Genomic DNA, 144,179 nt, shown 5'->3' with positions numbered 1-144,179 from the left:
AACTGGGTTCTATAGACTTCCATTGTGTCTGTGCAGCTGCCTGAACGTTTGACGTCCATTATAGTACCGATGACTGTCCTGACCAGGAGCATTACTGTACCAATGACTGACTGTCCTGACCAGGAGGATTACAGTACCGATGACTGACTGTCCTGACCAGGAGGATTATAGTACAGATGGTTAACTGTCCTGACCAGGAGGATTACAGTACCGATGACTGACTGTCCTGACCAGGAGGATTATAGTGCAGATGGTTAACTGTCCTGACCAGGAGGATTATAGTACAGATGGTTATCGGTCCTGACCAGGTGAATTATAGTACAGATGGTTGACTGTCCTGACCAGGAGGATTACAGTACAGATAACTGACTGTCCTGACCAGGAGGATTACAGTACAGATGGTTGACTGTCCTGACCAGGAGGATTATAGTACAGAAGGTTGACTGTCCTGACCAGGAGGATTACAGTACCGATGACTGACTGTCCTGACCAGGAGGATTATAGTGCAGATGGTTAACTGTCCTGACCAGGAGGATTATAGTACAGATGGTTGACTGTCCTGACCAGGAGGACTATAGTACCGATGACTGACTCTCCTGACCAGGAGGATTATAGTACAGATGGTTGACTGTCCTGACCAGGAGGATTATAGTGCAGATGGTTAACTGTCCTAACCAGGAGGAATATAGTACAGAAGGTTGACTGTCCTGACCAGGAGGATTATAGTGCAGATGGTTAACTGTCCTGACCAGGAGGATTATAGTACAGAAGGTTGACTGTCCTGACCAGGAGGATTATAGTACAGATGGTTAACTGTCCTGACCAGGAGGATTATAGTACAGAAGGTTGACTGTCCTGACCAGGAGGATTATAGTACAGATGGTTGACTGTCCTGACCAGAAGGATTACAGTACAGATGGTTGACTGTCCTGACCAGTAGGATTATAGTACAGATGGTTGACTATCCTGACCAGGAGGATTATAGTACAGATGATTGACTGTCATGACCAGATGAATTATAGTACAGATGGTTGACTGTCATGACCAGGATGATTATAGTACAGATGGTTGACTGTCCTGACCAGGAGGATTATAGTACAGATGGTTGACTGTCCTGACCAGGAGGATTATAGTACAGAAGGTTGACTGTCCTGACCAGGAGGATTATAGTACAGATGGTTGACTGTCCTGACCAGGAGGATTATAGTACAGATGGTTGACTGTCCTGACCAGGAGGATTATAGTACAGAAGGTTGACTGTCCTGACCAGGAGGATTATAGTACAGATGGTTGACTGTCCTGACCAGGAGGATTATAGTACAGATGGTTGACTGTCCTGACCAGGAGGATTATAGTACAGAAGGTTGACTGTCCTGACCAGGAGGATTATAGTACAGATGGTTGACTGTCCTGACCAGGAGGATTATAGTACAGATGGTTGACTATCCTGACCAGGAGGATTATAGTACAGATGATTGACTGTCATGACCTGGGGAATTATAGTACAGATGGTTGACTGTCCTGACCAGGAGAATTATAGTACAGATGATTGACTGTCATGACCAGATTAATTATAGTACAGATGGTTGACTGTCCTGACCAGGAGGATTATAGTACAGAAGGTTGACTGTCCTGACCAGGAGGATTATAGTACAGATGGTTGACTGTCCTGACCAGGAGGATTATACTACAGATGGTTGACTATCCTGACCAGGAGGATTATAGTACAGATGATTGACTGTCATGACCTGGGGAATTATAGTACAGATGGTTGACTGTCCTGACCAGGAGGATCATAGTACAGATGGTTGACTGTCCTGACCAGGAGGATTATAGTACAGAAGGTTGACTGTCCTGACCAGGAGGATTATAGTACAGATGGTTGACTGTCATGACCAGGTGAATTATAGTACAGATGGTTGAGTGTCATTCACAAGCTGTCTAGTGTTTACTCTCACAGATACTTATTGTTTGTCAATACTGACCTGCTGAACTCCTTGCCTAGTTTGCTCAGTGAGAGATCAGAGATCAAGGTTAATTTACCTTCTGGCCTGTTAGCTTACCTGTTAGTTTACCTGTTAGCTTACATGTTAGCCTACCTGTTAGTTTACCTGTTAGTTTACCTGTTAGTTTACCTGTTAGCTTACCTGTTAGCTAACCTGTTAGTTCACCTGCTAGTTCACCTGTTCGTTTACCTGTTAGCTTACCTGTTAATTTATCTGTTAGCTTACCTGTTAGCCTACCTGTTAGCTTACCTGTTAGTTTACCTGTTAGTTTACCTGTTAGTTTACCTGTTAGCTTAACTGTTAGTTTACCTGTTAGTTTACCTGTTAGCCTACCTGTTAGCCTACCTGTTAGTTTACCTGTTACCTTACAAGGTAATCTCATGTCAGACTGCTGTCAAAAAGCATGAACTTGCCAACAGGCTTCCTTTTTTTCCACAAATAATTTTTATTATTGTGCTCTATAGTCAACCATTCACTTTCCAAAACAAAGCAGTTGAGCCGTTCTCATAAGTCATCATATAATGATCATCATATCATGATAACATCCTAGAATATGAAAAGAGGAAGGAAGTGCATTTCTTGAGACAAATGTTCAAGCATCTACAGGAGTACTCACACATACATGTACATAAATACACAGACCAAGCTCCAGCCCCCCGGACACAGACCAGGCCCAGCCCCCCGGACACATACCAGGCCCAGACCCCCTGGACCCAGACCAGACCCCATTGAGGTTTCCAGTGAGAGTGCTTCCCAGACCAGACCCAGAAACCATTGAGGTTTCCAGTGAGAGTGCATCCCAGACCAGACCCAGACCCCATTGAGGTTTCCAGTGAGAGTGCTTCCCAGACCAGACCCAGACCCCATTGAGGTTTCCAGTGAGAGTGCATCCCAGACCAGACCCAGACCCCATTGAGGTTTCCAGTGAGAGTGCTTCCCAGACCAGACCCAGAAACCATTCAGGTTTCCAGTGAGAGTGCTTCCCAGACCAAACCCAGACCCCATTGAGGTTTCCAGTGAGAGTGCTTCCCAGACCAGACCCAGACCCCATTGATGTTTCCAGTGAGAGTGCTTCCTGGCCCAGGACCAGGACCCATCCATGTCCGGGGAAAAATGTCCCTCAGGCATCAACACTTCAACCCTGTCAGTTATTGGAAGAGGTGGGCATCGGTAATTGCATCCCACATCTCATTACCATGTGAATAAACCCACATCTCATTACCACGTGAATAAACCCACATCTCATTACCATGTGAATAAACCCACATCTCATTACCAAGTGAATGAACCCACATCTCATTACCAAGTGAATAAACCCACATCACATTACCATGTGAATAAACCCACATCTCATTACCAAGTGAATAAACCCATATCTCATTACCATGTGAATAAACCCACATCTCATTACCAAGTGAATAAACCCACATCTCATTACCATGTGAATAAACCCACATCTCATTACGATGTGAATAAACCCACATCTCATTACCATGTGAATAAACCCACATCTCATTACCAAGTGAATACACCCACATCTCATTACCAAGTGAATAAACCCATATCTCATTACCATGTGAATAAACCCACATCTCATTACCAAGTGAATAAACCCATATCTCATTACCATGTGAATAAACCCACATCTCATTACCAAGTGAATGAACCCACATCTCATTACCATGTGAATAAACCCACATCTCATTACCAAGTGAATAAACCCACATCTCATTACATTTACATTACATTTACATTTAAGTCATTTAGCAGACGCTCTTATCCAGAGCGACTTACAAATTGGTGCATTCACCTTATGATATCCAGTGGAACAACCACTTTACAATAGTGCATCTAAATCTTTTAAGGGGGGGGTTAGAAGGATTACTTTATCCTATCCTAGGTATTCCTTAAAGAGGTGGGGTTTCAGGTGTCTCCGGAAGGTGGTGATTGACTCCGCTGTCCTGGCGTCGTGAGGGAGCTTGTTCCACCATTGGGGTGCCAGAGCAGCGAACAGTTTTGACTGGGCTGAGCGGGAACTGTGCTTCCTCAGAGGTAGGGGGCCAGCAGGCCAGAGGTGGATGAACGCAGTGCCCTTGTTTGGGTGTAGGGCCTGATCAGAGCCTGAAGGTATGGAGGTGCCGTTCCCTTCACAGCTCCGTAGGCAATCACCATGGTCTTGTAGCGGATGCGAGCTTCAACTGGAAGCCAGTGGAGAGAGCGGAGGAGCGGGGTGACGTGAGAGAACTTGGGAAGGTTGAACACCAGACGGGCTGCGGCGTTCTGGATGAGTTGTAGGGGTTTAATGGCACAGGCAGGGAGCCCAGCCAACAGCGAGTTGCAGTAATCCAGACGGGAGATGACAAGTGCCTGGATTAGGACCTGCGCCGCTTCCTATGTGAGGCAGGGTCGTACTCTGCGAATGTTGTAGAGCATGAACCTACAGGATCGGGTCACCGCCTTGATGTTAGTGGAGAACGACAGGGTGTTGTCCAGGATCACGCCAAGGTTCTTAGCACTCTGGGAGGAGGACACAAGGGAGTTGTCAACCGTGATGGCAAGATCATGGAACGGGCAGTCCTTCCCCGGGAGGAAGAGCAGCTCCGTCTTGCCGAGGTTCAGCTTGAGGTGGTGATCCGTCATCCACACTGATATGTCTGACAGACATGCAGAGATGGAATTCGCCGCCTGGTTATCAGAAGGGGGAAAGGAGAAGATTAATTGTGTGTCGTCTGCATAGCAATGATAGGAGAGACCATGTGAGGATATGACAGAACCAAGTGACTTGGTGTATAGCGAGAATAGGAGAGGGCCTAGAACAGAGCCCTGGGGGACACCAGTGGTGAGAGCGCATGGTGTGGAGACAGATTTTCGCTACGCCACCTGGTAGGAGCGACTTGTCAGGTAGGACGCAATCCAAGCGTGGGCCGCGCCGGAGATGCCCAACTCGGAGAGGGTGGAGAGGAGGATCTGATGGTTCACAGTATCAAAGGCAGCAGATAGGTCTAGAAGGATGAGAGCAGAGGAGAGAGAGTTAGCTTTAGCAGTGCGGAGAGCCTCCGTGACACAGAGAAGAGCAGTCTCAGTTGAATGCCCAGTCTTGAAACCTGACTGATTAGGATCAAGAAGGTCATTCTGAGAAAGATAGCAGGAGAGCTGGCCAAGGACGGCACGTTCAAGAGTTTTGGAGAGAAAAGAAAGAAGGGATACTGGTCTGTAGTTGTTGACATCGGAGGGATCGAGTGTAGGTTTTTTCAGAAGGGGTGCAACTCTCGCTCTCTTGAAGACGGAAGGGACGTAGCCAGCGGTCAAGGATGAGTTGATGAGCGAGGTGAGGTAGGGGAGAAGGTCTCCGGAAATGGTCTGGAGAAGAGAGGAGGGGATAGGGTCAAGTGGGCAGGTTGTTGGGCGGCCGGCCGTCACAAGACGCGAGATTTCATCTGGAGAGAGAGGGGAGAAAGAGGTCAAAGCACAGGGTAGGGCAGTGTGAGCAGGACCAGCGGTGTCGTTTGACTTAGCAAACGAGGATCGGATATGGTTGACGAAGTCATCCGCAGAGAGGGAGGAGGGGGGGGAGGGGGAGGAGGATTCAGGAGGGAGGAGAAGGTAGCAAAGAGCTTCCTAGGGTTAGAGGCAGATGCTTGGAATTTAGAGTGGTAGAAAGTGGCTTTAGCAGCAGAGACAGAAGAGGAGAATGTAGAGAGGAGGGAGTGAAAGGATGCCAGGTCCGCAGGGAGGCGAGTTTTCCTCCATTTCCGCTCGGCTGCCCGGAGCCCTGTTCTGTGAGCTCGTAGTGAGTCGTCGAGCCACGGAGCAGGAGGGGAGGACCGAGCCGGCCTGGAGGATAGGGTACAGAGAAAATCAAAGGATGCAGAAAGGGAGGAGAGGAGGGTTGAGGAGGCAGAATCAGGAGATAGGTTGGAGAAGGTTTGAGCAGAGGGAAGAGATGATAGGATGGAAGAGGAGAGAGTAGCGGGAGAGAGAGAGCGAAGGTTGGGACGGCGCAATACCATCCGAGTAGGGGCAGAGTGAGAAGTGTTGGATGAGAGCAAGAGGGAAAAGGATACAAGTTAGTGGTCGGAGATTTGGAGGGCAGTTGCAATGAGATTAGTGGAAGAACAGCATCTAGTAAAGATGAGGTCAAGCGTATTGCCTGCCTTGTGAGTAGGGGGGGAAGGTGAGAGGGTGAGGTCAAAAGAGGAGAGGAGTGGAAAGAAGGAGGCAGAGAGGAATGAGTCAAAGGTAGACGTGGGGAGGTTAAAGTCACCCAGAACTGTGAGAGGTGAGCCATCTTCAGGAAAGGAACTTATCAAGGCGTCAAGGTCATTGATGAACTCTCCAAGGGAACCTGGAGGGCGATAAATGATAAGGATGTTAAGCTTGAAAGGGCTGGTAACTGTGACAGCATGGAATTCAAATGAGGAGATAGACAGATGGGTCAGGGGAGAAAGAGAGAATGTCCACTTGGGAGAGATGAGGATTCCAGTGCCACCACCCCGCTGGCTCGATGCTCTAGGGGTATGCGAGAACACGTGGGCAGACGAAGAGAGAGCAGTAGGAGTAGCAGTGTTATCTGTGGTAATCCATGTTTCCGTCAGCGCCAGGAAGTCTAGGGACTGGAGGGTAGCATAGGCTGAGATGAACTCAGCCTTGTTGGCTGCAGACCGGCAGTTCCAGAGGCTGCCGGAGACCTGGAACTCCACGTGGGTCGTACGCGCTGGGACCACCAGGTTAGAGTGGCAGTGGCCACGCGGTGTGAAGCGTTTGTATGGCCTGTGCAGAGGGGAGAGAACAGGGATAGACAGACACATAGTTGACAAGCTACAGAAGTGTTGTTTCTTGTATTATTGTCTCGTGTCTTTAGAGAACTGTTTCACTTTGATATCCTTTTTCTTCTGTCCTGATTTTCTCTTTCTTTTCTTCTGTTAACTAGATATTCTTTGTTGTTCTTCGTTAGCTAGCTAGCTTCTTCCAAAATAGTCCCTAGCAACTGCTTAGCAACTGGTAAACAATTCAGCTAGCTAAGATAACTACAATTTTATAAAAAATAGTTATTTTTAGTGAACAAACCCACATCTCATTACCATGTGAATAAACCCACATCTCATTACCATGTGAATAAACCCACATCTCATTACCAAGTGAATAAACCCATATCTCATTACCATGTGAATAAACCCACATCTCATTACCAAGTGAATGAACCCACATCTCATTACCATGTGAATAAACCCACATCTCATTACCATGTGAATAAACCCATATCTAATTACCACGTGAATAAACCCACATCTCATTACAACATGAATAAACCCATATCTCATTACCATGTGAATAAACCCACATCTCATTACCAAGTGAATGAACCCACATTTCATTACCACGTGAATTAATGTCATAGGAATGACAGGACAGTTTTTCCAACATCAGTGTGTCATGGTACATTCTGATCTACATTTCCACTGACACAACACCAATGTTCTTCAAATTCTTTGCAAGAAGGCGATTTAAGCACAGACACATGTAAGGGAGATCAACTTCTTTCGTTGTTTAATCTCCTTGGAAGTTTCCAAGATGATTCTATACAGATATCACTGAGTCCAAATGGACTGATATTCTGGTAATGGCTGCAACTGATTTCAATACCGTGGACCAGTATCAGATTAATTTAGGGCATTTCCAGATCCTATGTACAGTTGAAGTCGGAGGTTTGCATACACCTTAGCCAAATACATTTAAACTCAGTTTTTCACAATTCCTGACATTTAATCCTAGTAAAACTTCCCTGTCTTAGGTCAGTTAGGATCACCAGTTTATTTTAAGAATATGAAATGTCAGAATAATAGCAGATAGAATGATTTATTTCAGCTTTTATTTCTTTCATCACATTCCCAGTGGGTCAGAAGTTTACATACACTCAATTAGTATTTGGTAGCATTGCCTTTAAGTTGTTTAACTTGGGTCAAACGTTTTGGGTAGCCTTCTACAAGCTTCCCACAATAAGCTGGGGGAATTTTGACCGATTCCTCCTGACAGAGCTGGTGTAACTGAGTCAGGTTTGTAGGCCTCCTTGCTCGCACACGTTTTTTCAGTTCTGCCCACACATTTTCTATAGGATTGAGGTCAGGGCTTTGTGATGGCCACTCCAATACCTTGACTTTGTTGTTCTTAAGCCATTTTGCCGCAACTTTGGAAGTATGCTTGGGGTCATTGTAGATTTGGAAGACCCATTTGCGACCAAGCTTTAACTTCCTGACTGATGTCTTCAGATGTTGCTTCAATATATCCACATCATTTTCCTTCCTCATGTTGACATCTATTTTGTGAAGTGCACCAGTCCCTCCTGCAGCAAAGCACCCCCACAACATGATGCTGCCACTCCAGTGCTTCACGGTTGGGATGGTGTTCTTCGGCTTGCTAGCGTCCCCCTTTTTCCTCCAAACATAACGATGGTCATTATGGCCAAACAGTTCTATTTTTGTTTCATCAGACCAGAGGACATTTCTCCAAAAAGTACGATCTTTGTACCCATGTGCAGTTGCCAACCGTGGTCTAGCTTTTTTATGGCGGTTTTGGAGCAGTGGCTTCTTCCTTGCTAAGCGGCCTTTCAGGTTATGTCGATATAGGACTCGTTTTACTGTGGATATAGATACTTTTGTACCTGTTTCCTCCTGCATCTTCACAAGGTCCTTTGCTGTTGTTCTGGGATTGATTTGCACTTTTCGCACAAAAGTACATTCATCTCTAGGAGACAGAACGCCTCTCCTTCCTGAGCAGTATGACGGCTGCGTGGTCCCATGGTGTTTATACTTGCGTATTATTGTTTGTACAGATTAACATGGTACCTTCAGCCGTTTGGAAATTGCTCCCAAGGATGAACCAGACTTGTGGAGGTCTACAATTTTTTTCTGAGGTCTTGGTTGATTTCTTTTCATTTTCCCATGATGTCAAGCAAAGAGGCACTGAGTTTGAAGGTAGACCTTGAAATACATCCACAGGTACACCTCCAATTGACTCAAATTATGTCAATTAACCTATCAGAAGCTTCTCAAGCTATGATACCATTTTCTGGAATTTTCAAAGCTATTTAAAGGCACAGTCAACTTAGTGTATGTAAACTTCTGACCCACTGGAATTGTGATACAGTCAATAAATCAAATAATCTCTCTGTAAACAATTGTTTACAGACAGAAAAATTACTTGTGTCATGCACAAAGTAGATGTCCTAACCGCCAAAACTATAGTTTGTTCACAAGAAATTTGTGGAGTGGTTGAAAAACGAGTTTTAATGACTCCAACCTAAGTGTATGTAAACTTCTGACTTCAACTGTATAAATTGTCTATTGCCCCCACTACAGTGTGAGTTTAAATTTCCTCGGGGTCAGACGTTTAAATTGTATACATTTACTCCTAACAGAGTTGTTCAATTGTTCTGGGAGAATTACTTTGATATCCACCTCTGGAAAAGTATGTACAATGTGTACACCTTTTCCAGAGGTGGATATCAAAGTAATTCTCCCAGAACAATTGTGCACCGTGGTATACAGAATATCTGGAGTTATTCACAGTTTTATAAAGTTGACTAGCTCATACAGAATATCAATAGTTATTTAGAGTTTTATAAAGTTGACTAGCTATGTGTCTTTGGAACCTAAACATTTTAAAGAGTTTGTTTTCCATTTCAGTTTCGAGGGGAGATCTTCTCTCCCACATGTTTACAAAATGTCACCTTATTTGTAAGTAGAGTTGGAAGTCTTTTTTGGGTAAATTGAATTCATTTCTCAGTTGTTATCATCAAACATAACTGAGTCCACAGTTTTAGCTTTCCATTCTCTATTTACTAAACGTTTTTCATCATTCAACAAACCCCGATTTGGCCAAAGAGGGTCTTGGGCTGATTGTATTGGAACAAAGCTAAACGTTTTATGTAAGCTAAAGGTAATGTCACATCCTCTTATGATGGGATTATTTATCCCTTCCCAGTATTTCGGATTGTACCACAGGGCCTGAAGACACAAGGAACATTTGTTCACGTCTAAGACCTCTTGTTCTATGAGGAGTGGGATTAGGATCCTTGTTATAAGCCAATTTGAAATGGTACCTTGCATTAAATGCCAAATAGTATATCTGAATATCAGGAAGGCCCAGGCCTCCTCTATTTCTGTCCAATGATAATTTTGAGCAGCTGACTCTAGGGGGGTTCTCTCTCCAGGGGAACTTCCTGAACAAAGTTTTGAACTTCAACATATTCTCCTGACGGGGAGAAGGATTGCACCGAGGAGGTATGTTATACATGGATGAATGGTCATTTTCATTGTGTCTATTTTACCCCACAGCAAGAGAGGGAGGTCTTTCCATCTTTCATAGGTCATCTGTTATATTTTTAATTAGAATGGCCATGTTAGAGTGAGTGATTTCATCTATTTAGGTTTTTACATTACTCCAAGGTATTTAACTGCTTCTGGAGAAAATTTGAATGGTAGGGAGACAATACCAGGGGCACACTGCCTGCCTTCCAGGACACCTACAGCACCTGATGTCACACAGGAAGGCCAAAAAGATAATCAAGGATATCAACCACCCAAACCACGGACTGTTCACCCCGCTATCATCCAGAAAGCGAGGTCAGTACAGGTGCATCAAAGCTGGGCACGAGAGACTGAAGGACAGCTTCTATCTCAAGGCAATCAGACTGTTAAATAGTCATCACTAGAAGGATTCAAAACAGTTACGTAACCCTGCACCTTAGAGGCTGCTGCCCCATATACATAGACTTGAAATCACTAGCCACTTTAATAATGGAACACTTTAATAATGTTTACATACTGTTTTACTCATGTTTTACTCATGTCATATGTACAGTGCATTCGGAAAGTATTCAGACCCCTTGACTTTTTCCACATTTATTATTCTAGAATGGATTAAATAATCGTTTTTCCTCATAAATCTACAATTTTTGCAAATTTATTAAAAACAAGTATTCAGACCTTTCGCTATGAGACTCGAAATTGAGCTCAGGTCCATCCTGTTTCATTGATCATCCTTGAGATGTTTTTACAACTTGATTGGAGTCCACCTGTGGTAAATTCAATTGATTGGACATGATTTGGAAAGGCACACACCTGTCTATATAAGGTCCCACAGTTGACAGTGCATGTCAGAGTAAAAACCAAGCCATGAGGTCAAAGGAATTGTCTGGGGAAGGATACCAAAAAATGTCTGCAGCATTGAAGGTCCCCAAGAACACAGTGGCCTCCATCATTCTTAAATGGAAGAAGTTTGGAACCACCAAGACTCTTCCTAGAGCTGGCCGCCCGGCCAAACTGAGCAATCGGGGGAGAAGGGCCTTGGTCAGGGAGGTGACCAAGAACCCGATGGTCACTCCGAACAGAGCTCCAGAGTTTCTCTGTGGAGATGGGAGAAACTTCCAGAAGGACAACCATCTGTCACACCCTGATTTGTTTGACCTGTCTTTGTGTTTGTCTCCACCCCCCTCCAGGTGTCACCCATCTTCCCCATTATCCCCAGTGTATTTATACTTGTGTTCTCTGTTTGTCTGTTGCCAGTTCGTCTTGTCTTGTCAGGTCTTACCAGCGTGTTTTCCCGTCTCCCTGCTTTCTCAAGTTCTGTTTCCTAGTTTCCCAGGTTCTGACCATTCTGCCTGCCCTGACCCTGACCCTGCCTGCCGTTCTGTACCTGCCTGACTCAGACCCTTTTAAGAACCTCTGCCTATCCTGACCCCGAGCCTGCCTGTTGTTCTGTACCTTATTGACTCTGCCCTGGATTATGAACCTCTTCCTGTCCTGACCCCGACCCTGCCTGCCGTTCTGTACCGTATTGACTCTACCCTGGATTACGGACCTCTGCCTGCCTTTGACCTGTCTTTTACCTTGTTTGGGTCAATAAACATCTGTGACTCTAGCTGTCTGCACCTGGGTCTTATCCTGAGTTCTGATCAGGACCTCAGGATCACAAGTAAATGTGATATTTCAATCACCACCTTCTGGAGACACCTGAAACCCCACCTCTTTAAGGAATACCTAGGATAGGATAAAGTAATCCTTCTAACCCCCCCTTAAAAGATTTAGATGCACTATTGTAAAGTGGTTGTTCCACTGGATATCATAAGGTGAATGCACCATTTTGTAAGTCGCTCTGGATAAGAGCGTCTGCTAAATGACTTAAATGTAAAATGTAATATTTCAGTTTTTTATTTTTAATAAATTAGTGAACATTTCTAAAAACCTGTTTTTGCTTTGTCATTATGGGGTATTGAGTGTAGATTGATGAGTGAAAAAAACTATTTAATCCATTTTAGAATAAGGCTGTAAGGTAGTAAAATGTGGAAAAACTCAAGGGGTTTCAATACTTTCCGAGTGCACTGTATATACTACATTCTATTGTATTCTAGTCTATGCCACTGCGACATTGCACATTGTAATATTTATACATTTTTTAATTCCATTCTTTTACTTTTAGATTTGCATGTATTGTTGTGAATTGTTAGATACTACTGCACTGTTGGAGTTAGGAACACAAGCATGTCGTTACACCCAAAATAACATTTGCTTAATATGTGTATGTGACCAATACGATTTGATTTGATTTACTGTCTTTGTGACAGTGTATGTTTGTAGGCATTCCCTCCGATTTTCCCCAATTCATCTTATAGCCAGATAATTTGCAAAAATGTGAGAGAGTTTCTAGTATATGCTTAATTCATGTCCAAGAGGATGCAAAACATAACTACCAAAAATTATAATGAAGGAAAAACACTTTATGACCAAAAGTATGTGGACATCTGCTCGTTGAACATCTCATTCCAAAAATCATGGGCATTAATATGGAGTTGGTCCCCAGCTTTTGCTGCTATAACAGCCTCCACTCTTCTGGGAAGGCTTTCCACTAGATGTTGGAACATTATTTTGGAACATTACTGCGGGGACTTGCTTCCATTCAGCCACAAGAGTATTAGTGAGGTCAGGCACTGATGTTGGGCGATTAGGCCTGGCTCACAGTCGGAGTTTCAATTCACTCCCAAAGGTGTTAGATGGGGTTGAGGTCAGGGCTCTGTGCAGGCTAGTCGAGTTTTTCCACACATCTCGACAAACCATTTCTGTATGGACCTCGCTTTGTGCACGAGCGGCATAGCCATTCTGAAACAGGAAAGGGCCTTCGCCAAATTGTTGCCACAAGGTTGGAGCACAGAATCGTCTAGAATGTCATTGTAAGATATAAATATACCCATATCGTCCAAAAAGCACCTGGAAGCACCTGTATGATCATCGAGACTCTTGGAGGAATGTTATATGGATAGATTAGTCAAAAGTATAACTTTTTGGACGAGATGGGTCCCATTATGTCTGGCGAAAACCAAACACAAGCATGGTGGTGCTAGTGTGATGGTTTAGGGATGTTTTGCTGCCTCAGGACCTGGACGACTTGCTTTAATAGAAGGAACAATGAATTCTGCTCTGTATCAGAGGATTATGTGTTTTGGATCATTGTCTTGCTGCATGACCCAGCTGCGGTTCAGCTTCAGCTCACAGACGGATGGCCTGACATTATCCTGTAGAATTAAGTCTACATGAAAATGTAAAAAAAGCAACAAATTTTAAGTTTTAGAATGGCCTAGTCAAAGTCCAAACCTAATCCCAATTGAGATGTTGTGGCAGGACTTGAAACAATCAGTTCATGCTTGAAAACCCACAAATGTCACTGAGTTACAGCAGTTCTGTATGGAAGAGTGGACCAAAATTCCTCCACAGCGATGTGAGAGACTGATCAACAACTACAGGAAGTCTGTTGGAGTCATTGCAGTTAAATGTGGCACAACCAGTTACTGAGAGTAAGGGAGCAATTACTTTTTCACACAAGGGTAATGGGTGTTGGATAACTTGGTTAATTAAATAAATAAAATAAGTATCCATTTTCTTTGTTATGTGTAAACTCAGATTCTGTTTATCTAACATTATGTGTTGGTTGAAGATTTGATAACATTCAGTATAAAAAATATGCAAAAACAGAGAAAATCAGAAAGGGGGCAAATACTTTTTCATGTCATTGTATGTAGTCTCAGAAAAATTCATGAGATTAGTAATTTGCTAATCTTAGATAATATTAAAACCAGTTAATTGTAAAAATGTGTAGTAACTTTCGAGGACACAAGCTCCAGTAAACAGTACAAATATGATGAAAAAATGAACATATAAAGATTTTATATGATGTATTTTCTATTCAACAAAACTGTATGAATAATGCTTGAAATTACTTATATGCATTCAAAATATAAACTCAGCATAAAAAGAAACGTCCCTTTTTCAGGACCCTGTCTTTCAAAGATAATTTGTAAAAATCCAAATAACTTCACAGATCTTCATTGTAAAGAGTTTAAACACTGTTTCCCATGCTTGTTCAATGAACCATAAATAATTAATGAACATGCACCTGTGGAACGGTTGTTAAGAAACTAACAGCTTACAGACGGTAGGCAATTAAGGTCACAGTTATGAAAACTTAGGACACTAAAGAGGCCTTTCTACTGACTCTGAAAAACACCAAAAGAAAGATGCCCAGGGTCCCTGCTCATCTGCGTGAACGTGCCTTAGGCATGCTGCAAGGAGGCATGAGGACTGCAGATGTGGCCAGGGCAATAAATGTCCGTACTGTGAGACGCCTAAAACAGTGCTACAGGGAGACAGGACAAACAGCTGATCGTCCTCGCAGTGGCAGACCACATGTAACAACACTTGCACTGGATCGGTAAATCCGAACATCACATCTGTGGGACAGGTACAGGATGGCAACAACAACTGCCCGAGTTACACCAGGAACACACAATCCCTCCATCAGTGCTCAGACTGTCCACAATAGGCTGAGAGAGGCTGGACTGAGGGCTTGTAGGCCTGTTGTAAGGCAGGTCCTCACCAGACATCACTGGCAACAACGTTGCCAATGGGCACAAACCCACCAACGCTGGACCAGACAAGACTGGCAAAAAGTGCTCTTCACTGACAAGTCGCGGTTTTGTCTTACAAGGGTGATGGTCGAATTTGCATTTATCGTCAAAGGAATGAGCGTTAAACCGAGGCCTGTTCTCTGGAGTGGAATAGATTTAGCTTCTGAAGCTAAGCAGGGTTGGTCCTGGTCAGTCCCTGGATGGGAGAACAGATGCTGCTGGAAGTGGTGTTGGAGGGCCAGTAGGAGGCACTCTTTCCTCTGGTCTACAAAAAAAATATCCCAATGCCCCTGGGCAGTGATATGGGACACTGCCCTGTGTAGGGTGCTGTCTTTTGGATGGGACGTTAAGCGGGTGTCCTGACTCTCTGAGGTCATTAAAAATCCCATGGCACTTATCGTAAGAGTAGGGGTGTTAACCCTGGTGTCCTGGCTAAATTCCCAAGCGGTCCAGCATACCATCATGTTCACCTAATCATCCCCAGCTTTACAATTGGCTCATTCATCCCCCTCCTCTCCCCTGTAACTATTCCCCAGGTCGTTTCTGTAAATGAGAATGTGTTCTCAGTCAACTTACCTGGTTAAATAACGGTTAAATAAAATATCTGTGTCACAGCATCATTGGAATGAGCTCAAATCAAATTTTATTTGTCACATACACAGGGTTAGCAGATGTTAATGTGAGTGTAGCGAAATGCTTGTGCTTCTAGTTCCGACCGTGCAGTAATATCTAACAAGTAATCTAGCCTAACAATTTCACAACAACTACCTTATACACACAAGTGTAAAGGAATGAATGAATAAGAATATGTACATATAAATATATGAATGAGTGACGGTATAGAACGGCATAGGCAAGATGCAGTAGATGGTATAGAGTACAGTATATACATATGAGATGAGTAATGTAGGGTATGTAAACATTATATGAAGTGGCATTGTTTAAAGTGGCTAGTGATACATTTATTACATACTTTTTTCCATTATTAAAGTGTCTGGAGTTGAGTCTGTATGTTGGCAGCAGCCACTCAATGTTAGTGATGGCTGTTTAACAGTCTGATGGCCTTGAGATAGAAGCTGATTTTCAGTCTCTCGGTCCCTGCTTTGATGCATCTGTACTGACCTCGCCTTCTGGATGATAACGGGGTGAACAGGCAGTGGCTCGGGTAGTTGTTGTCCTTGTTGTCATTGCAGGCAATCTCAACGCTGTGCGTTACAGGGAAGACATCCTCCTCCCTCATGTGGTACCCTTCCTGCAGGCTCATCCTGACATGACCCTCCAGCATGACAATGCCAACAGCCATACTGCTCGTTCTGTGCATGATTTTCTGCAAGACAGGGATGTCAGTGTTCTGCCATGACCAGCGAAGAGCCCGGATCTCAATTCACTGAGCACGTCTGGGACCTGTTGGATCGGAGGGTGAGGGCTAGGGCCCTTCCCCCCAGAAATGTCCCGGAACTTGCAGGTGCCTTAGTGGAAGAGTGGGTTAACATCTCACAGCAAGAACTGGCAAATCTGGTGTAGTCCATGAGGAGGAGATGCACTGCAGTACTTAATGCAGCTGGTGGCCACACCAGATACTGACTGTTACTTTTGATTTCGACCCCTGCCTCCCCTTTGTTCAGGGACACATTATTCTATTTCTGTTAGTCACATGTCTATGGAACTGGTTCAGTTTATGTCTCAGTTGTTGAATCTTGTTATTTTCATTCAAATATTTAAACATGTTAAGTTTGCTGAAAATAAACACAGTTGACAGTTAGAGGACGTTTCATTTTTTGCTGAGTTTAGTATGATCAAATTATAGATTTCACCTTAACTGTAAGATACATAGATTTGTATGTTTCGTGTTAAAGAAAATGTGCATATATTCTAAAGGTCTGTCTTGATCCAAACGTCTGCCCCCATCGCTGTGAATGTCTCACAGAGCTCAAGCTTGGCTTCCTGAACCCATAGATGTTGTCCATCTATGACAAACAGAAAGTCATTTTTTGTGTTTAAAATCTATGAATTATTTTAGATTAATGGCTATAAATCATTCTCTGAATGTGCTAACTTGATGAAACCACTCTCCCCTGCTGTGCTACGATGTAATGTTTGCAGGCATGTGCTTTGTCAGTGGCTGTGATGTAGGGTTCAGCCAGGAGTCGATGGACAGTCGGAAGAGCGAATTAAATGGGAGGAGGGCCATTCCAGCTTCAAGTGGTTTCAGATTTTCACATCCTACATCAAACAGGCTCAGTGTCTGTGGGAACCAGGGCTATCGCTCAATGCAAGACATTTCCATCTACAGTGTCCACAGATCAATTTATACTCAGAAATGTTGGCTGGAACCGGAACCAGAACCATGCAGGTCCTCTAAACAGCGGACTTTACATCTCAGACGTTTTAATATATTAGCCATTTCAGAGACTTAGACAGCACCTTTGATGATACAGCAGTAGGAATACAAGGATATAACGTCTATAGAAAAGACAGGAATGTCTACGGGGGAGGTGTTGCTGTATATATTCAGGATTTAACCTCTCTAGGGTCGGCGGGACGAAATCGTCCCACCTACGTAACAGCCAGTGGAATCCTGTGGCGCGTTATTCAAATACCTTAGAAATGCTATTACTTCAATTTCTCAAACATATGACTATTTTACACCATTTTAAAGACAAGACTCTCGTTAATCTAACCACACTGTCCGATTTCAAAAAGGCTTTACAATGAAAGCAAAACATTACATTATGTCAGCAGAGTACCCAGCCAGAAATAATCAGACACCCATTTTTCAAGGTAGCATATAATGTCACATAAACCCAAACCACAGCTAAATGCAGCACTAACCTTTGATGATCTTCATCAGATGACACACCTAGGACATTATGTTATACAATACATGCATGTTTTGTTCAATCAAGTTCATATTTATATCAAAAAACAGCTTTTTACATTAGCATGTGACGTTCAGAACTAGCATACCCCCCGCAAACTTCCGGTGAATTTACAGAAAATTTACTAAATTACTCACGATAAACGTTCACAAAAAGCATAACAATTATTTTAAGAATTATAGATACAGAACTCCTCTATGCACTCGATATGTCCGATTTTAAAATAGCTTTTCGGTGAAAGCACATTTTGCAATATTCTCAGTAGATAGCCCGGCATCACAGGGCTAGCTATTTAGACACCCAGCAAGTTTAGCACTCACCAAAGTCAGATTTACTATAAGAAAAATGTTATTACCTTTGGTGTTCTTCGTCAGAATGCCCTCCCAGGACTTCTACTTCAATAACAAATGTTGGTTTGGTCCCAAATAATCCATAGTTATATCCAAACAGCGGCGTTTTGTTCGTGCGTTCAAGACACTATCCGAAAGGGTAAAGAAGGGTGACGAGCACGGCGCATTTCGTGACAAAAAAATTATAAATATTCCATTACCGTACTTCGAAGCATGTCAACCGCTGTTTAAAATCAATTTTTATGCCATTTTTCTCGTAAAAAAGTGGTAATATTCCGACCGGGAATCTGCGTTTAGGTAAAAAGAGGAAAGAAAATAAAGCACAGGGTCGACTCGTGCACGCGCCTAAGCCCATTGTCCTCTGATCGGCCACTTGCCAAAAGCGTAAATGTGTTTCAGCCTGGGGCTGCCTCGATATCATTCAGCTTTTTCCCGGGCTCTGAGAGCCTATGGGAGCTGTAGGAAGTGTCACGTTACAGCAAAGATCCTCAGTCTTCAATAAACAGAGACAAGAAGAACAAGATCTTGTCAGATAGGGCACTTCCTGTAAGGAATCTTCTCAGGTTTTTGCCTGCCATATGAGTTCTGTTATACTCACAGACACCATTCAAACAGTTTTAGAAACTTTAGGGTGTTTTCTATCCAAAGATTAAATCGGGTACGTTTTTTATCCGGCCGTGTCAATACTGCCCCCTACCCCCAACAGGTTAATGATATTATTGGCAGAAAACCCAATTAATCACCATCATTCATTAAATTTTATGGGCTATTTATAACAAATGATATAGCCAATCATTTCATTGACTATTCCACTGGTAAAGTGGACAAACTGAGAAGTGAAAATGACAGCACTGAACAGTGAACCATCTTATTTGTCTATTGAAGATAAATAAGGAATAAGGAAGGTTGACATTTTGAATTTGGTCAAGTTTGTGTGGAGGAGTTGAAAAAAACTACAGTATTGGTATCCGTTATTAATGATAAGCCACCAGATATAGACAGCATTGATGGGAAACTATTGAGAATGGTAGCAGACTGTATTGCCACCCTTATTTTCCATGTCTCTAACCAAAGCTTTAAGGTGTGTGTCCACAGGAGTGGAAGAAATCTACAGTCATTTCACTGCCTAAAAATAGTAAAGCACTATTTTCTGGCTTTGACAGCCACCCAATCAATTTGCTGGCCCTTTCTTAGTAAACTGATGGAGAAAAATTGTGTTTGAACAAATATGATGGTAGTTTTTCAAAGAACAAGTTAACTACTGACTTTCAGCATGCATATAGAGAAGGGCACTCAACTTGTACTGCACTGACTCAGGTGACTGATGATTGGCTGAAAATAAATTGATAATAAGATGATAGTTGGAGCTGTGTTGTCAGATTTCAGTGCAGCCTTTGATGTTATTGATCATAAATTATTATTAAAAAAAACTCACTTGCCATCACATGATTGGAAAGTTATTTATCCAATATAACTCAGAGAGTATTCTTCAATGGAAGTTTCTCTAACATCAGTGCGGTATCCCACAGGGCAGTTGCCTTGGGACTTTACTCTTCTCCATTCTTACAAAAGGATTTGTCACTTGTCTTAGAAGAAGCTAAAATGACTATGTTTGCTGATGATTGTACACTCTACACATCAGCACCTACAGCCAGTGAGCTCACAGACTCTTGGCAAGGAGTTACAGTCAGTGTCAGAATGGATACCAATAAATTGGTCTTAAATACATCTAAAACCAAAAGCATTGTATTTGGTTCAAAGCATTCCTCTCAGACCTACACCTCAACTGGAGGTGTGCATGAAGGGTGTGACCGTTGACCAAGTTGAAATAGCCGAACTCCTAGGAGGAACATTGGATGGTCAGTTATCATGGTCAAATCATATTGACAAAGTTGTTATGAAGATGGGGGAGAGGTATGTCTGTTATAAAATGTGTTATGAGTTTTTGACACAAAGATCAACTGTACTAGTAGTAAATGGTCTGATCTTGTCCCCCATCTTGATTACTGTCTGCAAATATGGTCAGGTGCAGAAAAAACACCTAGAAAATCTGCAGCTGGCTCACAACAAACAGAGCAGCACACCTTGCACTTAACTGCACACACAGTGTGACGATTTTCATAAGGTGAAGGAGATCAAGGTTCAGCGTGGTAAGTGCTCATGTTCAGTATTTATTATAACTCAGAACACTAAATCAAAATAACAAACAACAGAAAACAACCGTCACGTTCTGCAGGCTATACTGCGCTGTAAAAAAAAAAAAAAAAAACAAGATCCCACACTGAAGGAGGGAAAAAGGGCTGCCTAAGTATGATTCCCAATCAAAGACAACGATAGACAGCTGCCTCTGATTGGAAACCATACTCAGCCAAAACAAAGAAATACTACACATAGAATGCCCACCCCACACCCTGACCTAAGAAAATAGAGAAATAAAACGTCTCTTTCAGATCAGGGAGTGACACACAGAACTAACATCAACAGCATGCGTGGTAGTCCTTCATGTTTGAGCAGAAATTGACTACTTCCCTTCTAGTCTTTTTAAGAAACATTTGTGTGTTGAAAATACTTAACCACTAATATAATCTATCAGCATACCCTACCAAACATGTCACTACGAGATTCTTCATGGTACCCAAAACCAAAAACAGATTTAATGTGTCGCTCAGTTATGCACAGAGCCATGTCATCGTGGAATGCTCCGACAGTGTGGTGCCAGGACAACAACCTCTCCCTCAATGTGACCAAGACAAAGGAGCTGATCGTGGACTACAGGAAAAGGCGGGCCGAACAAGCCCCCATTCACATCGACGGGGCTGTACTGGAGCGGGTCGAGAGTTTCAAGTTCCTTGGTGTCCACATCACCAACAAACTATCATGGTCCAAACACACCAAGACAGTCGTGAAGAGGGCACGACAACACCTTTTCCTCCAGTCGTAGTTAAGAAAGTACTGCACGTGGTGGGCTCCATGGAAGAGATGGGAGAGGTGACATGCCTAGAAAAGTTTACAACTGCCAGGACGTTAGTAGTTACGGGCGCTGCCTAGCAACCATCAAGCACTTAAGAGCATAGTGAGTGCCAATGCCACCTCGGCATTGCGGCTACATTTCAAACTAAAGCGTAGGCTGAATTTTGAAGCAATCATGACTAGGTCGGTTGGCGAAAATAAAAGTAATTTATAAAGAAAAGTGAGCAAAAAGTTGGCCTGATGCGAAAGTGCCTCTTGGTTTGAAAGGTGTATGAGTGTCATTCCAATATATAACTCTTATTTTTATGTATTTTATTTTATTAAATGTAATATATTTTGTTGTAATTTGACATGTATTTGTAAGTTTTATATTAACATCTAGACTGGTTAGCATCTAGACTGGTTAGCATCTAGACTGGTTAACATCTAGACTGGTAACATCCAGACTGGTTAACATCCAGACTGGTTAGCATCTAGACTGGGTAACATCTAGACTGGTTAACATCTAGACTGGGTAACATCCAGACTGGTTAACATCCAGACTGGTTAACATCTAGACTGGTTAACATCCAGACTGGTTAGCATCCAGACTGGTTAACATCCAGACTGGTTAACATCCAGACTGGTTAGCATCCATACTGGTTAACATCCAGACTGGTTAGCATCCAGACTGGGTAACATCCAGACTGGTTAACATCCAGACTGGTTAGCATCCAGACTGGTTAACATCCAGACTGGTTAGCATCAAGACTGGTTAACATCCAGACTGGTTAGCACCCAGACTGGTTAGCATCTAGACTGGTTAGGATCTAGACTGGTTAACATCCAGACAGGCTGCTGTGCTGTGTATTGTTTCTCCCACAACCATTATCACATTATCCAGTTCTACCACACCACAACACAACACAACACACACACACAAATACACAGGGACCCCTGCTGCAGTCCTGGAAGGTTGCAGCAGGACTCTGGGGCTGAGGGCAGTGGGGTGAAGGCAGGGCCCAGGGATGACTGCGAGCAGTGTTAGCTACTTCTGGATGGGTGACAGTTAGGGTCAGAGGGTCACTTCTCTCTGCTACAGCTCTCTCTCCAGGCAGAGTGTGTGTAAGAGAGAGGCAGTCTCTCTACAGGGTTGAAGGGTTTAGAGGAAGGGTTTGATGTGGAGTCTGGAAGAGCCAAGGCAGGCAGCTGGCAGAAAGAGACCTTCCTTTCCCTCCACATCCTGAGACCAGGGCCAGGGGAGCTAGTCACTCTGTAACTAACACACACACACACACACACACACACACACACACACACACACACACACACACACACACACACACACACACACACACACACACACACACACACACACACACACACACACACACACACACACGCACACACACGCACACACACACACACGGCTGGAGCAGGGAACAGGGAAACAAGGTGTATACTGTGATCTCAGGGCAGAGCAGGGGTTGGGGGGGACCAGGCCGGGGGGCTCGGCTTACCCCAACAGGAGGTGTGTTACCACACAGCCTCTCACTGTCGATGGAAGAAGGATAGGAGAGGGGGAGTGAGGGAGGAGATGGAGAAGAGGTGTGGGACTGTAAGTGGGTGTGCTGGGTGTTTGTAGAAGACTTTATCCTGGCAAACATGACGCTTTCCTGAAGCCACTGGAACAAAGACAGGAATTCAATGTCGAATTCAAAAGAAAAGGTATCAAATGAAATTGAAGCCAACAGATTTGTGTGTATTTTACTTGACAGGCACATTGTCCATTGAGAGAAGGAGAGAAGAAGGAAACAAGAAGGAGACAAGAAGGAGATAAGAAGGAGAAAATAATGTGTGAAGAAGAGAAGAAGGAGACAAGAAGGAGACAAGAAAGAGTGAAGGAGAGAAGAAGGAGAGAAGAAGGAGAAAAGAAGGAGACAAGAAGGAGAGAAGAAGGAGACAAGAACGAGACAAGATTGAAGGAGACAAGAAGGAGAGAAGGCAGAGACAAGAAAGAGTGAAGGATAGAAAAGGAGCGAATGAGGAGAGAAGAAAGAGAGAAGAAGGAGACAATAAGGAGAGAAGGAGACAAGAAGGAGAGCAGAAAGAATGAAGGAGAGAAAGGGAGAGAAGGAGGAGAGAAGGAGACAAAAAGGAGACAAGAAGGAGAGAAGGAGACAAGAAGGAGACAAGAAAGAATGAAGGAGAGAAGGAGAGAAGAAGGAGAGAAAGAGAGAAGAAGGAGACAAGAAGGAGAGAAGGAGACAAGAAGGAGACCAGAAAGAATGAAGGAGAGAAAAGGAGAGAAGGAGGAGAGAAGAAGGAGACAAGAAGGAGACAAGAAGGAGAGAAGGAGACAAGGAGACAAGAAAGAATGATGGAGAGAAGGAGAGAAAGAGAGAAGAAGGAGACAAGAAGGAGACAAGAAGGAGGCAAGAAAGAGTGAAGATGAGAAGAAGGAGACAAGAAGGAGACAAGAAGGAGACAAGTAAGGAGAGAAGGAGGAGACAAGGAGACAATAATGAGTGAAGTAGAGAAGAAGGAGACAAGAAGATGAGAAGGAGACAAGAAGGGTGTCATGCACTGCGTCTGTTTGTAGAAGACTTTATCCTGGCAAACATGACACTTTCCTGAAGCCTCTGGAACAAAGACAGGAATTCAATGTTGAATTCCAAAGAAAAGGTATCAAATGAAACAGATTTGCTTGAAACAGATTTGTGTGTATTTTATTTGACTGGCACCTTGTGCATTGATCAACTTTTCGTGGCAGATTTGGCCAGCCGGCTACATTTTATCTGTTGTACCCATGAATTTACTGCACGGTCGGGAACTAGAAGCACAAGCATTTCGCTACACTCGCATTAACATCTGCTAACCATGTGTATGTGACCAATCAAATTTGATTTGATTTAAAGGTATTGAACAGAACATTCCTGAAGCCAATGAATTTGTCTGCAAATATAACCAATTGCCAAATTAAATACCAACATGGTCTAGGCATGAATGCTCACCATACAACCACATCCTGTTGAAGCTAACCCTACCTCATCCTGTTAAAGCTAACACCACAGCACCACCTCATCCTGTTGAAGCAAACACCACCTCATCCTGTTGAAGCTAACACCACAGCACCATCCTGTTAAAGCTAACACCACAGCACCACCTCATCCTGTTGAAGCTAACACCACCTCATCCTGTTGAAGCTAACACCACAGCACCATCCTCTTAAAGCTAACACCACAGCACCACCTCATCCTGTTGAAGCTAACACCACAGCACCATCCTGTTAAAGCTAACACCACAGCACCAGCTCATCCTGTTGAAGCTAACACCACCTCATCCTGTTGAAGCTAACACCACACCACCACCTCATCCTGTTGAAGCTAACACCACAGCACCACCTCATCCTGTTGAAGCAAACACCACAGTACCTCATCCTGTTGAAGCTAACACCACAGCGTTCATTCATTATCAGTATATCTTTGCTAACACACATATATGTGACAGTTCCAACTCCAACACATGGCTGTGGCCCATATGTCAATGTTGAGGTTAAGTGTCATCAAGTTGACAACGTTAGAATCAACACCTGAAGGGTCCCAAACTCAATGGAAAAAAATGACCCAAAGAAACACCCTTCTCAGGCCAGGTTGGGGAGAAACTACCTGCCTCAGTCTCAACATCTGTGTTCCAAATGGTGCCCTATTCCCTTTATAGTGCACTACTTTAGACCAGGGCCCATAGGGGATAGGGTCCACTACTTTAGACCAGGGCCCATAGGGAATAGGGTCCACTACTTCAGACCAGGGCCCATAGGGAATAGGGTCCACTACTTTAGACCAGGGCCCATAGGGGATAGGGTCCACTACTTTAGACCAGCGCCCATAGGGGATAGGGGCCACTACTTTAGACCAGGGCCCATATGTAAGGAGTCTAGGTGTAGCAGGTAAGGCGGAGTCAGGCGCAGGACACAGAGATGAGTAATTCACGTAACTTTACTCAAAACAACAAATATTCCAAGAAGAAAAATAATCAAGCTCACAAATACAGACCAACTTACAACAAAAAAATAGCACAAGACCATGGGGGAACCAGAGGGTTAAATAAGGAACATATAATTATGGGAATGGAAACCAGGTGTGTACAATGAAGACAAAACAAATGGAAAATGAAAAGTGGATCGGTGGCGGCTAAAAAAATGGTGACGTCGACCGCCGAATGCCACCCGAACAAGGAGAGGGACCAACTTCGGCGGAAGTCGTGACAGTAACCCCCCCCCCCCTTTGACGCGCGGCTCCAGCCGCATGCTGACACCGGCCTGGGGGCGACCCGGAGAACGAGGCGCAGGGCGATCCGGGCGGAGACGGTGAAACTCCCGCAGCAATGAAGGGCCCAGGATGTCCTCCACCGGCACCCAGCATCTCTCCTCCGGACTGTACCCCTCCTACTCCACGAGGTACTGAAGGCCTCTCGCCCGACGCCTTGAGTCTATGATGGCTCGAACAGCATACGCCGGGGCCCCCTCGATGTCCAGAGGGGGCGGAGGAATCTCCCGCACCTCAGATTCCTGGAGTGGACCAGCCACCACCGGCCTGAGGAGAGACACATGGAACGAGGGGTTAATACGGTAATCAGGGGGGAGCTGTAATCTGTAACAAACCTCATTCAGTCTCCTCAGGACTTTAAATGGCCCCATAAACCGCGGGCCCAGCTTCCTGCAGGGCAGGTGGAGGGGCAGGTTTCGGATCGAAAGCCAGACCCGGCCTCACTGCAATGGCGGTCGGCGCTCGCCTTCTGCCGCCTTATGGACCGTTGCAGGTGCACATGGGTGGCGTCCAAGGTCTCCTCCGAGTGCCTAAACCATTCATCCATCGCAGGTGCCTCAATCTGGCTCTGATGCCACGGTGCCAGAACCGGCTGATAACATAGTACGCACTGGAAGGGAGATAGGTTAGTGGCGGAGTGAGTTTTGGGCCAACTCTGCCCAGGGGATGAAAGCCACCCACTCCCCTGGCCGGTCCTGGCAATAGGACCGCAGAAACCTACCCACATCCTGGTTAACTCTTTCCACCTGCCCGTTACTCTCGGGGTGAAAACCTGAGGTGAGGCTGACCGAGACCCCCAGATGTTCCATGAATGCCCTCCAGACCCTGGACGTGAACTGGGACCCCGATCAGAAACTATGTCCTCAGGCACCCCGTAGTGCCGGAAGACGTGGGTGAACAGGGCCTCCGCAGTCTGTAGGGCTTTAGGGAGACCGGACAAAGGAAGGAGATGGCAGGACTTAGAAAACCGATCCACAACGACCAGGATCGTGGTGTTTCCCTGTGACGGAGGAAGATCCGTCAAGAAATCCACCGACAGGTGTGACCACGGCCGTTGTGGAACGGGTAGGGGTTGTAATTTCCCTCTGGGCAGGTGTCTAGGTGCCTTGCACTGTGCGCACCCCGAGGAGGAGGAAACATAAACCCTCACGTCCTTAGCCAAGGTGGACCACCAGTACTTCCCACTAAGACAGCGCACTGTCCGACCGATGCCAGGATGACCAGAGGAGGGTGACGTGTGGGCCCAATAGATCAGTCAGTCGCGGACAGCAGACGGAACGTACAGATGCCCAGCTGGACACTGGGTGGGAGTGGGCTCTGTACGTAACGCCCACTTGATGTCCGTGTCCAGCTCCCACACCACCGGTGCCACCAGGCAAGAAGCCGGAAGTATGGGAGTGGGATCCATGGGCCGCTCCTCTGTGTCATACATCCGGGACAGTGCGTCTGCCTTAGCGTTTTGGGAACCTGATCTTTTGGATAGGGTGAAAACAAACGGGTGAAAAACATGGCCCACCTTGCCTGGCGAGGGTTCAGTCTCCTCGCCGCCCAAATGTATTCCAGATTGCAGTGGTTAGTCCAGATGAGAAAGGGGTGTTTAGCCCCCTCAAGCCAATGCCTCAACGCCTTCAGAGCCTTTACGACAGCCAACAGCTCCCGGTCCCCCAAATCATAGTTTCGCTCCGCCGAGCTGAGCTTCATCGAAAAGAAGGCACAAGGGTGGAGCTTTGGTGGCGTACTCGAGCGCTGAGAGAGCACAGCTCCTATCCCAGCCTCGGACGCATCCACCTCCACTATGAATGCCAAGGAGGGATCCGGATGAGCCAGCACGGGAGCCGAGGTAAACAGAGCCTTCAGGTGGCCAAAAGCCCTGTCCGCCTCAGCTGACCAAAAGCCCTGTCCGCCTCAGCTGACCACTGCAGTCGCACCAGTCCCCCCTTCAGCGGTGAGGTAATGGGAGCCGCTACCTGACCAAAGCCCCGGATAAAGCTCCGGTAGTAGTTGGCAAACCCTAAGAACCGCTGCACCTCCTTTACCATGGTTGGAGTCGGCCAATTACGCACGGCTGCAATGCGGTCACCTTCCATCTCCACCCCTGACGTGGAAATGCGGTACCCTAGGAAGGAGACGGACTGTTGGAAGAACAGGCATTTCTCATGCTCCAACAGTCAACCAAGCACCAGGGACACATGCTCAGCGCGTGTAGCGGAGTATATCAGAATGTCGTCGATATACACCACTACACCCTGCCCGTGCAGGTCCCTGAAAATCTAATCTACAAAGGCTTGGAAGACTGATTGCGCATTCATCAACCCGTACGGCATGACGAGGTACTCACAGTGCCCAGAGGTGGTACTGAAAGCCATCGTTCACTCGTCTCCCACTCGGATACGCACCAGGTTGTAAGCGCTCCTGAGATCTAGTTTAGTGAAGAAGCGCGCCCCGTGCATTGACTCTATCGCTGTGGCTATGAGCGGTAGAGGGTAGCTATACCTCACAGTGATCTGATTCAGACCCCGATTGTCAATTCACGGGCGTAGACCTCCCTCCTTCTTCTTCACAAAAAATAAACTCGACGAGGCGGGTGAACTGGATGACCAAATGTACCCCTGATGCAGGGATTCGGAGACATATGTTTCCATAGCCTCCGTCTCCGCCTGTGAGAGGGGATACACGTGACTCCTGGGAAATGCAACGTCTACCAGGAGATCTAGCGCACAATCGCCCCGTCGATGAGGTGGTAATTGAGTCACCTTCTTTTTGGAGAAGGCGAGACCCAAATCGGCATATTCAGGGGGAATGCGCACGGTGGAGACCTGGTCTGGACTTTCCACCGTGGTAGCACCAACGGAAACCCCTAAATACCTAACTGAGCACTCACGTGACCACCCCGTGAGAGCCCTCTGTGGCCAAGAAACAGTGGGGTTATGACAAGCTAACCCGGGTAGGCCCAGCACCACGGGAATCGCAGGAGAGTCAATAAGGAAGAGATTCATTCTCTCCGTATGACCCCGTTGCGTCACCATGCCCAATGGCGCGGTGACCTCCCTAATTAACCCTGACCCTAATGGTCGACTATCTAAGGCGTGAACGGGGAAGGGCACATCCACGGGAACAATAGGGACCCCTAAACTACAGGCTAAAGCTCTATCAATGAAATTCCCAGCCGCGCCTAAATCGGCGAGCGCCTTACGCTGGGAATGCGGGGGAAATTCAGGGAATGTAACAGACACAAACATATGTACAACAGAGGGCTCTGGGTGAGAATGGTGTCGGCTCAGCTGGGGTGATGCCAGAGCGCCCTGCCTACTGCCTCGATCCCCAGAGGAACCAACCCGGCACCGACTGGCAGTGTGACCTCTGCGGCCACAGATAGTGCACGAGCGGGGACCCCCTCCGGTCTCCCTGCGCACCGCCCGTCCCTGCTCCATGGGTATTGGAGAGGAGGTGCGGGAGGATGGAACCACCAGACCCCGATCTGAACATCCGCGAGTAGCCAGCAGGTTTTCCAGCCGGATGGATAGGTCCACCAGCTGGTCAAATGTGAGGGTGGTGTCTCTGCAGGTTAGCTCCCGACAGACATCCTCACGCAGACTGCAACGATAATGGTCGATCAGGGCCCTGTTGTTCCATCCAGCGCCGGGGTCCTAAACTCCAGGGCGAACTCCTGGGCACTCCTTGTCTCCTGCCTCAGATGGTAGAGCCACTCTACCCTCCGGCTGGTGGTCGAAGACTCCCTGGAAATGGCGGGTGAACTCCTCAAACTGGTCCAACATCGCATCTCCCTCTCTCCACACGGCGTTGGCCCACTCCAGGGCTCTCCCGGTGAGGCATGAGACGAGGGCGGACACCCTCTCACGGTCCGATGGAGCCGGGTGGACGGTGGCCAGATAGAGGTTTAGTTGGAGGAGGAAAGCCTGGCAGTTGGCAGCACTCCCGTCGTACTCATGTGGCACGGAGAGACGGATCCCACTAGGTTCAGGCGGAAAAAGGGCGCTCAAGAGAGACCCCGGTTGTGCTGGTGGAGGCACTGGAAGAACTCCCTGTCTCTCCCAGCGGTCCATTGTCTGGACAACGCGATCCATGGCGACGCAAAGATGGTGAAGCATAACTGCATGCTCCTGGACGCGCTCCTCCACCTCAATGGCTGCGGTACCTTCTGCTGACTCCATAGTTGGGGTCGGAGATTCTGTAATGGGTTGCGTGTTGGTGGCAGGGAAGTCAGGCGCAGGAGAACGAACTTGGTATGAATGGAGTCGTTTAATAAGTGCTGACCAACTCCAAAAACCAAAATATATTAAAATAACAAAGTGGGTACAAAACCCGTCACACACCAACACATACTAGCACAGTCACATACAATAAAACAATCTCCGACAAGGATATGAGGGGAAACAGAGGGTTAAATACACAACATGTAATTGATGGGATTGGAACCAGGTGTGAAGGAAGACAAGACAAAAACCAATGGAAAATGAAAAATGGATCAGTGATGGCTAGAAGGTCGGTGACGTCGACCGCCAAACACCGCCCGAACAAGGAGAGGGACCAACTTTGGCAGAAGTCGTGACACCCGTAGATGTGGATAGGGGGGTGCTCCCTCCCTCTGCTGTTTCCTGAAGTCCACGATCATCTCCTTTGTTTTGTTGACGTTGAGTGTAATACCCATGATTCATTACTGTACGGTATCTGTCTTGTAACTGTAATACCCATGATTCATTACTGTACGGTATCTGTTGTGTAACTGTAATACCCATGATTCATTACTGTATGGTATCTGTCTTGTCTTGTTTGATATTCGAACATGTACTGGTATTTGATTAGAACTGTGAAGGGGGTTGATACTTTGAATGTTTGTGTCTTAGAAATAAGATCAGCTGATTTGTTTTCTAAAATAAACACTCAGTGGCCAGTTTATTAGATACACCCATCTGGTACCGGGTCGGACCCTCCTGTAGCCATGAAGGGATGCACCTGGTCAGCAGCAGCAAAAATTACACCCATTGAGCTGCAATAACCACGTTGTGAAGAGAAAACAATCCTGCTAAGCGTTCAATGTGACGATTCAGAGAGAGCACAGGGCCAGAAATGATGGGTCTTTTATTAGTGTCTTGCAGAGAGTCAATCAGCTCTTTGAAAATCAAGTTTCAACTGTTCAGAGCTGCCCTTCATAACGTCATTAAAACCCACATGGACTACGATAGAATCGATGTCTATGTCATTGTGTAGTACATTCGGGAGCAGCTTAGTAATGTAATTTACTCGAGCTCCGGGAAAGGACATTGTTTTTGCACTAGGAATGGTCACATTTCTTACCATGCAGCTGCCCAAAATCACGGCTGTCAAGAAGGAAGTGGAAATCCGCCCACTCCCATGCTTCACAGGATTCGGAGAACCCTTTACGGATGGGCGAGAGGCAGGATAACTTGAGCCTGTTGCTCCTGGCGGCTGGTGCAGGCCTCCGACTGATGGAGAACCCCTGCTCGATCCATAGCAGGGACAAAAGTTTGCCACGTCGAAGTAGGCACTGCGGCCACGGACACAGGCACCCCCAGCGACAAAGGTGCAGGAAGATCAGGCTCCTGGACGGCTAAACTATTTGTTGTTTGTATCCACTCCGGGCCTCTCGTTGGGAATGTAGACTGCTTTGTGGGAGGCCGCAGTCTTTGGCTTCCACGGCTCGTGACATGCGACCATCGTTGATTGCCTTACCTTTCTTGCTGTGCTCCTTTGACTCCACTATTAGATGGGTGAGCTCCGGGCAACACCGGTCAGTCGGATATATCAACAAACAACAAGCCGGAGATGCATCCAACAAGCGCAAAAGCCGTCTAGCCAAAGGCATAGAAAATGTAAACATTCAACTCTGCATTTTCCCCAGTTTCTTACATAGGCTGGCGACCTGCGTGATCAAGGAAGCCACCTCAAACCTATAATCCTCGGCATGTAAACAATTGCCGCATTGGAACTCCGAGTGATCCTGTTTGTCCCGAAACAAAGCGTAGTAGATACAGCTCCTACAGCGCTGGAACCGTTCATTTCTTTCTCCAGACAAAGAGGGCTCCATTGCAAAACTCTGGTACCAACTTTGTTAGCTTGATGGCTAGCAGCTTAGCATCTCTGTCAAGCAGGCTTCAAACTGTCTGTTAATAGGGATTGCGGGACAAGAAAGTTCGGTATTTGTATTTAATGAATAGTGGTTCTGTTTTAATCAAAAATGACAAACCAAGTGTTTTCCAGCGTACAATGTTCAGATGTGCACTCTGATGATGTATGAATCTGGAGCTGCTTCTTCTTGTTTTTAGCTGATAGGAGTGAAACCGGCATGGTGATTGGCTGCAATAGCCCATTCCTGACAAGGACTGGCGAGTTGTGCTTTCCGAGCTTCCGTTCTGTACACCACTGTTGTACCGCGCCGTTATTTGCCTATTCGTGGCCCGCCTGTTAAATTGCACAATTCTTGATATTCTCCTTCATCAACGAGCTGTTTTTGCCCACAGGACTGCCGCTGACTGGATGTTTTTTGTTTGTCACACCATTCTTGGTAAACCCTAAACACCGTTGTGCGTGAAAAGCCCAGGAGGCCACCCATTTCTGAGGTACTGAAACCACCGTCCCTTGCACCGACAATCATACCACGATCAAAGTCGCTTAGGTCACTAGTTTTAACGTTCTAACGTTCAATCAAACAGTAACTAAATGCCGCGATGCATGTCTGCCTGCTTTATATAGCAAGTCACAGCCATGTGACTCACTGTCTGTAGGAGCGAACCATTTTCGTGAATGGGGGTGGTGTACCTAATAAACTGTCCTGTGAGTGTATATCTACTGTATCCAAAATTGTATTCACAGTGAAAAAAAAGGCCATGGCTTTTTGTAAATCATTCAGCTATAGAGAAACACAAGGTTATGTTCTTGTATTCAATGCAATAGCAGGGTATAACACAGAGAAACAGTTACATTGAAAAAGTAAGATTAAAGCCAGGATTCAATCTGATCACCCCTTTTCGGCTAGGCACCTTTTAAAAGCACTGTTCCTGTGTATGCACTTGATATGTCGGCTCAATTGGAAATTAGCTTTAGAGCGCGGTATTATGTGAATCTACCGCTGTCCGGATTGAATACCGGCCAAAATTGTCTCAGCAGTGTGTTTCAGCACCTTGGACAGCCCAGGCTGATGTGGAAGACCAGACAGGCCAGGCTGATGTGAAAGACCAGACAGGCCAGGCTGATGTGAAAGACCAGACAGCCCAGGCTGATGTGAAAGACCAGACAGCCCAGGCTGATGTGAAAGACCAGACAGGCCAGGCTGATGTGCACCTGTTGATTGAGGAGTGTCAATGATCACTTGTCATAGTGTTAGGTTAAACCTACACCTAATATTATGCTTACCTAGAATACCTAATTAATTACGGTTGATAATTGCTTAAAGAAAACCAACCTGTTTTATATCTCTACAGTGGGACACGTAGACCTTGGTCTACATAGTAGGCTAATGAATTGGTTATTGGCTTGTTGGAATGATAAATTGTTCTTTTTGGCTGCGGAAGATTTTGTAGGCTGCTTAAAGAAATAAGTTTAAGCTAAAATAAATTAAACAAATTACATTCCTTCTAGTGAAGTGGCTTACTTGAGTTTTTCCCGTATTGGTTGGGATTCCACTCCAAAACCTCCATCTGTTTTGTCCTTAAGACAAAAATTGGATTACCAGGCATGGCTACTCGTTATCAATTGGTCTGTAATGAGTTGTACTGTAGGCTAACTTTAGGGCATTGGTGTTTATTTCTAAGCTGGCTTTACTAGGAAGCAGGGGTCAGGAGTTTCCGTTTGGCACGAGGCAGTATCTCAGTGAATGAAGACTTGCGAGAAGGGAAGAGAAGCTCCTCGGGAACTGACAGGGATTCATGCCTTGGAATTTGGAACGTTTAGAACTTTGAGAAGATGGAACAGCTAGCACCACTGAGACATCCTATGAAGATAGCTAACATTCCATGGAGGAATAACAACCTGAGTCAGCTATACAAAGAGCCTCCTCTGTCGGAACAGGGAGAGACTGCCATCGGAGTTTACCTGTTGCTGATAGGTAGGTGGGTGCTGTATGTAATTAGCAGACTATGCTTTAGCTTTGAGTTAACTCTGTAATGAAAAGGGCTATGCAAATTAAATGTATTATTATTATTATTATTGTGTGGTTGAATGCTATTGAGATAGAAGTATGAATGTACTGTACATTTCAGATAATACACATTGTCAATATCCTAATGTGAACAATGTTGTTTACATATAGAAATCAGCACTCTGAATTCTTTACGTATTTGGATATTGCAGTTCAGTTTGTATGCAGCCTACTTTGCAAATGACATAAAAATATATATATTCAAGATGTTTTTTCAGATCTTATTTTGGATACAAACGCAGGAACTATTTTTAAGTATTGTGAAGTTCATTTAAATGTAGTCCTATGCCAAGAAGATACAGGAAATAGTGAATGAAGTGCTCCATTTTGATAGCTCAAGGACAAGAACAGTTATCTTGAATTCACCAGCCACTCATCTGGCTAATGGCTTATATAACCAAGTAGCTGTTATCTTGAATCCACTGGCCACTCATCTGGCTAATGGCTGATATATATTTTTTTTATTTCACCTTTATTTAACCAGATTGGCTAGTTGAGAACAAGTTCTCATTTACAACTGCGACCTGGCCAAGATAAAGCAAAGCAGTTCGACACATACAACAACACAGAGTAACACATGGAGTAAAACAAACATACAGTCAATTATACAGAAGAAAAAGTCAATATACAATGTGTGCAAATGAGGTAAGATAAGGGAGGTAAGGCAATAAATAGGCCATGGTGGCGAAGTAATTACAATATAGCAATTAAACACTGGAGTGATAGATGTGCAAAAGATGACTGTGCAAGTAGAGATACTTGGGTGCAAAGGATCAGAATAAATAAATTAATACAGTATGGGGATGATGTAGTTGGATGGGCTATTTACAGATGGGCTCTGTACAGGTGCAGTGATCTGTGAGCTGATCTGACAGCTGGTGCTTAAAGTTAGTGAGGGAGATATGAGTCTCCAGCTTCAGTGATTTTTGCAGTTCGTTCCAGTCATTGGCAGCAGAGAACTGGGAGGAAAGGCGGCCAAAGGAGGAATTGGCTTTGGGGGTGACCAGTGAGATATACCTGCTGGAGCGCGTGCTACGGGTGGGTGCTGCTATGGTGACCAGTGAGCTGAGATAAGGAGGGGCTTTACCTAGCAGAGACTTGTAGATGACCTGGAGCCAGTGGGTTTGAATGGTGCTAGGCAAGGAACAATTGAGGTCTGGAAAAATATTATTGTCTCTGTAAAGGATTATCTCAGTTAAAGCCCAACACATACAGATAAACATTCTATGAAAACCAAACACATGCAAAAAAACAATCTATGAAAACCAAACGCATACAAATAAACAATCCATAAAGCACAACACATACAAATAAACAATCCATAAAGCACAACACATACAAATAAACAATCTATGAAAACCAGACATGTTGGATGGGTGGGGTTAAGGGAGGGTGGGGTGGGGTGGAGGGAGACATGTTGGATGGGTGGGGTTAGGGGAGGTTGGGGTGGGGTGGGGTGGAGAGAGACATGTTGGATGGGTAGAGTTAGGGGAGGGTAGGGTGGAGGGAGACATGTTGGATGGGTGGGGTTAGGGGAGGGTGGGGTGGAGGGAGACATGTTGGATGGGTGGGGTTAGGGGAGGGTGGGGTGGAGGGAGACATGTTGGATGGGTGGAGTTAGGCGAGTGTGGGGTGGAGGGAGACATGTTGGATGGGTGGGGTTAGGGGAGGGTGGGGTGGGGTGGAGGGAGACATGTTGGATGGGTGGAGTTAGGGGAGGGTGGGGTGGAGGGAGAGATGTTGGATGGGTGGAGTTAGGGGAGGGTGGGAAGGAGGGAGACATGTTGGATGGGTGGGGTTAGGGGAGGGTGGGGTGGGGTGGAGAGAGACATGTTGGATGGGTGGAGTTAGGGGAGGGTGGGGTGGGGTGGAGGGAGACATGTTGGATGGGTGGAGTTAGGGGAGGGTGGGGTGGAGGGAGACATGTTGGATGGGTGGGGTTAGGGGAGGGTGGGGTGGGGTGGAGGGAGACATGTTGGATGGGTGGAGTTAGGGGAGGGTGGGGTGGAGGGAGACATGTTGGATGGGTGGAGTAGAGGGAGGGTGGGGTGGAGGGAGACATGTTGGATGAGGTTGGGGTGGAGGGAGACATGTTGGATGGGTGGGGTTAGGGGAGGGTGGGGTGGGGTGGAGGGAGACATGTTGGATGGGTGGAGTAGAGGGAGGGTGGGGTGGAGGGAGACATGTTGGATGAGGTTGGGGTGGAGGGAGACATGTTGGATGGGTGGGGTTATGGGAGGGTGGGGTGGGGTGGAGGGAGACATGTTGGATGGGTGGGGTTAGGGGAGGGTGGGGTGGGGTGGGGTGGAGGGAGACATGTTGGATGGGTGGGGTTATGGGAGGGTTGAGTGGAGGGAGACATGTTGGATGGGTGGGGTTAGGGGAGGGTGGGGTGGAGGGAGACATGTTGGATGGGTGGGGTTAGGGGAGGGTGGGGTGGAGGGAGACATGTTGGATGGGTGGGGTTAGGGGAGGGTGGGGTGGAGGGAGACATGTTGGATGGGTGGAGTAGAGGGAGGGTGGAGGGAGACATGTTGGATGAGGTTGGGGGTGGAGGGAGACATGTTGGATGGGTGGGGTTAGGGGAGGGTGGGGTGGGGTGGGGTGGGGTGGGGTGGAGGGAGACATGTTGGATGGGTGGGGTTAGGGGAGGGTTGGGTGGAGGGAGACATGTTGGATGGGTGGAGTAGAGGGAGGGTGGGGTGGAGGGAGACATGTTGGATGAGGTTGGGGTGGAGGGAGACATGTTGGATGGGTGGAGTTAGGCGAGTGTGGGGTGGAGGGAGACATGTTGGATGGGTGGGGTTAGGGGAGGGTGGGGTGGGGTGGAGGGAGACATGTTGGATGGGTGGAGTTAGGGGAGGGTGGGGTGGAGGGAGAGATGTTGGATGGGTGGAGTTAGGGGAGGGTGGGAAGGAGGGAGACATGTTGGATGGGTGGGGTTAGGGGAGGGTGGGGTGGGGTGGAGAGAGACATGTTGGATGGGTGGAGTTAGGGGAGGGTGGGGTGGGGTGGAGGGAGACATGTTGGATGGGTGGAGTTAGGGGAGGGTGGGGTGGAGGGAGACATGTTGGATGGGTGGGGTTAGGGGAGGGTGGGGTGGGGTGGAGGGAGACATGTTGGATGGGTGGAGTTAGGGGAGGGTGGGGTGGAGGGAGACATGTTGGATGGGTGGAGTAGAGGGAGGGTGGGGTGGAGGGAGACATGTTGGATGAGGTTGGGGTGGAGGGAGACATGTTGGATGGGTGGGGTTAGGGGAGGGTGGGGTGGGGTGGAGGGAGACATGTTGGATGGGTGGAGTAGAGGGAGGGTGGGGTGGAGGGAGACATGTTGGATGAGGTTGGGGTGGAGGGAGACATGTTGGATGGGTGGGGTTATGGGAGGGTGGGGTGGGGTGGAGGGAGACATGTTGGATGGGTGGGGTTAGGGGAGGGTGGGGTGGGGTGGGGTGGAGGGAGACATGTTGGATGGGTGGGGTTATGGGAGGGTTGAGTGGAGGGAGACATGTTGGATGGGTGGGGTTAGGGGAGGGTGGGGTGGAGGGAGACATGTTGGATGGGTGGGGTTAGGGGAGGGTGGGGTGGAGGGAGACATGTTGGATGGGTGGGGTTAGGGAGGGTGGGGTGGAGGGAGACATGTTGGATGGGTGGAGTAGAGGGAGGGTGGAGGGAGACATGTTGGATGAGGTTGGGGGTGGAGGGAGACATGTTGGATGGGTGGGGTTAGGGGAGGGTGGGGTGGGGTGGGGTGGGGTGGGGTGGGGTGGAGGGAGACATGTTGGATGGGTGGGGTTAGGGGAGGGTTGGGTGGAGGGAGACATGTTGGATGGGTGGAGTAGAGGGAGGGTGGGGTGGAGGGAGACATGTTGGATGAGGTTGGGGTGGAGGGAGACATGTTGGATGGCTGGGGTTAGGGGAGGGTGGGGTGGAGGGAGACATGTTGGATGGGTGGAGTTAGGCGAGTGTGGGGTGGAGGGAGACATGTTGGATGGGTGGGGTTAGGGGAGGGTGGGGTGGGGTGGAGGGAGACATGTTGGATGGGTGGAGTTAGGGGAGGGTGGGGTGGAGGGAGAGATGTTGGATGGGTGGAGTTAGGGGAGGGTGGGAAGGAGGGAGACATGTTGGATGGGTGGGGTTAGGGGAGGGGGGGTGGGGTGGAGAGAGACATGTTGGATGGGTGGAGTTAGGGGAGGGTGGGGTGGGGTGGAGGGAGACATGTTGGATGGGTGGAGTTAGGGGAGGGTGGGGTGGAGGGAGACATGTTGGATGGGTGGGGTTAGGGGAGGGTGGGGGTGGGGTGGAGGGAGACATGTTGGATGGGTGGAGTTAGGGGAGGGTGGGGTGGAGGGAGACATGTTGGATGGGTGGAGTAGAGGGGAGGGTGGGGTGGAGGGAGACATGTTGGATGAGGTTGGGGTGGAGGGAGACATGTTGGATGTGTGGGGTTAGGGGAGGGTGGGGTGGGGTGGAGGGAGACATGTTGGATGGGTGGAGTAGAGGGAGGGTGGGGTGGAGGGAGACATGTTGGATGGGTGGGGTTAGGGGAGGGTGGGGTGGGGTGGAGGGAGACATGTTGGATGGGTGGGGTTAGGGGAGGATGGGGTGGGGTGGAGGGAGACATGTTGGATGGGTGGGGTTAGGGGAGGGTGGGGTGGGGTGGGGTGGAGGGAGACATGTTGGATGGGTGGAGTTAGGGGAGGGTAGGGTGGAGGGAGACATGTTGGATGGGTGGAGTTAGGGGAGGGTGGGGTGGAGGGAGACATGTTGGATGGGTGGAGTTAAGGGAGGGTGGGGTGGAGGGAGACATGTTGGATGGGTGGGGTTAGGGGAGGATGGGGTGGAGGGAGACATGTTGGATGAGGTTGGGGTGGAGGGAGACATGTTGGATGGGTGGGGTTAGGGGAGGGTGGGGTGGAGGGAGACATGTTGGATGGGTGGAGTTAGGGGAGGGTGGGGTGGAGGGAGACATGTTGGATGGGTGGGGTTATGGGAGGGTTGAGTGGAGGGAGACATGTTGGATGGGTGGGGTTAGGGGAGGGTGGGGTGGGGTGGAGGGAGACATGTTGGATGGGTGGAGTTAGGGGAGGGTGGGGTGGGGTGGAGGGAGACATGTTGGATGGGTGGAGTTAGGGGAGGGTGGGGTGGGGTGGAGGGAGACATGTTGGATGGGTGGAGTTAGGGGAGGGTAGGGTGGAGGGAGACATGTTGGATGGGTGGAGTAGAGGGAGGGTGGGGTGGGGTGGAGGGAGACATGTTGGATGGGTGGGGTTAGGGGAGGGTGGGGTGGAGGGAGACATGTTGGATGGGTGGAGTAGAGGGAGGGTGGAGGGAGACATGTTGGATGAGGTTGGGGGTTGAGGGAGACATGTTGGATGGGTGGGGTTAGGGAGGGTGGGGTAGGGTGGGGTGGGGTGGAGGGAGACATGTTGGATGGGTGGGGTTAGGGGAGGGTTGGGTGGAGGGAGACATGTTGGATGGGTGGGGTTAGGGGAGGATGGGGTGGGGTGGAGGGAGACATGTTGGATGGGTGGAGTTAGGGGAGGGTGGGGTGGGGTGGAGGAGACATGTTGGATGGGTGGGGTTAGGGGAGGGTGGGGTGGAGGGAGACATGTTGGATGGGTGGAGTAGAGGGAGGGTGGAGGGAGACATGTTGGATGAGGTTGGGGGTGGAGGGAGACATGTTGGATGGGTGGGGTTAGGGGAGGGTGGGGTAGGGTGGGGTGGGGTGGAGGGAGACATGTTGGATGGGTGGGGTTAGGGGAGGGTTGGGTGGAGGGAGACATGTTGGATGGGTGGGGTTAGGGGAGGATGGGGTGGGGTGGAGGGAGACATGTTGGATGGGTGGAGTTAGGGGAGGGTGGGGTGGGGTGGAGGGAGACATGTTGGATGGGTGGGGTTAGGGGAGGGTGGGGTGGAGGGAGACATGTTGGATGGGTGGAGTAGAGGAGGGTGGAGGGAGACATGTTGGATGAGGTTGGGGGTGGAGGGAGACATGTTGGATGGGTGGGGTTAGGGGAGGGTGGGGTGGGGTGGGGTGGGGTGGAGGAGACATGTTGGGGGTTTGGGTGGAGGAGACATGTTGGATGGGTGGAGTAGAGGGAGGGTGGGGTGGAGGGAGACATGTTGGATGAGGTTGGGGTGGAGGGAGACATGTTGGATGGCTGGGGTTAGGGGAGGGTGGGGTGGAGAGAGACGTGTTGGATGGGTGGGGTTAGGGGAGGGTGGGGTGGAGGGAGACATGTTGGATGAGTGGAGTTAGGGGAGGGTGGGGTGGAGGGAGACATGTTGGATGGGTGGGGTTAGGGGAGGGTGGGGTGGAGGGAGACATGTTGGATGAGGTTGGGGTGGAGGGAGACATGTTGGATGGGTGGGGTTAGGGGAGGGTGGGGTGGGGTGGGGTGGAGGGAGACATGTTGGATGGGTGGGGTTAGGGGAGGGTGGGGTGGAGGGAGACATGTTGGATGGGTGGAGTTAGGGGAGGGTGGGGTGGAGGGAGACATGTTGGATGGGTGGGGTTAGGGGAGGATGGGGTGGAGGGAGACATGTTGGATGAGGTTGGGGTGGAGGGAGACATGTTGGATGGGTGGGGTTAGGGGAGGGTGGGGTGGAGGGAGACATGTTGGATGGGTGGAGTTAGGGAGGGTGGGGTGGAGGGAGACATGTTGGATGGGTGGGGTTAGGGGAGGGTGGGGTTAGGGGAGGGTGGGGTGGGGTGGAGGGAGACATGTTGGATGGGTGGGGTTAGGGGAGGGTGGGGTGGGGTGGAGGGAGACATGTTGGATGGGTGGGGTTAGGGGAGGGTGGGGTGGGGTGGAGGGAGACATGTTGGATGGGTGGGGTTAGGGGAGGATGGGGTGGGGTGGAGGGAGACATGTTGGATGGGTGGAGTTAGGGGAGGGTGGGGTGGGGTGGAGGAGACATGTTGGATGGGTGGGGTTAGGGGAGGGTGGGGTGGGGTGGGGTGGAGGGAGACATGTTGGATGGGTGGGGTTATGGGAGGGTTGAGTGGAGGGAGACATGTTGGATGGGTGGGTTTAGGGAGGGTGGGGTGGGGTGGAGGGAGACATGTTGGATGGGTGGAGTTAGGGGAGGGTGGGGTGGGGTGGAGGGAGACATGTTGGATGGGTGGAGTTAGGGGAGGGTGGGGTGGGGTGGAGGGAGACATGTTGGATGGGTGGAGTTAGGGAGGGTAGGGTGGAGGGAGACATGTTGGATGGGTGGGGTTAGGGGAGGGTGGGGTGGAGGGAGACATGTTGGATGGGTGGGGTTAGGGGAGGGTGGGGTGGAGGGAGACATGTTGGATGGGTGGGGTTAGGGGAGGGTGGGGTGGAGGAGACATGTTGGATGGGTGGAGTAGAGGGAGGGTGGAGGGAGACATGTTGGATGAGGTTGGGGGTGGAGGGAGACATGTTGGATGGGTGGGGTTAGGGGAGGGTGGGGTGGGGTTGGGTGGGGTGGAGGGAGACATGTTGGATGGGTGGGGTTAGGGGAGGGTTGGGTGGAGGGAGACATGTTGGATGGGTGGAGTAGAGGGAGGGTGGGGTGGAGGGAGACATGTTGGATGAGGTTGGGGTGGAGGGAGACATGTTGGATGGCTGGGGTTAGGGGAGGGTGGGGTGGAGAGAGACGTGTTGGATGGGTGGGGTTAGGGGAGGGTGGGGTGGAGGGAGACATGTTGGATGAGTGGAGTTAGGGGAGGGTGGGGTGGAGGGAGACATGTTGGATGGGTGGGGTTAGGGGAGGGTGGGGTGGAGGGAGACATGTTGGATGAGGTTGGGGTGGAGGGAGACATGTTGGATGGGTGGAGTTAGGGGAGGGTGGGGTGGGGTGGGGTGGAGGGAGACATGTTGGATGGGTGGGGTTAGGGGAGGGTGGGGTGGAGGGAGACATGTTGGATGGGTGGAGTTAGGGGAGGGTGGGGTGGAGGGAGACATGTTGGATGGGTGGGGTTAGGGGAGGATGGGGTGGAGGGAGACATGTTGGATGGGTGGAGTTAGGGGAGGGTGGGGTGGAGGGAGACATGTTGGATGGGTGGGGTTATGGGAGGGTTGAGTGGAGGGAGACATGTTGGATGGGTGGGGTTAGGGGAGGGTGGGGTGGGGTGGAGGGAGACATGTTGGATGAGGTTGGGGTGGAGGGAGACATGTTGGATGGGTGGGGTTAGGGGAGGGTGGGGTGGAGGGAGACATGTTGGATGGGTGGAGTTAGGGGAGGGTGGGGTGGAGGGAGACATGTTGGATGGGTGGGGTTATGGGAGGGTTGAGTGGAGGGAGACATGTTGGATGGGTGGGGTTAGGGGAGGGTGGGGTGGGGTGGAGGGAGACATGTTGGATGGGTGGAGTTAGGGGAGGGTGGGGTGGGGTGGAGGGAGACATGTTGGATGGGTGGAGTTAGGGGAGGGTGGGGTGGGGTGGAGGGAGACATGTTGGATGGGTGGAGTTAGGGGAGGGTAGGGTGGAGGGAGACATGTTGGATGGGTGGGGTTAGGGGAGGGTGGGGTGGAGGGAGACATGTTGGATGGGTGGGGTTAGGGGGAGTATGGGGTGGAGGGAGACATGTTGGATGGGTGGGGTTAGGGGAGGGTGGGGTGGAGGGAGACATGTTGGATGGGTGGAGTAGAGGGAGGGTGGAGGGAGACATGTTGGATGAGGTTGGGGGTGGAGGGAGACATGTTGGATGGGTGGGTTTAGGGGAGGGTGGGGTGGGGTGGGGTGGGGTGGAGGGAGACATGTTGGATGGGTGGGGTTAGGGGAGGGTTGGGTGGAGGGAGACATGTTGGATGGGTGGAGTAGAGGGAGGGTGGGTTGGAGGGAGACATGTTGGATGGGTGGGGTTAGGGGAGGGTGGGGTGGGGTGGAGAGAGACGTGTTGGATGGGTGGGGTTAGGGGAGGGTGGGGTGGAGGGAGACATGTTGGATGGGTGGAGTTAGGGGAGTTTGGGGTGGAGGGAAACATGTTGGATGGGTGGGGTTAGGGGAGGGTGGGGTGGGGTGGAGGGAGACATGTTGGATGGGTGGAGTTAGGGAGGGTGGAGGGAGACATGTTGGATGGGTGGGGTTAGGGGAGGGTAGGGTGGAGGGAGACATGTTGGATGGGTGGGGTTAGGGGAGGGTGGGGTGGGGTGGAGGGAGACATGTTGGATGGGTGGGGTTAGGGAGGATGGGGTGGGGTGGAGGGAGACATGTTGGATGGGTGGAGTTAGGGGAGGGTGGGGTGGGGTGGAGGGAGACATGTTGGATGGGTGGGGTTAGGGGAGGGTGGGGTGGAGGGAGACATGTTGGATGGGTGGAGTAGAGGGAGGTTGGAGGGAGACATGTTGGATGAGGTTGGGGGTGGAGGGAGACATGTTGGATGGGTGGGGTTAGGGGAGGGTTGGGTGGAGGGAGACATGTTGGATGGGTGGAGTAGAGGGAGGGTGGGGTGGAGGGAGACATGTTGGATGAGGTTGGGGTGGAGGGAGACATGTTGGATGGCTGGGGTTAGGGGAGGGTGGGGTGGATGGCTGGGGTTAGGGGAGGGTGGGGTGGAGAGAGACGTGTTGGATGGGTGGGGTTAGGGGAGGGTGGGGTGGAGGGAGACATGTTGGATGAGTGGAGTTAGGGGAGGGTGGGGTGGAGGGAGACATGTTGGATGGGTGGGGTTAGGGAGGGTGGGGTGGAGGGAGACATGTTGGATGAGGTTGGGGTGGAGGGAGACATGTTGGATGGGTGGGGTTAGGGGAGGGTGGGGTGGAGGGAGACATGTTGGATGGGTGGAGTTAGGGGAGGGTGGGGTGGAGGGAGACATGTTGGATGGGTGGGGTTAGGGGAGGATGGGGTGGAGGGAGACATGTTGGATGAGGTTGGGGTGGAGGGAGACATGTTGGATGGGTGGGGTTAGGGGAGGGTGGGGTGGAGGGAGACATGTTGGATGGGTGGAGTTAGTGGAGGGTGGGGTGGAGGGAGACATGTTGGATGGGTGGGGTTAGGGAGGGTGGGGTTAGGGGAGGGTGGGGTGGGGTGGAGGGAGACATGTTGGATGGGTGGGGTTAGGGGAGGGTGGGGTGGGGTGGAGGGAGACATGTTGGATGGGTGGGGTTAGGGGAGGGTGGGGTGGGGTGGAGGGAGACATGTTGGATGGGTGGGGTTAGGGGAGGATGGGGTGGGGTGGAGGGAGACATGTTGGATGGGTGGAGTTAGGGGAGGGTGGGGTGGGGTGGAGGGAGACATGTTGGATGGGTGGGGTTAGGGGAGGGTGGGGTGGGGTGGGGTGGAGGGAGACATGTTGGATGGGTGGGGTTATGGGAGGGTTGAGTGGAGGGAGACATGTTGGATGGGTGGGGTTAGGGAGGGTGGGGTGGGGTGGAGGGAGACATGTTGGATGGGTGGAGTTAGGGGAGGGTGGGGTGGGGTGGAGGGAGACATGTTGGATGGGTGGAGTTAGGGGAGGGTGGGGTGGGGTGGAGGGAGACATGTTGGATGGGTGGAGTTAGGGGAGGGTAGGGTGGAGGGAGACATGTTGGATGGGTGGGGTTAGGGGAGGGTGGGGTGGAGGGAGACATGTTGGATGGGTGGGGTTAGGGGAGGGTGGGGTGGAGGGAGACATGTTGGATGGGTGGGGTTAGGGGAGGGTGGGGTGGAGGGAGACATGTTGGATGGGTGGAGTAGAGGGAGGGTGGAGGGAGACATGTTGGATGAGGTTGGGGGTGGAGGGAGACATGTTGGATGGGTGGGGTTAGGGAGGGTGGGGTTAGGGGAGGGTGGGGTGGAGGGAGACATGTTGGATGGGTGGAGTAGAGGGAGGGTGGAGGGAGACATGTTGGATGAGGTTGGGGGTGGAGGGAGACATGTTGGATGGGTGGGGTTAGGGGAGGGTGGGGTGGAGGGAGACATGTTGGATGGGTGGAGTTAGTGGAGGGTGGGGTGGAGGGAGACATGTTGGATGGGTGGGGTTAGGGGAGGGTGGGGTTAGGGGAGGGTGGGGTGGGGTGGAGGGAGACATGTTGGATGAGGTTGGGGGTGGAGGGAGACATGTTGGATGGGTGGGGTTAGGGGAGGGTGGGGTGGAGGGAGACATGTTGGATGGGTGGAGTTAGTGGAGGGTGGGGTGGAGGGAGACATGTTGGATGGGTGGGGTTAGGGGAGGGTGGGGTTAGGGGAGGGTGGGGTGGGGTGGAGGGAGACATGTTGGATGGGTGGGGTTAGGGGAGGGTGGGGTGGGGTGGAGGGAGACATGTTGGATGGGTGGGGTTAGGGGAGGGTGGGGTGGGGTGGGGTGGAGGGAGACATGTTGGATGGGTGGGGTTAGGGGAGGATGGGGTGGGGTGGAGGGAGACATGTTGGATGGGTGGAGTTAGGGGAGGGTGGGGTGGGGTGGAGGGAGACATGTTGGATGGGTGGGGTTAGGGGAGGGTGGGGTGGGGTGGGGTGGAGGGAGACATGTTGGATGGGTGGGGTTATGGGAGGGTTGAGTGGAGGGAGACATGTTGGATGGGTGGGGTTAGGGGAGGGTGGGGTGGGGTGGAGGAGACATGTTGGATGGGTGGAGTTAGGGGAGGGTGGGGTGGGGTGGAGGGAGACATGTTGGATGGGTGGAGTTAGGGGAGGGTGGGGTGGGGTGGAGGGAGACATGTTGGATGGGTGGAGTTAGGGGAGGGTAGGGTGGAGGGAGACATGTTGGATGGGTGGGGTTAGGGGAGGGTGGGGTGGAGGGAGACATGTTGGATGGGTGGGGTTAGGGGAGGGTGGGGTGGAGGGAGACATGTTGGATGGGTGGGGTTAGGGGAGGGTGGGGTGGAGGGAGACATGTTGGATGGGTGGAGTAGAGGGAGGGTGGAGGGAGACATGTTGGATGAGGTTGGGGGTGGAGGGAGACATGTTGGATGGGTGGGGTTAGGGGAGGGTGGGGTTAGGGGAGGGTGGGGTGGAGGGAGACATGTTGGATGGGTGGAGTAGAGGGAGGGTGGAGGGAGACATGTTGGATGAGGTTGGGGGTGGAGGGAGACATGTTGGATGGGTGGGGTTAGGGGAGGGTGGGGTGGGGTTGGGTGGGGTGGAGGGAGACATGTTGGATGGGTGGGGTTAGGGGAGGGTTGGGTGGAGGGAGACATGTTGGATGGGTGGAGTAGAGGGAGGGTGGGGTGGAGGGAGACATGTTGGATGAGGTTGGGGTGGAGGGAGACATGTTGGATGGCTGGGGTTAGGGGAGGGTGGGGTGGAGAGAGACGTGTTGGATGGGTGGGGTTAGGGGAGGGTGGGGTGGAGGGAGACATGTTGGATGGGTGGGGTTAGGGGAGGGTGGGGTGGAGGGAGACATGTTGGATGAGGTTGGGGTGGAGGAGACATGTTGGATGGGTGGGGTTAGGGGAGGGTGGGGTGGGGTGGGGTGGAGGGAGACATGTTGGATGGGTGGGGTTAGGGGAGGGTGGGGTGGAGGGAGACATGTTGGATGGGTGGAGTTAGGGAGGGTAGGGTGGAGGGAGACATGTTGGATGGGTGGAGTTAGGGGAGGGTGGGGTGGAGGAAACATGTTGGATGGGTGGGGTTAGGGGAGGGTGGGGTGGGGTGGAGGGAGACATGTTGGATGGGTGGAGTTAGGGGAGGGTGGAGGGAGACATGTTGGATGGGTGGGGTTAGGGGAGGGTAGGGTGGAGGGAGACATGTTGGATGGGTGGGGTTAGGGGAGGGTGGGGTGGAGGGAGACATGAGGATGGGTGGAGTTAGGGGAGGGTGGGGTGGAGGGAGACATGTTGGATGGGTGGGGTTAGGGGAGGGTGGGATAGAGGAGACATGTGGGATAGGTGGGGTTAGGGGAGGGTGGGGTGGAGGGAGACATGTTGGATGGGGGGAGTAGAGGGAGGGTGGAGGGAGACATGTTGGATGAGGTTGGGGGTGGAGGGAGGCATGTTGGATGGGTGGGGTTAGGGGAGGGTGGGGTGGGGTGGAGGGAGACATGTTGGATGGGTGGGGTTAGGGGAGGGTGGGGTGGGGTGGAGGGAGACATGTTGGATGAGGTTGGGGGTGGAGGGAGACATGTTGGATGGGTGGGGTTAGGGGACGGTGGGGTGGGGTGGAGGGAGACATGTTGGATGGGTGGGGTTAGGGGAGGGTGGGGTGGCGTGGAGGGAGACATGTTGGATGAGGTTGGGGGTGGAGGGAGACATGTTGGATGGGTGGGGTTAGGGGAGGGTGGGGTGGAGAGAGACATGTTGGATGGGTGGGGTTAGGGGAGGGTGGGGTGGGGTGGAGGGAGACATGTTGGATGGGTGGAGTTAGGGGAGGGTGGGGTGGAGGGAGACATGTTGGATGGGTGGGGTTAGGGGAGGGTGGGGTGGGGTGGAGGGAGACATGTTGGATGGGTGGGGTTAGGGGAGGGTGGGGTGGGGTGGGGTGGAGGGAGACATGTTGGATGGGTGGGGTTAGGGGAGGGTGGGGTGGAGGGAGACATGTTGGATGGGTGGGGTTAGGGGAGGGTGGGGTGGAGGGAGACATGTTGGATTGGTGGAGTTAGGGGAGGGTGGGGTGGAGGGAGACATGTTGGTTGGGTGGGGTTAGGGGAGGGTGGGGTGGAGGGAGACATATTGGATGGGTGGAGTTAGGGGAGGGTGGGGTGGAGGCTCACTTACGTTATTTTTTTTCTCTCTTTACATACTTCATGTATTGTTATGTTTTGTGATGCGAGCGAACTATTAAATTATATGAATTTGTGCATTGTGCATGTAGTCCCCCCCGATCAAGAAAAATCAAAAAATGTATAAAGATTTGGTCACAAAAAAGGGGTATGTCTCTCACCTAAGTCAACTGGTCTAAGTCAACCTTTGTAGCCCTCTCTCTCCACCTCTCTAGGGGACGTGTGTAACCCTACGGCTGTGTGGCTCATGATCCGGTATGAGTGGAATGCGTTGGACTGTTGACCTTTGATCCTGTAACACCTTAAATGCCGTCCCAGGAGGAGCAGGACCTCTAAATCTGTAAATAGAGATTTAAAATAACAAGTGTGATTGGAAGCCATGCTGAGAAAAAAAAACGATTTTGGAGTTGCTACTGAGATAATTACTGAAATTAGTTTTATGTGCACCACAGCTTTTCCCCTGAAAACAATGATCAGATATGATTGTTTTCTGAATTGATTCAGTAGGCCTATATCTGAATTTGTATCCTGTATGTGAAATGTTTCAGTGAGTTTGTGTGTCTCGTCTCTTCTCCAGGTTGTCTGTCGTGGTTTGCCAACAGTCTAGTGATATTGGTGCTGTACAGACAGAGGGCCTCCCTGCTGCCTACAGACTTCCTCACGTTAAACCTGGCTATCTCGGACGCTAGCATCTCCATGTTCGGGTACTCCAGAGGGATCTTGGACATCTTTAACCCCTTCGGAGATGACGGCTTTTGGATCACCTGGATCTGGACCTGCCAGGTTAAGAGATAAATATTGATTGATTGGTTGATTAGGTGGTTGGTTGCTTGGTTGGATAGTTGGTTAGTTAGTGCTATCCGGGATCTTTGGGACGTCCCTATCCTAAACTTACGGAAGAGTATTAGGGCCAAGTGAAGAGAAATAAACAAACTGCCAAGGTTGGTGGTACTTGCATTATTATTGTTGTTTGCATGATAGTACTTCAAAAAAAGCGACAATATTTCCAGAATAAAGTGACAATATCTTGAAAAATTTTGTGAAAAAGTGTCAATTTTTCTAGAATAAAGTGCCAATATTTCTAGAATGAACTCGAAACATAATTTCGAGAATAAAGTCAAAATATTGAGAATAAAGTCTCAGTTATATTTTAAGATTAAAGTAGGGGATTTGGTTAAGCATGTCTTCTTGGCTTCCTGTTGCTGTGAAACGCTTCAGTTAGATGACGTGGTGAAACTATACTTTAGAATTGGCTTTAGTAGAAGGATATCCTTTCTCTTTTATTTATATTATCTTTATTAACAAGACAGTTAAGAACAAATTATTATTTTCAATGACGGCCTAGGAACAGTGGGTTAATTGCCTTGTTCAGGGGGCAGAATGGCAGATTTGTACCTTGGGGATTCAAACTTGCAACCTTTTGGTTACAAGTCCAATGCTCTAACCACTAGGCTACGCTGCCACCCCTCACTTAGAGTAAGTGAGGGATAGAGGGAGTTAGGAAAAGAGGGAGTGAGGGATAGAGGGAGTGAGGGAAAGAGGGAGTGAGGGATAGAGGGAGTTAGGAAAAGAGGGAGTGAGGGATAGAGTGAGTGAGGGAAAAGGGAGTGAGGGAAAGAGGGAGTGAGGGATAGAGTGAGTGAGGGAAAAGGGAGTGAGGGAAAGAGGGAGTGAGGGAAAGAGGGAGTGAGGGAAAGAGGGAATGAGGGATAGAGAGGGATAGAGTAAGTGAGGGATAGAGGGAGTGAGGGAAAGAGGGATATGGGGTTGTAAAAAGTGGGGGCAAAATAAACGAATGGCCATCGAAACTAATGATCTGATACACTCCTTCAAACAGGCGTCGACTGCTTACACACACACACACACACACACACACACACACACACACACACACACACACACACACACACACACACACACACACACACACACACACACACCGAATTGCCCCCTGGCAATTTCAGACTGTAGGAATAAACTATTTTAAAGACAATGGTGCATTCTTGCCACTGTCGCTGAATGCTGCATAGCCTAGGCCAAAAACCTTTCAGAAAGTCTGTGCATAACGCGTAACTATTAACGACTGTATCCGTGCTGATTTACTTACTAACAGTAGTATTTACCCCTTAAGGCAGCTATCCTTCTAACGACTATAGGCTAGCTGGCTACATCGACACACCCAATAAAACAAATTATCTTGGGATGCTTTGAGACCGGGGGCTATGCGTGTCCCATGTCAAATTCGCTACAACACCTCTATTTTACAGCCCATTATAAACCCGTAGCAGCTCACTAGATTGAGTGCCCTAACTTGTAGGCTAATGGTACGTTTTAGTGGGCAAGTGAAAGTCAATTATAGGGCTATCCAAAGGCTGAGGGAGCAGGGGTATTACACAAGAGGCTGTAGGAGAAGGGGAAACGCACTGCATCTCCAGTGCTGGAGGCGTCATCACAGACCCTGGTTCGATTCCAGGCTGTATCACAACCAGGCCGTGATTGGGAGTCCCATAGGGCGGCGCACAATTGGCCCAGCGTCGTCCGGGTTAGGGTTTGGCCGGGGGTAGGCCGTCATTGTAAAATAAGAATTTGTTCTTAACTGACTTTCCTAGTTAAATACAAATTGCACAAACCAAGCTAATCTGAGATACTGTTTGAATATATAATAATTTTGGCTACCACTGGTCCACTTTCTAGAGGCTGTTAGGTTTTAATAATGGAACCTAAAATTACTGTCTTAGAGGGGGCTTTAGCCAAACCCCAGGCCACAGTGGCAAGGTCCCTGACAGGGGTTTGGGGGGGGCAGCTTGACAGGACCCACAATCCTTTTCCACGCTATCCGTGACCTACAGTCGCAAGATAATAAGCATAGGCCTATAAGTCTACTTCATTGGAAGTGTAGCGTATATTAAACACCATGCCGTTACGCACAAGTTTATAAGTTAACATTTTTGTTTCGACATATAGGCTGCTGGCCAAGCTGTTACTCTCTCGTTTACTGTGCACGGCGTCGGCATACGCAGGAGGTTGATGATGACATTGTTACGAAATTCGAAGGGTGCCATGTCTGCACGCAACTTCATGTCTCATCACAGTCTGACAACGCACCGTTGCTGTTATAATGGTATTGCTTTGGGGATACCGTGTGTGTGTGTGTGTGTGTGTGTGTGTCTTCGGATTGTGTAATGCACCAAAGTACCTTTCAACGATCAACGATTTATTCTATATTGGTCAAGATACTCATGATGGTTTTAGACCCATGATTGAGGGGGGATTGGAGTCTAGAGGTATAGTACCTGTGCAATGTTAGATTCCTCTTTCCAGAAGTGTCCAAATGAGTCCCACATGAGCTAGACTAGGGCTCACCTGGAAAGAGCCAGAGTGAAGGGGTCCATTTCCTAATGTCTTGGACCAATCCGAAGTGAAGGGGGTCCATTTCCTAATGTCTTGGACCAATCCGAAGTGAAGGGGGTCCATTTCCTAATGTCTTGAACCAATCCTGAGTGAAGGGGGTCCATTTCCTAATGTCTTGGACTAATCCAGAGTGAGGGGGGTCATTTCCTAACGTCTTGGACCAATCCTGAGTGAAGGGGGTCCATTTCCTAATGTCTTGGACTAATCCAGAGTGAAGGGGGGTCATTTCCTAATGTCTTGAACCAATCCTGAGTGAAGGGGGTCAATTTCCTAATGTCTTGGACCAATCTAGAGTGAAGGGGGTCCATTTCCTAATGTCTTGGACCAATCCAGAGTGAAGGGTGTCCATTTCCCTATGTCTTGGACCAATCCAGAGTGAAGGGGGTCCATTTCCTAATGTATTGGACCAATCCAGAGTGAAGGGGGTCCATTTCCTAATGTCTTGCACCAATCCAGAGTGAAGGGGGTCCATTTCCTAATGTCTTGAACCAATCCAGAGTGAAGGGGGTCCATTTCCTAATGTCTTGGACCAATCCAGAGTGAAGGGGGTCCATTTCCTAATGTCTTGGACCAATCCAGAGTGAATGGGGGGCCATTTCCTAATGTCTTGGACCAATCCAGAGTGAATGGGGGGCCATTTCCTAATGTCTTATACCAATCCAGAGTGAAGGGGGTCCATTTCCTAATGTCTTGGCCCAATCTAGATGAATGCAGTGAAGGAGTGGTAAGTAGAAACAGAGTGAGCAGGGGGATTAAGACTAGGACTAGTATTCATGTGGGTAGGAGGTTAATCTGTAATCAGATTATGGCTGTGGACCGTGGGGCCAGGGTTCCTGTACCATCTGTCAACAACCACGTACTCATGGGAATCTGGTAGCCTGGTCCCAGATATGTTTGTTTTGCCAACAACCATGGGGGGCCAGTATGGAAAAAAATATAAAAATGTATGAAATGTATGCACTCACTACTGTAAATCGCTCTGGATAAGAGCGTCTGCTAAATGACTAAAATGTAAATGTAAAATGTTGTTGCAACAGCACAAACAGATCTGGGACCAGTTAGGAATTTGGGGATTCCATCTGAAAAACCATTAGGCAATATAATATGTTTAGGCAAGTACAGACAACGTTGGTGTCGTGTCTGTAGAGTGAACAGAACTGGAATTACAGGATTTCTTTACTTCAGATCAGTGTTGGAAAATAACTGCTAAATAACTGCTAAGAAAGAAATCCTTCAAAATACATATTTGTATCCTCAGTATGAAATACAGATCTTAACACTTTGAATGTTTTCTGAAGCAGAGAAATATGTAATTGAGCCCATTGTTGTGAGTGTGCTCAACCGTTAAATGACTTCTCAGTCTTCTGTGTTTACCTGAGCAGAGTTTAGAGGTAAGACGTAGATGATTGTGGACTACAGAAAAAGGAGGACCGAGCACGCCCCCGTTCTCATCGACGGGGCTGTAGTGGAGCAGGTCAAAAAATTGCCAAAGACTCCAGCCACCCTAGTCATAGACTGTTCTCTCTACTACCGCATGGCAAGCGGTACCGAGCATCAAGTCTAGGTCCAAAAGGCTTCTTAACAGCTTCTACACCCCAAGCCATAAGACTCAATTACCTTGACTAACCGATACCCCCTGTATATAGCCTCCACATTGACTCTGTACCGGAACCCCCTGTATATAGCCTCCACATTGACTCTGTACCGTAACACCCTGTATATTGCCTCCACATCGACTCTGTACCGGAACCCCCTGTATATAGTCTCCACATTGACTCTGTACCGTAACACCCTGTATATAGCCTCCACATTGACTCTGCACCGGTACCCTCTGTATATAGCCTCCACATTGACTCTGTACCGGTACCCCCTGTATATGGTCTCCACATTGACTCTGTACCGGTACCCCTGTATATAGCCTCCACATTGACTCTGTACCGGAACCCCCTGTATACAGCCTCCACATTGACTCTTTACCGGTACCCCCTGTACATGGCCTTCACATTGACTCTGTACCGGAACCCCCTGTATATAGCCTCCACATTGACGCTGTACCGGTACCCCTTGTATATAGCCTCGCTACTGTTATTTTATTGTTGCTCCTAAATTATAAAAAAAAAATATATATATATATAGAATTTCTTTACCACAGGTTATTTTAGTAAATACTTTCTTAACACTTATTTTTTTTATAACTGCATTGTTGGTTAAGGGTTTGTAAGTAAGCATTTCGCGGTAAGGTCTACAACTGTTGTATTTGGGCGGATGTGTCAAATAAAATTTGATTTGATTTGATTAGAAGAGGTTGTTTGCTGTTTTTGATATTAAGTAGACACACATGGCTCGTGCACTATCCCACTGAGAGATCAGGTAAACACCTGGGCTTTACCTCCCCTGAACTATAGGTAGACTACAGGTATTCTACATGTTGGTAACCACCAAGTACTCATTTCCTAAACCATGATGACAGAATGTTGTCACAACATAATACACCTCCACTGCCACAGTAGCTTCACATTAGCCTGGTCTCAGATCTGTTGGTGACAACGCCCGTTAGAGTTGTCAAGAGAGCACAATGAGATCTGGGACCAGGCTATTTTCAAATGCGTCTCCGCCTGAAATAACGAATGCAAAGCAAACTTAACATCTCAACACTTTGATACAACGTTAACTATTTCATTTCCTGCTGCATGTTTTAATTTCCTGCTGCATGTTTTAATTTCCTGCTGCATGTTTTAATTTCCTGCTGCATGTTTTAATTTCCTGCTGCATGAACTATATATTTGTTATATTTATTTTATACCTACATGTATGTTTGCCTGCCTCTGCTCCTCTCTCCCTGAGGGTTTTAACTCGCAACTGAAATAGATGTCATACTTGGTTGGTACTTTAGCTAGGAATTTCTGACTGCTTATTTATCTTAGTGAAGGTTAGCCCGTGGTCAAGGCCTGATATCCTGCTAGCTACTCTGTGAGAGGACCCTCTGTGGATTTGAGACCTACAACAACATTGGTGTAACAATAACTGCCTCAGTACCAGTCACAGGCTGTGTCTGAAATGACCTGTGTAGAGAACTACATTTCACCAAGGGCCCACATAGGGTACATAGTAGTTCAGTATACAGAGAATAGGGTGCCATTTTGGATCCAGACCCAGTCTCCCTACCGTTATGATATAACCAGGCCTGTAGCTATATGTTATAATTGGGTTCATGAGCAGAAGGAAGGGAGAAGGGAGGCTTCCACACCTTTGTTCCAGAAAACAGCCTTACTTAATGATCTCACCTCTCAGCCATCGCTATTATCTCAGGAGGTTTTTAAGGGGAGGAGAGAAAAATATTGGGATAGGAAGCATTCCACTCTCTTGTGTCTTTAGAGAGATGTGGAGGAAAGTAAAGTAGAGACAGGGGAGGGAGGGAGGGACAAGGGAGCAAACAGAGAAAAACAGTGTGTGTGAGAGAGAGAGAGAGAGAGAGAGAGAGAGAGAGAGAGAGAGAGAGAGAGAGAGAGAGAGAGAGGGTAAGTGGAGTGAGTGAGTGAGAGAGTGAGACAGAAAGAGAGAAGTTTGAGGGAAGGAGAGAGGGGGGAGCGAGACAGAAAGAGAGAAGTTTCAGGGAAGGAGAGAGGGAGGGAGCGAGACAGAAAGAGAGACGTTTGAGGGAAGGAGAGAGGGAGGGAGCGAGACAGGCATGTGAGAAGTATTAGCAGATTACTGCATCAGAGAGCGTGACGGGACATGAACAGAACAGGTACACGTGGGACATTCCACCCGTCTCTGAGTGACTCCGTCAGTATGGGGACGTGGCGATGCCCCTTTGGAGCAATTAAAGGAGGATTTCAAGGTTGGGGTCAATTCCATTTCTGAAATTCCAATTTATATTGGAACAGTTTACTTTCTGAAATGACTGAATTGAAATGGAATTGACCCTGGAGGACATAAGCAGAGAGGATGCAGCTTCAACTGTACAGTATCATACTGTAGGCCTAGATGTCTGACCCAGGTTGAAGTACAGGGAATCATTTGATACAGAGGATACTTATTGCACAAATGACCCTGAAGCAGAGTTCCAATAGTAGACAATAGTCACAAATTATTCCTTGATCAACCTGAAGCCTACAGAGATATTGGCTCCAGGCAGGCTAGGTTTGCCTCGTTCGACCATCGTGACTTACACGTCACATTCTGTTTCTCTGTAAACACATTAGTCAGTTGGTTTCACCAGCCAAAGGCTGGGTTAGAGTTAAGGTGTTCTGGCATTACCACACCTTCAAGGAAAGCCTGGAAGGAAAGTGCAGAAAAAGCCTGGAAATGATTTTAGGGTTAAAAGAGGCAGACAGGGTTAAAGCTGCAATACGTAACTTTTTGGGAGACCCGACCAAATTCACATAGAAATGTGTGTTATAGATCTGTCATTCTCCTTGAAAGCAAGTCTAAGAAGCCGTAGATCTGTTCTATGTGCACTAGTTCTATGCTTCTCGTTCTTAAGTTTTGTTTTTGCATCTTTTACTTTCGGTTTTTGTACACCAGCTACAAGCAGCTGAAAATAAAATATTTATGCTTATGGAAAATATATTTCACAGTGGTTTAGATGGTACAATGATTGTCTACACTATACTTACTTGTTTAGTCACATAAACTGAAATTAGGCAAACTATTACAATATTAGCAACCAGGAAATGGCGGAGTGATTTCTGCACAGTGCATCTTTAAGGGAGGCAGGCTGGGTTAAGGCTTGCACACATCACACCAAATGTGGATGTAATTATACATATAAAATCTGTTTTCACTCGGTTTGCGAATTACTGCAGGTTCTCTGTTCAGAGGTGCTAAGTACTCTCACTGTTATTGTGTCTGAGCCCATAGGGTTAAGGGAAGGGTTTCCTATTGTTGTGTCTGAGCCTATAGGGTTAAGGGAAGAGTTTCCTATTGTTGTGTCTGAGCCTATAGGGTTAAGGGAAGAGTTTCCTATTTTTGTGTCTGAGCCTATAGGGTTAAGGGAAGAGTTTCCAGGCAGAAAGGGTTAGGAAAAAGACCTGATTGACAGTAATGATATTATCGAAGCTCTTACAGCAGATCAAGAGTAAACAGTGACAGCAAACAGCATGGGAATATCTCTAAGGTTGACCTCTATGGTCACAACAGGATACAAGTCAAATCAAATGTTATTTGTCACTAGTGCCAAATACAACAGGTGTAAACCTTACAGTGAAATGCTTACTTACAAGCCCTTAACCAACAAATCAGTTTTAAGAAAAAGAAGTGATAAGTAAAAAGGAAAAAAAAGAAAGAAAGAATATATATAAAAAACATAACATTTGAAAAGTAACAAATAATTAAAGAGCAGCAGTAAAATAACAGACACCGGTACAGAGTCAATGTGCGGGAGCACAGGTTAGTCGAGGTAGTTGAGGTAAAACTGTATATACACGTAGGTAGAGTTATTAAAGTGACTATGCATGGTTAATAAACAGAGAGTAGCAGCAGTGTAAAAGAGGGGGACAATGCAAATAGTCTGGGTAGCCATTTGATTAGCTGTTCAGGAGTCTTATGGCTTGGGGTAGAAGCTGTTTAGAAGCCTCTTGGACCTAGACTTGGCACTCCGGTATCGCTTGCCGTGTGGTAGCAGAGAGAACAGTCTATGACTACGGTGGCTGGAGTCTTTGACAATTTTTAGGGCCTTCCTCTGACACCGCCTGGTATAGAGGTCATGGATGGCAGGAAGCTTGGCCCCAGTAATGTACTGGACCATACACACTGCCCTCTGTAGTGCCTTGCGGTCGGAGGTGAGCAGTTGTCATATCAGCCAGTGATGCAACCAGTCAGGATGCTCTCGATGGTGAAGCTGTAGAGGATCTGAGGACACATGCCAAATTATTTCAGTCTCCTGAGGGGGAATAGGCTTTGTCGTGCCCTCTTCACGACTGTCTCGGTGTGTTTGGATCATGATAGTTTGTTGGTGATGTGGACACCAAGGAACTTGAAGCTCTCAACCTGCTCCACTGCAGCCCCGTCGATGTGAATGGGGGCATGCTCGGTCCTCCTTTTCCTGTAGTCCACAATCATCTCATTTTTCTTGATCACGCTGAGGGAGAGGTTGTTGTCCTGGCACTTCCGTCAGGAAGTCTATAAACAAGTTGCAGAGGGAGGTGTTTAGTCCCAGGATCCTTAGCTTAGTGATGAGCTTTGAGGGCACTATGGTGTTGAATGCTGAGCTGTAGCCAATGAACAGCATTCTCACGTAGGTGTTCCTTTTGTCCAGGTGGGAAAGGCGCAGTGTGGAGTGCAATAGAGATTGCATCATCTGTGGATCTGTTGGGGCGGTATGCAAATTGGAGTGGGTCTAGGGTTTCTGGGATAATGGTGTTGATGTGAGCAATGACCAGCCTTTCAAAGCACTTCATGGCTACGGACGTGAGTGCTACGGATCGGTAGTCATTTAGGCAGGTTACCTTAGTGTTCTTGGGCACAGGGACTATGGTGGTCTGCTTAAACATGTTGGTATTACAGACTCAGTTAGGGACAGGTTGAAAATGTCAGTGAAGACATTTGCCAGTTGGTCAGCGCATGCTCGGAGTACACGTCCTGGTAATCTGTTTGTACCTGCGGCCTTGTGAATGTTAACCTGTTTAAAGCTCTTACTCACATCGGCTATGGAGAGCGCGATCACACAGTCGTCCGGAACAACTGATGCTCTCTTGCATGCTTCAGTGTTACTTGCCTCGAAGCGAGCGTAGAAGTAATTTATCTCGTCTGGTAGGCTCGTGTCACTGGGCAGCTTGCGGCTGTGCTTCCCTTTGTGGTCTGTAACAGTTTTCAAGCCCTGCCACAGCCGACGAGTGTCGGAGCCAGTGTAGTAGCCAGTGTAGTAGCCGGTGTAGTAGCCAGTGTAGTACGTACAGGCCCTGAAGCTAGGTCATTCTCTGATACAAACAAAATCGAAGTATTATACTATCTGATACAGACCAGAGTCAGCAAAAACAAACTAAATGGTCCCGCCCCTAAGGAAAGGATGCTTCCAGTAACCTGTCAGTCATCACTGAGTGACAGGCAGAGACAGCCAGTCATTATCAGATGTGAACCAATAGCTTACTGACCCTCCCCCTATCTCCTCTCCTATAGGTTGATGGCTTCTTCACCTTGTTGTTTGGCCTGGCCAGCATCAACACCCTGACTGTCATCAGTGTCACCAGATACATCAAGGGATGCCAGCCTAACAAAGGTCAGAATAACATAAATTATAACACAAAGAACAGAATAACATATCAATTATAACAGCTAAGCTATCATCTCAAGTAGGTTGACAAAATGCTGGTAACTTCCTCCGAATTCTCTGGTTTTCCAGAAAGTCCGTTTTATGATTAAAATCAAATCAAATCAAATCAAACTTTATTTGTCACATGCGCCAAGTGTTGACCTTACCGTGAAATGCTTACTTACAAGCCCTTAACCAACAGTGCAGTTCAAGAAGATTTATGAACATATTTACCAAATAAACTAAAGTAAAATATAATAAAAAGTACCTGCCTTGTTTAGGGGCAGAATAACTGATTTTTACCTTGTCAGCTCGGGATTTGATCCAGCAACCTGTCAGTTACTGGCCCAATGCTCTAACCTCTAGGCTACCTGCTGCTGCCCCTAATACCTATCAACAGCAAACTTAGGAAATTCCTCTGCATTATCATTAACAGCAGACTTGTACATTTCCTCAGTGAAAACTGAGCAAATGTCCAATTGGCTTTAACAAATTACCGTACGACAAACCACGTATTCACTCTGCACACCCTAATTGACAAACAAACAAACCAAAACAAAGGCAAAGTCTTCTCATACTTTGTTGATTTAAAAAAAGCTTGACTCAATTTGGCACATGGGTCTGCTATACAGATTTATGGAAAGTGGTGTTGGGGGAAAAACATCCAACATTATAAAATCCATGAACACAAACAACAAGCGTGCAGTTAAAATTGGCAAAAAACACACATTTCTTTCCACAGGGCCGTTGGGTGAGACAGGGATTCAGCTAGAGCCCCACTCTCTTCAACATATATATCAACAAATTGGTGAGGGCACTAGAACAGTCTGCAGCACCCGGCCTCACCCTACTAGAATCTGAAGTCAAATGTCTACTATTGGTTGATGATATGGTGCTTCTGTCCCAAACCAAGGAGGGCCTACAGCAGCACCTAGTTCTTCTACACAGATTCTGTCAGACCTGGGCCCTGACAGTAAATCTCAGTAAGACAAAAATAATTGTGTTTCAAAAAAGGTCCAGTTGCTAGGACCACAAATACAAATTCCATCTAGACACCGTTGCTCTGAATCTGGACAAAAATACTTTAATCAGTTATAGAACCCATTACCCTTTGTGGTTGTGATGTCTGGGGTCCGCTCACCAACCAAGATTTCACAAAATGGGACCATCACCAAATTGAGACTCTGAATGCAGAATTCTGCAAAAACATCCTCCGTGTACAACGTAAAACACCAAATAATACATGCAGAGCAGAATTAGGCCGATACCCGGTAATTGCCAAAATACAAAAAGAGCCGTTAAATTATACAACCAACTAAACGAAAGCGATTCCCAAACCTTCCATAACAAGGCCATCACCTACAGAATGATGAACTTGGAGAAGACTTGCATAAAGTCCAGGGAAGTCCCTTGAGGGCCATTGTGGTATTGGCTTGGGGGGGGGTGTACACAGCCATGACCATAATCGAAGTAAAATCTCTTGGGAGATAATACAGTCAGCATTTGATTCTGAGGTATTTTAGGTCGGGTGAACAAAAGGACTTGAGTTCCTGTATGTTATCACAATTACACCATGAGTCGTTAATCATGAAAACATACAGTTGAAGTCGGAAGTTTACATACACCTTAGCCAAACACATTTAAACTCAGTTTTTCACAATTCCTGACATTTAATCCTAGTAAAAAATGCCCAGTCTTAGGTCAGTTAGGATCACCACTTTATTTTAAGAATGTGAAATGTCAGAATAATAGTAGAGAGAATGATTTATTTCAGCTTTTAATTCTTTCATCACATTCCCAGTGGGTCAGAAGTTTACATACACTCAGTTAGTATTTGGTAGCATTGCCTTTAAGTTGTTTAACTTGGGTCAAAACGTTTTGGGGAGCCTTCCACAAGCTTCCCCACAATAAGTTGGGTGAATTTTGAACCATTCCTCCTGACAGAGCGGGTGTAACTGAGTCAGGTTTGTAGGCCTCCTTGCTCGCACACGCTTTTTCAGTTCTGCCCACAAATATTCTATGGGATTGAGGTCAGGGCTTTGTGATGGCCACTCCAATACCTTGACTTTGCTGTCCTTAAGCCATTTTGCCACAACTTTGGAAAGTATGCTTGGGGTCATTGTCCATTTGGAAGACCCATTTGCGACCAAGCTTTAACTTCCTGACTGATGTCTTGAGATGTTGCTTCAATATATCCACATAATTTTCCCGCCTCATGATGCCATCTATTTTGTGAAGTGCACCAGTCCCTCCTGCAGCAAAGCACCCCCACAACGTGATGCTGCCACCCCCGTGCTTCACGGTTGGGATGGTGTTCTTCGGCTTGCAAGCGTCCCCCTTTTCCTCCTAAAATAATGATGGTCATTATGGCCAAACAGTTCTATTTTTGTTTCATCAGACCAGAGGACATTTCTCCAAAAAGTACGATCTTTGTCCCCATGTGCAGTTGCAAACTGTTGTCTGGCTTTTTTATGGCAGTTTTGGAGCAATGGCTCTTCCTTGCTGAGAGGCCTTTCAGGTTATGTCGACATAGGACTCGCCTGTCAGAAGCTTCTAAAGCCATGACCCACTGTAATTGTGATACAGTGAATTATAAGTGAAATAATCTGTCTGTAAACAATTGTTGGAAAAATTACTTGTGTCATGCACAAAGTAGATGTCCTTACCGACTTGCCAAAACTATAGTTTGTTAACAAGAAATTTGTGGAGTGGTTGAAAACTAGTTTTAATGACTCCAACTTAAGTGTATGTAAACTTCCGACTTCAACTGTACACCCCCACCCTTCTTCTTCTTCCGGAGAGATGTTTATTCCTGTCGGCGCGATGAACTGAGAATCCAGTTGGACCAAATCCAAACAGTATATCCCAGAGAGAGACATGTTTCTGTGAAACAAAGTATGTTACAATCCCTGATGTCTCTCTGGAAAGAAGTTAGGGTGCGGCCCATAGGGCCTGGTCAAAAGTAGTGCACTAAATAGGGAACACAGTGTCAGCCCTGGTCAAAAGTAGTGCTCTAAATAGGGAACATGCTGTCAATTGGGGAGTCACATTCCAGTAGGTCTTATCTGACAAGAGAAGAAAGAGCGTGATATATGTTGTTCTCGCTGTTAATGGGCTGTCATTACTGGCTGGATTTATGGAAGGAAATTACTGTTTGATTAATGATAACTATTATAGTACATTCTCTACACCAGACCTGCCAATTAACTTCACTTGAGGTGAGGTTGAGGTGAGGAATGTCTTAACTACTTGGTAATAATAGAATAACTGCCTCTGTTAACTTCTGTTGTTACCACTCTATGGTGGGTTGATTGCTCCGAAGGGGAGGTTTAACAGTATTTTTTGAGGTTATTCAGAAAAATTGCAGCATGGCTGACATCTTGGGTTGACTAGGCTATTCATCAATCAATTGTATACAATTTAATACATTCGTTTTTTAGTTCATCAGTTGACTGGATCTTGTACTGTATCGGTCATTACTTGATTGTGTGCTAAACTTGTTTCATAAATCATATCACATTGAAATGATTTGAAATTGATCGGTCAGATTGGCCTTCAATACCTTCAATTAGACTATTGTGTTACATCATTTACTAAGGAGGCACTAAAAAGCGTATCACCTCATAGAGGATTCACACAGCATGTCCTGTAGTCAGATATAAGTGACTGATTCATTATGTTGCTCATTGGAAGCACACCATCACAACAATCGATTCTTTCTCTTCTCACTGAATACAAACCTATATGTACTTTGTCAAGAAAGGTTATTTTCAGTGGGAGTGATTTACAAGTGCTTGGGGTCTGAAAAAGAGACTCATTGTTCATAAAATGTCACAGTCTGACATTCATAACTGGGGTGGAAAGAATTCTGGATTTTAACGTGCCAGCCTCCATCCAACTTCTCCTGTCGCGTGTTTGAAGCGGAATATCATTTGGAAATCAGAGCCCTTTTTAGAGAGGGTGACACACTGATCTAGGATCAGGGACTACAGAGAACAACAAATGGTGTCACGCCCTGGCCATAGAGAGGGTTTTATCCTCTATTTTGGTTAGGCCAGGGTGTGACTAGGGTGGGCATTCTATGTTCCTTTTTCTATGTTTTGGTATTTCTTTGTTTTGGCCGGGTATGGTTCTCAATCAGGGACAGCTGTCTATCGTTGTCTCTGATTGGGAACCATACTTAGGTAGCCTTTTCCCACAGGGTTGGTGTGGGTAGTTGTTTTCTGTTTGGTGTGTTCACCTGACAGAGCTGTTGCGTTTTATTCCACTTTGGTTTTTTGTTTCAGTGTTCAAGTTATAATAAATATCATGAACACATACCACGCTGCGCTTTGGTCTACTCCTTCTTCCACAGACCACCGTTACAAATGGTTCTATATTGCACCGGATAAGGGCTATTTGGCTTGTGACCATAGCAGATCTCCTGAGGGTGACTGCAGGATTATTGGGAAATGTTGAGGGTGACTGCAGGATTATAGGGAAATGTTGAGGGTGACTGTAGGATTATAGGGAAATGTTGAGGGTGACTGCAGGATTAAAGGGAAATGTTGAGGGTGACTGCAGGATTAAAGGGAAATGTTGAGGGTGACTGTAGGATTATAGGGAAATGTTCAGGGTGACTGCAGGATTATAGTGAAAAATTGAGGGTGACTGCAGCATTAAAGGGAAATGTTGAGGGTGACTGCAGGATTAAAGGGAAATGTTGAGGGTGACTGTAGGATTATAGGGAAATGTTGAGGGTGACTGCAGGATTAAAGGGAAATGTTGAGGGTGACTGTAGGATTAAAGAGAAATGTTGAGGGTGACTGCAGAATTAAAGGGAAATGTTGAGGGTGACTGTAGGACTATAGGGAAATGTTGAGGGTGACTGCAGCATTAAAGAGAAATGTTGAGGGTGACTGTAGGATTATAGGGAAATGTTGATGGTGACTGCAGGATTATAGGGAAATGTTGAGGGTGACTGCAGGATTAAAGGGAAATGTTGAGGGTGACTGAAGGATTATATGGAAATGTTGAGGGTGACTGCAGGATTAAAGGGAAATGTTGAGGGTGACTGCAGGATTAAAGGGAAATGTTGAGGGTGACGGCAGGATTAAAGGGAAATGTTGAGGGTGACTGTAGGATTATAGGGAAATGCTGAGGGTGACTGCAGGATTAAAGGGAAATGCTGAGGGTGACTGCAGGATTAAAGGGAAATGTTGAGGGTGACTGAAGGATTATAGGGAAATGTTGAGGGTGACTGCAGGATTAAAGGGAAATGTTGAGGGTGACTGCAGGATTATAGGGAAATGTTGAGGGTAACTGCAGGATTATAGGTAAATATTGAGGGTGACTGCAGGATTATAGGGAAATGTTGATGGTGACTGCAGGATTAAAGGGAAATGTTGAGGGTGACTGCAGGATTAAAGGGAAATGTTGAGGGTGACTGTAGGATTATAGAGAAATGTTGATGTTGACTGCAGGATTATAGGGAAAAATTGAGGGTGACTGCAGGAATAAAGGGAAATGTTGAGGGTCGCTGTAGGATTAAAGGGGAATGTTGAGGGTGACTGCAGGATTAAAGGGAAATGTTGAGGGTGACGGCAGGATTAAAGGGAAATGTTGAGGGTGACTGTAGGATTATAGGGAAATGCTGCGGGTGACTGCAGGATTAAAGGGAAATGTTGAGGGTGACTGTAGGACTATAGGGAAATGTTGAGGGTGACTGCAGGATTAAAGAGAAATGTTGAGGGTGACTGTAGGATTATAGGGAAATGTTGAGGGTGACTGCAGGATTATAGGGAAATGTTGAGGGTGACTGCAGGATTAAAGGGAAATGTTGAGGGTGACTGAAGGATTATATGGAAATGTTGAGGGTGACTGCAGGATTAAAGGGAAATGTTGAGGGTGACTGCAGGATTATAGGGAAATGTTGAGGGTGACTGCAGGATTAAAGGGAAATGTTGAGGGTGACTGCAGGATTAAAGTGAAATGTTGAGGGTGACGGCAGGATTAAAGGGAAATGTTGAGGGTGACTGTAGGATTATAGGGAAATGCTGAGGGTGACTGCAGGATTAAAGGGAAATGTTGAGGGTGACTGTAGGATTATAGGGAAATGTTGAGGGTGACTGCAGGATTATAGGGAAATGTTAAGGGTGAATGCAGGATTAAAGGGAAATGTTGAGGGTGACTGAAGGATTATATGGAAATGTTGAGGATGACTGCAGGATTAAAGGGAAATGTTGAGGGTGACTGTAGGATTAAAGGGAAATGTTGAGGGTGACTGCAGGATTAAAGGGAAATGTTGAGGGTGACGGCAGGATTAAAGGGAAATGTTGAGGATGACTGTAGGATTATAGGGAAATGCTGAGGGTGACTGCAGGATTAAAGGGAAATGTTGAGGGTGACTGAAGGATTATAGGGAAATGTTGAGGGTGACTGCAGGATTAAAGGGAAATGTTGAGGGTGACTGCAGGATTAAAGGGAAATGTTGAGGGTAACTGCAGGATTATAGGGAAATATTGAGGGTGACTGCAGGATTAAAGGGAAATGTCTAGGGTGACTGTAGGATTATAGGGACATGATGCGGGTGACTGCAGGATTAAAGGGAAATGTTGAGGGTGACTGCAGGCTTATAGGGAAATGGTGAGGGTGACTGCAGGATTATAGGGAAATGTTTAGGGTGACTGTAGGATTAAAGGGAAATGTTGAGGGTGACTGTAGGATTATAGGGAAATGTTGAGAGTGACTGCAGGATTAAAGGGAAATGTTGAGGGTGACTGTAGGATTATAGGGAAATGTTGACGGTGACTGCAGGATTATAGGGAAATGTTGAGGGTGACTGTAGGATTATGGGAAATGTTGATGGTGACTGCAGGATTAAAGGGAAATGTTGAAGGTGACTGCAGGATTAAAGGGAAATGTTGAGGGTGACTGTAGGATTATAGAGAAATGTTGAGGGTGACTGCAGGATTATAGGGAAAAATTGAGGGTGACTGCAGGATTAAAGGGAAATGTTGAGGGTGACTGTAGGATTATAGGGAAATGTTGAGGGTGACTGCAGGATTAAAGGGACATGTTGAGTGACTGTAGGACTATAGGGAAATGTTGAGGGTGTCTGTAGGATTAAAGGGAAATGTTGAGGGTGACTGTAGGATTATAGGGAAATGTTGAGGGTGACTGCAGGATTAAAGGGAAATGTTGAGGGTGACTGCAGGATTAACGGGAAATGTTGAGGGTAACTGTAGGATTATAGGGAAAGGTTGAGGGTGACTGCAGGATTAAAGGGAAATGTTGAGGGTGACTGTAGGACTATAGGGAAATGTTGAGGGTGACTGCAGGATTAAAGAGAAATGTTGAGGGTGACTGTAGGATTATAGGGAAATGTTGAGGGTGACTGCAGGATTATAGGGAAATGTTGAGGGTGACTGCAGGATTAAAGGGAAATGTTGTGGGTGACTGAAGGATTATATGGAAATGTTGAGGGTGTCTGCAGGATTAAAGGGAAATGTTGAGGGTGACTGCAGGATTATAGGGAATTGTTGAGGGTGACTGCAGGATTAAAGGGAAATGTTGAGGGTGACTGCAGGATTAAAGGGAAATGTTGAGGGTGACGGCAGGATTAAAGGGAAATGTTGAGGGGGACTGTAGGATTATAGGGAAATGCTGAGGGTGACTGCAGGATTATAGGGAAATGTTGAGGGTAACTGCAGGATTATAGGGAAATATTGAGGGTGACTGCAGGATTAAAGGGAAATGTTGAGGGTGACTGTAGGATTATAGGGACATGTTGCGGGTGACTGCAGGATTAAAGGGAAATGTTCAGGGTGACTGCAGGATTATAGGGAAATGGTGAGGGTGACTGCAGGATTATAAGGAAATGTTGAGGGTGACTGCAGGATTATAGGGAAAAATTGAAGGTGACTGCAGGATTAAAGGGAAATGTTGAGGGTGACTGTAGGATTAAAGGGAAATGTTGAGGGTGACTGTAGGATTATAGGGAAATGTTGAGGGTGACAGCAGGATTAAAGGGAAATGTTGAGTGACTGTAGGACTATAGGGAAATGTTGAGGGTGTCTGCAGGATTAAAGGGAAATGTTGAGGGTGACTGTTGGATTATAGGGAAATGTTGAGGGTGACTGCAGGATTAAAGGGAAATGTTGAGGGTGACTGCAATATTAAAGGGAAATGTTGAGGGTGACTGTAGAATTATAGGGAAATGTTGAGGATGACTGCAGGATTATAGGGAAATGTTGAGGGTAACTGCAGGATTATAGGGAAAAATGAGGGTGACTTCAGGATTAAAGGGAAATGTTGAGGGTGACTGTAGGATTAAAGGGAAATGTTGAGGGTGACTGTAGGATTAAAGGGAAATGTTGAGGGTGACTGTAGGAATATAGGGAAATGTTGAGGGTGACTGCAGGATTATATGGAAAAATTCACGGTGACTGCAGGATTAAAGGGAAATGTTGAGGGTGACTGTAGGATTAAAGGGAAATGTTGAGGGTGACTGAAGGATTATAGGGAAATGTTGAGGGTGACTGCAGGATTAAAGGGAAATGTTGAGGGTGACTGCAGGATTAGAGGGAAATGTTGAGGGTAACTGCAGGATTATAGGTAAATATTGAGGGTGACTGCAGGATTATAGGGAAATGTTGATGGTGACTGCAGGATTAAAGGGAAATGTTGAGGGTGACTGCAGGATTAAAGGGAAATGTTGAGGGTGACTGTAGGATTATAGAGAAATGTTGATGGTGACTGCAGGATTATAGGGAAAAATTGAGGGTGACTGCAGGAATAAAGGGAAATGTTGAGGGTCGCTGTAGGATTAAAGGGAAATGTTGAGGGTGACTGTAGGATTATAGGGAAATATTGAGGGTGACTGCAGGATTAAAGGGAAATGTTGAGTGACTGTAGGACTATAGGGAAATGTTGAGGGTGTCTGCAGGATTAAAGGGAAATGTTGAGGGTGACTGTAGGATTATAGGGAAATGTTGAGGGTGACTGCAGGATTAAAGGGAAATGTTGAGGGTGACTGCAGGATTAAAGGGAAATGTTGAGGGTAACTGTAGGATTATAGGGAAATGTTGAGGGTGACTGCAGGATTAAAGGGAAATGTTGAGGGTGACTGCAGGATTAGAGGGAAATGTTGAGGGTAACTGCAGGATTATAGGTAAATATTGAGGGTGACTGCAGGATTATAGGGAAATGTTGATGGTGACTGCAGGATTAAAGGGAAATGTTGAGGGTGACTGCAGGATTAAAGGGAAATGTTGAGGGTGACTGTAGGATTATAGAGAAATGTTGATGGTGACTGCAGGATTATAGGGAAAAATTGAGGGTGACTGCAGGAATAAAGGGAAATGTTGAGGGTCGCTGTAGGATTAAAGGGAAATGTTGAGGGTGACTGTAGGATTATAGGGAAATATTGAGGGTGACTGCAGGATTAAAGGGAAATGTTGAGTGACTGTAGGACTATAGGGAAATGTTGAGGGTGTCTGCAGGATTAAAGGGAAATGTTGAGGGTGACTGTAGGATTATAGGGAAATGTTGAGGGTGACTGCAGGATTAAAGGGAAATGTTGAGGGTGACTGCAGGATTAAAGGGAAATGTTGAGGGTAACTGTAGGATTATAGGGAAATGTTGAGGGTGACTGCAGGATTAAAGGGAAATGTTGAGGGTGACTGTAGGACTATAGGGAAATGTTGAGGGTGACTGCAGGATTATAGGGAAATGTTGAGGGTGACTGCAGGATTATAGGGAAATTTTGAGGGTGACTGCAGGATTAAAGGGAAATGTTGAGGGTGACTGTAGGATTATAGGGAAATGTTGACGGTGACTGCAGGATTATAGGGAAACGTTGATGGTGACTGCAGGATTAAAGGGAAATGTTGAAGGTGACTGCAGGATTAAAGGGAAATGTTGAGGGTGACTGTAGGATTATAGAGAAATGTTGAGGGTGACTGCAGGATTATAGGGAAAAATTGAGGGTGACTGCAGGATTAAAGGGAAATGTTGAGGGTGACTGTAGGATTATAGGGAAATGTTGAGGGTGACTGCAGGATTAAAGGGACATGTTGAGTGACTGTAGGACTATAGGGAAATGTTGAGGGTGTCTGTAGGATTAAAGGGAAATGTTGAGGGTGACTGTAGGATTATAGGGAAATGTTGAGGGTGACTGCAGGATTAAAGGGAAATGTTGAGGGTGACTGCAGGATTAACGGGAAATGTTGAGGGTAACTGTAGGATTATAGGGAAAGGTTGAGGGTGACTGCAGGATTAAAGGGAAATGTTGAGTTTGACTGTAGGACTATAGGGAAATGTTGAGGGTGACTGCAGGATTAAAGAGAAATGTTGAGGGTGACTGTAGGATTATAGGGAAATGTTGAGGGTGACTGCAGGATTATAGGGAAATGTTGAGGGTGACTGCAGGATTAAAGGGAAATGTTGTGGGTGACTGAAGGATTATATGGAAATGTTGAGGGTGTCTGCAGGATTAAAGGGAAATGTTGAGGGTGACTGCAGGATTATAGGGAATTGTTGAGGGTGACTGCAGGATTAAAGGGAAATGTTGAGGGTGACTGCAGGATTAAAGGGAAATGTTGAGGGTGACGGCAGGATTAAAGGGAAATGTTGAGGGGGACTGTAGGATTATAGGGAAATGCTGAGGGTGACTGCAGGATTATAGGGAAATGTTGAGGGTAACTGCAGGATTATAGGGAAATATTGAGGGTGACTGCAGGATTAAAGGGAAATGTTGAGGGTGACTGTAGGATTATAGGGACATGTTGCGGGTGACTGCAGGATTAAAGGGAAATGTTCAGGGTGACTGCAGGATTATAGGGAAATGGTGAGGGTGACTGCAGGATTATAAGGAAATGTTGAGGGTGACTGCAGGATTATAGGGAAAAATTGAAGGTGACGGCAGGATTAAAGGGAAATGTTGAGGGTGACTGTAGGATTAAAGGGAAATGTTGAGGGTGACTGTAGGATTATAGGGAAATGTTGAGGGTGACAGCAGGATTAAAGGGAAATGTTGAGTGACTGTAGGACTATAGGGAAATGTTGAGGGTGTCTGCAGGATTAAAGGGAAATGTTGAGGGTGACTGTTGGATTAAAGGGAAATGTTGAGGGTGACTGCAGGATTAAAGGGAAATGTTGAGGGTGACTGCAATATTAAAGGGAAATGTTGAGGGTGACTGTAGAATTATAGGGAAATGTTGAGGATGACTGCAGGATTATAGGGAAATGTTGAGGGTAACTGCAGGATTATAGGGAAAAAATGAGGGTGACTTCAGGATTAAAGGGAAATGTTGAGGGTGACTGTAGGATTAAAGGGAAATGTTGAGGGTGACTGTAGGATTAAAGGGAAATGTTGAGGGTGACTGTAGGAATATAGGGAAATGTTGAGGGTGACTGCAGGATTATATGGAAAAATTCACGGTGACTGCAGGATTAAAGGGAAATGTTGAGGGTGACTGTAGGATTAAAGGGAAATGTTGAGGGTGACTGAAGGATTATAGGGAAATGTTGAGGGTGACTGCAGGATTAAAGGGAAATGTTGAGGGTGACTGCAGGATTATAGGGAAATGTTGAGGGTAACTGCAGGATTATAGGTAAATATTGAGGGTGACTGCAGGATTATAGGGAAATGTTGATGGTGACTGCAGGATTAAAGGGAAATGTTGAGGGTGACTGCAGGATTAAAGGGAAATGTTGAGGGTGACTGTAGGATTATAGAGAAATGTTGATGGTGACTGCAGGATTATAGGGAAAAATTGAGGGTGACTGCAGGAATAAAGGGAAATGTTGAGGGTCGCTGTAGGATTAAAGGGAAATGTTGAGGGTGACTGTAGGATTATAGGGAAATATTGAGGGTGACTGCAGGATTAAAGGGAAATGTTGAGTGACTGTAGGACTATAGGGAAATGTTGAGGGTGTCTGCAGGATTAAAGGGAAATGTTGAGGGTGACTGTAGGATTATAGGGAAATGTTGAGGGTGACTGCAGGATTAAAGGGAAATGTTGAGGGTGACTGCAGGATTAAAGGGAAATGTTGAGGGTAACTGTAGGATTATAGGGAAATGTTGAGGGTGACTGCAGGATTAAAGGGAAATGTTGAGGGTGACTGTAGGACTATAGGGAAATGTTGAGGGTGACTGCAGGATTAAAGAGAAATGTTGAGGGTGACTGTAGGATTATAGGGAAATGTTGAGGGTGACTGCAGGATTATAGGGAAATGTTGAGGGTGACTGCAGGATTAAAGAAATGTTGAGGGTGACTGCAGGATTAAGGTTGAGGGTGACTGCAGGATTAAAGGGAAATGTTGAGGGTGACTGTAGGATTATAGGGAAATGTTGACGGTGACTGCAGGATTAAAGGGAAATGTTGAGGGTGACTGCAGGATTATAGGGAAATGTTGATGGTGACTGCAGGATTAAAGGGAAATGTTGAGGGTGACTGCAGGATTAAAGGGAAATGTTGAGGGTGACTGCAGGATTATAGAGAAATGTTGAGGGTGACTGCAGGATTATAGGGAAAAATTGAGGGTGACTGCAGGATTAAAGGGAAATGTTGAGGGTGACTGTAGGATTATAGGAAATGTTGAGGGTGACTGGAAATGTTGGTGACTGCAGGATTAAAGGGACATGTTGAGGTGACTGTAGGACTATAGGGAAATGTTGAGGGTGTCTGTAGGATTAAAGGGAAAATGTTGAGGGTGACTGTAGGATTATAGGGAAATGTTGAGGGTGACTGCAGGATTAAAGGGAAATGTTGAGGGTGACTGCAGGATTAACGGGGAAATGTTGAGGGTTAACTGTAGGATTATAGGGAAAGGTTGAGGGTGACTGCAGGATTAAAGGGAAATGTTGAGGGTGACTGTAGGACTATAGGGGAAATGTTGAGGGTGACTGCAGGATTAAAGAGAAATGTTGAGGGTGACTGTAGGATTATAGGGAAATGTTGAGGGTGACTGCAGGATTATAGGGAAATGTTGAGGGTGACTGCAGGATTAAAGGGAAATGTTGTGGGTGACTGAAGGATTATATGGAAATGTTGAGGGTGTCTGCAGGATTAAAGGGAAATGTTGAGGGTGACTGCAGGATTATAGGGAATTGTTGAGGGTGACTGCAGGATTAAAGGGAAATGTTGAGGGTGACTGCAGGATTAAAGGGAAATGTTGAGGGTGACGGCAGGATTAAAGGGAAATGTTGAGGGGGACTGTAGGATTATAGGGAAATGCTGAGGGTGACTGCAGGATTATAGGGAAATGTTGAGGGTAACTGCAGGATTATAGGGAAATATTGAGGGTGACTGCAGGATTAAAGGGAAATGTTGAGGGTGACTGTAGGATTATAGGGACATGTTGCGGGTGACTGCAGGATTAAAGGGAAATGTTCAGGGTGACTGCAGGATTAAAGGGAAATGTTGAGGGTGACTGTAGGATTATAGGGAAATGTTGAGGGTGACAGCAGGATTAAAGGGAAATGTTGAGTGACTGTAGGACTATAGGGAAATGTTGAGGGTGTCTGCAGGATTAAAGGGAAATGTTGAGGGTGACTGTTGGATTATAGGGAAATGTTGAGGGTGACTGCAGGATTAAAGGGAAATGTTGAGGGTGACTGCAATATTAAAGGGAAATGTTGAGGGTGACTGTAGAATTATAGGGAAATGTTGAGGATGACTGCAGGATTATAGGGAAATGTTGAGGGTAACTGCAGGATTATAGGGAAAAAATGAGGGTGACTTCAGGATTAAAGGGAAATGTTGAGGGTGACTGTAGGATTAAAGGGAAATGTTGAGGGTGACTGCAGGATTAAAGGGAAATGTTGAGGGTGACTGCAGGATTATAGGGAAATGTTGAGGGTAACTGCAGGATTATAGGTAAATATTGAGGGTGACTGCAGGATTATAGGGAAATGTTGATGGTGACTGCAGGATTAAAGGGAAATGTTGAGGGTGACTGCAGGATTAAAGGGAAATGTTGAGGGTGACTGTAGGATTATAGAGAAATGTTGATGGTGACTGCAGGATTATAGGGAAAAATTGAGGGTGACTGCAGGAATAAAGGGAAATGTTGAGGGTCGCTGTAGGATTAAAGGGAAATGTTGAGGGTGACTGTAGGACTATAGGGAAATGTTGAGGGTGTCTGCAGGATTAAAGGGAAATGTTGAGGGTGACTGTAGGATTATAGGTGTTGAGTGCTGCAGGATTAAGGAATTTGAGTGACTGTAGGAAATGTTGAGGGTGACTGCAGGATTAAAGGGAAATGTTGAGGGTGACTGCAGGATTAAAGGGAAATGTTGAGGGTGACTGTAGGACTATAGGGAAATGTTGAGGGTGACTGCAGGATTAAAGAGAAATGTTGAGGGTGACTGTAGGACTATAGGGGAAATGTTGAGGGTGACTGCAGGATTAAAGGGAAATGTTGAGGGTGACTGTAGGATTATAGGGAAATGTTGAGGGTGACTGCAGGATTATAGGGAAATGTTGAGGGTGACTGCAGGATTAAAGGGAAATGTTTAGGGTGACTGAAGGATTATATGGAAATGTTGAGGTTGACTGCAGGATTAAAGGGAAATGTTGAGGGTGACTGCAGGATTATAGGGAAATGTTGAGGGTGACTGCAGGATTAAAGGGAAATGTTGAGGGTGACTGCAGGATTAAAGGGAAATGTTGAGGGTGACTGCAGGATTAAAGGGAAATGTTGAGGGTGACTGTAGGATTATAGGGAAATGTTGAGGGTGACTGCAGGATTAAGGGAAATATTGAGTACTTTTAGGAAATGTTGAGGGTGACTGCGGATTAAAGGGAAATGTTGAGGGTGACTGTAGGATTATAGGGAAATGTTGAGGGTGACTGCAGGATTAAAGGGAAATGTTGAGGGTGACTGCAGGATTAAAGGGAAATGTTGAGGGTGACTGCAGGATTATAGGGAAATGTTGAGGGTGACTGCAGGATTAAAGGGAAATGTTGAGGGTGACTGCAGGATTAAAGGGAAATGTTGAGGGTGACTGCAGGATTAAAGGGAAATGTTGAGGGTGACTGTAGGATTATAGGGAAATGTTGAGGGTGACTGCAGGATTATAGGGAAATGTTGAGGGTGACTGCAGGATTAAAGGGAAATGTTGAGGGTGACTGAAGGATTATATGGAAATGTTGAGGATGACTGCAGGATTAAAGGGAAATGTTGAGGGTGACTGCAGGATTATAGGGAAATGTTGAGGTTGACTGTAGGATTAAAGGGAAATGTTGAGGGTGACTGCAGGATTAAAGGGAAATGTTGAGGGTGACTGCAGGATTAAAGGGAAATGTTGAGGGTGACTGCAGGATTATAGGGAAATGCTTAGGGTGACTGCAGGATTATATGGAAATGTTGAGGGTGACTGCAGGATTAAAGGGAAATGTTGAGGGTGACTGAAGGATTAAAGGGAAATGTTGAGGGTGACTGCAGGATTATAGGGAAATGTTGAGGGTGACTGCAGGATTATAGGGAAATGTTGAAGGGTGACTGCAGGATTAAAGGGAAATGTTGAGGGTGACTGCAGGATTAAAGGGAAATGTTGAGGGTGACTGTAGGATTAAAGGGAAATGTCGAGGGTGACTGTAGGATTATAGGGAAATGTTGAGGGTGACTGCAGGATTAAAGGGAAATGTTGAGGGTGACTGCAGGATTAAAGGGGAAATGTTGAGGGTGACTGCAGGATTATAGGGAAATGTTGAGGGTGACTGCAGGATTAAAGGGAAATGTCGAGGGTGACTGTAGGATTATAGGGAAATGTTGAGGGTGACTGCAGGATTAAAGGGAAATGTTGAGGGTGACTGCAGGCTTATAGGGAAATGTGAGGGAGGTGACTGCAGGATTAAAGGGAAATGTTTAGGGTGACTGTAGGATTAAAGGGAAATGTTGAGGGTGACTGTAGGATTATAGGGAAATGTTGAGGGTGACTGCAGGATTAAAGGGAAATGTTGAGGGTGACTGAAGGATTATAGGGAAATGTTGAGGGTGACTGCAGGATTAAAGGGAAATGTTGAGGGTGACTGCAGGATTATTGGGAAATGTTGATGGTGACTGCAGGATTAAAGGGAAATGTTGAAGGTGACTGCAGGATTAAAGGGAAATGTTGAGGGTGACTGTAGGATTATAGAGAAATGTTGAGGGTGACTGCAGGATTATAGGGAAAAATTGAGGGTGACTGCAGGATTAAAGGGAAATGTTGAGGGTCGCTGTAGGATTAAAGGGAAATGTTGAGGGTGACTGTAGGATTATAGGGAAATGTTGAGGGTGACTGCAGGATTAAAGGGAAATGTTGAGTGACTGTAGGACTATAGGGAAATGTTGAGGGTGTCTGCAGGATTAAAGGGAAATGTTGAGGGTGACTGTAGGATTATAGGGAAATGATGCGGGTGACTGCAGGATTAAAGGGAAATGTTGAGGGTGACTGCAGGCTTAAAGGGAAATGTTGAGGGTGACTGCAGGATTATAGGGAAATGTTTAGGGTGACTGCAGGATTAAAGGGAAATGTTGAGGGTGACTGTAGGACTATAGGGAAATGTTGAGGGTGACTGCAGGATTAAAGGGAAATGTTGAGGGTGACTGCAGGATTATAGGGGAAATGTTGAGGGTGACTGCAGGATTAAAGGGAAATGTTGAGGGTGACTGTAGGATTATTGGGAAATGTTGATGGTGACTGCAGGATTATAGGGAAACGTTGAAGGTGACTGCAGGATTAAAGGGAAATGTTGAGGGTGACTGCAGGATTAAAGAGAAATGTTGAGGGTGACTGCAGGATTATAGAGAAAAATTGAGGGTGACTGCAGGATTAAAGGGAAATATTGAGGGTCACTGCAGGATTAAAGGGAAATGTTGAGGGTGACTGTAGGATTATAGGGAAATGTTGAGGGTGACTGCAGGATTAAAGGGACATGTTGAGTGACTGTAGGACTATAGGGAAATGTTGAGGGTGTCTGTAGGATTAAAGGGAAATGTTGAGGGTGACTGTAGGATTATAGGGAAATGTTGAAGGTCACTGCAGGATTAAAGGGAAATGTTGAGGGTGACTGCAGGATTAACGGGAAATGTTGAGGGTAACTGTAGGATTATAGGGAAAGGTTGAGGGTGACTGCAGGATTAAAGGGAAATGTTGAGGGTGACTGTAGGACTATAGGGAAATGTTGAGGGTGACTGCAGGATTAAAGAGAAATGTTGAGGGTGACTGTAGGATTATAGGGAAATGTTGAGGGTGACTGCAGGATTATAGGGAAATGTTGAGGGTGACTGCAGGATTAAAGGGAAATGTTGTGGGTGACTGAAGGATTATATGGAAATGTTGAGGGTGACTGCAGGATTAAAGGGAAATGTTGAGGGTGACTGCAGGATTATAGGGAATTGTTGAGGGTGACTGCAGGATTAAAGGGAAATTTTGAGGGTGACTGCAGGATTAAAGGGAAATGTTGAGGGTGACGGCAGGATTAAAGGGAAATGTTGAGGGGGACTGTAGGATTATAGGGAAATGCTGAGGGTGACTGCAGGATTATAGGGAAATGTTGAGGGTAACTGCAGGATTATAGGGAAATATTGAGGGTGACTGCAGGATTAAAGGGAAATGTTGAGGGTGACTGTAGGATTATAGGGACATGTTGCGGGTGACTGCAGGATTAAAGGGAAATGTTCAGGGTGACTGCAGGATTATAGGGAAATGGTGAGGGTGACTGCAGGATTATAGGGCAATGTTGAGGGTGACTGCAGGATTATAGGGAAAAATTGAAGGTGACTGCAGGATTAAAGGGAAATGTTGAGGGTGACTGTAGGATTAAAGGGAAATGTTGAGGGTGACTGTAGGATTATAGGGAAATGTTGAGGGTGACAGCAGGATTAAAGGGAAATGTTGAGTGACTGTAGGACTATAGGGAAATGTTGAGGGTGTCTGCAGGATTAAAGGGAAATGTTGAGGGTGACTGTTGGATTATAGGGAAATGTTGAGGGTGACTGCAGGATTAAAGGGAAATGTTGAGGGTGACTGCAATATTAAAGGGAAATGTTGAGGGTGACTGTAGAATTATAGGGAAATGTTGAGGATGACTGCAGGATTATAGGGAAATGTTGAGGGTAACTGCAGGATTATAGGGAAAAAATGAGGGTGACTTCAGGATTAAAGGGAAATGTTGAGGGTGACTGTAGGATTAAAGGGAAATGTTGAGGGTGACTGTAGGATTAAAGGGAAATGTTGAGGGTGACTGTAGGAATATAGGGAAATGTTGAGGGTGACTGCAGGATTATATGGAAAAATTCACGGTGACTGCAGGATTAAAGGGAAATGTTGAGGGTGACTGTAGGATTAAAGGGAAATGTTGAGGGTGACTGAAGGATTATAGGGAAATGTTGAGGGTGACTGCAGGATTAAAGGGAAATGTTGAGGGTGACTGCAGGATTATAGGGAAATGTTGAGGGTAACTGCAGGATTATAGGTAAATATTGAGGGTGACTGCAGGATTATAGGGAAATGTTGATGGTGACTGCAGGATTAAAGGGAAATGTTGAGGGTGACTGCAGGATTAAAGGGAAATGTTGAGGGTGACTGTAGGATTATAGAGAAATGTTGATGGTGACTGCAGGATTATAGGGAAAAATTGAGGGTGACTGCAGGAATAAAGGGAAATGTTGAGGGTCGCTGTAGGATTAAAGGGAAATGTTGAGGGTGACTGTAGGATTATAGGGAAATATTGAGGGTGACTGCAGGATTAAAGGGAAATGTTGAGTGACTGTAGGACTATAGGGAAATGTTGAGGGTGTCTGCAGGATTAAAGGGAAATGTTGAGGGTGACTGTAGGATTATAGGGAAATGTTGAGGGTGACTGCAGGATTAAAGGGAAATGTTGAGGGTGACTGCAGGATTAAAGGGAAATGTTGAGGGTAACTGTAGGATTATAGGGAAATGTTGAGGGTGACTGCAGGATTAAAGGGAAATGTTGAGGGTGACTGTAGGACTATAGGGAAATGTTGAGGGTGACTGCAGGATTAAAGAGAAATGTTGAGGGTGACTGTAGGATTATAGGGAAATGTTGAGGGTGACTGCAGGATTATAGGGAAATGTTGAGGGTGACTGCAGGATTAAAGGGAAATGTTGAGGGTGACTGTAGGATTATAGGGAAATATTGAGGGTGACTGCAGGATTAAAGGGAAATTTTGAGGTGACTGTAGGACTATAGGGAAATGTTGATGGTGTCTGCAGGATTAAAGGGAAATGTTGAGGGTGACTGCAGGATTATAGGGAAATGTTGAGGGTGACTGCAGGATTATAGGGAAATGTTGAGGGTGACTGCAGGATTAAAGGGAAAAATTGAGGGTCACTGCAGGATTAAAGGGAAATGTTGAGGGTGACTGTAGGATTATAGGGAAATGTTGAGGGTGACTGCAGGATTAAAGGGACATGTTGAGTGACTGTAGGACTATAGGGAAATGTTGAGGGTGTCTGTAGGATTAAAGGGAAATGTTGAGGGTGACTGTAGGATTATAGGGAAATGTTGAGGGTCACTGCAGGATTAAAGGGAAATGTTGAGGGTGACTGCAGGATTAACGGGAAATGTTGAGGGTAACTGTAGGATTATAGGGAAAGGTTGAGGGTGACTGCAGGATTAAAGGGAAATGTTGAGGGTGACTGTAGGACTATAGGGAAATGTTGAGGGTGACTGCAGGATTAAAGAGAAATGTTGAGGGTGACTGTAGGATTATAGGGAAATGTTGAGGGTGACTGCAGGATTATAGGGAAATGTTGAGGGTGACTGCAGGATTAAAGGGAAATGTTGTGGGTGACTGAAGGATTATAGGGAAATGTTGAGGGTGTCTGCAGGATTAAAGGGAAATGTTGAGGGTGACTGCAGGATTATAGGGAATTGTTGAGGGTGACTGCAGGATTAAAGGGAAATGTTGAGGGTGACTGCAGGATTAAAGGGAAATGTTGAGGGTGACGGCAGGATTAAAGGGAAATGTTGAGGGGGACTGTAGGATTATAGGGAAATGCTGAGGGTGACTGCAGGATTATAGGGAAATGTTGAGGGTAACTGCAGGATTATAGGGAAATATTGAGGGTGACTGCAGGATTAAAGGGAAATGTTGAGGGTGACTGTAGGATTATAGGGACATGTTGCGGGTGACTGCAGGATTAAAGGGAAATGTTGAGGGTGACTGCAGGATTAAAGGGAAATGTTGAGGGTGACTGTAGGATTATAGGGAAATGTTGAGGGTGACTGCAGGATTAAAGGGAAATGTTGAGGTGACTGTAGGACTATAGGGAAATGTTGAGGGTGACTGCAGGATTAAAGGGAAATGTTGAGGGTGACTGTAGGATTATAGGGAAATGTTGAGGGTGACTGCAGGATTAAAGGGAAATGTTGAGGGTGACTGCAATATTAAAGGGAAATGTTGAGGGTGACTGTAGAATTATAGGGAAATGTTGAGGGTGACTGCAGGATTATAGGGAAATGTTGAGGGTAACTGCAGGATTATAGGGAAAAATTGAGGGTGACTGCAGGATTAAAGGGAAATGTTGAGGGTGACTGTAGGATTAAAGGGGAAATGTTGAGGGTGACTGCAGGATTAAAGGGAAATGTTGAGGGTGACTGCAGGATTATAGGGAAATGTTGAGGGTAACTGCAGGATTATAGGTAAATATTGAGGGTGACTGCAGGATTATAGGGAAATGTTGATGGTGACTGCAGGATTAAAGGGAAATGTTGAGGGTGACTGCAGGATTAAAGGGAAATGTTGAGGGTGACTGTAGGATTATAGAGAAATGTTGATGGTGACTGCAGGATTAAAGGGAAATGTTGAGGGTGACTGCAGGAATAAAGGGAAATGTTGAGGGTCGCTGTAGGATTAAAGGGAAATGTTGAGGGTGACTGTAGGACTATAGGGAAATGTTGAGGGTGTCTGCAGGATTAAAGGGAAATGTTGAGGGTGACTGTAGGATTATAGGGAAATGTTGAGGGTGACTGCAGGATTAAAGGGAAATGTTGAGGGTGACTGCAGGATTAAAGGGAAATGTTGAGGGTAACTGTAGGATTATAGGGAAATGTTGAGGGTGACTGCAGGATTAAAGGGAAATGTTGAGGGTGACTGTAGGACTATAGGGAAATGTTGAGGGTGACTGCAGGATTAAAGAGAAATGTTGAGGGTGACTGTAGGATTATAGGGGAAATGTTGAGGGTGACTGCAGGATTATAGGGAAATGTTGAGGGTGACTGCAGGATTAAAGGGAAATGTTTAGGGTGACTGAAGGATTATATGGAAATGTTGAGGTTGACTGCAGGATTAAAGGGAAATGTTGAGGGTGACTGCAGGATTATAGGGAAATGTTGAGGGTGACTGCAGGATTAAAGGGAAATGTTGAGGGTGACTGCAGGATTAAAGGGAAATGTTGAGGGTGACTGCAGGATTAAAGGGAAATGTTGAGGGTGACTGTAGGATTATAGGGAAATGTTGAGGGTGACTGCAGGATTATAGGGAAATGTTGAGGGTGACTGCAGGATTAAAGGGAAATGTTGAGGGTGACTGCAGGATTATATGGAAATGTTGAGGTTGACTGCAGGATTAAAGGGAAATGTTGAGGGTGACTGCAGGATTATAGGGAAATGTTGAGGTTGACTGTAGGATTAAAGGGAAATGTTGAGGGTGACTGCAGGATTAAAGGGAAATGTTGAGGGTGACGGCAGGATTAAAGGGAAATGTTGAGGGTGACTGTAGGATTATAGGGAAATGCTTAGGGTGACTGCAGGATTAAATGGAAATGCTGAGGGTGACTGCAGGATTAAAGGGAAATGTTGAGGGTGACTGAAGGATTATAGGGAAATGTTGAGGGTGACTGCAGGATTAAAGGGAAATGTTGAGGGTGACTGCAGGATTAAAGGGAAATGTTGAAGGGTAACTGCAGGATTATAGGGAAATATTGAGGGTGACTGCAGGATTAAAGGGAAATGTCTAGGGTGACTGTAGGACTATAGGGACATGTTGCGGGTGACTGCAGGATTAAAGGGAAATGTTGAGGGTGACTGCAGGCTTATAGGGAAATGTTGAGGGTGACTGCAGGATTAAAGGGAAATGTTGAGGGTGACTGCAGGATTAAAGGGAAATGTTGAGGGTGACTGTAGAATTATAGGGAAATGTTGAGGGTGACTGCAGGATTAAAGGGAAATGTTGAGGGTGACTGCAGGATTATAGGGAAATGTTGAGGGTGACTGCAGGATTATAGGGAAATGTTGAGGGTGACTGCAGGATTAAAGGGAAATGTTGATGGTGACTGCAGGATTAAAGGGAAATGTTGAAGGTGACTGCAGGATTAAAGGGAAATGTTGAGGGTGACTGTAGGATTATAGAGAAATGTTGAGGGTGACTGCAGGATTATAGGGAAAAATTGACGGTGACTGCAGGATTAAAGGGAAATGTTGAGGGTCACTGTAGGATTAAAGGGAAATGTTGAGGGTGACTGTAGGATTATAGGGAAATGTTGAGGGTGACTGCAGGATTAAAGGGAAATGTTGAGGTGACTGCAGGACTATAGGGAAATGTTGAGGGTGTCTGCAGGATTAAAGGGAAATGTTGAGGGTGACTGTAGGATTATAGGGAAATGTTGAAGGTCACTGCAGGATTAAAGGGAAATGTTGAGGGTGACTGCAGGATTAACGGGAAATGTTGAGGGTAACTGTAGGATTATAGGGAAAGGTTGAGGGTGACTGCAGGATTAAAGGGAAATGTTGAGGGTGACTGTAGGACTATAGGGAAATGTTGAGGGTGACTGCAGGATTAAAGAGAAATGTTGAGGGTGACTGTAGGATTATAGGGAAATGTTGAGGGTGACTGCAGGATTATAGGGAAATGTTGAGGGTGACTGCAGGATTAAAGGGAAATGTTGAGGGTGACTGCAGGATTATAGGGAAATGTTGAGGGTGACTGCAGGATTAAAGGGAAATGTTGAGGGTGACTGCAGGATTATAGGGAAATGTTGAGGGTGACTGCAGGATTAAAGGGAAATATTGAGGGTGACTGCAGGATTAAAGGGAAATGTTGAGGGTGACGGCAGGACTAAAGGGAAATGTTGAGGGGGACTGTAGGATTATAGGGAAATGCTGAGGGTGACTGCAGGATTATAGGGAAATGTTGAGGGTAACTGCAGGATTATAGGGAAATATTGAGGGTGACTGCAGGATTAAAGGGAAATGTTGAGGGTGACTGTAGGATTATAGGGACATGTTGCGGGTGACTGCAGGATTAAAGGGAAATGTTCAGGGTGACTGCAGGATTATAGGGAAATGGTGAGGGTGACTGCAGGATTATAGGGCAATGTTGAGGGTGACTGCAGGATTATAGGGAAAAATTGAAGGTGACTGCAGGATTAAAGGGAAATGTTGAGGGTGACTGTAGGATTAAAGGGAAATGTTGAGGGTGACTGTAGGATTATAGGGAAATGTTGAGGGTGACAGCAGGATTAAAGGGAAATGTTGAGTGACTGTAGGACTATAGGGAAATGTTGAGGGTGTCTGCAGGATTAAAGGGAAATGTTGAGGGTGACTGTTGGATTATAGGGAAATGTTGAGGGTGACTGCAGGATTAAAGGGAAATGTTGAGGGTGACTGCAATATTAAAGGGAAATGTTGAGGGTGACTGTAGAATTATAGGGAAATGTTGAGGGTGACTGCAGGATTATAGGGAAATGTTGAGGGTAACTGCAGGATTATAGGGAAAAAATGAGGGTGACTTCAGGATTAAAGGGAAATGTTGAGGGTGACTGTAGGATTAAAGGGAAATGTTGAGGGTGACTGTAGGATTAAAGGGAAATGTTGAGGGTGACTGTAGGAATATAGGGAAATGTTGAGGGTGACTGCAGGATTATATGGAAAAATTCACGGTGACTGCAGGATTAAAGGGAAATGTTGAGGGTGACTGTAGGATTAAAGGGAAATGTTGAGGGTGACTGAAGGATTATAGGGAAATGTTGAGGGTGACTGCAGGATTAAAGGGAAATGTTGAGGGTGACTGCAGGATTATAGGGAAATGTTGAGGGTAACTGCAGGATTATAGGTAAATATTGAGGGTGACTGCAGGATTATAGGGAAATGTTGATGGTGACTGCAGGATTAAAGGGAAATGTTGAGGGTGACTGCAGGATTAAAGGGAAATGTTGAGGGTGACTGTAGGATTATAGAGAAATGTTGATGGTGACTGCAGGATTATAGGGAAAAATTGAGGGTGACTGCAGGAATAAAGGGAAATGTTGAGGGTCGCTGTAGGATTAAAGGGAAATGTTGAGGGTGACTGTAGGATTATAGGGAAATATTGAGGGTGACTGCAGGATTAAAGGGAAATTTTGAGTGACTGTAGGACTATAGGGAAATGTTGAGGGTGTCTGCAGGATTAAAGGGAAATGTTGAGGGTGACTGTAGGATTATAGAGAAATGTTGAGGGTGACTGCAGGATTATAGGGAAAAATTGAGGGTGACTGCAGGATTAAAGGGAAATGTTGAGGGTCACTGTAGGATTAAAGGGAAATGTTGAGGGTGACTGTAGGATTATAGGGAAATGTTGAGGGTGACTGCAGGATTAAAGGGACATGTTGAGTGACTGTAGGACTATAGGGAAATGTTGAGGGTGTCTGTAGGATTAAAGGGAAATGTTGAGGGTGACTGTAGGATTATAGGGAAATGTTGAAGGTCACTGCAGGATTAAAGGGAAATGTTGAGGGTGACTGCAGGATTAACGGGAAATGTTGAGGGTAACTGTAGGATTATAGGGAAAGGTTGAGGGTGACTGCAGGATTAAAGGGAAATGTTGAGGGTGACTGTAGGACTATAGGGAAATGTTGAGGGTGACTGCAGGATTAAAGAGAAATGTTGAGGGTGACTGTAGGATTATAGGGAAATGTTGAGGGTGACTGCAGGATTATAGGGAAATGTTGAGGGTGACTGCAGGATTAAAGGGAAATGTTGTGGGTGACTGAAGGATTATATGGAAATGTTGAGGGTGACTGCAGGATTAAAGGGAAATGTTGAGGGTGACTGCAGGATTATAGGGAATTGTTGAGGGTGACTGCAGGATTAAAGGGAAATTTTGAGGGTGACTGCAGGATTAAAGGGAAATGTTGAGGGTGACGGCAGGATTAAAGGGAAATGTTGAGGGGGACTGTAGGATTATAGGGAAATGCTGAGGGTGACTGCAGGATTATAGGGAAATGTTGAGGGTAACTGCAGGATTATAGGGAAATATTGAGGGTGACTGCAGGATTAAAGGGAAATGTTGAGGGTGACTGTAGGATTATAGGGACATGTTGCGGGTGACTGCAGGATTAAAGGGAAATGTTCAGGGTGACTGCAGGATTATAGGGAAATGGTGAGGGTGACTGCAGGATTATAGGGCAATGTTGAGGGTGACTGCAGGATTATAGGGAAAAATTGAAGGTGACTGCAGGATTAAAGGGAAATGTTGAGGGTGACTGTAGGATTAAAGGGAAATGTTGAGGGTGACTGTAGGATTATAGGGAAATGTTGAGGGTGACAGCAGGATTAAAGGGAAATGTTGAGTGACTGTAGGACTATAGGGAAATGTTGAGGGTGTCTGCAGGATTAAAGGGAAATGTTGAGGGTGACTGTTGGATTATAGGGAAATGTTGAGGGTGACTGCAGGATTAAAGGGAAATGTTGAGGGTGACTGCAATATTAAAGGGAAATGTTGAGGGTGACTGTAGAATTATAGGGAAATGTTGAGGGTGACTGCAGGATTATAGGGAAATGTTGAGGGTAACTGCAGGATTATAGGGAAAAAATGAGGGTGACTTCAGGATTAAAGGGAAATGTTGAGGGTGACTGTAGGATTAAAGGGAAATGTTGAGGGTGACTGTAGGATTAAAGGGAAATGTTGAGGGTGACTGTAGGAATATAGGGAAATGTTGAGGGTGACTGCAGGATTATATGGAAAAATTCACGGTGACTGCAGGATTATAGGGAAATGTTGAGGGTGACTGCAGGATTAAAGGGAAATGTTGAGGGTGACTGAAGGATTATATGGAAATGTTGAGGGTGACTGCAGGATTAAAGGGAAATGTTGAGGGTGACTGCAGGATTATAGGGAAATGTTGAGGTTGACTGCAGGATTATAGGGAAATGTTGAGGTTGACTGTAGGATTAAAGGGAAATGTTGAGGGTGACTGAAGGATTATATGGAAATGTTGAGGGTGACTGCAGGATTATAGGGAAATGTTGAGGTTGACTGTAGGATTAAAGGGAAATGTTGAGGGTGACTGCAGGATTAAAGGGAAATGTTGAGGGTGACGGCAGGATTAAAGGGAAATGTTGAGGGTGACTGTAGGATTATAGGGAAATGTTGAGGGTGACTGCAGGCTTAAAGGGGAAATGCTGAGGGTGACTGCAGGATTATAGGGAAATGTTTAGGGTGACTGTAGGATTAAAGGGAAATGTTGAGGGTGACTGCAGGATTAAAGGGAAATGTTGAGGGTGACTGCAGGATTAAAGGGAAATGTTGAGGGTAACTGCAGGATTATAGGGAAATATTGACGGTGACTGCAGGATTAAAGGGAAATGTCTGAGGGTGACTGTAGGATTATAGGGACATGATGCGGGTGACTGCAGGATTAAAGGGAAATGTTGAGGGTGACTGCAGGCTTATAGGGAAATGGTGAGGGTGACTGCAGGATTATAGGGAAATGTTTAGGGTGACTGTAGGATTAAAGGGAAATGTTGAGGGTGACTGTAGGATTATAGGGAAATGTTGAGGGTGACTGCAGGATTAAAGGGAAATGTTGAGGGTGACTGTAGGATTATAGGGAAATGTTGACGGTGACTGCAGGATTATAGGGAAATGTTGAGGGTGACTGTAGGATTATTGGGAAATGTTGATGGTGACTGCAGGATTAAAGGGAAATGTTGAAGGTGACTGCAGGATTAAAGGGAAATGTTGAGGGTGACTGTAGGATTATAGAGAAATGTTGATGGTGACTGCAGGATTATAGGGAAAAATTGAGGGTGACTGCAGGATTAAAGGGAAATGTTGAGGGTCACTGTAGGATTAAAGGGAAATGTTGAGGGTGACTGTAGGATTATAGGGAAATGTTGAGGGTGACTGCAGGATTAAAGGGACATGTTGAGTGACTGTAGGACTATAGGGAAATGTTGAGGGTGTCTGTAGGATTAAAGGGAAATGTTGAGGGTGACTGTAGGATTATAGGGAAATGTTGAGGGTGACTGCAGGATTAAAGGGAAATGTTGAGGGTGACTGCAGGATTAACGGGAAATGTTGAGGGTAACTGTAGGATTATAGGGAAAGGTTGAGGGTGACTGCAGGATTAAAGGGAAATGTTGAGGGTGACTGTAGGACTATAGGGAAATGTTGAGTGTGACTGCAGGATTAAAGAGAAATGTTGAGGGTGACTGTAGGATTATAGGGAAATGTTGAGGGTGACTGCAGGATTATAGGGAAATGTTGAGGGTAACTGCAGGATTATAGGGAAATATTGAGGGTGACTGCAGGATTAAAGGGAAATGTCTAGGGTGACTGTAGGATTATAGGGACATGATGCGGGTGACTGCAGGATTAAAGGGAAATGTTGAGGGTGACTGCAGGCTTATAGGGAAATGGTGAGGGTGACTGCAGGATTATAGGGAAATGTTTAGGGTGACTGTAGGATTAAAGGGAAATGTTGAGGGTGACTGTAGGATTATAGGGAAATGTTGAGGGTGACTGCAGGATTAAAGGGAAATGTTGAGGGTGACTGTAGGATTATAGGGAAATGTTGACGGTGACTGCAGGATTATAGGGAAATGTTGAGGGTGACTGTAGGATTATTGGGAAATGTTGATGGTGACTGCAGGATTAAAGGGAAATGTTGAAGGTGACTGCAGGATTAAAGGGAAATGTTGAGGGTGACTGTAGGATTATAGAGAAATGTTGAGGGTGACTGCAGGATTATAGGGAAAAATTGAGGGTGACTGCAGGATTAAAGGGAAATGTTGAGGGTCACTGTAGGATTAAAGGGAAATGTTGAGGGTGACTGTAGGATTATAGGGAAATGTTGAGGGTGACTGCAGGATTAAAGGGACATGTTGAGTGACTGTAGGACTATAGGGAAATGTTGAGGGTGTCTGTAGGATTAAAGGGAAATGTTGAGGGTGACTGTAGGATTATAGGGAAATGTTGAGGGTGACTGCAGGATTAAAGGGAAATGTTGAGGGTGACTGCAGGATTAACGGGAAATGTTGAGGGTAACTGTAGGATTATAGGGAAAGGTTGAGGGTGACTGCAGGATTAAAGGGAAATGTTGAGGGTGACTGTAGGACTATAGGGAAATGTTGAGTGTGACTGCAGGATTAAAGAGAAATGTTGAGGGTGACTGTAGGATTATAGGGAAATGTTGAGGGTGACTGCAGGATTATAGGGAAATGTTGAGGGTGACTGCAGGATTAAAGGGAAATGTTGTGGGTGACTGAAGGATTATATGGAAATGTTGAGGGTGACTGCAGGATTAAAGGGAAATGTTGAGGGTGACTGCAGGATTATAGGGAATTGTTGAGGGTGACTGCAGGATTAAAGGGAAATGTTGAGGGTGACTGCAGGATTAAAAGGAAATGTTGAGGGTGACGGCAGGATTAAAGGGAAATGTTGAGGGGGACTGTAGGATTATAGGGAAATGCTGAGGGTGACTGCAGGATTATAGGGAAATGTTGAGGGTAACTGCAGGATTATAGGGAAATATTGAGGGTGACTGCAGGATTAAAGGGAAATGTTGAGGGTGACTGTAGGATTATAGGGACATGTTGCGGGTGACTGCAGGATTAAAGGGAAATGTTCAGGGTGACTGCAGGATTATAGGGAAATGGTGAGGGTGACTGCAGGATTATAGGGAAATGTTGAGGGTGACTGCAGGATTATAGGGAAAAATTGAAGGTGACTGCAGGATTAAAGGGAAATGTTGAGGGTGACTGTAGGATTAAAGGGAAATGTTGAGGGTGACTGTAGGATTATAGGGAAATGTTGAGGGTGACAGCAGGATTAAAGGGAAATGTTGAGTGACTGTAGGACTATAGGGAAATGTTGAGGGTGTCTGCAGGATTAAAGGGAAATGTTGAGGGTGACTGTTGGATTATAGGGAAATGTTGAGGGTGACTGCAGGATTAAAGGGAAATGTTGAGGGTGACTGCAATATTAAAGGGAAATGTTGAGGGTGACTGTAGAATTATAGGGAAATGTTGAGGATGACTGCAGGATTATAGGGAAATGTTGAGGGTAACTGCAGGATTATAGGGAAAAAATGAGGGTGACTTCAGGATTAAAGGGAAATGTTGAGGGTGACTGTAGGATTAAAGGGAAATGTTGAGGGTGACTGTAGGATTAAAGGGAAATGTTGAGGGTGACTGTAGGAATATAGGGAAATGTTGAGGGTGACTGCAGGATTATAGGTAAATATTGAGGGTGACTGCAGGATTATAGGGAAATGTTGATGGTGACTGCAGGATTAAAGGGAAATGTTGAGGGTGACTGCAGGATTAAAGGGAAATGTTGAGGGTGACTGTAGGAATATAGGGAAATGTTGAGGGTAACTGCAGGATTATAGGTAAATATTGAGGGTGACTGCAGGATTATAGGGAAATGTTGATGGTGACTGCAGGATTAAAGGGAAATGTTGAGGGTGACTGCAGGATTAAAGGGAAATGTTGAGGGTGACTGTAGGATTATAGAGAAATGTTGATGGTGACTGCAGGATTATAGGGAAAAATTGAGGGTGACTGCAGGAATAAAGGGAAATGTTGAGGGTCGCTGTAGGATTAAAGGGAAATGTTGAGGGTGACTGTAGGATTATAGGGAAATATTGAGGGTGACTGCAGGATTAAAGGGAAATGTTGAGGGTGACTGCAGGATTAAAGGGAAATGTTGAGGGTAACTGTAGGATTATAGGGAAATGTTGAGGGTGACTGCAGGATTAAAGGGAAATGTTGAGGGTGACTGTAGGACTATAGGGAAATGTTGAGGGTGACTGCAGGATTAAAGAGAAATGTTGAGGGTGACTGTAGGATTATAGGGAAATGTTGAGGGTGACTGCAGGATTATAGGGAAATGTTGAGGGTGACTGCAGGATTAAAGGGAAATGTTGAGGGTGACTGAAGGATTATATGGAAATGTTGAGGGTGACTGCAGGATTAAAGGGAAATGTTGAGGGTGACTGCAGGATTATAGGGAAATGTTGAGGGTGACTGCAGGATTAAAGGGAAATGTTGAGGGTGACTGCAGGATTAAAGGGAAATGTTGAGGGTGACGGCAGGATTAAAGGGAAATGTTGAGGGTGACTGTAGGATTATAGGGAAATGCTGAGGGTGACTGCAGGATTAAAGGGAAATGTTGAGGGTGACTGTAGGATTATAGGGAAATGTTGAGGGTGACTGCAGGATTATAGGGAAATGTTGAGGGTGACTGCAGGATTAAAGGGAAATGTTGAGGGTGACTGAAGGATTATATGGAAATGTTGAGGATGACTGCAGGATTAAAGGGAAATGTTGAGGGTGACTGCAGGATTATAGGGAAATGTTGAGGTTGACTGTAGGATTAAAGGGAAATGTTGAGGGTGACTGCAGGATTAAAGGGAAATGTTGAGGGTGACGGCAGGATTAAAGGGAAATGTTGAGGGTGACTGTAGGATTATAGGGAAATGCTTAGGGTGACTGCAGGATTAAAGGGAAATGCTGAGGGTGACTGCAGGATTAAAGGGAAATGTTGAGGGTGACTGAAGGATTATAGGGAAATGTTGAGGGTAACTGCAGGATTAAAGGGAAATGTTGAGGGTGACTGCAGGATTAAAGGGAAATGTTGAGGGTAACTGCAGGATTATAGGGAAATATTGAGGGTGACTGCAGGATTAAAGGGAAATGTCTAGGGTGACTGTAGGATTATAGGGACATGATGCGGGTGACTGCAGGATTAAAGGGAAATGTTGAGGGTGACTGCAGGCTTATAGGGAAATGGTGAGGGTGACTGCAGGATTATAGGGAAATGTTTAGGGTGACTGTAGGATTAAAGGGAAATGTTGAGGGTGACTGTAGGATTATAGGGAAATGTTGAGGGTGACTGCAGGATTAAAGGGAAATGTTGAGGGTGACTGTAGGATTATAGGGAAATGTTGAGGGTGACTGCAGGATTATAGGGAAATGTTGAGGGTGACTGTAGGATTATTGGGAAATGTTGATGGTGACTGCAGGATTAAAGGGAAATGTTGAAGGTGACTGCAGGATTAAAGGGAAATGTTGAGGGTGACTGTAGGATTATAGAGAAATGTTGAGGGTGACTGCAGGATTATAGGGAAAAATTGAGGGTGACTGCAGGATTAAAGGGAAATGTTGAGGGTCACTGTAGGATTAAAGGGAAATGTTGAGGGTGACTGTAGGATTATAGGGAAATGTTGAGGGTGACTGCAGGATTAAAGGGACATGTTGAGTGACTGTAGGACTATAGGGAAATGTTGAGGGTGTCTGTAGGATTAAAGGGAAATGTTGAGGGTGACTGTAGGATTATAGGGAAATGTTGAGGGTCACTGCAGGATTAAAGGGAAATGTTGAGGGTGACTGCAGGATTAACGGGAAATGTTGAGGGTAACTGTAGGATTATAGGGAAAGGTTGAGGGTGACTGCAGGATTAAAGGGAAATGTTGAGGGTGACTGTAGGACTATAGGGAAATGTTGAGGGTGACTGCAGGATTAAAGAGAAATGTTGAGGGTGACTGTAGGATTATAGGGAAATGTTGAGGGTGACTGCAGGATTATAGGGAAATGTTGAGGGTGACTGCAGGATTAAAGGGAAATGTTGTGGGTGACTGAAGGATTATATGGAAATGTTGAGGGTGACTGCAGGATTAAAGGGAAATGTTGAGGGTGACTGCAGGATTATAGGGAATTGTTGAGGGTGACTGCAGGATTAAAGGGAAATTTTGAGGGTGACTGCAGGATTAAAGGGAAATGTTGAGGGTGACGGCAGGATTAAAGGGAAATGTTGAGGGGGACTGTAGGATTATAGGGAAATGCTGAGGGTGACTGCAGGATTATAGGGAAATGTTGAGGGTAACTGCAGGATTATAGGGAAATATTGAGGGTGACTGCAGGATTAAAGGGAAATGTTGAGGGTGACTGTAGGATTATAGGGACATGTTGCGGGTGACTGCAGGATTAAAGGGAAATGTTCAGGGTGACTGCAGGATTATAGGGAAATGGTGAGGGTGACTGCAGGATTATAGGGCAATGTTGAGGGTGACTGCAGGATTATAGGGAAAAATTGAAGGTGACTGCAGGATTAAAGGGAAATGTTGAGGGTGACTGTAGGATTAAAGGGAAATGTTGAGGGTGACTGTAGGATTATAGGGAAATGTTGAGGGTGACAGCAGGATTAAAGGGAAATGTTGAGTGACTGTAGGACTATAGGGAAATGTTGAGGGTGTCTGCAGGATTAAAGGGAAATGTTGAGGGTGACTGTTGGATTATAGGGAAATGTTGAGGGTGACTGCAGGATTAAAGGGAAATGTTGAGGGTGACTGCAATATTAAAGGGAAATGTTGAGGGTGACTGTAGAATTATAGGGAAATGTTGAGGGTGACTGCAGGATTATAGGGAAATGTTGAGGGTAACTGCAGGATTATAGGGAAAAAATGAGGGTGACTTCAGGATTAAAGGGAAATGTTGAGGGTGACTGTAGGATTAAAGGGAAATGTTGAGGGTGACTGTAGGATTAAAGGGAAATGTTGAGGGTGACTGTAGGAATATAGGGAAATGTTGAGGGTGACTGCAGGATTATATGGAAAAATTCACGGTGACTGCAGGATTAAAGGGAAATGTTGAGGGTGACTGTAGGATTAAAGGGAAATGTTGAGGGTGACTGAAGGATTATAGGGAAATGTTGAGGGTGACTGCAGGATTAAAGGGAAATGTTGAGGGTGACTGCAGGATTATAGGGAAATGTTGAGGGTAACTGCAGGATTATAGGTAAATATTGAGGGTGACTGCAGGATTATAGGGAAATGTTGATGGTGACTGCAGGATTAAAGGGAAATGTTGAGGGTGACTGCAGGATTAAAGGGAAATGTTGAGGGTGACTGTAGGATTATAGAGAAATGTTGATGGTGACTGCAGGATTATAGGGAAAAATTGAGGGTGACTGCAGGAATAAAGGGAAATGTTGAGGGTCGCTGTAGGATTAAAGGGAAATGTTGAGGGTGACTGTAGGATTATAGGGAAATATTGAGGGTGACTGCAGGATTAAAGGGAAATGTTGAGTGACTGTAGGACTATAGGGAAATGTTGAGGGTGTCTGCAGGATTAAAGGGAAATGTTGAGGGTGACTGTAGGATTATAGGGAAATGTTGAGGGTGACTGCAGGATTAAAGGGAAATGTTGAGGGTGACTGCAGGATTAAAGGGAAATGTTGAGGGTAACTGTAGGATTATAGGGAAATGTTGAGGGTGACTGCAGGATTAAAGGGAAATGTTGAGGGTGACTGTAGGACTATAGGGAAATGTTGAGGGTGACTGCAGGATTAAAGAGAAATGTTGAGGGTGACTGTAGGATTATAGGGAAATGTTGAGGGTGACTGCAGGATTATAGGGAAATGTTGAGGGTGACTGCAGGATTATAGGGAAATGCTGAGGGTGACTGCAGGATTAAAGGGAAATGTTGAGGGTGACTGTAGGATTATAGGGAAATGTTGAGGGTGACTGCAGGATTATAGGGAAATGTTGAGGGTGACTGCAGGATTAAAGGGAAATGTTGAGGGTGACTGAAGGATTATATGGAAATGTTGAGGATGACTGCAGGATTAAAGGGAAATGTTGAGGGTGACTGAAGGATTATATGGAAATGTTGAGGGTGACTGCAGGATTAAAGGGAAATGTTGAGGGTGACTGCAGGATTATAGGGAAATGTTGAGGGTGACTGCAGGATTAAAGGGAAATGTTGAGGGTGACTGCAGGATTAAAGGGAAATGTTGAGGGTGACGGCAGGATTAAAGGGAAATGTTGAGGGTGACTGTAGGATTATAGGGAAATGCTGAGGGTGACTGCAGGATTAAAGGGAAATGTTGAGGGTGACTGTAGGATTATAGGGAAATGTTGAGGGTGACTGCAGGATTATAGGGAAATGTTGAGGGTGACTGCAGGATTAAAGGGAAATGTTGAGGGTGACTGAAGGATTATATGGAAATGTTGAGGATGACTGCAGGATTAAAGGGAAATGTTGAGGGTGACTGCAGGATTATAGGGAAATGTTGAGGTTGACTGTAGGATTAAAGGGAAATGTTGAGGGTGACTGCAGGATTAAAGGGAAATGTTGAGGGTGACGGCAGGATTAAAGGGAAATGTTGAGGGTGACTGTAGGATTATAGGGAAATGCTGAGGGTGACTGCAGGATTAAAGGGAAATGCTGAGGGTGACTGCAGGATTAAAGGGAAATGTTGAGGGTGACTAAAGGATTATAGGGAAATGTTGAGGGTGACTGCAGGATTAAAGGGAAATGTTGAGGGTGACTGCAGGATTAAAGGGAAATGTTGAGGGTGACTGCAGGATTAAAGGGAAATGTTGAGGGTGACGGCAGGATTAAAGGGAAATGTTGAGGGGGACTGTAGGATTATAGGGAAATGCTGAGGGTGACTGCAGGATTATAGGGAAATGTTGAGGGTAACTGCAGGATTATAGGGAAATATTGAGGGTGACTGCAGGATTAAAGGGAAATGTTGAGGGTGACTGTAGGATTATAGGGACATGTTGCGGGTGACTGCAGGATTAAAGGGCAATGTTCAGGGTGACTGCAGGATTATAGGGAAATGGTGAGGGTGACTGCAGGATTATAGGGCAATGTTGAGGGTGACTGCAGGATTATAGGGAAAAATTGAAGGTGACTGCAGGATTAAAGGGAAATGTTGAGGGTGACTGTAGGATTAAAGGGAAATGTTGAGGGTGACTGTAGGATTATAGGGAAATGTTGAGGGTGACAGCAGGATTAAAGGGAAATGTTGAGTGACTGTAGGACTATAGGGAAATGTTGAGGGTGTCTGCAGGATTAAAGGGAAATGTTGAGGGTGACTGTTGGATTATAGGGAAATGTTGAGGGTGACTGCAGGATTAAAGGGAAATGTTGAGGGTGACTGCAATATTAAAGGGAAATGTTGAGGGTGACTGTAGAATTATAGGGAAATGTTGAGGGTGACTGCAGGATTATAGGGAAATGTTGAGGGTAACTGCAGGATTATAGGGAAAAAATGAGGGTGACTTCAGGATTAAAGGGAAATGTTGAGGGTGACTGTAGGATTAAAGGGAAATGTTGAGGGTGACTGTAGGATTAAAGGGAAATGTTGAGGGTGACTGTAGGAATATAGGGAAATGTTGAGGGTGACTGCAGGATTATATGGAAAAATTCACGGTGACTGCAGGATTAAAGGGAAATGTTGAGGGTGACTGTAGGATTAAAGGGAAATGTTGAGGGTGACTGAAGGATTATAGGGAAATGTTGAGGGTGACTGCAGGATTAAAGGGAAATGTTGAGGGTGACTGCAGGATTATAGGGAAATGTTGAGGGTAACTGCAGGATTATAGGTAAATATTGAGGGTGACTGCAGGATTATAGGGAAATGTTGATGGTGACTGCAGGATTAAAGGGAAATGTTGAGGGTGACTGCAGGCTTAAAGGGAAATGTTGAGGGTGACTGTAGGATTATAGAGAAATGTTGATGGTGACTGCAGGACTATAGGGAAAAATTGAGGGTGACTGCAGGAATAAAGGGAAATGTTGAGGGTCGCTGTAGGATTAAAGGGAAATGTTGAGGGTGACTGTAGGATTATAGGGAAATATTGAGGGTGACTGCAGGATTAAAGGGAAATGTTGAGTGACTGTAGGACTATAGGGAAATGTTGAGGGTGTCTGCAGGATTAAAGGGAAATGTTGAGGGTGACTGTAGGATTATAGGGAAATGTTGAGGGTGACTGCAGGATTAAAGGGAAATGTTGAGGGTGACTGCAGGATTAAAGGGAAATGTTGAGGGTAACTGTAGGATTATAGGGAAATGTTGAGGGTGACTGCAGGATTAAAGGGAAATGTTGAGGGTGACTGTAGGACTATAGGGAAATGTTGAGGGTGACTGCAGGATTAAAGAGAAATGTTGAGGGTGACTGTAGGATTATAGGGAAATGTTGAGGGTGACTGCAGGATTATAGGGAAATGTTGAGGGGGACTGCAGGATTAAAGGGAAATGTTGAGGGTGACTGAAGGATTATATGGAAATGTTGAGGGTGACTGCAGGATTAAAGGGAAATGTTGAGGGTGACTGCAGGATTATAGGGAAATGTTGAGGGTGACTGCAGGATTAAAGGGAAATGTTGAGGGTGACTGCAGGATTAAAGGGAAATGTTGAGGGTGACGGCAGGATTAAAGGGAAATGTTGAGGGTGACTGTAGGATTATAGGGAAATGCTGAGGGTGACTGCAGGATTAAAGGGAAATGTTGAGGGTGACTGTAGGATTATAGGGAAATGTTGAGGGTGACTGCAGGATTATAGGGAAATGTTGAGGGTGACTGCAGGATTAAAGGGAAATGTTGAGGGTGACTGAAGGATTATATGGAAATGTTGAGGATGACTGCAGGATTAAAGGGAAATGTTGAGGGTGACTGCAGGATTATAGGGAAATGTTGAGGTTGACTGTAGGATTAAAGGGAAATGTTGAGGGTGACTGCAGGATTAAAGGGAAATGTTGAGGGTGACGGCAGGATTAAAGGGAAATGTTGAGGGTGACTGTATGATTATAGGGAAATGCTGAGGGTGACTGCAGGATTAAAGGGAAATGCTGAGGGTGACTGCAGGATTAAAGGGAAATGTTGAGGGTGACTGAAGGATTATAGGGAAATGTTGAGGGTGACTGCAGGATTAAAGGGAAATGTTGAGGGTGACTGCAGGATTAAAGGGAAATGTTGAGGGTAACTGCAGGATTAAAGGGAAATGACTGAGGGTGACTGCAGGATTAAAGGGAAATGTTGAGGGTGACTGCAGGTTTATAGGGAAATGGTGAGGGTGACTGCAGGATTATAGGGAAATGTTTAGGGTGACTGTAGGATTAAAGGGAAATGTTGAGGGTGACTGTAGGATTATAGGGAAATGTTGAGGGTGACTGCAGGATTAAAGGGAATTGTTGAGGGTGACTGTAGGATTATAGGGAAATGTTGAGGGTGACTGCAGGATTATTGGGAAATGTTGATGGTGACTGCAGGATTAAAGGGAAATGTTGAAGGTGACTGCAGGATTAAAGGGAAATGTTGAGGGTGACTGTAGGATTATAGAGAAATGTTGAGGGTGACTGCAGGATTATAGGGAAAAATTGAGGGTGACTGCAGGATTAAAGGGAAATGTTGAGGGTCACTGTAGGATTAAAGGGAAATGTTGAGGGTGACTGTAGGATTATAGGGAAATGTTGAGGGTGACTGCAGGATTAAAGGGACATGTTGAGTGACTGTAGGACTATAGGGAAATGTTGAGGGTGTCTGTAGGATTAAAGGGAAATGTTGAGGGTGACTGTAGGATTATAGGGAAATGTTGAGGGTGACTGCAGGATTAAAGGGAAATGTTGAGGGTGACTGCAGGATTAACGGGAAATGTTGAGGGTAACTGTAGGATTATAGGGAAAGGTTGAGGGTGACTGCAGGATTAAAGGGAAATGTTGAGGGTGACTGTAGGACTATAGGGAAATGCTGAGGGTGACTGCAGGATTAAAGGGAAATGTTGAGGGTGACTGTAGGATTATAGGGAAATGTTGAGGGTGACTGCAGGATTATAGGGAAATGTTGAGGGTGACTGCAGGATTAAAGGGAAATGTTGAGGGTGACTGAAGGACTATATGGAAATGTTGAGGGTGACTGCAGGATTAAAGGGAAATGTTGAGGGTGACTGCAGGATTATAGGGAAATGTTGAGGTTGACTGCAGGATTAAAGGGAAATGTTGAGGGTGACTGCAGGATTAAAGGGAAATGTTGAGGGTGACTGCAGGATTAAAGGGAAATGTTGAGGGTGACTGCATGATTATAGGGAAATGCTGAGGGTGACTGCAGGATTAAAGGGAAATGTTGAGGGTGACTGCAGGATTAAAGGGAAATGTTGAGGGTGACTGAAGGATTATAGGGAAATGTTGAGGGTGACTGCAGGATTAAAGGGAAATGTTGAGGGTGACTGCAGGATTAAAGGGAAATGTTGAGGGTAACTGCAGGATTATAGGGAAATGTTGAGGGTGACTGCAGGATTAAAGGGAAATGTTGAGGGTGACTGTAGGACTATAGGGAAATGTTGAGGGTGACTGCAGGATTAAAGAGAAATGTTGAGGGTGACTGCAGGTTTATAGGGAAATGTTGAGGGTGACTGCAGGATTAAAGGGAAATGTTTAGGGTGACTGTAGGATTAAAGGGAAATGTTGAGGGTGACTGTAGGATTATAGGGAAATGTTGAGGGTGACTGCAGGATTAAAGGGAAATGTTGAGGGTGACTGTAGGAATATAGGGAAATGTTGAGGGTGGCTGCAGGATTAAAGGGAAATGTTGAGGGTGACTGTAGGATTATAGGGAAATGTTGATGGTGACTGCAGGATTAAAGGGAAATGTTGAAGGTGACTGCAGGATTAAAGGGAAATGTTGAGGGTGACTGCAGGATTAAAGAGAAATGTTGAGGGTGACTGCAGGATTATAGGGAAATGTTGAGGGTGACTGCAGGATTAAAGGGAAATGTTGAGGGTGACTGCAGGATTAAAGGGAAATGTTGAGGGTGACTGTAGGATTATAGGGAAATGTTGAGGGTGACTGCAGGATTAAAGGGAAATGTTGAGGTGACTGTAGGACTATAGGGAAATGTTGAGGGTGTCTGTAGGATTAAAGGGAAATGTTGAGGGTGACTGTAGGATTATAGGGAAATGTTGAGGGTGACTGCAGGATTAAAGGGAAATGTTGAGGGTGACTGCAGGATTAACGGGAAATGTTGAGGGTGACTGCAGGATTATAGGGAAATGTTGAGGGTGACTGCAGGATTAAAGGGAAATGTTGAGGGTGACTGTAGGACTATAGGGAAATGCTGAGGGTGACTGCAGGATTAAAGAGAAATGTTGAGGGTGACTGTAGGATTATAGGGAAATGTTGAGGGTGACTGCAGGATTATAGGGAAATGTTGAGGGTGACTGCAGGATTAAAGGGAAATGTTGAGGGTGACTGCAGGATTATAGGGAAATGTTGAGGGTGACTGCAGGATTAAAGGGAAATGTTGAGGGTGACTGCAGGATTATAGGGAATTGTTGAGGGTGACTGCAGGATTAAAGGGAAATGTTGAGGGTGAATGCAGGATTAAAGGGAAATGTTGAGGGTGACTGCAGGATTAAAGGGAAATGTTGAGGGTGACTGCAGGATTAAAGGGAAATGTTGAGGGTAACTGTAGGATTATAGGGAAATGTTGAGGGTGACTGCAGGATTAAAGGGAAATGTTGAGGGTGACTGTAGGACTATAGGGAAATGTTGAGGGTGACTGCAGGATTAAAGAGAAATGTTGAGGGTGACTGTAGGATTATATGGAAATGTTGATGGTGACTGCAGGATTAAAGGGAAATGTTGAGGGTGACTGCAGGATTAAAGGGAAATGTTGAGGGTAACTGTAGGATTATAGAGAAATGTTGACGGTGACTGCAGGATTATAGGGAAAAATTGAGGGTGACTGCAGGAATAAAGGGAAATGTTGAGGGTCGCTGTAGGATTAAAGGGAAATGTTGAGGGTGACTGTAGGATTATAGGGAAATAATGAGGGTGACTGCAGGATTAAAGGGAAATGTTGAGTGACTGTAGGACTATAGGGAAATGTTGAGGGTGTCTGCAGGATTAAAGGGAAATGTTGAGGGTGACTGTAGGATTATAGGGAAATGTTGAGGGTGACTGCAGGATTAAAGGGAAATGTTGAGGGTGACTGCAGGATTAAAAGGAAATGTTGAGGGTAACTGTAGGATTATAGGGAAATGTTGAGGGTGACTGCAGGATTAAAGGGAAATGTTGAGGGTGACTGTAGGACTATAGGGAAATGTTGAGTGTGACTGCAGGATTAAAGAGAAATGTTGAGGGTGACTGTAGGATTATAGGGAAATGTTGAGGGTGACTGCAGGATTATAGGGAAATGTTGAGGGTGACTGCAGGATTAAAGGGAAATGTTGAGGGTGACTGCAGGATTAAAGGGAAATGTTGAGGGTGACGGCAGGATTAAAGGGAAATGTTGAGGGTGACTGTAGGATTATAGGGAAATGCTGAGGGTGACTGCAGGATTAAAGGGAAATGTTGAGGGTGACTGTAGGATTATAGGGAAATGTTGAGGGTGACTGCAGGATTATAGGGAAATGTTGAGGGTGACTGCAGGATTAAAGGGAAATGTTGAGGGTGACTGAAGGATTATATGGAAATGTTGAGGATGACTGCAGGATTAAAGGGAAATGTTGAGGGTGACTGCAGGATTATAGGGAAATGTTGAGGTTGACTGTAGGATTAAAGGGAAATGTTGAGGGTGACTGCAGGATTAAAGGGAAATGTTGAGGGTGACGGCAGGATTAAAGGGAAATGTTGAGGGTGACTGTAGGATTATAGGGAAATGCTTAGGGTGACTAAAGGATTAAAGGGAAATGCTGAGGGTGACTGCAGGATTAAAGGGAAATGTTGAGGGTGACTGAAGGATTATAGGGAAATGTTGAGGGTGACTGCAGGATTAAAGGGAAATGTTGAGGGTGACTGCAGGATTAAAGGGAAATGTTGAGGGTAACTGCAGGATTATAGGGAAATATTGAGGGTGACTGCAGGATTAAAGGGAAATGTTTAGGGTGACTGTAGGATTATAGAGAAATGTTGATGGTGACTGCAGGACTATAGGGAAAAATTGAGGGTGACTGCAGGAATAAAGGGAAATGTTGAGGGTCGCTGTAGGATTAAAGGGAAATGTTGAGGGTGACTGTAGGATTATAGGGAAATATTGAGGGTGACTGCAGGATTAAAGGGAAATGTTGAGTGACTGTAGGACTATAGGGAAATGTTGAGGGTGTCTGCAGGATTAAAGGGAAATGTTGAGGGTGACTGTAGGATTATAGGGAAATGTTGAGGGTGACTGCAGGATTAAAGGGAAATGTTGAGGGTGACTGCAGGATTAAAGGGAAATGTTGAGGGTAACTGTAGGATTATAGGGAAATGTTGAGGGTGACTGCAGGATTAAAGGGAAATGTTGAGGGTGACTGTAGGACTATAGGGAAATGTTGAGGGTGACTGCAGGATTAAAGAGAAATGTTGAGGGTGACTGTAGGATTATAGGGAAATGTTGAGGGTGACTGCAGGATTATAGGGAAATGTTGAGGGGGACTGCAGGATTAAAGGGAAATGTTGAGGGTGACTGAAGGATTATATGGAAATGTTGAGGGTGACTGCAGGATTAAAGGGAAATGTTGAGGGTGACTGCAGGATTATAGGGAAATGTTGAGGGTGACTGCAGGATTAAAGGGAAATGTTGAGGGTGACTGCAGGATTAAAGGGAAATGTTGAGGGTGACGGCAGGATTAAAGGGAAATGTTGAGGGTGACTGTAGGATTATAGGGAAATGCTGAGGGTGACTGCAGGATTAAAGGGAAATGTTGAGGGTGACTGTAGGATTATAGGGAAATGTTGAGGGTGACTGCAGGATTATAGGGAAATGTTGAGGGTGACTGCAGGATTAAAGGGAAATGTTGAGGGTGACTGAAGGATTATATGGAAATGTTGAGGATGACTGCAGGATTAAAGGGAAATGTTGAGGGTGACTGCAGGATTATAGGGAAATGTTGAGGTTGACTGTAGGATTAAAGGGAAATGTTGAGGGTGACTGCAGGATTAAAGGGAAATGTTGAGGGTGACGGCAGGATTAAAGGGAAATGTTGAGGGTGACTGTAGGATTATAGGGAAATGCTGAGGGTGACTGCAGGATTAAAGGGAAATGCTGAGGGTGACTGCAGGATTAAAGGGAAATGTTGAGGGTGACTGAAGGATTATAGGGAAATGTTGAGGGTGACTGCAGGATTAAAGGGAAATGTTGAGGGTGACTGCAGGATTAAAGGGAAATGTTGAGGGTAACTGCAGGATTAAAGGGAAATGCTGAGGGTGACTGCAGGATTAAAGGGAAATGTTGAGGGTGACTGCAGGCTTATAGGGAAATGGTGAGGGTGACTGCAGGATTATAGGGAAATGTTTAGGGTGACTGTAGGATTAAAGGGAAATGTTGAGGGTGACTGTAGGATTATAGGGAAATGTTGAGGGTGACTGCAGGATTAAAGGGAATTGTTGAGGGTGACTGTAGGATTATAGGGAAATGTTGAGGGTGACTGCAGGATTATTGGGAAATGTTGATGGTGACTGCAGGATTAAAGGGAAATGTTGAAGGTGACTGCAGGATTAAAGGGAAATGTTGAGGGTGACTGTAGGATTATAGAGAAATGTTGAGGGTGACTGCAGGATTATAGGGAAAAATTGAGGGTGACTGCAGGATTAAAGGGAAATGTTGAGGGTCACTGTAGGATTAAAGGGAAATGTTGAGGGTGACTGTAGGATTATAGGGAAATGTTGAGGGTGACTGCAGGATTAAAGGGACATGTTGAGTGACTGTAGGACTATAGGGAAATGTTGAGGGTGTCTGTAGGATTAAAGGGAAATGTTGAGGGTGACTGTAGGATTATAGGGAAATGTTGAGGGTGACTGCAGGATTAAAGGGAAATGTTGAGGGTGACTGCAGGATTAACGGGAAATGTTGAGGGTAACTGTAGGATTATAGGGAAAGGTTGAGGGTGACGGCAGGATTAAAGGGAAATGTTGAGGGTGACTGTAGGATTATAGGGAAATGCTGAGGGTGACTGCAGGATTAAAGGGAAATGTTGAGGGTGACTGTAGGATTATAGGGAAATGTTGAGGGTGACTGCAGGATTATAGGGAAATGTTGAGGGTGACTGCAGGATTAAAGGGAAATGTTGAGGGTGACTGAAGGATTATATGGAAATGTTGAGGATGACTGCAGGATTAAAGGGAAATGTTGAGGGTGACTGCAGGATTATAGGGAAATGTTGAGGTTGACTGTAGGATTAAAGGGAAATGTTGAGGGTGACTGCAGGATTAAAGGGAAATGTTGAGGGTGACGGCAGGATTAAAGGGAAATGTTGAGAGTGACTGTATGATTATAGGGAAATGCTGAGGGTGACTGCAGGATTAAAGGGAAATGCTGAGGGTGACTGCAGGATTAAAGGGAAATGTTGAGGGTGACTGAAGGATTATAGGGAAATGTTGAGGGTGACTGCAGGATTAAAGGGAAATGTTGAGGGTGACTGCAGGATTAAAGGGAAATGTTGAGGGTAACTGCAGGATTATAGGGAAATATTGAGGGTGACTGCAGGATTAAAGGGAAATGTCTAGGGTGACTGTAGGATTATAGGGACATGATGCGGGTGACTGCAGGATTAAAGGGAAATGTTGAGGGTGACTGCAGGTTTATAGGGAAATGGTGAGGGTGACTGCAGGATTATAGGGAAATGTTTAGGGTGACTGTAGGATTAAAGGGAAATGTTGAGGGTGACTGTAGGATTATAGGGAAATGTTGAGGGTGACTGCAGGATTAAAGGGAATTGTTGAGGGTGACTGTAGGATTATAGGGAAATGTTGAGGGTGACTGCAGGATTATAGGGAAATGTTGAGGGTGACTGTAGGATTATTGGGAAATGTTGATGGTGACTGCAGGATTAAAGGGAAATGTTGAAGGTGACTGCAGGATTAAAGGGAAATGTTGAGGGTGACTGTAGGATTATAGAGAAATGTTGAGGGTGACTGCAGGATTATAGGGAAAAATTGAGGGTGACTGCAGGATTAAAGGGAAATGTTGAGGGTCACTGTAGGATTAAAGGGAAATGTTGAGGGTGACTGTAGGATTATAGGGAAATGTTGAGGGTGACTGCAGGATTAAAGGGACATGTTGAGTGACTGTAGGACTATAGGGAAATGTTGAGGGTGTCTGTAGGATTAAAGGGAAATGTTGAGGGTGACTGTAGGATTATAGGGAAATGTTGAGGGTGACTGCAGGATTAAAGGGAAATGTTGAGGGTGACTGCAGGATTAACGGGAAATGTTGAGGGTAACTGTAGGATTATAGGGAAAGGTTGAGGGTGACTGCAGGATTAAAGGGAAATGTTGAGGGTGACTGTAGGACTATAGGGAAATGTTGAGGGTGACTGCAGGATTAAAGAGAAATGTTGAGGGTGACTGTAGGATTATAGGGAAATGTTGAGGGTGACTGCAGGATTATAGGGAAATGTTGAGGGTGACTGCAGGATTAAAGGGAAATGTTGTGGGTGACTGAAGGATTATATGGAAATGTTGAGGGTGACTGCAGGATTAAAGGGAAATGTTGAGGGTGACTGCAGGATTATAGGGAATTGTTGAGGGTGACTGCAGGATTAAAGGGAAATGTTGAGGGTGACTGCAGGATTAAAGGGAAATGTTGAGGGTGACTGCAGGATTAAAGGGAAATGTTGAGGGTGACTGCAGGATTAAAGGGAAATGTTGAGGGTAACTGTAGGATTATAGGGAAATGTTGAGGGTGACTGCAGGATTAAAGGGAAATGTTGAGGGTGACTGTAGGACTATAGGGAAATGTTGAGGGTGACTGCAGGATTAAAGAGAAATGTTGAGGGTGACTGTAGGATTATATGGAAATGTTGATGGTGACTGCAGGATTAAAGGGAAATGTTGAGGGTGACTGCAGGATTAAAGGGAAATGTTGAGGGTAACTGTAGGATTATAGAGAAATGTTGACGGTGACTGCAGGATTATAGGGAAAAATTGAGGGTGACTGCAGGAATAAAGGGAAATGTTGAGGGTCGCTGTAGGATTAAAGGGAAATGTTGAGGGTGACTGTAGGATTATAGGGAAATAATGAGGGTGACTGCAGGATTAAAGGGAAATGTTGAGTGACTGTAGGACTATAGGGAAATGTTGAGGGTGTCTGCAGGATTAAAGGGAAATGTTGAGGGTGACTGTAGGATTATAGGGAAATGTTGAGGGTGACTGCAGGATTAAAGGGAAATGTTGAGGGTGACTGCAGGATTAAAAGGAAATGTTGAGGGTAACTGTAGGATTATAGGGAAATGTTGAGGGTGACTGCAGGATTAAAGGGAAATGTTGAGGGTGACTGTAGGACTATAGGGAAATGTTGAGTGTGACTGCAGGATTAAAGAGAAATGTTGAGGGTGACTGTAGGATTATAGGGAAATGTTGAGGGTGACTGCAGGATTATAGGGAAATGTTGAGGGTGACTGCAGGATTAAAGGGAAATGTTGAGGGTGACTGCAGGATTAAAGGGAAATGTTGAGGGTGACGGCAGGATTAAAGGGAAATGTTGAGGGTGACTGTAGGATTATAGGGAAATGCTGAGGGTGACTGCAGGATTAAAGGGAAATGTTGAGGGTGACTGTAGGATTATAGGGAAATGTTGAGGGTGACTGCAGGATTATAGGGAAATGTTGAGGGTGACTGCAGGATTAAAGGGAAATGTTGAGGGTGACTGAAGGATTATATGGAAATGTTGAGGATGACTGCAGGATTAAAGGGAAATGTTGAGGGTGACTGCAGGATTATAGGGAAATGTTGAGGTTGACTGTAGGATTAAAGGGAAATGTTGAGGGTGACTGCAGGATTAAAGGGAAATGTTGAGGGTGACGGCAGGATTAAAGGGAAATGTTGAGGGTGACTGTAGGATTATAGGGAAATGCTTAGGGTGACTAAAGGATTAAAGGGAAATGCTGAGGGTGACTGCAGGATTAAAGGGAAATGTTGAGGGTGACTGAAGGATTATAGGGAAATGTTGAGGGTGACTGCAGGATTAAAGGGAAATGTTGAGGGTGACTGCAGGATTAAAGGGAAATGTTGAGGGTAACTGCAGGATTATAGGGAAATATTGAGGGTGACTGCAGGATTAAAGGGAAATGTTTAGGGTGACTGTAGGATTAAAGGGAAATGTTGAGGGTGACTGTAGGATTATAGGGAAATGTTGAGGGTGACTGCAGGATTAAAGGGAAATGTTGAGGGTGACTGTAGGATTATAGGGAAATGTTGAGGGTGACTGCAGGATTATAGGGAAATGTTGAGGGTGACTGTAGGATTATTAGGAAATGTTGATGGTGACTGCAGGATTAAAGGGAAATGTTGAAGGTGACTGCAGGATTAAAGGGAAATGTTGAGGGTGACTGTAGGATTATAGAGAAATGTTGAGGGTGACTGCAGGATTATAGGGAAAAATTGAGGGTGACTGCAGGATTAAAGGGAAATGTTGAGGGTCACTGTAGGATTAAAGGGAAATGTTGAGGGTGACTGTAGGATTATAGGGAAATGTTGAGGGTGACTGCAGGATTAAAGGGACATGTTGAGTGACTGTAGGACTATAGGGAAATGTTGAGGGTGTCTGTAGGATTAAAGGGAAATGTTGAGGGTGACTGTAGGATTATAGGGAAATGTTGAGGGTGACTGCAGGATTAAAGGGAAATGTTGAGGGTGACTGCAGGATTAAAGGGAAATGTTGAGGGTGACGGCAGGATTAAAGGGAAATGTTGAGGGTGACTGTAGGATTATAGGGAAATGCTGAGGGTGACTGCAGGATTAAAGGGAAATGTTGAGGGTGACTGTAGGATTATAGGGAAATGTTGAGGGTGACTGCAGGATTATAGGGAAATGTTGAGGGTGACTGCAGGATTAAAGGGAAATGTTGAGGGTGACTGAAGGATTATATGGAAATGTTGAGGATGACTGCAGGATTAAAGGGAAATGTTGAGGGTGACTGCAGGATTATAGGGAAATGTTGAGGTTGACTGTAGGATTAAAGGGAAATGTTGAGGGTGACTGCAGGATTAAAGGGAAATGTTGAGGGTGACGGCAGGATTAAAGGGAAATGTTGAGGGTGACTGTAGGATTATAGGGAAATGCTTAGGGTGACTAAAGGATTAAAGGGAAATGCTGAGGGTGACTGCAGGATTAAAGGGAAATGTTGAGGGTGACTGAAGGATTATAGGGAAATGTTGAGGGTGACTGCAGGATTAAAGGGAAATGTTGAGGGTGACTGCAGGATTAAAGGGAAATGTTGAGGGTAACTGCAGGATTATAGGGAAATATTGAGGGTGACTGCAGGATTAAAGGGAAATGTTTAGGGTGACTGTAGGATTAAAGGGAAATGTTGAGGGTGACTGTAGGATTATAGGGAAATGTTGAGGGTGACTGCAGGATTAAAGGGAAATGTTGAGGGTGACTGTAGCATTATAGGGAAATGTTGAGGGTGACTGCAGGATTATAGGGAAATGTTGAGGGTGACTGTAGGATTATTGGGAAATGTTGATGGTGACTGCAGGATTAAAGGGAAATGTTGAAGGTGACTGCAGGATTAAAGGGAAATGTTGAGGGTGACTGTAGGATTATAGAGAAATGTTGAGGGTGACTGCAGGATTATAGGGAAAAATTGAGGGTGACTGCAGGATTAAAGGGAAATGTTGAGGGTCACTGTAGGATTAAAGGGAAATGTTGAGGGTGACTGTAGGATTATAGGGAAATGTTGAGGGTGACTGCAGGATTAAAGGGACATGTTGAGTGACTGTAGGACTATAGGGAAATGTTGAGGGTGTCTGTAGGATTAAAGGGAAATGTTGAGGGTGACTGTAGGATTATAGGGAAATGTTGAGGGTGACTGCAGGATTAAAGGGAAATGTTGAGGGTGACTGCAGGATTAACGGGAAATGTTGAGGGTAACTGTAGGATTATAGGGAAAGGTTTAGGGTGACTGCAGGATTAAAGGGAAATGTTGAGGGTGACTGTAGGATTATAGGGAAATGTTGAGGGTGACTGCAGGATTATAGGGAAATGTTGAGGGTGACTGCAGGATTAAAGGGAAATGTTGTGGGTGACTGAAGGATTAAATGGAAATGTTGAGGGTGACTGCAGGATTAAAGGGAAATGTTGAGGGTGACTGCAGGATTATAGGGAATTGTTGAGGGTGACTGCAGGATTAAAGGGAAATGTTGAGGGTGACTGCAGGATTAAAGGGAAATGTTGAGGGTGACGGCAGGATTAAAGGGAAATGTTGAGGGGGACTGTAGGATTATAGGGAAATGCTGAGGGTGACTGCAGGATTATAGGGAAATGTTGAGGGTAACTGCAGGATTATAGGGAAATATTGAGGGTGACTGCAGGATTAAAGGGAAATGTTGAGGGTGACTGTAGGATTATAGGGACATGTTGCGGGTGACTGCAGGATTAAAGGGAAATGTTCAGGGTGACTGCAGGATTATAGGGAAATGGTGAGGGTGACTGCAGGATTATAGGGAAATGTTTAGGGTGACTGTAGGATTATAGGGAAATGTTGAGGGTGACTGCAGGATTAAAGGGAAATGTTGAGGGTGACTGTAGGATTATAGGGAAATGTTGAGGGTGACTGCAGGATTATAGGGAAATTTGAGGGTGACTGTAGGATTATTGGGAAATGTTGATGGTGACTGCAGGATTAAAGGGAAATGTTGAAGGTGACTGCAGGATTAAAGGGAAATGTTGAGGGTGACTGTATGATTATAGAGAAATGTTGAGGGTGACTGCAGGATTATAGGGAAAAATTGAGGGTGACTGCAGGATTAAAGGGAAATGTTGAGGGTCACTGTAGGATTAAAGGGAAATGTTGAGGGTGACTGTCGGATTATAGGGAAATGTTGAGGGTGACTGCAGGATTAAAGGGACATTTTGAGTGACTGTAGGACTATAGGGAAATGTTGAGGGTGTCTGTAGGATTAAAGGGAAATGTTGAGGGTGACTGTAGGATTATAGGGAAATGTTGAGGGTGACTGCAGGATTAAAGGGAAATGTTGAGGGTGACTGCAGGATTAAAGGGAAATGTTGAGGGTGACTGTAGGACTATAGGGAAATGTTGAGGGTGACTGCAGGATTTAAGAGAAATGTTGAGGGTGACTGCAGGTTTAAAGGGAAATGTTGTGGGTGACTGAAGGATTATATGGAAATGTTGAGGGTGACTGCAGGATTAAAGGGAAATGTTGAGGGTGACTGTAGGATTATAGGGAAATGCTGAGGGTGACTGCAGGATTATAGGGAAATGTTGAGGGTAACTGCAGGATTATAGGGAAATATTGAGGGTGACTGCAGGATTAAAGGGAAATGTTGAGGGTGACTGTAGGATTATAGGGACATGTTGCGGGTGACTGCAGGATTAAAGGGAAATGTTGAGGGTGACTGCAGGATTATAGGGAAATGGTGAGGGTGACTGCAGGATTATAGGGAAATGTTGAGGGTGACTGCAGGATTATAGGGAAAAATTGAAGGTGACTGCAGGATTAAAGGGAAATGTTGAGGGTGACTGTAGGATTAAAGGGAAATGTTGAGGGTGACTGTAGGATTATAGCGAAATGTTGAGGGTGACAGCAGGATTAAAGGGAAATGTTGAGTGACTGTAGGACTATAGGGAAATGTTGAGGGTGTCTGCAGGATTAAAGGGAAATGTTGAGGGTGACTGTTGGATTATAGGGAAATGTTGAGGGTGACTGCAGGATTAAAGGGGAATGTTGAGGGTGACTGCAGGATTAAAGGGAAATGTTGAGGGTGACTGTAGAATTATAGGGAAATGTTGAGGGTGACTGCAGGATTATAGGGAAATGTTGAGGGTAACTGCAGGATTATAGGGAAAAAATGAGGGTGACTTCAGGATTAAAGGGAAATGTTGAGGGTGACTGTAGGATTAAAGGGAAATGTTGAGGGTGACTGCAGGATTAAAGGGAAATGTTGAGGGTCACTGTAGGATTAAAGGGAAATGTTGAGGGTGACTGTCGGATTATAGGGAAATGTTGAGGGTGACTGCAGGATTAAAGGGACATTTTGAGTGACTGTAGGACTATAGGGAAATGTTGAGGGTGTCTGTAGGATTAAAGGGAAATGTTGAGGTTGACTGTAGGATTATAGGGAAATGTTGAGGGTGACTGCAGGATTAAAGGGAAATGTTGAGGGTGACTGCAGGATTAACGGGAAATGTTGAGGGTAACTGTAGGATTATAGGGAAAGGTTGAGGGTGACTGCAGGATTAAAGGGAAATGTTGAGGGTGACTGTAGGACTATAGGGAAATGTTGAGGGTGACTGCAGGATTTAAGAGAAATGTTGAGGGTGACTGTAGGATTATAGGGAAATGTTGAGGGTGACTGCAGGATTATAGGGAAATGTTGAGGGTGACTGCAGGTTTAAAGGGAAATGTTGTGGGTGACTGAAGGATTATATGGAAATGTTGAGGGTGACTGCAGGATTAAAGGGAAATGTTGAGGGTGACTGCAGGATTATAGGGAATTGTTGAGGGTGACTGCAGGATTAAAGGGAAATGTTGAGGGTGACTGCAGGATTAAAGGGAAATGTTGAGGGTGACGGCAGGATTAAAGGGAAATGTTGAGGGTGACTGTAGGATTATAGGGAAATGCTGAGGGTGACTGCAGGATTATAGGGAAATGTTGAGGGTAACTGCAGGATTATAGGGAAATATTGAGGGTGACTGCAGGATTAAAGGGAAATGTTGAGGGTGACTGTAGGATTATAGGGACATGTTGCGGGTGACTGCAGGATTAAAGGGAAATGTTGAGGGTGACTGCAGGATTATAGGGAAATGGTGAGGGTGACTGCAGGATTATAGGGAAATGTTGAGGGTGACTGCAGGATTATAGGGAAAAATTGAAGGTGACTGCAGGATTAAAGGGAAATGTTGAGGGTGACTGTAGGATTAAAGGGAAATGTTGAGGGTGACTGTAGGATTATAGCGAAATGTTGAGGGTGACAGCAGGATTAAAGGGAAATGTTGAGTGACTGTAGGACTATAGGGAAATGTTGAGGGTGTCTGCAGGATTAAAGGGAAATGTTGAGGGTGACTGTTGGATTATAGGGAAATGTTGAGGGTGACTGCAGGATTAAAGGGGAATGTTGAGGGTGACTGCAGGATTAAAGGGAAATGTTGAGGGTGACTGTAGAATTATAGGGAAATGTTGAGGGTGACTGCAGGATTATAGGGAAATGTTGAGGGTAACTGCAGGATTATAGGGAAAAAATGAGGGTGACTTCAGGATTAAAGGGAAATGTTGAGGGTGACTGTAGGATTAAAGGGAAATGTTGAGGGTGACTGTAGGATTAAAGGGAAATGTTGAGGGTGACTGTAGGAATATAGGGAAATGTTGAGGGTGACTGCAGGATTATATGGAAAAATTCACGGTGACTGCAGGATTTAAGGGAAATGTTGAGGGTGACTGTAGGATTAAAGGGAAATGTTGAGGGTGACTGCAGGATTATAGGGAAATGTTGAGGGTGACTGCAGGATTTTACATCAGCCGATGTCACAAAGTGGCTTGACTGGAACACACACTCATTGCCTCTCTGTCCTGTGTGTGTCTGTGTGTCTGTGTGTGTGTGTGTGTGTGTGTGTGTGTGTGTGTGTGTGTGTGTGTGTGTGTGTGTGTGTGTGTGTGTGTGTGTGGGTGTGCGTGCGTGCGTGCGTGCGTGCGTGCGTGCGTGCGTGCGTGTGTGTGTGTGTGTGTGTGTGTGTGTGTGTGGGTGGGTGTGTGTTTGTCCCTCCCTGTCCTGTTTCCAGCTTACTGCATCAGTTTAAGCACCATCTGCATCTCTCTAATGTTCATCTGGGTTGGAGCTTTGTTCTGGTCTGTCGCTCCACTGCTGGGCTGGGGCAGCTACACAGGTTAGTGTCTCCCTCCATCCATTCACATATGCGTCCTTCCATTTATCCCTCTATATATCCATCCATCCATTCATATTTTCATCCATCCTTCCTTCCATTTATCCCTCTATATATCCATCCATCCATCCATCCATTTATCATCCATCCATCCATTCATATATCCCTCCATCCCTCCATCCATCATCCATCAACTCATCCATTCATATATCCCTCCATCCCTCCATCCATCATCCATCCATTCATCCATTCATATATCCCTCCCTCCCTCCCTCCCTCCCTCCATCCATCCATCCATTCATGCATGCAACCACCTCTCGAAGCTCTGCTCTAACCCATTCATTCCCGTATGTCCACCTCCAGACTGCGGGTATGGGACCTGTGAAGTGGACTGGTCCAAGGCTAACTATTCCACCATCTACAAGTCCTACATCATGTCGATCCTTATCTCCTGCTTCTTCATCCCTGTCATGGTTATGGTGTTCTCCTATATAGCCATCATCCATACAGTGGTGAGCAGCAACGCCATGTCTGCTGATGGATACCTCTCAGCCAGACAGAGGAAGGTGGAAAGAGATGTCACTAGGGTGAGCCAATTAACCAACCAATCAATCAATAATGTTAGAAAACCTATTTACAGCAACAGAACAGAAACAGAAAGGGATTTTTAAAATAACCCAGCGTAGATCGCAAAAGGTTAATCAGAAGCACAATGGCCAGTAAACATTCAAATGAAATAAAAATTACAAATATTTGTCACCTGCTTTTGTAAACAACACGTGAAATGCTTACTTACAGGCCCTTCACAATAATACAGAGAGAAAGAACATAGAGAAATAATAGCACAAGGAATACACAATGAGTAACGATAACTTGGCTATAAACACGGGGTACCAGTACCCAGTCCATGTGCAGGGGTACGAGGTAATTAAGGTAGATATGTACATAAAGGTAGGGGTAAAGTGACTAAGCAATATGATAGATAATAAGCAGTAGCAGAAGTGAATGTGATGAGTCAAAAGAGAAGTGCAAAAGGGTGTCAATGCAAATAGTCCAAGTAGCTATTTAACTAACTATTTAGCAGTCTTATGGGTTGGGGGTAGAAGCTGTTCAGGGTCCTGTTGGTTCCAGACTTGGTGCATCGGTACCACTTGCCGTGCGGTAGCAGTGAGAACAGTCTATGACTTGGGTGGCTGGAGTTCTTGACAATTTTTAAGGCCTTCCTTTGACACCGCCTGGTATAGTGATGTGATGGGCCATATGCACTACCCTCTGTATCATCTTCCTGTCGGATGCCGAGCAGTTGCCATACCATGCGCTGATGCAGCCAGTCAAGATGCTCTCAATGGTGCAGCTGTAGAACTTTTTGAAGATCTGAGGGCCCATGCCAAATCTTTTCAGCATCATGAGGGGGAAGAGGCATTGTTGTGCCTTTTTCAGGATTGTGTTGATGTATGTGGACCACTTTAATTCCTTAGTGATGTGGACATAGACATTGAGGGAGAGGTTGTTGTCCTGGCACCAGATTTCCAGGTCACTGACCTCCTCCCTATAGGCTGTCTCATCGTCGTCGGTGATCAGGCCTACCACCGTCGTGTTGTCAGCAAACTTAATGATGGTGTTAGAGTCATGCTCAGCCACGCAGTCATGGGTGAACGGGGAGTATAGGAGTGGACTAAGCATGCACCCTCGAGGGGCCCCAGTTTTGAGGGTCAGCATGATGGATGTGTTATTGCCTATCCTCACCGCCTGGGGGTGGCCCGTCAGGAAGTCCAGAACCCAGTTGCAGAGGGCGGTGTTCAGTTAAAGGTTCCTGAGCTTAGTGATGAGCTATGAGGGCTCTAAGCTGTTGAACGTTGAGCTGTAGCCAATGAACAGCATTCTCACATAGGTGTTCCTTTTGTCCAGGCGGGAAAGGGCAGTGTGGAGTGCAATAGAGATTGCATCATCTGTTGATCTGTTGGGGTGGTATGCAAATTGGAGTGGGTCCAGGGTGTCTGGGATGATGGTGTTGATGTGAGCCATGAGCAGCTTTTTAAAGCATTTCATGGCTACAGATGTGAGTGCTACAGGACCATAGTCATTTAGACAGGTTAGCTTGGCGTTTTTGGGCACAGGGACTATGGTGGTCTGCTTGAAACATTTTGGTATTACAGACTGAGTCAGGGAGAGGTTGAAAAGGTTAGTGAATACATTTGCCAGCTGGTCAGCGCATCCTACGAGTCCTGGTATTCCGTCTGGCATTGCGGCGTTGTGAATGTTAACCTGTTTAAAGGTCTTACTCACATTGGCTACGAAAAAATGAGATCACACAGTCGTCTGGAATGGCTGGTGCTCTCATGCATTGTTCAGTGTTGCTTGCCTTGAGGCGAGCATTGATGGCATTTCACTCTTCTGGTAGGCTTGCATCACTGGGCAACTAGCAGCTGCAATTCTCTTTGCAATCCGTGATAGTTTGCAAGCCCTGCCGCATCCAACGAGCGTCAGAATCGGTGTTGTAGGATTCGATCTTAGTCCTTTATCGACACTTTGCCTGTTTGATGTCTCTTTGGAGGTCCTAGCAGGATTTCTTATAAGCGTCCAGATTAGTGTTCCGCTCGTTGAAAGCGACAGCTCTATCCTTATATTCCCTGCGGATGTTGCCTGTAATCCATGGCTTCTGGTTGGGATATGTACTGTCACTGTGGGGACGAAGTTGACGATGCATTTATTAACGACGCCGGTGACTGATGTGGTAAACTCATCAATGTTATCGGATGAATCCCAAAACATATTCCACTCTGTGCTAGCCAAACAGTCCTGTAGCTGTTTTAACATCTCTTCTCTGTCACTTCTCCTCCAGGTCTCCATAGTGATCTGCACAGCCTTCATCATGGCATGGTCTCCCTATGCCGTGGTCTCCATGTGGTCTGCCTGTGGTTACCACGTCCCCAACATGACTTTAATCTTCACCCGTCTCTTTGCTAAATCCGCCTCCTTCTACAACCCCCTCATCTACCTCGGAATGAGTTCTAAGTTCCGTAAGGAAGTCTTTGTGCTGTTGCCGTGTTACGGTGGCTCCGCCCACAAGGAAGTGGTCCGCCTCAAGAACTTTCAGGAGCTTGACGAGCTGAAGCTGAAAGACCATCCCGAGGCAACGACCCTTCCTGTGATTCCTGTGACCTCACTTCCTCTGCAGTCAAGAGAGGGGAAATATAGTGAAGAAGAGATGCTGCAGCCAGAGGGTCCCGTGGCTCAGGATTCAGACTCAGGGGTGAATAGTCCATCCCACACCCCACCTACTGTCAGTCAGGAGTCACTCTACTACATTCCCAATGTACCCCTTACCCCCCTACCCAGCATGCACTCTGAGATGCCAGAGTACGAGAGTGAAAGACTCTAAAAATCTCTAAATGTGTATCCAAAATGGCACTTTACACTATTAGAAAAAAAGGTGCTATCTAGAACCTTAAAGGTTTCTTCGGGTGTACCCAATAGGAGAACCTATTCCATGTAGAACCCTTTTTCTACCTGAAACCAAAAAGGTTTCTACCTGGAAGAAATAAGCGTTCTCCTATGAGGACAGTCAAAGAACCCTTTCAGAACCCCTTTTTCTAACAGTGCATGCGTTCAAAATAGAACCCTATTCTCTACATAGTGCACTATTTTTGACCAGGCCCTATGGGAGTACATAGGGAATAGTGTGCCACCACAGAGAATAGGGTGTCCCTATATAGGGAATAAGGTGTCACTATATAGGGAATAGGGTCTCACTATATAGGGAATAGGGAACAAGGTATCACTATATAGGGAATAGAGTGTCACTATATAGGGAATAGTGTGCCACCACAGAGAATAGGGTGTCCCTATATAGGGAATAAGGTGTCACTATATAGGGAATAGGGTCTCACTATATAGGGAATAGGGAACAAGGTATCACTATATAGGGAATAGAGTGTCACTATATAGGGAATAGTGTGCCACCACAGAGAATAGGGTGTCCCTATATAGGGAATAGGGTGTCACTATATATAGGGAATAGGGTGTCACTATATAGGGAATAGGGAGTCACTATATATAGGGAATAGGGTGTCACTATATAGGGAATATGGTGTCACTATACAGGGAATAGGGTGTCACTATGTAGGGTGTCACTTTATAGGGAATAGGGTGTCACTATATAGGGAATAGGGTGTTACTATACAGGGAATAGGGTGTCACTATGTAGGGTGTCACTATATAGGGAATAGGGTGTCACTATATAGGGAATAGGGTGTCACTATGTAGGGTGTCACTATATATAGGGAATAGGGTGTCACTATATAGGGAATAGGGTGTCACTATATAGGGAACAGGGTGTCACTATATAGGGAATAGTGTGTCACTATATAGGGAATAGAGTGTCACTATGTAGGGTGTCACTATATAGGGAATAGTGTGTCACTATATAGGGAATAGAGTGTCACTATGTAGGGTGTCACTATATAGAGAATAGGGTGTCACTATATATAGGGACGAGGGTGTTATTTCGGACCAAACTATGTTTTCTGTCAGCTTTTGTCTTTGCTTCCGTTTTACTTGAAATTTAACCGTTACCTGAATTTATTAGAGAACAGTGTTGTACATTGCTATTTTTTATATATATTTTTTTTTATTATTTATGTTGATGTGTCCTTGTTTGTGTCAATAAAAAAAAAAAATGCATCCTGATTCTCAAGAGTGCATTTATGGTATCAGAGCATGGAGCTGTACTCATACCGTCTCTTCTGTCCTCGTGGTCTTAGCACTGTCATCACCAGTGATACGTGTGGTTAAGGTCTCTTCTAGTAACACTCAGAAGCTATGAACTGTGACTGTAGAGGTAGATGTCTTATTGCAGATGGACAGACAGGACACTATGAACTGTGACTGTAGAGGTAGATGTCTTATTGCAGATGGACAGACAGGACACTATGAACTGTGACTGTGAGGTAAATGTCTTATTGCAGATGGACAGACAGGACACTATGAACTGTGACTGTAGAGATAAATGTCTTATTGCAGATGGACAGACAGGACACTATGAACTGTGACTGTAGAGGTAAATGTCTTATTGCAGATGGACAGACAGGACACTATGAACTGTGACTGTAGAGGTAAATGTCTTATTGCAGATGGACAGACAGGACACTATGAACTGTGACTGTAAGTTACATGCCTTATTGCAGATGGATAGGAGGGATTCTGTGTTCCCCTTTGGCTGTTTCAGTAGCTTCAATGTAAGTATGCTATGCATTATGAATTGGCTGCAGTAATAGAGTTTATTTAGTATCTGTAAGGCTGTAGTGTCCTGGGGTATTTAGTATCTGTAAGGCTGTGGTGTCCGGGTTTATTTAGTATCTGTAAGGCTGTCGTGTCCGGGGGTATTTAGTATCTGTAAGGCTGTAGTGTCCGGGGGTATTTAGTATCTGTAAGGCTGTAGTGTCCGGGGGTATTCAGTATCTGTAAGGCTGTAGTGTCCGGGTTTATTTAGTATCTGTAAGGCTGTAGTGTCCGGGGGTATTTAGTATCTGTGAGGCTGTAGTGTCCGGGGGTATTTAGTATCTGTAAGGCTGTAGTGTCCGGGGGTATTTAATATCTGTAAGGCTGTAGTGTCCGGGGGTATCTAGTATCTGTAAGGCTGTAGTGTCCGGGGGTATCTAGTACCTGTAAGGCTGTAGTGCCAGGGGGTATCTAGTATCAGTAAGGCTGTAGTGTCCGGGGGTATCTAGTATCTGTAAGGCTGTAGTGTCCGGGGGTATTTAGTATCAGTAAGGCTGTAGTGTCCGGGGGTATCTAGTATCTGTAAGGCTGTAGTGTCCGGGGGTATTTAGTATCTGTAAGACTTTAGTGTCCGGGGGTATCTAGTATCTGTAAGGCTGTAGTGTCAGGGGTATCTAGTATTTGTAAGGCTGTAGTGTCCGGGGGTATTTAATTAAGGATCGGCCTTTTATTTTCAATTTTCGCCTAAAATGACATACCCAAATCTAACTTCCTGTAGCTCAGGCCCTGAAGCAAGGATATGCATATTCTTGGCACCATTTGAAAGGAAACACTTTGAAGTTTTTGGAAGGAAAGGAATGTAGGAGAATACAACACATTAGATCTGGTAAAAGATAATACATAGAAAAAAACCAACTGTTTTTTTTGTACCATCATCTTTGAAATGCAAGAGAAAGGCCATAATGTACTATTCCAACCCTTGTGCAATTTGGATTTTGGCCACTAGATGGCAGCAGTGTATGTGTAAAGTTTTACACTGATCCAATGAACCATTTATTTTCTGTTCAAATTTTTTTATCAAGACTGCCCAAATGTGCCTAATTTGTTCATTAATAACTTTTCATGTTCAAAACTGTGCACTCTTCTCAAACAATAGCATGGTATTATTTCACTGTAATAGCTACTGTAAATTGGACAGTGCAGTGAGATTAACAATAATTTAAGCTTTCTTCCAATATGAGTAATGTCTATGTCCTGGGAAATATTATTGTTACTTGTTACTTGCTAGTCATGCTAATCGCATTAGCCTACATTAGCTCAACCGTCCCGCAGGGGACGCACCAATCCTGAAGAAGTTATTAAGCTGTTTTTTGCAGGAGTACATTTCTGTGGTGCAGTGGTGCAAAGACGGCCAGTGGGCTGAGGCGAGCATCCTCTTGTCAACCGCCAGGGAATGTGGGTAATTCAGGAGATATGATCAGCATGTGCCCTCAGAGGGAGACCTGTCCACCACAACAAACACACACACACACACACACACACACACACACACACACACACACACACACACACACACACACACACACACACACACACACACACACACACACACAAACACGCAAGCACACACCAACACACACACATATACACACAGAGGCAAGCACACACACACACACACACACACTCACACTGAAAGGAGACCTGCCCTTTACTGGGAGCAAGTCCCAACAAAACACCAGCAGGTTCCTATTGTACAGAGGAGCCAGGGGACAGTCACAGTCCAGAGCTAGGGGACAGTCCAGAACCAGGGGACAGTCACAGTCCAGAACCAGGGGACAGTCCCAGTCCAGAGCCAGGGGACAGTCACAGTCCAGAACCAGGGGAAAGTCACAGTCCAGAACCAGGGGAAAGTCACAGTCCAGAGCTAGGGGACAGTCACAGTCCAGAACCAGGGGACAGTCACAGTCCAGAACCAGGGGACAGTCACAGTCCAGAACCAGGGGACAGTCACAGTCCAGAGCCAGGGGACAGTCACAGTCCAGAACCAGGGGACAGTCACAGTCCAGAGACAGGGGACAGTCACAGTCCAGAGCCAGGGGACAGTCACAGTCCAGAGCCAGGGGACAGTCACAGTCCAGAGCCAAGGGACAGCCACAGTCCAGAACCAGGGGACAGTCACAGTCCAAAACAAGGGGACAGTCACAGTCCAGAGCCAGGGGACAGTCACAGTCCAGAGCCAGGGGACAGTCACAGTCCAGAGCCAGGGACAGTCACAGTCCAGAGCCAAGGGACTGTCACAGTCCAGAACCAGCGGACAGTCACAGTCCAAAACAAGGGGACAGTCACATTCCAGAGCCAGGGGACAGTCACAGTCCAGAGCCAGGGGACAGTCACAGTCCAGTGCCAGGGGACAGTCACAGTCCAGAGCCAAGGGACAGTCACAGTCCAGAGCCAAGGGACAGTCACAGTCCAGAGCTAGGGGACAGTCACAGTCCAGAGCTAGGGGAGAGTCCAGAGCCAGGGAACAGTCCAGAGCTAGGGGACAGTCCAGGGGACAAGTTACCACCGACTAAATCTATTATGTTAAAATGCCTATTTACTCTGTTCCATCTGACTGCGCAATCCACTGTCTCGTCAGCCCAGCCAGGCAATTTATATACTTGATCTACGCTTGAAAAATTATCAAGACATTATCTCACATTTCTTTTAGGCTAAGATTTAGTTTTCAACAGCAGAGTTTTGTAATAACCTTGCTGTCTGTCTATACGACATTTGCAACATAGTTTGAATATTGAAATTCTATCTCCAGCTGTCGCATTGTAGTTATGAACGTGTCGGGAGTCGTGATGAGACAGACAGGCAGGCAGCTTTTCTCAGCCAGTCGAAATCATGAATCAGCATAATTTTTATGGATATATACAAATAACTATCAATAGAAAACAGGTCAAACGAAACAAAGTGCAGCTTGTTTACAGTCTTTCCTGCTTCAGTTTGAAATGATTGTATTAGCTGTGTTGTTGGCTAGCTCCTCTGAACAACAGTGAGAGGAGAGAGCACATTTTCTATGACAGGCGAAATCATGTCTCATTAGCTCATTGTTATGGTTGATTAGAAAGCAATGTCAAAAGAAAACAGCTTAAACGAATGCAGCTACTGTTGTTATTCTGTCTGCACTGTTTGACGTGACTGTAAATTAGCCGTAGTTGGCTAGCTAGCGAGTAAGGGATAAGACCGTTGACAGCCAGTATGGCAATAGAATATTTAGAATTAATGACTGGGTCGCGTCCATAGATACAGAACAAGAAGACTTAAAGACTGGATCGCATCTTTGGCAACCAAACCGATAAAAATAATGTTTTTAATGGAAATATGTAAAGTATTATTTGAATATGTTGGTAAAACGTTGTGTAGAAGTGATAATGCCCTCGAAGCCGTTGTTTGGAGGAGATATTGGAGCGGACCAGTCAGTCCCAGATACAGCTAAGACCAGGCCAGCCAGGTCTACCCAGATACAGGTCTACCCAGATAAAGGTCTACCCAGATACAGCTAAGACTAGACCAGCCAGGTCTACCCAGATACAGGTCTACCCAGATACAGCTAAGACCAGGCCAGCCAAGTCTACCCAGATACAAGTCTACCCAGATACAGGTCTACCCAGATACAGGTCTACCCAGATACAGCTAAGACTTGACCAGCCAGGTCTACCCAGATACAGGTCTACCCAGATACAGTTCTACCCAGACACAGGTCTACCCAGATACAGGTCTACCCAGATACAGGTCTACCCAGATATAGCTAAGACTAGACTAGCCAGGTCTACCCAGATACAGGTCTACCCAGATACAGTTCTACCCAGACACAGGTCTACCCAGATACAGGTCTACCTAGATACAGCTAAGACGAGACCAGCCAGGTCTACCCAGATACAGGTCTACCCGGATCCAGGTCTACCCAGATACAGGTCTACCCAGGTACAGGTCTACCCAGGTACAGGTCTACCCAGATACAGGTCTACCCAGATACAGCTAAGACCAGACCAGCCAGGTCTACCCAGATACAGGTCTACCCAGATACAAGTCTACCCAGATACAGCTAAGACCAGACCAGCCAGGTCTACCCAGATACAGGTCTACCCAGATACAGCTAAGACTAGACCAAACAGGTCTACCCAGATACAGGTCTACCCTGATACAGGTCTACCCAGATACAGGTCTACCCAGATACAGGTCTACCCAAATACAGCTAAGACCAGACCAGCCAGGTCTACCCAGATACAGGTCTACCCAGATACAGGGCTACCCAGATACAGGTCAACCCAGATACAGGTCTACCCAGATACTAGACAGGTCTACCCAGATACAGGTCTACCCAGATACAGGTCTACCCAGATATGAATAACTCTACTATTGAGAAGGAGAAACAGCCAAGGTGTGCAAGGCTAAATGGTTTTCAGTGAAGGATGGAAGGTGGTTATGTTTCTGAACCGTCATAATTCACCCTATAGTTTCCCATTGGGGAGTTTATTATTAGTGGGACAGATTGCACTGGCACAGCTTGTGTTCTGAGTCCCAAATGGCACCCTATTCCCTATGGGCCCTGGTCAGCAGTAGTGCGCTATAAAGGGAATAGGGTAGCCATTTGGGATTCACACTGTAATGTAATGGTCCATGGTGCCGGTTGACAAGCTGTTCAACTAAGGAGTTTGTTGAGAGAGCAATGAACCTTCTCGGTGAAATGTCATCCACTTTTCTGGCTAAATGAACGGCAATTACTTACACAAGGCATGAAAATGTGCTGGTTCTGATGGAACTTAGAGGTTCTTGAGGCTGTGTGTGTGTGTGTGTGTGTGTGTGTGTGTGTGTGTGTGTGTGTGTGTGTGTGTGTGTGTGTGTGTGTGTATGTGTGTGTGTGTGTGTGTGTGTGTGTGTGTGTGTGTGTGTGTGTGTGGATGGACTCTGTGTTAGATTAGTGTAAATTAGAATAGAATAGATACTTCATTCAGTCTAGTCAGTAATTGTTTCATCATGCGTGCCGTGGTTCCCATTGTATTGTATACCCAGGGATAAAGCCCAGAGGAAACAGTGGACTGTAACAGAGGTTGCATCCCAAATTAAACCCCATCCCTATTTAGTGCACTACTTTTGACCATGGCCTATGGGAAAGAGGGTGCCACTTGGGACACACTCAGAGACTGGTCTGTTTCTGGTGTGTTTCCCAAACAGGTGATGATTGGTTTATTTGGTGCCTTAGTGACAGGGGAGGAGTGATTGTCCTCCCAGCCCTGGTGTGACTGTAAACACCTACATGACAGGCTTTACTGTGGCAAGAGGCCTACAGTCAACTGAGATGTCCAGTCAATGTAATAACATTGATACTTTTACTATTAGACTGACAGAGAACCTCATTCAACTCTAACCTATAGACATCAGCTGCATTCCATATGCCATAGGAATGCAGATTTATAATTTTTAGCCTTTATTTAACTAGAACAAATTCCTATTTACAATGACAGCCTACTGGGGAACAGTGGGTTAACTGCCTTGTTCAGGGGCAGAACGACAGATTTTTACTTTGTAAGCTTGGGGATTTGATCCAGCAACCTTTCGGTAACTGGCCCAACGCACTAGGCTACCTGCCGCCCCAAATGCAGCAGTGTTTTTACAAGAATAGGATAGTGATTAGAGGTCTACCGCAGGCCTACCACAGGTCTACCGCAGGCCTACTGTAGGGCGGCTGGTAGCCTAGTGGTTAGAGCGTTGGACTAGTAACCGAAAGTTTGCAAGATTGAATCCCCGAGCTGACAAGGTAAAAATCCTAGGCTGTCATTATAAATAAGAATTTGTTCTTAACTGACTTGCCTAGTTAAATAAATAAAAAATATAAGGTATATTGTACATAACTTAGACAGCACAGAATTAGGTGTATTGATTTGATTAGTCATCATATATGGTGTTTGATGAAAAGGGTCCATTAAAAGACACGTCCATTGTTTAAGTGCACCAATATCTCATTTCCTCCTTGAAATTGGAGAGGGGGAAAAAATCTAATCAAAATGGCAGGCAGTCCCAACACACACGCACACACTGTCTGACTTAATATATAACTCAGATAACACAGACTGACTCATAGTGTTTGATGAAAAACGCTCATTAAATTAAATCCGTTTCAATGAATCAATCTTAATGCTTCCATATCTCCTTTAAAAAGAAAAAATGTCCTCCTGAAAAATGATGCTTTCAGAATAACAATGTTTTGGTGCAAATGCAGCAGTTTGTTTGCCATAACTAGCCGGCAGCATCCTGCCTCTCTCTCCATAGCCTTCTCTGCTTATACTATTGCACTTGAATCCTGTTTTGAAGGCATTTTTTCCCGCTCCGACTCTGTGTACATCCCAAATTGCGCCCTATATAGGTGCATAGGGAGTAGGGTGCATTTGGGATGTAGCCTAGGAGTGGGACGGGCGAAGTGAGGGGAATACTTTGGTCCCATCCCAGTCTCCACTTTTAATGCGCGCTCCTACACAACTCCGGGTGATGCAGACATAACTGGGAATCTAGACCGACTGGTCGGGAAGACACACGAGCACCACATATTTGGACTGTAATATCAATAAACCGTGGAAGATTGAGGAAAATTGAAGAAAAACTTGGAATCTAATCTAAATATTTGTCCGTCTTTTTTCCAGGTAGGTTTACCTTGGTTTTACGCAGTGGATGATTAGTTGAATTTACGTTATTTGACCTGGGACAGTGCATCTGCTTCAGTTTCTATAGTATGTCTCAAGTAGTTCTCTGGGCTGTACGGTTACTGCATATCATACGCATAATTTTTATAGAGGACATAATAAATGTATATTTCCTCAGGGATGTGCGGACTTGAAAAGTGAATATTGAACTTTAGACTTCCTAACTTTACTTTTCACGAGTTATTTCGTTTTGTTGTTGTAGTAGGCTATATTTATAGACCCGTGTCCCAACAGACTTACAGCTGCAGCGCGAACAACCAGCACGGACTTGAACCAGTAGCCCTGAGCTATCCTGAGTGGCAGAGCTATCTATACCCACTCCGCTGCACGGGGTTTTTCCAGTTGGGAAGCGCAGTTTAGCGCACCCCTCCCCCTACAGTCCCAAATCCCAAATGAAGTTTGAAGCTGCTGAACCACGTAGATGAAAGTGTGACCATGCCCACTCACACACCTCCAGTGATGCTGTAACTGAATATTTGGTTCTCCTTCCTATGTTAAATGTTATCTTTGACAACATCTGTTCGTTGTCATCTAGTGTCTTAGAAAAAAAAGGTTCCCTAAAAGGTTCTTCAGCTGTCCCCATAGGAGAACCCTTTTATATTCTAGGGAGAACCCTTTTTGGTTCCACGTAGAACCCTTTGGGGTTCCATGCAGATCCCTCTGTAGAAAACGTCCTACATGAATCTCAAATGGGATCTACCTGGAACCAAAAGGGTTCTACTTGGAACCAAAAGGGTTCTACCTGGAACCAAAACAGGTTCTTCAAAGGGTTCTCCTATGGGGACAGCCGAAGAACCCTTATAGGTTCTAGATAGATCCTTTTTCTGTCAATGGACTAGGAAAACTTGGATAAAGTTTTGAATTGACTGATCCTGTCATCGTCGGATAGGATTCAGATTGCATGGTCTGTTTTATGATTCAGTCAGATATGATTCACATTGCATGGTCTGTTTTATGATTCAGTCAGATATGATTCAGATTGCATGGTCTGTTTTATGATTCAGTCAGATATGATTCACATTGCATGTTCTGTTCTATGATTCAGTCAGATATGATTCAGATTGCATGGTCTGTTTTATGATTCAGTCAGATATGATTCAGACATTTGTGTGTCTGCACATGTTGATTATGAATCCCAGGTAGTCTAGACTCTAGAGACTTTATCCATGCAGTCTGTCCAGCAATCGGTTGCCAGGTCTGACTTGCATTGAAGACGGAGCCAGTAAATATCTCTCCTCTGCCCTGTTGAGACTGAGGGAACGACTGTTTCTTTATTGAGAGCAGCACATGTAGCCTGGTCCTCGATCTGTTTGTACTGTCTTGCCAACTCCTATAATGCTATGATAATGACCATAGAAATCCCCAAGACAACACAAACAGATCTGGGACCTGTCTACAGCACACAGGCTAAATTATTTTAAAGGTGGACTCAGCGATATGACATAGAAAGTAGAAACAGCATAGTGGGTCAATTTCCATAACAACTAAGAGCGCAGAAGCGCGAGGCTCATCTTCTCTGCTGTTTTGGTCCGGTGGCTACTACATGCACAGATACTGTGTGTGACTGACTGTGTGAAAGCTAAGTTTTGCATCTCACTCATCTCAATATCTCCGGTGCTGCTCGTGGCGACATCATTTCCCTGAGTCTACCTTCAAATACAACAGAGCAAAGCTGAGATATTAAACTCTCATCACCAGAACAGTGTTATTAAACTCTCATCGCCAGAACAGAGCAGTGATATTAAACTCTCATCACCAGAACAGAGCAGTGATATTAAACTCTCATCACCAGAACAGTGATATTAAACTCTCATCACCAGAACAGAAGAGTGATATTAAACTCTCATCACTAGAGAAGAGCAGAGATATTAAACTCTCATCACCAGAACAGAACAGTGATATTAAACTCTCATCACCAAAGAAGGGCAGCGATATTAAACTCGCATCACCAGAGAAGAGCAGAGATATTAAACTCTCATCACCAGAACAGAGCAGTGATATTAAACTCTCATCACCAGAACAGTGATATTAAACTCTCATCACCAGAGCAGTGATATTACACTCTCATCACCAGAGCAGTGATATTCAACTCTCATTAGCAAAACAGTGATATTAAACTCTCATCACCAGAACAGTGATATTAAACTCTCATCACCAGAGCAGTGATATTAAACTCTCATCACCAGAACAGTGATATTAAACTCTCATCACCAGAGCAGAACAGGGATATTAAACTCTCATCACCAGAACAGAGCAGTGATATTAAACTCTCATCACCAGAACAGTGATATTAAACTCTCATCACCAGAACAGTGATATTAAACTCTCATCACCAGAACAGAGATATTAAACTCTCATCACCAGAGCAGAACAGTGATATTAAACTCTCATCACCAGAACAGAGCAGTGATATTAAACTCTCATCACCAGAACAGTGATATTAAACTCTCATCACCAGAGCAGTGATATTAAACTCTCATCACCAGAACAGTGATATTAAACTCTCATCACCAGAACAGAGCAGTGATATTAAGCTCTCATCACCAGAACAGAGCAGTGATATTAAACTCTCATCACCAGAACAGAGCAGTGATATTAAGCTCTCATCACCAGAACAGAGCAGTAATATTAAACTCTCATCACCAGAACAGTTATATTAAACTCTCAGCACCAGAGCAGTGATATTAAATCCACCAGACTTCATCAGGAAGTGACCTTGTAGAGACATGATGTTGATGTTTCCTGCTCCTCAGATCCCTGCTCTTTGTTGTGTTTTCGGTGACACCACATGGCAGATACATGCCAACATACCTGCCAACACTTCCAGGTCCTTCCAATCCATCCACAGGATTCATGACTTCTAGTTAGTCTTTTAAATATCTTCTATTGAATCAGTTTTCAAAACTTTATTGTGTTTATAGTCCCATGTTGATCAGTGACATGCGGTGAGGTCGGTGGCTGGGTATGCACTGCCAAGCCAGATTTACTCACAAATAAACTTTGATGAAGCCCCAGTTCACCATACAACAGATAGCTCCAACAACTAGACTGACATAGGCTATTAACTGAAATTGACAAACAAAACCCCAAAAATTGTAAATGCCAATGTAGCCAAGATACACAAGAGATAGCCTCCGATGGCGGCTTATTTAATATCATCCGACATAACGACACACTGCTCAACTCAACTCAGCCATAGACCGATGTAGTATCCACAGTCACAACTGACAGGTGGCCACCAAACAACACCATCAGCCTCATGGCCACCAAACAACACCAGTAGCCTCATGGCCACCAAACACCACCATCAGCCTCATGGCCACCAAACAACACCATCAGCCTCATGGTCACCAAACACCACCATCAGCCTCATGGCCACCAAACAACACCATCAGCCTCATGGTCACCAAACACCACCATCAGCCTCATGGCCACCAAACAACACCATCAGCCTCATGGCCACCAAACACCACCATCAGCCTCATGGCCACCAAACAACACCATCAGCCTCATGGCCACCAAACAACACTATCAGCCTCATGGCCACCAAACAACACCATCAGCCTCATTTCTGCAGAAATGTTTTGGTACCCTTCCCCAGATTAGTGCCTCGACGCAATCCTGTCTCAGAGCTCGATGGACAATTCCTTCAACATCGTGGCTTGGTTTTTGCTCTGACATGCACTGTCAACTGTGGGACCTTATATAGACAGGTGTGTGCCTTTCCAAATCATGTCCAATCAATTGAATTTACCACCGGTGGACTCCAATCAAGTTGTAGAAACATCTCAAGAATGATCAATGGAAACAGGATGCACCTGAGCTCAATTTCATGTCTCATAGCAAAGGGTCTGAATACTTATGTTTTTTATTATTGATACATTTGCAAAAATTTAAAAACATATGTTTTCACTTTGTTATTATGGAGTATTGTGTTTAGATTGCTGAGAATTTTTATTTATTTAATCCATTTTAGAATAAAGCTGTAACGTAACAAAATGTGGAAAAAGTCAAGGGGTCTGAATACTTTCGAAGGCAATTTATATACTGAACAAAATATAAACGCAACATGTAAAGTGTTGGTCCCATGTTTCATGAGCTGAAATAAATGATCGCAAAATGTTCCATAGGCACCAAAAGCTTATTTCTCTCAGAATTCGTGTACACATTTGTTTATATTCCTGCTAGTGAGCATTTCTCTTTTGCCAAGATAATCCATCCACCTGACAGGTGTGGCATATCAAGAAGCTGATTAAACAGCATGATCATTACACAGGTGCACCTTGTGCTCGGGACATAAAATGCCACTCTATAATGTCCAGTTTTGTCACACAACACAATGCCACAGATGTCTCAGGTTTTGAGGAAGCGTAATATTGGCATGCTGACTGTAGGAATGCCCACCAGTGCTTTTGCCAGAGAATTTTATGTTAATCTCGCTACCATAAGCCGCCTCCAATGTTGTTTTAGAGAAATTGGCAGTATGTCCAACCGGCCTCACAACCGCAGACCACGTGTAACCACAGCAGCCCAGGACCTCCACATCCGTTTTATTCACCTGCTGGATCGTCTGAGACCAGCCACACGGACAGCTGATGAAACGGACGAGAAATTATGTCGGTAATAAAGACCTTTTGTCGGGAGAAACTCATTCATGATTGGCTGGGCCTGGCTCCCCAGTGGGTGGGCCAATGCCCTCCCAGGCCCACCATTGGTTGCGCCCCGGCCCAGTCATGAAACCCATAGAATAGAGCCTAATTTATTTATTTTAATTGATTGACTGATTTCCTTATATGAACTTTAACTCAGTTAACATTTTGAAACTGTTGTGTTTATGTTTTTGTTCAGTATAACACCTTAGATCTCAGTAAGTCGTTAGGTTGAGAATTTCCTTTCAACTCAGTTATCCATTCTGTCTATTATTAAGCACTTTTTGGTTTCATTTTCTTTAGTAATAATTTATATTTTAGAATAAAACCCCTGCCTGTACCCTATCTCAGTGTTTCTAGTTGCCTCCCCAGCAAGGCAAGTAGAAAAGGTGATCTTGTAGATTGTTGCATGGGGCAGAAATGGCTTACAATACTGTGCTACGTTTTTACAGTAGCCAACTGCTTTACAATACCCCTATTTCTGATCATTTGTCCTACATATGTGCTGTATAAGGATAATACAACTGTAAAACTGACATATTTATCAACATGCTCACAACCTGCCATTGGATACACGTTTTTTATTTTTCATTAAATGTAAAGTTTTAGTCAAATACGGATATTTACCATCTACCAGATGTGGGACCAAATCACTATTATTCGAGTCACAAGCAAGTCACAAGGTCTGAGTCTCAAGTCAAGTCCCAAGTAGAACAGATCGAGTCTCAAGTCAAGTCCCAAGTAGAACGCGTTGAGTCTCAAGTCAAGTCCCAAGTAGAACAGGTCGAGACTTGAGTCAAGTCCCAAGTAGAACAGATCGAGTCTCGAGTCAAGTCCAAGTAGTATGGGTTGAGTCTCAAATCAAGTCCCAAGTAGACGGATCGAGACTCGAATCAAGTCCCAAGTAGAACTGGTCGAGACTCGAGTCAAGTCCCAAGTAGAATGGGTCGAGTCTCGAGTCAAGTCCCAAGTAGAACAGATCGAGTCTTGAGTCAAGTCCCAGGCTTAGTACCTTTACAGCTGCATGTAGGTCTCACAGGTCCACACAAGTGGGACAGGAGTGAGTGTGGGTGTGTCCGACTGATGCAGCTGCCTGTCACGCCATGTGCTTGGCTGTAGGACAGGCCAAGACAGCCACTACATATCCTCTATTGTATCTTATCTTACAGGCAGACACCTTCCGCACACAGTCAGTCAGACACCCAACACCTTGTCCTACTTACTGAATCAGTACCAACTAGGAGTTGACTTGTCCTACTTTCTGTATCAGTACCAACTAGGAGTTGACTTGTCCTACTTTCTGTATCAGTACCAGCTAGGAGTTGACTTGTCCTACTTACTGTATCAGTACCAACTAGGAGTTGACTTGTCCTACTTTCTGTATCAGTACCAGCTAGGAGTTGACTTGTCCTACTTACTGTATCAGTACCAGCTAGGAGTTGACTTGTCCTACTTTCTGTATCAGTACCAGCTAGGAGTTGACTTGTCCTACTTACTGTATCAGTACCAGCTAGGAGTTGACCTGTCCTACTTACTGTATCAGTACCAACTAGGAGCTGACTTGACTTATAGCTGAATAGCTGAATAGCAGAATAGCTTAATAGCTGAACAGCTGAACAGCTGAACAGCTGAATAGCTGAACAGCTGAACAGCTGAACAGTTGAACAGCTGAATAGTTGAACAGCTGAACAGCTGAACAGCTGAACAGCTGAACAGCTGAATAGTTGAACAGCTGAATAGTTGAACAGCTGAATAGTTGAACAGCTGAATAGCTGAACAGCTGAATAGCTGAACAGCTGAACAGCTGAACAGCTGAACAGCTGAATAGCTGAACAGCTGAACAGCTGAACAGCTGAACAGCTGAATAGCTGAACAGCTGAACAGCTGAATAGATGAACAGCTGAATAGCTGAACACCTGAATAGCTGAACAGCTGAATAGCTGAACAGCTGAATAGTTAAATAGCTGAATAGTTGAATAGCTGAATAGTTGAATAGCTGAATAGTTGAACAGCTGAATAGCTGAACAGCTGAATAGTTGAACAGTTGAATTGCTGAACCGCTGAATAATTGAATAGTTGAACAGCTGAATAATTGAATACAGGCCAAGACAGCCACTACATATCCTCTATTGTATCTTATCTTACAGGCAGACACCTTCCGCACACAGTCAGTCAGACACCCAACACCTTGTCCTACTTACTGTATCAGTACCAACTAGGAGGTGACTTGTCCTACTTACTGTATCAGTACCAACTAGGAGTTGACTTGTCCTACTTACTGTATCAGTACCAACTAGGAGCTGACTTGACTTATAGCTGAATAGCTGAACAGCTGAACAGTTGAATAGCTGAATAGCAGAATAGCTTAATAGCTGAACAGCTGAACAGTTGAACAGCTGAATAGCTGAACAGCTGAACAGCTGAATAGTTGAACAGCTGAATAGCTGAACAGCTGAATAGCTGAACAGCTGAATACTTGAACAGCTGAACAGCTGAATAGTTGAACAGCTGAATAGTTAAATAGCTGAATAGTTGAATAGCTGAATAGCTGAATAGTTGAATAGCTGAATAGCTGAACAGCTGAATAGTTGAACAGTTGAACAGCTGAATAGTTGAACAGCTGAATAGCTGAACAGCTGAATAGTTGAACAGCTGAATAGCTGAACAGCTGAACAGCTGAATAGTTGAACAGCTGAATAACTGAATAGCTGAATAGTTGAACAGCTGAATAGCTGAATAGATGAACAGCTGAATAGCTGAACACCTGAATAGCTGAACAGCTGAATAATTGAACAGCTGAATAGTTAAATAGCTGTATAGTTGAATAGCTGAATAGTTGAATAGCTGAATAGTTGAACAGCTGAATAGCTGAACAGCTGAATAGTTGAATAGCTGAATACTTGAACAGCTGAATAGCTGAACAGCTGAATAGTTGAACAGCTGAATAGTTGAACAGTTGAATAGCTGAACAGCTGAATAATTGACTAGTTGAACAGCTGAATAGCTGAAAAGCTGAATAGCTGAACAGCTGAACAGTTGAACAGCTGAATAGTTGAACAGCTGAATAGTTGAACAGCTGAACATTTGAACAGCTGAATAGCTGAACAGCTGAATAGTTGAATAGCTGAATAGTTGAACAACTGAATAGCTGAACAGCTGAATAACTGAATAGTTGAACAGTTGAACAGCTGAATAGTTGAATAGCTGAACAGTTGAACAGTTGAACAGCTGAATAGCTGAACAGTTGAACAGCTGAATAGCTGAATATTTGAACAGTTGAACAACTGAATAGCTGAATAGCTGAATAGTTGAACAGTTGAACAGCTGAATAGTTGAACAGCTGAATAGTTGAACAGCTGAACAGCTGAATAGTTTTATATTTGAACAGTTGAACAACTGAATAGCTGAACAGCTGAAAAGCTGAATAGTTGAACAGTTGAACAGCTGAGTAGTTGAACAGCTGAACAGCTAAACAGCTGAATAGTTGAACAGTTGAACAGCTGAACAGTTGAACAGTTGAACAGCTGAATAGTTGAACAGCTGAACAGCTGAACAGCTGAATAGTTGAACAGCTGAATAGTTGAACAGCTGAATAGCTGAATAGTTGAACAGTTGAACAGCTGAATAGCTGAACAGCTGAACAGGTGAACCCCTGAATAGTTGAACAGTTGAACAGCTGAATAGTTGAACAGCTGAACAGCTGAATAGTTGAACAGCTGAATAGTTGAACAGCTGAACAGCTGAACAGCTGAATAGCTGAATAGCTGAACAGTTGAACAGCTGAATAGCTGAACAGTTGAACAGTTGAACAGCTGAATAGCTGAACAGTTGAACAGTTGAACAGCTGAATATTTTTTTCTGCTGGTTATGCTTGTTATGTCTTGTGTGTTTTATATACTAATGAAGGAATAATTGAAAGGCTTGCATTACAACATCTTATAACAACACAACAGGAACTTAAATCAACACGCAGACTAACACACACACACACACACACACACACACACACACGGTTCTAGTTCAAAGGTGTCTGGTTGGCTAATCCTGTTATTGTTGTTTTGTTGTATGTAATCCGTGTTAGAACACTGAGAATGTTGTTCTGATAGAGAGGAATGTTAGGGTTAGAACACTGAGAATGTTGTCCTGATAGAGAGGAATGTTAGGGTTAGAACACTGAGAATGTTGTTCTGATAGAGAGGAATGTAAGGGTTAGAACACTGAGAATGTTGTTCTGATAGAGAGGAATGTTAGGGTTAGAACACTGAGAATGTTGTTCTGATAGAGAGGAATGTAAGGGTTAGAACACTGAGAATGTTGTCCTGATAGAGAGGAATGTTAGGGTTAGAACACTGAGAATGTTGTTCTGATAGAGAGGAATGTAAGGGTTAGAACACTGAGAATGTTGTCCTGATAGAGAGGAATGTAAGGGTTTGAACACTGAGAATGTTGTTCTGATAGAGAGGAATGTAAAGGTTAGAACACTGAGAATGTTGCTCTGATAGAGAGGAATGTTAGGGTTAGGGTTAGAACACTGAGAATTGGATTGAATCTAGGATTAGGTTGTTGGTGGCTGACACTGAGTTAGCCATGATATATTCTCTCCTCCTCTGTAGGATGCCTACAGTAGGCCATTTCCATTGTGTATATGTAACCGATGTGAAATGGCTAGCTAGTTAGCGGTGGTGCGCGCTAATAGCGTTTCAATCGGTGACGTCACTCGCTCTGAGACCTTGAAGTAGTTGTTCCCCTTGCTCTGCAAGGGCCGTGGCTTTTGTGGCGCGATGGGTAACGATGCTTCATGGGTGTCAGTTGTTGATGTGTGCAGAGGGTCCCTGGTTCAAGCCCAGGTAGGGGTGAGGAGAGGGATGGAAGCTATACTGTTACATATATCTATCAACAACCCACATGATCACCATCCTCACCTCTGATACAAACATGCATAGCCACAGACTCTGGAAGCCCCTATTTAATAGTAATGTATTGTTAGAAGCTGAACTGAGGCCCTCACTCAAGCTGCACGTGTAACAGCTCTGTTAACTTTGTGGAGGGTTTGAGGAGGGCCTGGACCCTCTATCTCTGGCCCCAAACACACTCACGTTTCTGTGTAGAAAAACTGAGTTAAAATATGTGCTGGGCACTGGTGAAAAGTAGTGTACCAGGTAAGGAATAAGATAGGGTTCCATTGAGATGTACACCTATATCCCTTTCAAACACAGGATGAAATACCACTGAGTTACCATGACTGGTTCTTTTTGCCTGATTTTTGTTATATCTGAAAGGGGTAGAGGGTATAAAACCCACCTAAAGACCTAGTCGTGATTTCTGCATTTTCACAGACCCTGTAACTAACATCAGGTCTCTGTGAATGCTTCTCTGCTTTTTTTGCAGGTAAATTCATTAACACTTCCATTGTTTAACACCTCGCTAACTTGAAAGGCAAACAGCCCCCATGGTTTAACAACACACCAACGTCTCCCAATTTGCCAGTTACCCACTGATATTTATAAATGGGTATCCGTGCAAGAAAGTGGTAAATTCAGGGCTGTTTAAAACATATAACGATTACCTGTCTGATATGGGTACTACTGTACAAGAGTGTTGGGGGTAGATAGATGTCAGTGGCGGTTGGTGACGTTTAAGATGAGGGATGATGATAATTTTTTTTATGAGCATGGCCTTATTTCTATTACAGCATATTGGATGACTGTCATTCATGTTCCATTCATCCAGTTCAATGTAACATCGATAGGTTTAGGATACTATCATGATACACTAATGTTCCCTATACCCATCATGACATTGCTATGACCTAGCCTATGAATGAAAGTTTACAACGTAGGTGCACACAGATTAGAGTAACCAAGGTGACAGACAGTGACACATTCAATACCGCCTTGCACACTCTTGCCTGCATCTAGCTGATCTAGGGTGTAATCATTAGTCCAAACAGTTGCAAACGAGAGTTTCTATTGGACAAATTCTGGCATGTTTATCACCGTTTACTTTAGTGTTCTTCCGTTTAAGAAAAAAAAAATTCAACAGAATCGGGGGAATGTATCACACACAAACACAGTTCACTTTCATAGCAGCCAACGTACAAACAACATGAACATCATGCTCATTGTATAATTCCTTCTCGCGTCTACGTGCTCTTCTCCTCTCACCTTTTCCCTTCGCTTGCCAAACCTAACATAACATAACCGCTAAACAGAGACGACGTTAGTAACTTCGTAGTCAACACAGCTACTAGAACTAACGCGTTAGTAAAACCCCGCTACAATTATGCAGTGCATTGTACAGTCAGCAAACAGTTTAGCAGTTACACAAGCAGGCCCCATTGGCAATAAATTAATAAAACCATTAATAAAACCATATACCGCTTCTCCAAGACCAGGTCCAAATCCCTGTCATTTGCTTGAAGAAAAGGCGGAGAAGGTCGGGGTGCCTTGTGAGGATTCGTAGGCGAGTGAGTAAATCACCACTACCATCAGTTCTATTGGCCAATCACTGGAGAATAAACTGGATCATCTACGGTCAAGACTATCCTGCCAATGGGACATTCAAATCTGTAATATCTTATGTTTCACTGAGTCGTGGCTGAATGAGGTGGCTGGGTTTTCCGTGCATCGCCAGGACAGAGCAGCTACATCTGGTAAGATGAGGGGCGGGGATGTGTGTCTATTTGTCAATAACAACTGATGCGCGATGTCTAATATTAAATAAGTCTCGAAATATTGCTCGCCTGAGGTAGAGTACCTCATGATAAGCTGTAGACCACACTATCTACCAAGAGAGTTGTCATCTATATTATTCGTAGCCGTCTATTTACCACCACAGAACAAAGCTGGCACTAAGACCGCTCTATAAGGCCATAAGCGAACAACAAAATCCTCCTCCAGAAGCTGCGCTCCTAGTGGCCGGGGACTTAAATGAAGTGAAACTTCAATTCGTTTTACCTCATTTCAACCAACATGTCACATGTGCAACCAGAGGGAAAAAAACTCTAGACCACCTTTACTCCACACACAGAGACACATACAAAGCTCTCCCTCACCCTCCATTTGGCAAATTTGACCATCATTTTATCCTCCTGATTCCTGCTTTCAAGCAAAAACTAAAGCAGGAAGTACCAGTGATACACTCAATACGGAAGTGGTCAGATGACGCAGATGCTAGCCTACAGGAGTGTTTTGTTAGCACAGACTGGAATATGTTCCGTGATTCATCCAATGGCACTGAGGAGTACACGACCTCAGTCATCGGCTTCATCGACGACGTCGTCCCCACAGTGACCGTACGTACATAATCCAAACAGAAGCCATGGATTACAGGCAACATCCGCACTGAGCTAAAGGCTAGAGCTGCCGCTTTCAAGGAGCGGGACACTAATCCGGACACTTGTAAAAAATCCCGCTATGCCCTCAGACAAACAATCAAACAGGCAAAGCTTCAATACAGGACTAAGATTGAATTCTCTGAACCGGCTGTGGCAGGGCTTGCAAACTTTTGCGGACTACAAAGACAAACCCAGCCGCGGGCTGCCCAGTGACGTGAGCCTACCAGATGAGCTAAATGCCTTTTATGCTCGCTTCGAGGCAAGCAACACTGAAGAATTCAAAATATTCCATTACCGTACTTCGAAGCATGTCAACCGCTGTTTAAAATCAATTTTTATGCCATTTTTCTCGTAAAAAAGCGATAATATTCCGACCGGGAAATCGTTTTTTATTACAAAGAGAGTGAAAGTAAAAGCATTCTATCCCCTCATGCACGAGCCTCAGTCTAATGGCCCTCTGATAGAGCACTTGCCAAACGCGCTAATGTGTTTCAGCCTGGGGATGGAATTACATCGTTCAGCTTTTTCCCGCCTTCTGAGAGCCCATGGGAGCCGTAGGAAGTGTCACGTCATGCCAGAGATCCCCTGTATTTGTTAGAGATGATCAAGGAGGGCAAGAAATGGTCAGACAGGCCACTTCCTGCAAGGAATCTTCTCAGGTTTTGGCCTGCCAAATGAGTTCTGTTATACTCACAGACACCATTCAAACAGTTTTAGAAACTTTAGGGTGTTTTCTATCCAAAGCCAATAATTATATGCATATTCTAGTTACTGGGCAGGAGTAGTAACCAGATTAAATCGGGTACGTTTTTTTATCCGGCTTTGCAAATACTGCCCCCTAGCCCCAACAGGTTAACAGGAAGCCAGTGTAGGGAGGATAGCACTGGAGTAATATGATCACATTTTTTGGTTCTAGTCAGGATTCTAGCAGCCGTATTTAGCACTAACTGAAGTTTATTTTGTGCTTTATCCGGGTAGCCGGAAAGTAGAGCATTGCAGTAGTCCAACCTAGAAGTAACAAAGGCATGGATTAATTTTTCTGCGTCATTTTTGGACAGAAAGTTTCTGATTTTTGCAATGTTACGTAGATGGAAAAAAGCTGTCCTTGAAACAGTCTTGATATGTTCTTCAAAAGAGAGATCAGGGTCCAGAGTAACGCCGAGGTCCTTCACAGTTTTATTTGAGACGACTGTACAACCATCCAGATTAATTGTCAGATTCAACAGAAGATCTCTTTGTTTCTTGGGACCTAGAACAAGCATCTCTGTTTTGTCCGAGTTTAAAAGTAGAAAGTTTCCAGCCATCCACTTCCTTATGTCTGAGACACAGGCTTCTAGCGAGGGCAATTTTGGGGCTTCCCCATGTTTCATTGAAATGTACAGCTGTGTGTCATCCGCATAGCAGTGAAATTTAACATTATGTTTTCGAATGACATCCCCAAGAGGTAAAATATATAGTGAAAACAATAGTGGTCCTAAAACAGAACCTTGAGGAACATCGAAATTGACAGTTGATTTGTCAGAGGACAAACCATTCACAGAGACAAACTGATATCTTTCCGACAGATAAGATCTAAACCAGGCCAGAACTTGTCCATGTAGACCAATTTGGGTTTCCAATCTCTCCAAAAGAATGTGGTGATCGATGGTATCAAAAGCAGCACTAAGATCTAGGAGCACGAGGACAGATGCAGAGTCTCGGTCTGACGTCATTAAAAGGTCATTTACTACCTTCACAAGTGCAGTCTCAGTGCTATGATGGGGTCTAAAACCAGACTGAAGCGTTTCGTATACATTGTTTGTCTTCAGGAGGCAGTGAGTTGCTGCGCAACAGCTTTTTCAAAATTGTTTGAGAGGAATGGAAGATTCGATATAGGCCGATAGTTTTTTATAATTTCTGGGTCAAGATTTGACTTTTTCAAGAGAGGCTTTATTACTGCCACTTTTAGTGAGTTTGGTACACATCCGGTGGATAGAGAGCCGTTTATTATGTTCAACATAGGAGAGCCAAGCACAGAAAGCAGCTCTTTCAGTAGTTTAGTTGGAATAGGGTCCAGTATGCAGCTTGAAGGTTTAGAGGCCATGATTATTTTCATCATTGTGTCAAGAGATATAGTACTAAAACACTTTAGTGTCTCCCTTGATCCTAGGTCCTGGCAGAGTTGTGCAGACTCAGGACAACGGAGCTTTAGAGGAATACGCAGATTTAAAGAGGAGTCCGTAATTTGCTTTCTAATGATCATGATCTTTTCCTCAAAGAAGTTCATGAATTCATTACTGCTGAAGTGAGAGCCATCCTCTCTTGGGGAATGTTGCTTTTTAGTTAGCTTTGCGACAGTATCAAAAAGAAATTTCGGATTGTTCTTATTTTCCTCAATTAAGTTGGAAAAATAGGATGATCGAGAAGCAGTGAGGGCTCTTCGATACTGCACGGTACTGTATTTCCAAGCTAGTCGGAAGACTTCCAGTTTGGTGTGGCGCCATTTCCGTTCCAATTTTCTGGAAGCTTGCTTCAGAGCTCGTGTATTTTCTGTATACCAGGGACCTAGTTTCTTATGACAAATGTTTTTAGTTTTTAGGGGTGCAACTGCATCTAGGGTATTGCGCAAGGTTAAATTGAGTTCCTCAGTTAGGTGGTTAACTGATTTTTGTCCTCTGACGTCCTTGGGCAGGCAGAGGGAGTCTGGAAGGGCATCAAGGAATCTTTGGGTTGTCTGAGTATTTATAGCACGACTTTTAATGCTCCTTGGTTGGGGTCTGAGCAGATTATTTGTTGCGATTGCAAACGTAATAAAATGGTGGTCCGATAGTCCAGGATTATGAGGAAAAACATTAAGATCCACAACATTTATTCCATGGGACAAAACTAGGTCCAGAGTATGACTGTGGCAGTGAGTAGGTCCAGAGACATGTTGGACAAAACCCACTGAGTCAATGATGGATCCGAAAGCCTTTTGGAGGGGGTCTGTGGACTTTTCCATGTGAATATTAAAGTCACCAAAAATTAGAATATTATCTGCTATGACTACAAGGTCCGATAGGAATTCAGGGAACTCAGTGAGGAACGCTGCATATGGCCCAGGAGGCCTGTAAACAGTAGCTATAAAAAGTGATTGAGTAGGCTGCATAGATTTCATGACTAGAAGCTCAAAAGACGAAAACGTCGTTGTTGTTTTTTTTTGTAAATTGAAATTTGCGATCGTAAATGTTAGCAACACCTCCGCCTTTGCGGGATGCGCGGGGGATATGGTCACTAGTGTAACCAGGGGGCGAGGCCTCATTTAACACAGTAAATTCATCAGGCTTAAGCCATGTTTCAGTCAGGCCAATCACATCAAGATTATGATCAGTGATTAGTTCATTGACTATAACTGCCTTTGAAGTGAGGGATCTAACATTAAGTAGACCTATTTTGAGATGTGAGGTATCACAATCTCTTTCAATAATGGCAGGGATGGAGGAGGTCTTTATACTAGTGAGATTGCTAAGGCGAACACCGCCATCTTTAATTTTGCCCAACCTAGGTCGAGGCACAGACACGGTCTCAATGGGGATAGCTGAGCTGACTACACTGACTGTGCTAGTGGCAGACTCCACTAAGCTGGCAGGCTGGCTAACAGCCAGGTAGACAATATCATGCCAATCAGTCTCTCAAATGCAAACATTGCAGAATGCAGACGTTATAATACCACTTGCATTGTGGATTACAGGCATCTATAATCTAAAGAGAGACTGAAGAACAGTTTCAACATATTTAACGCCTACACAGTTAAAGTTATTGTTAGCTTTGCACCAAAATATAGTCACAGTAGCCAGACTTCCTTTGCAAAGCAACTGCTCCCCCTCTATGATGTATGCTTGCCTGCTGTTAACAATGACAATACATGTTGATAGTAATATTATAATGACATGCTATCTGCTACTGATTCACCATATCTTTTAATTGCCACACAACAACCACAATTGGTGGTATTTGTTGGGAACAGCATGTAACTCTGAGAGAAAAACAGGTAGACAACCTGAAGATATACTGGTAGACAACCTGAATACATACATACTGGTAGACAACCTGAATACATACTGGTAGACAACGTGAAGACATACTGGTAGACAACCTGAAGACATACTGGTAGACAACCTGAAGACATACTGGTAGACAACCTGAATACAGACATACTGGTAGACAACCTGAATACATACTGGTAGACAACGTGAAGACATACTGGTAGACAACCTGAAGACATACTGGTAGACAACCTGAAGACATACTGGTAGACAACCTGAATACAGACATACTGGTAGACAACCTGAATACATACATACTGGTAGACAACCTGAATACATACTGGTAGACAACGTGAAGACATACTGGTAGACAACCTGAAGACATACTGGTAGACAACCTGAAGACATACTGGTAGACAACCTGAAGACATACTGGTAGACAACCTGAAGACATACTGGTAGACAACCTGAAGACATACTGGTAGACAACCTGAATACATACATACTGGTAGACAACCTGAAGACATACTGGTAGACAACCTGAAGACATACTGGTAGACAACCTGAATACAGACATACTGGTAGACAACCTGAATACATACATACTGGTAGACAACCTGAAGACATACTGGTAGACAACCTGAAGACATACTGGTAGACAACCAGAATACAGACATACTGGTAGACAACCTGAATACATACTGGTAGACAACGTGAAGATGTACTGGTAGACAACCTGAATACATACTGGTAGACAACCTGAATACATACTGGTAGACAACGTGAAGATGTACTGGTAGACAGCCAGAATACTTACTGGTAGACAATGTGAAGACATACTGGTAGACAACGTGAATACATACTGGCAGACAACGTGAAGACATACTGGTAGACAACGTGAAGACATACTCGTGGACAACCTGAAGACATACTGGTAGACAACCTGAATACATACATACTGGTAGACAATGTGAAGACATACTCGTGGACAACCTGAAGACATACTGGTAGACAACCTGAATAAATACATACTGGTAGACAACGTGAAGACATACTCGTGGACAACCTGAAGACATACTGGTAGACAACCTGAATACATACATACTGGTAGACAATCTGAATACATACTGGTAGACAACCTGAAGACATACTGGTAGACAACCTGAATACATACATACTGGTAGACAACGTGAAGACATACTCGTGGACAACCTGAAGACATACTGGTAGAAAACATGAATACATACATACTGGTAGACAACGTGAAGACATACTCGTGGACAACCTGAAGACATACTGGTAGACAACCTGAATACAGACATACTGGTAGACAACCTGAAGACATACTGGTAGACAACCTGAATACATACATACTAGTAGACAACCTGAATACATACATACTGGTAGACAACGTGAAGACATACTCGTGGACAACCTGAAGACATACTGGTAGACAACCTGAATACAGACATACTGGTAGACAACCTGAAGACATACTGGTAGACAACCTGAATACATACATACTAGTAGACAACCTGAATACATACATACTGGTAGACAACCTGAATACATACTGGTAGACAACGTGAAGACATACTGGTAGACAACCTGAATACAGACATACGGGTAGACAACCTGAAGACATACTGGTAGACAACCTGAAGACAGACATACTGGTAGACAACCTGAATACATACATACTGGTAGACAACCTGAATACATACTGGTAGACAACCTGAATACATACTGGTAGACAACCTGAATACAGACATACGGGTAGACAACCTGAAGACATACTGGTAGACAACCTGAAGACAGACATACTGGTAGACAACCTGAATACATACATACTGGTAGACAACCTGAAGACAGACATACTGGTAGACAACCTGAAGACAGACATACTGGTAGACAACCTGAATACATACATACTGGTAGACAACTTGAATACATACATACTGGTAGACAACCTGAAGACAGACATACTGGTAGACAACTTGAATACATACTGGTAGACAACCTGAAGACAGACATACTGGTAGACAACTTGAATACATACATACTGGTAGACAACCTGAAGACAGACATACTGGTAGACAACTTGAATACATACTGGTAGACAACTTGAATACATACATACTGGTAGACAACCTGAATACAGACATACTGGTAGACAATTTGAATACATACTGGTAGACAACTTGAATACATAAGACAGAACAACTTTGACTGGGACTAAATCCAAGATGTGTCATAGAGCAGTGTACTGGACAGCTGACAGTGCAGCAACCCAGTGAGACGCAATTAAAATACGTTTTTACAATACTTACAAATAATACCTTTAGCTCTGGCTCGCAATGTTTGTTTTCTACATAATCAATACATCTTAGAGAAGACTGGACACACAACAAATGCCACTAAGAGATACATCTGGGTCTCAGGAGATGAGCTACGTAGTGTTTCCTGTGTTCAGGAACTGTTGCATTTTGGAAAACCGTGGATTCAATTTCTCCGCCGTTGATCAGATTTTTCGCATTCACAGCAAATGCTGCGAAAAGTCTGTAAATTAACTTTTAAAGGCGCATTGACGGCTCTCCAGTGCAAATCAAATCAAATCAAATGTATTTATATACCCCTTCTTACATCAGCTGTTATCTCAAAGTACTGTACAGAAACCCAGCCTAAAACCCCAAACAGCAAGCAATGCAGGTGTAGAAGCACGGTGGCTAGGAAAAACTCCCTAGAAAGGCCAAAACCTAGGAAGAAACCTAGAGAGGAACCAGGCTATGAGGGGTGGCCAGTCCTCTTCTGGCTGTGCCGGGTGGAGATTATAACAGCACATGGCCTACATGTTCAAATGTTCATAAATGACCAGCATTGTCAAATAATAATAATCATAGTAGTTGTCGAGGGTGCAACAAGTCAGTAACACAAGAGTAAGTGTCAGTTGGCTTTTTCATAGCCGATCTTTGAGAGTATCTCTACCGCTCCTGCTGTCTCTAGAGAGTTGAAAACAGCAGGTCTGGGAAATAGGTCTGGGACAGGTGCACTGCTCTATAACAGAACTGAGATTGATTCCTGGTCTTGTTCTCATTTACTACCCTGAGTCTAGCCCTGAATGGGGTCACTGGACATGGTCCTAACATATTTGAGAATGTCCAACCTACCAACGGTAGGTCTGACTCTGTGTTGAGAGAGTGAGAAACACGGTGCCAGCATTCCTTTGATAACAGGGTCTAATCGTCGGTTTCACTCAACACATCTCTCAACACAGTTCTACCCTGCTGCCCTTGTACAGGGAGGGACCTGGGGACTAGAGTTCTACCCTGCTCCCCTTGTACAGGGAGGGCCCTGGGGACGAGAGTTCTACCCTGCTCCCCTTGTACAGGGAGGGACCTGGGGACTAGAGTTCTACCCTGCTCCCCTTGTACAGGGAGGGACCTGGGGACTAGATTTCTACCCTGCTCCCCTTGTACAGGGAGGGACCTGGGGACGAGAGTTCTACCCTGCTCCCCTTGTACAGGGAGGGACCTGGGGACGAGAGTTCTACCCTACTGCCCTTGTACAGGGAGGGACCTGGGGACGAGAGTTCTACCCTGCTGCCCTTGTACAGGGAGGGACCTGGGGACGAGAGTTCTACCCTGCTCCCCTTGTACAGGGAGGGACCTGGGGACGAGAGTTCTACCCTACTGCCCTTGTACAGGGAGGGACCTGGGGACGAGAGTTCTACCCTACTGCCCTTGTACAGGGAGGGACCTGGGGACGAGAGTTCTACCCTGCTCCCCTTGTACAGGGAGGGACCTGGGGACGAGAGTTCTTCCCTACTGCCCTTGCACAGGGAGGGACCTGGGGACTAGATATCTACCCTGTTCCCCTTGTACAGGGAGGGACCTGGGGACGAGAGTTCTACCCTACTGCCCTTGTACAGGGAGGGACCTGGGGACGAGAGTTCTACCCTACTGCCCTTGTACAGGGAGGGACCTGGGGACGAGAGTTCTACCCTGCTCCCCTTGTACAGGGAGGGACCTGGGGATGAGAGTTCTACCCTGCTGCCCTTGTACAGGGAGGGACCTGGGGACGAGAGTTCTACCCTGCTCCCCTTGTACAAGGAGGGATCTGGAGACTAGAGTTCTACACTACTGCCCCCTTCCCATGTAGGGGACGACCTGGGGACTAGAGATCTACCCTACTGCCCCCGTCCCATGTAGGGGACGATCTGGGGACGAGAGTTCTACCCTACTGCCCTTGTACAGGGAGGGACCTGGGGACGAGAGTTCTACCCTACTGCCCTTGTACAAGGAGGGATCTGGAGACCAGAGTTCTACACTACTGCCCCCTTCCCATGTAGGGGACAACCTGGGGACTAGAGTTCTACCCTACTGCCCCCGTCCCGTGTAAGGGACCTGGGGACTAGAGTTCTACCCTTCTGTCCCCGTCCCGTGTAGGGGACCTGGGGACTAGAGTTCTATCCTACTGCCCCTGTCCCGTGTAGGGGACCTGGGGACTAGAGTTCAACCTGGGGACTAGAGTTCTATCTGGGGACTAGAGTTCCACCTGGGGACTAGAGTTCCACCTGGGGACTAGAGTTCTACCTGGGGACTAGAGTTCCACCTGGGGACAAGAGTTCTACCTGGGGACTAGAGTTCTACCTGGGGACTAGAGTTCCAACTTGGGACTAGAGTTCTACCTGGGGACTAGAGTTCCACCTGGGGACTAGAGTTCTACCTGGGGACTAGAGTTCCGCTTGGGGACTAGAGTTCCACCTGGGGAGTTAACATCCTTATGTAGTAGAGTAGTCTCTGTCCTTCACTGAGCTCGAACCAGCAACCCTCTACCACCAACAACACATACTGTAGCACTCTGTTACCTGTCCGTCCACTAAAGCCATGGTCCTTGCAGAGCAACGGAAATAACTACACACTAAGAGGGTTCCTCAAGGGTTCTTTGAGAACGGTGATGGTGGAACCATAATGACTCAAAGAACCCTTTGAGCCCCAACGACTCATTACAGATTAGTGCTCTTTTAGTGCTAATTAAAATGTAGGGGCGGCAGCCCGTTCTAATATCTGGGTGCATGGTTTGCTCACAGATCTTTTTGTGCAACCGTGAGTGAGAGTGTCGTGCCAGTTCATTTAACTTGTTGTGTTATGCCGTTACATGTTATATATGACCATGGCCATGACTAAGTCAGTGGGTCTCAGCCCCCCCCCCAGCTGTTCCAGAGCTACCACACCTGATTCAGCTAGACAATTATTAACACAATAATAACACCTACAGAAGTTTAACAATATAATATTATGGTTAAACAGAATCAAAACCATGTATGGTTCTATAGTACGAAATTATCTACAGAGAACCTTTAAGATTTTTTAAGGGTATTTATAGAACCATTCTCCTTAATAGTTCTTTATAGAACCTTAGGAAATGGTTCTTTATAGAACCTTAGGAAATTGTTATTTATAGAACCTTAGGAAATGGTTCTTTATAGAACCTTAGGAAATTGTTATTTATAGAACCTTAGGAAATGGTTATTTATAGAACCTTAGGAAATAAGAACCTTAGGAAATGGTTCTTTATAAAACCTTAGGAAATTGTTCTTTTTAGAACCTTAGGAAATTGTTATTTATAGAACCTTAGGAAATTGTTATTTATAGAACCTTAGGAAATGGTTCTTTATAGAACCTTAGGAAATTGTTATTTATAGAACCTTAGGAAATGGTTCTTTAGAGAACCTTAGGAAATTGTTATTTATAGAACCTTAGGAAATGGTTCTTTATAGAACCTTGGGAAATTGATATTTATAGAACCTTAGGAAATGGTTATTTATAGAACCTTAGGAAATAAGAACCTTAGGAAATGGTTCTTTATAGAACCTTAGGAAATGTTTTTTATAGAACCTTAGGAAATTGTTATTTATAGAACCTTAGGAAATTGTTCTTTATAGAACCTTAGGAAATGGTTCAAAGAACCTTAGTAATAGTTCTTTATAGAATCTTAGGAAATTGTTATTTATAGAACCTTTGGAAATGGTTCTTTATAGAACCTTAGGAAAGTGTTCTGTATAGAACCTTAGGAAATTGTTATTTATAGAACCTTAGGAAATGGTTCTTTATAGAACCTTAGGAAATTGTTATTTATAGAACCTTAGGAAATGGTTATTTATAGAACCATTCTCTATAAAAATGTCTATAAAGAACCTTCTTTATAGCCCCATAAGGGGTTGTAACCATGGCTGAACCCTATATGGTGATATATAGACAGGTTGGTTGTTAAGCAACAAGACCGATGGGTGTGTAACTACAGTGCAGAACAAACGGGGTTGGCTTAGACTGTTGACAACATGTAAACTATATTTAGTCTCCAAATGTTTATTGAAAACAAATACATTTGAACAATGAGCACTTGTTGTCTCTCAAATACATTGTTACAGTTGTTGGTTAGCTAGCTAGCGAACTTAAGCCATATTAGCATATTACATGACATCAGTCAAAACACCTAAAAAC

General features: G+C 45.5%; 3 protein-coding genes across 7 annotated transcripts in view; all 3 read left to right on the top strand.

Annotated features, from left to right (window-relative positions):
* The first annotated feature begins 33,327 nt into the window (after positions 1 to 33,327).
* On the top strand, positions 33,328 to 113,531 carry LOC106578783 (visual pigment-like receptor peropsin). Its single transcript, XM_045702272.1, has 6 exons — positions 33,328 to 33,550; positions 47,828 to 48,033; positions 57,781 to 57,880; positions 109,620 to 109,724; positions 110,085 to 110,308; positions 112,564 to 113,531. The coding sequence occupies exons 1-6, from the start codon at positions 33,409 to 33,411 to the stop codon at positions 113,101 to 113,103; spliced, it is 1,317 nt and encodes a 438-aa protein (XP_045558228.1). The 5' UTR covers positions 33,328 to 33,408; the 3' UTR covers positions 113,104 to 113,531.
* Positions 113,532 to 114,816: 1,285 nt separating this feature from the next.
* Positions 114,817 to 117,420, top strand: LOC106591793 (small proline-rich protein 3-like). The gene is made up of 2 exons (XM_014183054.1): positions 114,817 to 114,835; positions 116,699 to 117,420. The coding sequence occupies exons 1-2, from the start codon at positions 114,817 to 114,819 to the stop codon at positions 117,418 to 117,420; spliced, it is 741 nt and encodes a 246-aa protein (XP_014038529.1).
* Positions 117,421 to 121,413: 3,993 nt separating this feature from the next.
* vit (vitrin) overlaps positions 121,414 to 144,179 on the top strand; it is a 177,536-nt gene continuing 154,770 nt past the window's right edge. For all 5 annotated transcript variants that reach the window (XM_045702271.1, XM_045702270.1, XM_045702268.1 and 2 more), the window contains exon 1: positions 121,414 to 121,627. The gene's annotated coding sequence lies outside the window, so the exon portion shown is untranslated. The remainder of the gene's footprint in view (positions 121,628 to 144,179) is intronic.

This window comes from Salmo salar, chromosome ssa19, assembly GCF_905237065.1.
Source record: "Salmo salar chromosome ssa19, Ssal_v3.1, whole genome shotgun sequence".
Classification (NCBI taxonomy): domain Eukaryota; kingdom Metazoa; phylum Chordata; class Actinopteri; order Salmoniformes; family Salmonidae; genus Salmo; species Salmo salar.
Note: the sequence above shows the minus strand (reverse complement) of the source record. Positions and strands in the feature narration are given on the sequence as shown.

Excerpts from the sequence above, each read along its gene's own strand:
- LOC106578783 (XM_045702272.1), top strand. The coding sequence starts at position 33,409 with ATGGAACAGCTAGCACCACTGAGACATCCTATGAAGATAGCTAACATT. Across the intron at positions 33,551-47,827 it reads AGTTTACCTGTTGCTGATAG|GTTGTCTGTCGTGGTTTGCC; the intron begins GTAGGTGGGTGC and ends TCTCTTCTCCAG. Across the intron at positions 110,309-112,563 it reads TGGAAAGAGATGTCACTAGG|GTCTCCATAGTGATCTGCAC; the intron begins GTGAGCCAATTA and ends CTTCTCCTCCAG.